This window comes from Lethenteron reissneri, chromosome 41 (assembly GCF_015708825.2).
Source record: "Lethenteron reissneri isolate LAM-NWPU_2019-01 chromosome 41, ASM1570882v1, whole genome shotgun sequence".
In the NCBI taxonomy this organism is placed as follows: Eukaryota; Metazoa; Chordata; class Hyperoartia; order Petromyzontiformes; family Petromyzontidae; genus Lethenteron; species Lethenteron reissneri.
The window spans coordinates 8,729,156-8,851,051 of NC_083819.1; the positions used below are offsets into that span (position 1 = coordinate 8,729,156).

Sequence of the window (121,896 nt, forward strand, 5' to 3'; positions counted from 1 at the left end):
ACATTAATTGTCACGCACAACGAGTCTGTGGAAAATGACAGCTCGATTGGATCACGGGAAGTGGGTTAAAAACGACCGAAAGATTTGCACGGTCATAAGCAAGCAAGCAAGCACACACGCAAGCAAGCGAACTTAATATAAAGGATTTAAAAAACACGATGGAACAACCGTGTCGCTAGCGTGCGTGTGTGCGTATATACACGCACACAGTGTTGGGGAGCAGTAGCGTAGTAGGGTAGCTGCGCTATGAGTCCAGCGACCCGAGTTCGAGGCCAACACCGGTGACGATTATCCGGACCGGTCTCGGGCCTCCCCTAGGTCGACTCGGCATCAAATGAGTACCTAGTGCGGTGTGTACACATCGCCACTGGGGAGACAAAGGCGGCCAGGCTTGGTGCTGGCCACCCACCCCTCTCGTGTGCCGTTCCGGACCTTCATTAGGTGCTCGCTAACAGCACTTGTCCCACCAGTCTGTTAAGGCTACACGGGGGATCTTTGGCATTTTATATATATGACAAAGGTCCCTGGCCCCCCCTCCATGTAGCCTTCAACAGCCTTGGGGCAAGTGCTGTTAGCGAGCACCTATGAAGGCCGGCATGGCACACGAGGGGGTGGGTGGCCAACACCACGCCTGGCCGCCTTTGTCTCCCTCGTGGCGAAGTTTACACGTCGCACCATGTACTAATTTGAGGTCGAGTCGGCCTAGGGGAGTTCCAGGACCGGTTCTTATGTAATCGTCACTGGGGTTGGCACCACGCACACTGCACCGTGATCAAAGCAAATTCATTCACAGCCAGAGGGCTTTCAAAAACACAAATCAGCGCCACGCAATGTTGAAATGAAGCGCCGAGCTCTGCACGATCTATGCAAGCTTATTGTTACCTCGTTTTCTTAGGGAAACAGACGCGCTGTACGCGTTCGCTTTTGTTGTTCTTGAGCAGCAGCACAGGTGATTGAATGGGGACCAGCAGCGTTCGCTATAAAATGTGTACAGAAGACAGCGTGTGGTGCATTTTCTGTATTGGGGATGATTGTGAATACCCACAACACCACGCACTGCGTGTCCCGTGGTGAATGACCTCATGTCCTACAACACCACAGGCCCGTGCGCACATCAAGTCAGCTGCAGGTTGCATTAAATACATTAAACAATGCACCGCGGCGTGCTTTCGGGTTTGTCAAGCGCATTGTTCGGCACGATGAATTAACTTTCCACGCCGAATGCTTGTTTCGGAAAAAGTAGTGCCCAGCACTGGGAGCGAAACGTCGGACACAGCGCCGCAAACGACGACACGTGGTAACGTACCCGGGAGCACGGAGGAGCGATGCACAGCGCGAACTCGTGCGCGGTCGTAAAGCCCCCCCCCCCCACCCCCCGAGCAAATCGCGGGGCATCTTATTGCGACCCATTTTTGGGACGAGAAATCCTATTAAGATCCAGGAGGGTGGCTCTGATCTCATAACACTTGTCGAGGTGTTTTGGCAGCGGGGAGGCCCGACTTCACAGCCCCACGACTGGGCAAGGCGGCTCGATTGGCCGATCCATTTTCTCGCGCAGGTTTATAGGCCTCGTGTGCCAATAGACCAACGCTAATTCAATCATTATTTTACTTGAATGGTGTAGATTATGCCCTATAAAAAAACTAATTCGTCTAAACTAAAAGTTTACTGGCTTTTAAAATGAGGCATCTGATCACGTCCACGATTCAACCCCCCCCCCCCCCCCCTGTGGTGCAAGTTCTGGCATCAAATGCAATTTACTCACCTTGGGTTCTTTTGATGAAATCGACCAACACGTGCGCGCGATTGTGACGTCACCGTGCCACGTGGTGCAGTCGCTTTGGCAAAAGACACTGCTGGATGAAGGCATTCCCCCACTCCGTGTCGGTCACGGGGGCTGTTTGACCATACTTCACCGCACTGGTGGGTGCGAGGCTAAGGTGGCAAGGGCACTTCAGATATCACCGATGTTTACACCATTGGAACCTCATTTGCCAGAAGAAAAAATATGATAATTGTTATAATTGGTTTTTTACCCTTTCATCTGTCAACAAAACTGACACCTTTTTTACAAGGAGTCATGTTTGCATAGACCACAATACCTGCAGTCATAATGCAAACAAAAAAACATAACTCTGATAATATATGCACTGTCCTTGAAGTTGATTGATCCACACCCGAGACAGCTTTCCTTAGAGCCTAGTCTAGAGCCTAAACATGACTCCTTGAAAAAAAAGGTGTCAGTTTTGTTGCCAGATAAAAGGGTAAAAAAACAATTATCATCACCGATGTTATCCGCGGCTGGGAAATCAACCTACATGGGCCACCAAGGTTTCGTGCGCTAAACCACTGTGCCACCACTCCCTCCCACAAAGTCTGAATTATCTCGTCACGAAAGAGCAGCCATGGCACACGGTGACCACGTGCATGGGCTAACGTTCAACTTTCACACCAAATATTTTCTGGGTTGCCCATCGGATTGGAGGAGGTGGCACGTGACTTGTCACCAACGGAATGGCGAGTAGTGTGTATAGTAATATTCGATAAGGTGTGGTGGGTGTGGAAATATTTTCCTGGGTCAGACCCGGACCGGTGTGGCTGAATTAAACCCCATGAGGGAGACCACCGCATTGCATTTCGGATCTGTACAAGGTGATCCATTCATAGACACCCCAACTAAAGTAAAAGTGAGAAATTATACTAAAACACTTATTTTTATGAGTTTCAAAGCCTCTCCCCCGTGTCTTACACAAATCTCAATGCGCTCATCTAAACGTTTTACCGCTTTCTCTTGTAAAAAAAAATGGAGCCCGTCGCTTTCACGATATATTAAAACTCGGCTCGCGAGAAGGGGGTAAGGTGAGAATGGTGGCCGTCTATAAATGGATTGCCCACGAATTAAGGCTGCACCAAGCCCGGCCGCGACGCCGTCTAGCACCATTGGTGGACGAAAAAAAAAAAGAGAGAGACCCTCGTCCGCTTGACATGGGTCACCGCGCTCATGACGAGAGCTCATTGCCGATTTGCTGCCGGCCTGACATCCCATCTCACCACGGGGTAAAACCCAATAATGGGCACGCTAATAAATGGCCAACGTGGAGTGTGGGAGGAGAGGGGGGGGGGGGGTCAACATTTACGCGCCGGCAGAATGCGTTGTACTTGCTCGGAACGGAGCGCGCTTGCCACAGCACAATAAATACTCTGCTACATTCCGTTACGCTGCGTTTACAAAACACAGTCGAGCCGTACTTAGAAACCCGACCTACCCTATCCATTGCACTTAACGTCACGGGGCAGGATGTTCATTTTATTCAGGCGGTTTATTTTCTCCTCCAATTAATGAACTCGACGCAAATGACCAAATCATTCGAAATGCGCCGGAATCAACGGTTCTTGGAAGCCAAGCAGGTCCGAACCTGCTTGGATGTGCCGTCCACCGTGCATAGAGCAGGTGCTACAGGCTGCTGCTGCTGCTACAAACTGCTGCTGCTGTGGATAGCAAAACCCATTGCACTGTAATTCCCTGCTCAAAAATCTTCGCTTCCGGCGGTCACTAACCGCGCTGCCCAGCGTGGGTGCAGTTCGGTCCAATTAACCCCACAGGTCGGCACAGCGCGGACAAAGCCACCCCCCCCCCCCCCCCCCCCCAGTGGATGTAACAATTACCTCGGACCTTCCTCACCGCACAGATGAGAATATCGATGGCCATGAAGCCCACGCAAAAAACAAGATAAAGATCTCCCATGTAACCATCCAGACTGTTGGGCCAAGTGCTCTTTAGGAGATAATCTTCTTTTCTCGTATGGCATTTTTGGGTTATTGCAACAGATTACAAATTGATGTCGAGACTTGATATCCATTTGGACTGCTTCAGGAGTAGCCGCGCGGATTCGTTTCAGATCGCCGTTGAATGATCCAATTGGGGGAAGTCGTTCACGACATGTTGCATTGTTCAAGATGTTGCACCTGAACTCTCGTTAAATGCAATCGTTAAATTGTCCACTTGTGGAGAAAGTGTCCCACAACTTTCACGGAGTGTCCGGATCTGAGTCAAGGAGGACCCAGAGCCCCCTCGGTAGGTCAGATCCGGGTGAGAGGGGATTGTGGAGTCTCCCCGCTGATGATGGATTTCTGCAGCAGGGTTGGTGTTCGCCCAGGCTTCCATCAATCCTGCTTCGCTGGTCTCGTCGTCATTGAGGTTCTTGGATACAATTATCCGTGTCTGCTAGCACAGACGCACGATGAACACCACGTCTGGCTGCCACCCTCTCCCCCCGAGTGGTGGAGGTCACGCCACACAAGAGGTCGTCTTGTCAGGCCGAGTGAATCTGGGGCACATCCAGGATAGCGGCCACTTTTGTTTCTCCAGTAGGGACATTAAACCATGATGCACCAGGCCCTGCCTTTAAAAAAAAAAGGTTGAATAACTTTAAGAGAGGCCCAAGGCATGTGCAGATACCACTTGCCACGGATCCTAGCCCCACTACCAGGAGTTTAATCCAAGTTTTATACATTGTCACAGGTGCAGTGGGCAAACCGTTGTACGGTCACGAACACACGCAGATTAAAAGTTCCACAATGAATATTGACCTAGGAGGTTCATCTAGTCTCCCAATTGTTATCCAAAGCGACGGGCATGCGTCAAAGTGGCGATGACACGAGGGCTCTGAATTGGACAGGCAAAAGCGGGGGGTGGGGGGTGGGGGGAGATGACTGGCGCCAGTATTTCTTATTGTTTTTACCGAGTCGTGACAACCAGTCAATAGTCCGGGGTCAATGCTCCTCAAAGCACGCGAAATCCCCTGCAAGCTTTGCACAAACACCGGCGCGTTGCCCGCCCTAAATTCTCGTGAAGGTTTTTTTTTTTTTTTACACCTCTTCCTCCCGTGTCAATCCGAGGCCAGGCGAAGGTGTCAGCCCGTGACGCGATGGCGGCTCAAGGGAATCGCACTTGCCCGGATCGCCAAACATCGCGCGCCGCGGTGCCACGGTGCGTGGGGGGGGCAAGGGGGGTGTGGGGCTGCGAGGCTGCCGAACCACCCCTCCACCGTCTTGGCAGGAGTGAGATCTATAGACTGCAGCTCCCCACTAAAATCCACGTGGATTGGGAAGTAGAAGCCTTAACATCGACACTGCATTCACGTGGAGTAGATTTGTCGATTTTTTTTTTCGAAACTGGATTGAGCGGTGGGGCTCATTGGTTAGCCCGCTATGCAAAGAACCTAGCAACCCGAGTTTGATTCTCAGCCACCAGCAGCCAGCACTGACCAGCGTGGTGAAGTATGGACAACAGACCCCCAAGACCCACGCGGCCTGGGGAGACCCACATCCGTAGGTACGCTCTTATTATAGTGCACAAGTCCGTGCAGCTCTTATTTGTGTGTTATTGTCGCAAGTCATATTTACGTATTGTAAGATTAAAATAAAGTTTGTACTATCAACTCAATGTTTGCGTCAATAAATTAGCAAACATTTTCGTCCATCTAATAATTCCGTGTACATAACACTCAAAAGAAAATGGTAATTCAAGACTGTCTACAGCTGAAGGAGGCAATTCATGGCCAGAAAGAAAGAAAAAAACTACACAAATCAGAAACAAATAAAAAAAAGAGGCGGCGAGGCTTCAATAGCGAAACATTGCACTTAATCACATTAAGATGTGCATGCCAAGATGCCATTACCAATGGTGGCGGTATGTAAAGCACACTGGGAATCCTCTTGTGGTTAGGTGAAGACACTTTTTTGCACATACGATAACATTTACAGCTATAGGAGATTTTCTAACTTTTTTTCCAGGAATTGCAGCTGCAAATAAGGACAAACATAATTAGTTTTAATCTCCCGTTTATTATTTGCACTGCCTTACAAGAGCAACGTATATTTAGGCATTGCAAATCACAAATGGAACACTGAAACGGACATCAAATCCCGTGGCTCCCTGTCCTAGCGAACATTCTGCCACCAAATATCCACAGAGACACACACACAGACTGCCAGGGAGTTTACACGCTTTCATGTCAATGACAACCACCTACCCAGTCAACCAAGACCTTAACAATGTTCCTCGCCGATGACGTTCCCGATCTCCCTTCTGGAACGGCGCCGCAGTCATCATCATAGAATCTCACCCAGATCCGGAAAAAAAAACGCTGCCGATGGCGAAGAGAGTGGAGCAATGCGGACATCCAGAAAACACGTTCCTTTGGAGTGGGCAGGTAGGAACTTGGTTGGACAGCGCATTCGTGCACGACAGACAGACAAATAAACCCTGGTGGGCAGTGTGGAATCTGTTGTTCCTACGTGTATAAGTGGAGTGTATCGTGTCGTGTATAGTGTAGTGTGTAGGTTAAACGTTGACTTTTATAAGGGCACCACGAGGTGACCAGCCCCTCGCCCACCCAGCCCCACCCCTCCGACCCCCCACCCAGCCCCTCCCCCCCCCACCCAGCCCCACCCCCCCCCCCCACCCAGCCCCTCCCCACCCACCCCCCACCCAGCCCCTCCCCACCCTCCCCCACCCAGCCCCTCCCCACCCTCTCCCTCCCTCCCCACCCTCCCCCCAGCCCCTCCCTCCCCACCCTCCCCCCCCCACCCAGCCCCTCCCTGCCCACCCAGCCCCTCCCCCCCGACCCAGCCCCCCCCCCCCACCCTCTCCACCCAGCCCCACCCCTCCCCATATGCACGACAGACAGACAAATAATCCCTGGTGGGCAGTGTGGAACCTGTTGTTCCTACCCGTATAAACACCGCGTTCAAGACCCAATCATCGCACATTCTGGCCTTGACATTCCTCGAAAACACTGGCGGACCGTAAACCGCATGAGAACATCAACATGCCGATATGCACATCTCCTTCATGGATGGAAAAATTAAAGACGTAAGTCACGCTGCAATTCTTGCCAGGCAAATATAACTATGGATCATAAAGTAAATCACTGTAGCCTACACTCCTTCAGCAAGAGCCAAACTACACGAACTCTCTCCTCCTGAAGCCCTCTCGTGTTGGCCAGCAGACATCGACATAAAGTGAGTTGAGGGAGCGGAGAGGTAGGAGAGTGTGAGGGTGGGGTAGGAGAGTGGGTTAGCGTGGGGTAGAGCCAAGCTAGGAGTGGAGCGGGGGGGTGGGGGGGTCCACGGAGAACATTGAATGCGATCTTGAAATTGATTCCGAGTTAAAGTGGGAGCTTGCGAAGCGATCGGAGCATTGGGATAGTGGTCTCACCGCTCAGGTCCGGTGAGAAGTCTGGCAGCAGCAGTGCTTTGGATCTGTTGATAATGCCCACGAGTATCCGTGGTGTCCGATTAATTCAAATCTGCACGCACGGCAGAATAAGCCCGACCTCAGGGCCGTCTCAGTACCGTGGACAGCAGCACCCGCGCGCGCACACGAGCATCAAATAAGCCTGCGCGCGCCTGCACAGAAGCAGTTACAACGGCCGCACTGAGCACGTAATTAGTGGAGGCGATATTGATCCAATGTTATCTTACAATTACCAAGGGAGAGAAGTGGTCTCAGTAAAAAAAAAAAGTCGATAGAAACGTGGCCGGGGGTTTAATAACCGCGGGATGAGAGAGCCTTCTCATTCCGACGGGCATTCTCCTAATCCTCGCCATGATGTAACCATCAGTAGCTCTTCATTGAGTTCCTACAAGCACCGGCCAGAGCGCAAGGGGAGGGGAGGGAAAAGACGAGCAGGAAAAATCGTGTACACGGTTACGCGGATTACGCAACGCTCTCAACGCGCGTTCCGTCCTCGAAAGTATTTCAAGGAGCGATTACAAGAGAGTGTCGATCTCGCGCGCGCCAGGCGCATTTGGAGGCGACGTCCTGAGGCTGCGATGAGGCACACGTGACTCGGATGGAGGCTTTGCCAGGGAGAGGGGGGGGGAGGCAACGCGGTGATCAATCTGACTGATTCTCTAGAGGGCAGGTCCCTAATATTGGGTCAACTTAACGAGAGTTATGGTAACACCCGCCGCCGCCGACGCAGAGATAGAGCGATGAGATCAGCTGGCGCGCGTGCGTGTGTGCCGGTGCTTAATAGAATTGTTGCATCCGAGAATGGCGAGGGGTTGGGAAGGCATTCATCCAGAAGTGGATGGATCACGGCCGATGATCTACGGGCGCAATTGCGCAGGAGCTCGGCGCGTGGAATCAGCGGCTCGCTCGCGCGCGCGCCCCCCCCCCCCCTCTCATCTTCCTGCACGCGCACAGCGCGCAGGCGGCGCGTGCCCCCTCCTGGCCCCAGAGCGCGGCGATCACGAATTCTCAACCCCCCCCCCCCCGATCCCTCCTCCCCCCTCCAGCGCACCACACATCCCAAGCCTGTAGCGAAACTCGAGCGAGTGCATCAGCCAACCCCGTACCCACCACGTGCCCGGAGGGGCGAACGCGCAGGATGTAAGACGGGGGTGGGGGGGGAGCGGGAATGGAGGGGAGCTGGGGGGGAGCTGGGGGGGGGGGGAGCAGGATTGGACAAGGGCTCCCCCCCCCCCGCCCCCCCCCCCCGACGGGGATCAATGAGAGCCACGTGACACCAGACACGCAGTTGCATAGACTAATATAGTCATCCAGTGCCACAGCGATCGAGTCCATAGGCGGTGCAACTGCTTCGCTCGGAGACCCACGGGCTGGATGTTCCACGTGGGGAGGCGAGTTCTCTGTGGCGGGCAATATCCACGCCAGTCCCGAGTGGGACCCCCCCCCCCCCCGCCCCCTTCAACGCAAAGTAGCCAGCGAGACGCGTGATCAAACAACCCCAAGCGACCGACACGGCGTTAGGACGCATTCATCCAGCAGTGGAGTGTCAACTGTTACATTATTTAATAAGAGCAACTTGGCACACGCGAAGCCAGAAACCGCCTGTCCTACATTTGAAGACTGCTGCATAGACCCAATCACTGGCGGAGCCAGTGGGGGGGGGGGGTTGGGTGGCACGTGCCCCCCCCCCCCCCAATGGTCCGATCGAAATCTCTCATTTCGATCGGGTCATTGGGGTTTATTAGTAATAAATCGGCATTTTGCGACCCCCACTGCCACTGTGTAGCATATTATTACGTGGCCAGGGACTCTATGAGATGATAGGACAATAGTCTGAGTCCATAATTGGCAATAAGTAACGGCAAAGCGGTTATAAGTGACTCGCATAAGTTGCGTAAACAGCACACGACTTCCCTGAAGGCATCAACACCTTCAGCGAGCGCGATGCCGATCACACCACGCGGTTCGAATTCGACCCTCGATCGATGGCTGCGCCATCGCCGCACACGCGTCGAATAAAAATCAAGAGACGAGTCTTTACCTAACAACTCCTTACTAACAACTCCTTACTCACCACCTATTCCTTACTCACCAACAACTCCTTACTCACCAACAACTCCATACTTACAACTCCTCTATCATTTCTCATTGCTGGAGGGCTTGCCCCCCTACCTGAAAATCCTGGCTCCGCCATTGGATCCAATGATTCCATCTAAATGGCACGGCGACCAGCAGATGCAGATAACCCAGAGTTGGTCGGAGCAGCAGCAGAATGAGCACGCGTCTCCCCGCGCTGTTTATAAACATACATTGAGACTACTCGGATTAAGTTGGTGCTATACATGTCCAAATGATGGGTCACTTTGTTGCGCTATCATTTGTGGCCAGGTGACTTCTAAAAAATAAGTCAGCACCTCAGTGGGCTTTGCCTGGTAGGATGGGGATGGTTTAGTTTTATTTGTTTGTGTTTGGGCGATTTGATTACCTTTCCTATACTTTGCACTACGCTCATGTTTTTGTACCGTTTGTTGTTGTAACGTTCTTACCCCGTACCCCCTACCTGGGACAACTGTGAGAAAAAGAGCTTCGTAACTCATCGGATTTCTCCTGCAGTATAAACACCGATTACGATTTAAAGAAACTTTCGAGCAATAGAATCACCAACCGACAATTGCAACCGAAAATGTAGCACATCGAGAACACAAAGACGACGCAGCAAGAACATCTGGGGACGGTGTTGAGTTCGTGCACAACAAACGCCTCTGCCACGGTGCGCGTTCATCATCGGCGGGATGTCGCTTAAGAAAACCCAGAAAAATAATAATAACAGCAAGTCCCTGAACAGCAGTCAAAAGTGATTTGAAGCTTTCGTGACTGCAGGAATCCAAACTCTGATTCTTTCGGTAAAGTCACGTAGGTAGAAAAAATAATAATAAAGCCGTGGCTGTATTATTGTTTTTTCTACCTACGTGACTTTACCGAAAGAACCAAAGAGTAAGCAGTCAAAAGAATAACTGGAATCCCAGCGCATCACTCACCGCTGGGGAAGGAAAGCCCTATATTATATTATTATATTAATTTATTATTTTATTATATTATTTTATTATGTTTTATTTTTATTATTTTATTACTTCCCTTCTACGTGACTTTACCGAAATAACCAATAAGATGAATCCCTGCAGTCACGAAAGCTTTAAATCGAAATTTAAAGAAAGCCCTCTCAATTGACCGCTCCTTGGTGATACCACCAAAGGGACAGAGTGCACAATGGCGTGAAGCCGACGGCACACCACATCGAGGGATTGTCTCGCTTCGGCCGTGGCTGCACGGGTCCAGTGCCACCCTGCGGGTCGACCAGGGTATCAACATCTACAGCCCTTCGTCGGTCGACTGATGAAAGCCTCCCCACGCCGTGTCGGTAACGGCGAGAGTTTGACCATACTTCACCACGTTGATCGGTTCGGGTTGGTGAATGGGGGGTGGGGGGAGGGCGAAGATTCTCAGAACTCTTTCGGATATCACTCACTACTGATGTTAGCGGAGAGCCGGGCGAATAGCGCAGTGCCGCTAACTGCCGCGCCAAAAACTTCACCCCCCGTTTAAGCAGTGCGTGTGCATGCAACTCACCAAGCAAAAACGTGTGTGAACGCAATCTTCAGCATCGGACATTGGAACACACAATAATGTGGCAAACACATCGCTACATCAACAGTGAAAATAGGACGTAATTCTTACACCAACAAGCACTGTATTTGTGTTTTACACTAAGGCTAACAATCTTGATTTCAAGCTTTCGTGACTGCAGGAATCCATACTCTTTGGTTCTTTCGGTAAAGTCACGTAAGTATGAAAAAAAATAGATCACGACGTTTCAATCGCAACACAAGCAACCGTCTTCGGGTGAAAACGAGGCTACCTTTAGAATATTACCTCTATCACCGAATTCCAAAGCAGTCTCCGGCTGAGAAAGGGGCACAGACGTCGGCAAATCTTCCATCACCTCCGAGAAGGCGCCACCACACAACAGATCCGGGCTTTAACTTCGCCCAAATCCCAAACGAACAGAGCGAGAGAGACTCAACATCCGCCGCAAAGCGCACCGACCGGACCGGCTGGGCACACCCCAATTTCACTCATTGCATCGTTTCCGCTCTCGGTTCAAACGAGTCGCCATCTGGAGAAGAGTTGGTGGGGGCGGGGGGCGTGCAATTAGCGCGCTGATTGATAATGCGCCGACGCGTGGTGCTCCGAAAGGACTTTGCCCTGCGGGTTACCCTGACTCCCTGCAGCGCCGTTGGACGCCACCTGCGATGATTATCACATCCATCAGCAACGCGGTGGGCTGACCGCAGACTCCGCAGCCAGATTTCAACTGGAGAAAAAAACACGCATGTTAAAGGGCGGGGAGTGGTGGCGCAGCGGTTAGCGCACGGCAATTTGACGCCACGGACTGAAGCAGTGATTCTTAAGCTTTACTGCAGCCTTGCTCCACCTTTGGTTCTCAATCGTAAACAAAGTATAATGTTAATACATACATAGGGGCTTGATGAAACAACGCAGTTGTTCTTACGTGCCAGTGCTTAATATGTGTTTTCGATGATTTACCTTCAAAATAAATCTGGCCATGACTCGCATCCCCAGAAAGGGCATCTCACACCCCCAGCGGTGCGTACACCCCCAGCGGTGCGTACACCCCAGGTTAAGAAGAACCACTGAACTAGAGCTTTGTTATCCGATTTCTGAAGTAACTGATTACTGAAGTGCCGATTATCGGTTCGATTACTGATCGGATAACGCGAACAGAGTCGGGAATTAAAGCCTCGCCTCTGTTCCCACCACGCGTGCCGCTGGACGGGAGGTGATGGGAGGTGTTCGGTGGCGTCATCTGTTTCATCAGCAACGTCTCGTTGGGCGTGACTTGTAGGGGAGTTTCCCGCCTTCGAGACGGAAGATGTGGAGGCGGCTGCTTCATCGCTAACTGAACCATCGGACGTGGGTCGAGGCATCACCAACAACCGTTTACCATTTCGATTTAAAGCTTTCGTGACTGCAGGGATTCATCTTCTTGTTTCTTTCGGTAAAGTCACGTAGAAGGGAAGTAATAAAATAATAAAAATAAAACATAATAAAACAATTCTCACGACGTTTCGGCTACAACGCAAGCAGCCGTCTTCAGGTGAAGAATGAGACACTACCAAACTAGGAGCTTATATATAAGCTCCTAGTTTGGTAGTGTCTCATTCTTCACCTGAAGACGGCTGCTTGCGTTGTAGCCGAAACGTCGTGAGAATTGTTTTATTATGTTTTATTTTTATTATTTTATTACTTCCCTTCTACGTGACTTTACCGAAAGAAACAAGAAGATGAACCGTTTACCAATCACGTCATGCACAATGCATGAAAGTATTTCGAAGGGTTTTTTTTCCGTTCAAAATAACCTATTGATTTTCGTCCGATAATTTATGAAACAAAAAAATGTCCAGTGCATTATACGCACGAAGTAGAATGTTTAGGCTGTTTTCGTGAAAAAAAATTTTCGCACAAACTGCGTTGAACAGCACGGACATATGCTGGAATATACTTTTTTGTTGCGTCTGAAAGATGCATGAAGCCTGCTCATTTGCTCCGCAAAGCTTGTCCTATTCCTTAATGAACGCGGCTGCGTTCATAGCTATGCGGTTTGCTGGTTTGAAAACGTGTGTGTTTGTGTGTGGCACACGGCACAGGTTTGCATTTTTGGCCAAAGACGAGGCAATGGTATAATTCCAAATTGAAAGACATTGGGGCATCAGAAAATTGTTCAATAGCTGCAATTTATTCATCGCCGTGTGATGTTTCGCCAGCAAGAATGAGATAGAGCAATGGGCCGGATGATATCGCATTGTTGATTAAATATATGTTTAAAACCCCAACGTGTAAACAATAAACGAATCCTGAGCGTACACAATACCTTTGTGTATCAATTAATTGCAACGCAAAGCAACGCGCAGTAATTGGCACAATCGCCAATATTCTCTGCTCGGTGAATATTTGATGCTTGTAAACGGCGAGCACCCAAAACACCATTCCACACTTTTATTTATTCCACAGATTTGCCGCCCAAGGGAGTTATGAATATCGAAACAAAAATGAGTGGCGGATTAATGGGGCATCGCAGGAAAAAACCCTGGAATATAAGGGGGGGGGAACATTATTCGCCCCGTAATTGCTCATATTTTATTTAGCAATTCCGTGGTTCAATATATATTGCATTAATCACGATGTCTTTCATGCGACTTAATCGGTGGAAGAAGTCCCATTTTCAATTCTCATCGGTGTCACGTTCTCTTCCATCAACTATAACCAAATCGTCACCCATGGTGAAACCAATGTCATCGGAAATCTATGCAGAGTTGACCCCTGGGAGCGACCACCCCGCATGCAATAGGTGCTATGGGCAGTGCAGGGCTATGGGCAGCAGTGGTGGGCACTGCAGCAGCATCGATGTTCCCAGCTTTCACAAACCCGCACTGACCACCGTGATGAAGTATGGTCAAATAGCCACCATGGCTTCCACGGCAAGAGGAGGCCCTCATCCAGCAATGGATTACCACAGTCCACTGTGCATAGACCCCAGGCCGCATGCTCCTCGCACGCGACCTGGGGGTCGGGCAAGAAACGGGAGAAGTCTTGAGTCTGGACGCCTAAACACAGACCCCCTCGTGTAGACAACACGGCATGTATACTCTTAGGTTTTTTCGGTAAAGTCACGTAGGGAAAAATAAACAAATAAATAATATTGATAATAATATAAATAAACTTATTTTTTTTCTTTATTTAAAATTCTATTATTATTTAAAATTCTATTGTTATTTCTATTATTTTTATTTTTATTATTTATTTTTACCTACGTGACTTTACCGAAAAAACCTAAGAGTATGAATCCTTGCAGTCACGAAAGCTTCAAATCTAGAACACGGGATGTAGTAGCCGACAAGAAACACGGCACCCGCGGGGGTGGTGTGGTCCGCCTTTGTCTCCCAAGTGCGGGAGTTTTACGCACGACACCAGGTACGCATTTAAGACCGAGTCGACCTAGGGGAGGCTCAGGACCGATTCAGACAATCGTCACTGGTGTTGGATGTGAGCGGCAATGAAACTCGGGCCACCCGGTTCGTAGCGCAGCACCCTGGACGCTGCACGACTGATCCCCATAAAAATCAAAGACAAAGATCCCCCGTATAGCCTTAACAGACTGTTGGGGCAAGTGCTGTTAGCGAGCAGCACCTAATGAAGGTCGTAACGGCACACGACGGGGTGGGTGGCCAGCACCACGCCCGGCCGCCTTTGTCTCCCTAGTGGCGATGTTTACACGCCACACCAGGTACTGCTTTGAGGCCGAGTCGACCTAGGGGAGGCCCAGGACCGGTTCAGATAATCGTCACCGGTGTTGGCCGTGAGCGGAAATCGAACTCGGGTCACCAGATTCGTAGTGCAGCGCGCTAACTGCTGCACCACCGCTCCCCCTACGCACCTGCTCAGCCCCATGCACGCGTCCCACCGTCTGAGAGCGGCTCCCCCGTTGCAATGGAAATCGCAACAAGCGTGCGGTCGCAGAAATAATTCAATAGAAGCCCGCAAGACCTTTAAGCACAACGAGTGTACGGTCATTGTCAACGGTGTTGCTGCTTTGCCGTGTGCGCGTCACCACGTCACCTTTGCTTCGTGTAAAAGTGGCAGCAGGGTGTAAGGAATGAATCATCGTCATCATCATCATCGTCATCATCATCAACATCATCATCATCAACATCATCATCATCAACATCATCATCGTCATCATCATCGTCATCATCATCAACATCATCATCATCAACATCATCATCATCAACATCATCATCATCATCATCGTCATCATCATCAACATCATCATCATCAACATCATCATCATCATCGTCATCATCATCAACATCATCATCATCGTCATCAACATCATCATCATCGTCATCATCATCAACCATCATCATCGTCATCATCATCAACAGCCGCCGTGGTCTTTCTACCGCTGCATGAAGGTGTCCCCAAAGCTATCACCATCTCTCACCGTCTCCAGATACCGTCTGGCAATCCGTGTTGCTTCTGCCCCTGCACACAATGTGCCCAAAGTAGAATGTGTTTAATCAGTGCATATTCACCCGCTGCGCGCCACATGTGGATGAGACCTTTGAGAAGGAAAGTGGTGGAACCAGAGCTGAAAGGTGGCGTGGAGAGAGGCAAACTTGATATTAAGTTGAGAGTGAGAAAGAGGCAAATATCACAATTAAACTATTCTCCGTTGTTGTTGTTGTTGTTGTTTTGTTCTACGGAACGCGTCAACAGTTTAACAGCTGCGCTGAGGATTTTATTTTTCGATGTAAAGCTTTCGTGACTGCACGGATTAATCTTCTTGGTTCTTTCGCTAAAGTCACGTAGAAGGGAAATAATAAAATAATAAAAATAAAACGTAATAAAATACTTTGTCAAGGCGCCCTTCCCTCCTCTAAGCCAGCTTAAATATATGCTGCCAAGCTTGGTGGTGTTCATTCAGACGCTGTCTTTCCGACAGACCTGTTCTTCACCTAAGGACGGCTGCTTGCGTTGTGGCCGAAACGTCGTGAGAATTGTATTTGATTATGTTTTATTTTTATTATTTTATTATTTCCCTTCTACGTGCCTTTACCGAAAGAACCAAGGAGAAACTGCGCTGAGGCTTTGCGGCGATCAGCAGCCGCACGGGCAGCGATTGCGCCTTAATAAAACGCTCCCCCATGGCCACTCTGTGTTACCGAATCTTTCTTTTTTTAAACGGAATGGAGCTTTACTTAGCAGTCGATCACACGTGTGTGTGGGGGGGGGGGGCGGGGAGCGGTGGTGTAGCGGTTAGTGCGCTACGCTATGAACCCGGCGACCCGGGCTCGATTTCCGCTCACGGCCAGGCCAATACCAGTGACGACTATTTGAACCGGGCTTGGACCCTCCCCTAGGTCGACTCAGCCTCAAATGAGTACCTGATGCGGTGTGTAAACATCGTCACTAGGGAGACAAAGGCGGTCGGGCGTGGTGCTGGCCACCTACCCCCTCGTGTACCGTTCTGGCCTTCATAGGTGCTCGCTAACAGCACTTGCCCCTCCACTCTGTTACGGCTATACGGGGGATCTTTGGCTTTTTCGTGCCCCACAACTCCCTTTAATTGACGTCGCGGTAACCGTGTGCCGAGGCTCCATCGTCAGTAAGAACGCTTCGTTAATGCGCAACTCGCGTGACTCCAGTCCGTCACGAATGCGCATTGATCACACGTCGAAGTTGGCTCTCTGAAACAACAACAACAACCACAACAACAACAACAACAACAACCACAACAACCACAACAACAACCACAACAACAACCACAACAACAACCACAACAACAGCAACCACAACAACCACAACAACCACAACAACAACCACAACAACAACAACCACAACAACAACAACAACCACAACAACAACCACAACAACAACCACAACCACAACAACCACAACAACCACAACAACAACCACAACAACAACCACAACAACAACAACCACCACAACAACAACCACAACCAAAACGCCGTTTTGAGTCTGTTGCAGATACTGTCTCAGGCTTAGGGATGGATCACGAACACGAGCTGGTAGCGTGTTCCAGCTCGTTGGGCCGGAGACCCCGAAACCGCGGTGGCCATCCTAGAGACCCCCGAAATCGAACGGGGGGCAACCCTTCTCACGGGGTGGGGGGGGGGGTGATTGCCGATGTTTTATTATTACACACTTTTATTTCACTCACTCTGTCTGTTGATGTTGTTGTTGTTGTATCCTCAAATCAATTTTAACCCACTTCCCAATGTGGTATCGACTGCAAACTTGGTATACTTATGTCATACTGATGACAATACTATATTCTATCATAAAAAATAAAATAACAAACATTTTAACGATATTTAACACGCTTTCTATGAACTCACTCTGTCTGTTGGTGTTGTTGTTGTCGTATCCTCAAATCTTGTAACTCAATTTTAACCCACTTCCCAATGTGGTATCGACTGCAAACTTGGCATACTTATGTCATACTGATGACAATACTATATTCTATCAAAAGAAATAACAAAAAATATTTTTTAACATTCATTTTTATAAGTATGTTTCGGCTTGGGTCTAATTGTCCACGCTCAACTAACGTTGGCTGTAAATCACCACGGCCCCTGACGTTATGGCAAGCTTCGGGGCCACTTCCTGGAGTCGTGGAGTTCTGCCATGACGAGTAGGGTACATTTATTAAAGCGTGTTTTTTTTTACTATTTTAAAATATAAATTATTTATACCCCTTTCGACTCCACGTTGGAGACGTTTGAGATTTACGCCGACACCGTTTCGAGCCTCTTGACGCAGCGGGCGGGGGGTGAAGGAGGCCTCGTGCGTGCAGGAAGGTTGCTGACATGTCAGAGACGAAGGTCGGACACTTGGAGGGAGGGGGGGGGGTCACGCGCCGGGAATTAACGAAGTGAACAATGCCCCCCGTGTGTAACGAAGTGAACAATGCCCCCGTGTGTAACGAAGTGAACAATGCCCCCGTGTGTAACGAAGTGAACAATGCCCCTGTAACGAAGTGAACAATGCCCCCGTGTGTAACGAAGTGAACAATGCCCCCGTGTGTAACGAAGTGAACAATGCCCCCGTGTGTAACGAAGTGAACAATGCCCCCGTGTGTAACGAAGTGAACAATGCCCCCGTGTGTAACGAAGTGAACAATGCCCCCGTGTCTAACGAAGTGAACAATGCCCCCGTGTGTGACGAAGTGAACAATGCCCCCGTGTGTAACGAAGTGAACAATGCCCCCGTGTGTAACGAAGTGAACAATGCCCCTCGTGTGTAACGAAGTGAACAATGCCCCGTGTGTAACGAAGTGAACAATGCCCCCGTGTGTAACGAAGTGAACAATGCCCCCGTGTGTAACGAAGTGAACAATGCCCCCGTGTGTGACGAAGTGAACAATGCCCCGTGTGTAACGAAGTGAACAATGCCCCCGTGTCTAACGAAGTGAACAATGCCCCCCGTGTGTAACGAAGTGAACAATGCCCCCGTGTGTGACGAAGTGAACAATGCCCCCGTGTGTAACGAAGTGAACAATGCCCCCGTGTGTAACGAAGTGAACAATGCCCCCGTGTGTAACGAAGTGAACAATGCCCTCCGTGTGTAACGAAGTGAACAATGCCCCCGTGTCTAACGAAGTGAACAATGCCCCCGTGTGTGACGAAGTGAACAATGCCCCCGTGTGTAACGAAGTGAACAATGCCCCCGTGTGTAACGAAGTGAACAATGCCCTCGTGTGTAACGAAGTGAACAATGCCCTCGTGTGTAACGAAGTGAACAATGCCCCCGTGTGTAACGAAGTGAACAATGCCCCCGTGTGTGACGAAGTGAACAATGCCCCCGTGTGTAACGAAGTGAACAATGCCCCCGTGTCTAACGAAGTGAACAATGCCCCCGTGTGTGACGAAGTGAACAATGCCCCCGTGTGTAACGAAGTGAACAATGCCCCCGTGTGTAATGAAGTGAACAATGCCCCCGTGTCTAACGAAGTGAACAATGCCCCCGTGTGTGACGAAGTGAACAATGCCCCTCGTGTGTAACGAAGTGAACAATGCCCCCGTGTGTAACGAAGTGAACAATGCCCCCGTGTGTGACGAAGTGAACAATGCCCCCGTGTGTGACGAAGTGAACAATGCCCCGTGTGTGACGAAGTGAACAATGCCCCCGTGTGTAACGAAGTGAACAATGCCCCCGTGTGTAACGAAGTGAACAATGCCCCTCGTGTGTAACGAAGTGAACAATGCCCCGTGTGTAACGAAGTGAACAATGCCCCCGTGTGTGACGAAGTGAACAATGCCCCCGTGTGTAACGAAGTGAACAATGCCCCCCGTGTGTGACGAAGTGAACAATGCCCCCGTGTGTGACGAAGTGAACAATGCCCCCGTGTGTGACGAAATGAACAATGCCCCCGTGTGTGACGAAGTGAGCAATGCCCCCGTGTGTAACGAAGTGAACAATGCCCCCATGTGTGACGAAGTGAACAATGCCCCCGTGTGTAACGAAGTGAACAATGCCCCCATGTGTGACGAAGTGAGCAATGCCCCCGTGTGTAACGAAGTGAACAATGCCCCCATGTGTGACGAAGTGAACAATGCCCCCGTGTGTGACGAAGTGAACAATGCCCCCGTGTGTAACGAAGTGAACAATGCCCCCATGTGTGACGAAGTGAACAATGCCCCCGTGTGTGACGAAGTGAACAATGCCCCCATGTGTAACGAAGTGAGCAATGCCCCCGTGTGTAACGAAGTGAACAATGCCCCCATGTGTGACGAAGTGAGCAATGCCCCCGTGTGTAACGAAGTGAACAATGCCCCCGTGTGTGACGAAGTGAACAATGCCCCCATGTGTGACGAAGTGAGCAATGCCCCCGTGTGTAACGAAGTGAACAATGCCCCCATGTGTGACGAAGTGAACAATGCCCCCGTGTGTGACGAAGTGAACAATGCCCCCGTGTGTAACGAAGTGAACAATGCCCCCGTGTGTAACGAAGTGAATAATGCCCCCATGTGTGACGAAGTGAACAATGCCCCCGTGTGTGACGAAGTGAACAATGCCCCCGTGTGTAACGAAGTGAACAATGCCCCCATGTGTGACGAAGTGAACAATGCCCCCGTGTGTGACGAAGTGAACAATGCCCCCGTGTCTAACGAAGTGAACAATGCCCCCATGTGTGACGAAATGAACAATGCCCCCGTGTGTGACGAAGTGAACAATGAACCCGTGTGTAACGAAGTGAACAATGCCCCCGTGTGTGACGAAGTGAACAATGCCCCCATGTGTGACAAAGTGAACAATGCCCCCGTGTGTGACGAAGTGAACAATGAACCCGTGTCTAACGAAGTGAACAATGCCCCCGTGTGTAACGAAGTGAACAATGCCCCCATGTGTGACGAAGTGAACAATGCCCCCGTGTGTGACGAAGTGAACAATGCCCCTAGTGTGTAACGAAGTGAACAATGCCCTCGTGTGTAACGAAGTGAACAATGCCCCCATGTGTGACGAAGTGAACAATGCCCCCGTGTGTAACGAAGTGAACAATGCCCCCGTGTGTAACGAAGTGAACAATGCCCCCATGTGTGACGAAGTGAACAATGCCCCCGTGTGTGACGAAGTGAACAATGCCCTCGTGTGTAACGAAGTGAACAATGCCCTCGTGTGTAACGAAGTGAACAATGCCCTCGTGTGTAACGAAGTGAACAATGCCCCCCGTGTGTAACGAAGTGAACAATGCCCTCGTGTGTAACGAAGTGAACAATGCCCCCCGTGTGTGACGAAGTGAACAATGCCCCCCGTGTGTAACGAAGTGAGCAATGCCCCCCGTGTGTGACGAAGTGAACAATGCCCTCGTGTGTAACGAAGTGAACAATGCCCCCCGTGTGTAACGAAGTGAACAATGCCCCCCGTGTGTGACGAAGTGAACAATGCCCCCCGTGTGTAACGAAGTGAGCAATGCCCCCCGTGTGTGACGAAGTGAACAATGCCCCCCGTGTGTAACGAAGTGAACAATGCCCCCCGTGTGTGACGAAGTGAACAATGCCCTCGTGTGTAACGAAGTGAACAATGCCCTCGTGTGTAACGAAGTGAACAATGCCCTCGTGTGTAACGAAGTGAACAATGCCTCCGTGTGTAACGAAGTGAACAATGCCCCCCGTGTGTGACGAAGTGAACAATGCCCCCCGTGTGTAACGAAGTGAACAATGCCCCCCGTGTGTAACGAAGTGAACAATGCCCCCCGTGTGTAACGAAGTGAGCAATGCCCCCCGTGTGTAACGAAGTGATCAATGCCCCCGTGTGTAACGAAGTGAACAATACCCCCGTGTGTAACGAAGTGAGCAATGCCCCCCGTGTGTAACGAAGTGATCAATGCCCCCGTGTGTAACGAAGTGAACAATACCCCCGTGTGTAAGGAAGTGAACAATGCCCCCGTGTGTGACGAAGTGAACAATGCCCCCGTGTGTAACGAAGTGAACAATGCCTCCGTGTGTAACGAAGTGAACAATGCCCCCCGTGTGTGACGAAGTGAACAATGCCCCCGTGTGTAACGAAGTGAACAATGCCCCCGTGTTTGACGAAGTGAACAATGCCCCCTTTGTGACGAAGTGAACAATGCCCCCGTGTGTAACGAAGTGAACAATGCCCCCCGTGTGTGACGAAGTGAACAATGCCCCCGTGTGTAACGAAGTGAACAATGCCCCTGTGTGTGACGAAGTGAACAATGCCCCCTTTGTGACGAAGTGAACAATGCCCCCGTGTGTAACGAAGTGAACAATGCCCCCCGTGTGTAACGAAGTGAGCAATGCCCCCTTTGTGACGAAGTGAACAATGCCCCCCGTGTGTGACGAAGTGAACAATGCCCCCGTGTGTAACGAAGTGAACAATGCCCCCGTGTGTAACGAAGTGAACAATGCCCCCGTGTTTGACGAAGTGAACAATGCCCCCGTGTGTAACGAAGTGAACAATGCCCCCCGTGTGTGACGAAGTGAACAATGCCCCCGTGTGTAACGAAGTGAACAATGCCCCCCGTGTATAACGAAGTGAACAATGCCCTCGTGTGTAACGAAGTGAACAATGCCCTCGTGTGTAACGAAGTGAACAATGCCCCCGTGTGTAACGAAGTGAACAATGCCCTCGTGTGTAACGAAGTGAACAATGCCCTCGTGTGTAACGAAGTGAACAATGCCCCCGTGTCTAACGAAGTGAACAATGCCCCCGTGTGTAACGAAGTGAACAATGCCCCCGTGTGTAACGAAGTGAACAATGCCCCCGTGTGTAACGAAGTGAACAATGCCCTCGTGTGTAACGAAGTGAACAATGCCCCCGTGTGTAACGAAGTGAACAATGCCCCCCATGTGTAACGAAGTGAACAATGCCCTCGTGTGTAACGAAGTGAACAATGCCCCCGTGTGTGACGAAGTGAACAATGCCCCCCGTGTCGAACGAAGTGAACAATGCCCCTCGTGTGTAACGAAGTGAACAATGCCCCCGTGTGTGACGAAGTGAACAATGCCCCCGTGTGTAACGAAGTGAACAATGCCCCCCGTGTGTAACGAAGTGAACAATGCCCCCGTGTGTAACGAAGTGAACAATGCCCTCGTGTGTAACGAAGTGAACAATGCCCCGTGTGTAACGAAGTGAACAATGCCCTCGTGTGTAACGAAGTGAACAATGCCCTCGTGTGTAACGAAGTGAACAATGCCCTCGTGTGTAACGAAGTGAACAATGCCCTCGTGTGTAACGAAGTGAACAATGCCCTCGTGTGTAACGAAGTGAACAATGCCCCCGTGTGTAACGAAGTGAACAATGCCCCCGTGTGTAACGAAGTGAACAATGCCCTCGTGTGTAACGAAGTGAACAATGCCCCCCGTGTGTAACGAAGTGAACAATGCCCCCGTGTGTAACGAAGTGAACAATGCCCCCGTGTGTAACGAAGTGAACAATGCCCCCGTGTGTGACGAAGTGAACAATGCCCCCGTGTGTGACGAAGTGAACAATGCCCCCCGTGTGTAACGAAGTGAACAATGCCCCCGTGTGTAACAAAGTGAACAATGCCCCCCGTGTGTAACGAAGTGAACAATGCCCCCGTGTGTGACGAAGTGAACAATGCCCCCGTGTGTGACGAAGTGAACAATGCCCCCGTGTGTAACGAAGTGAACAATGCCCCCCGTGTGTGACGAAGTGAACAATGCCCCCGTGTGTAACGAAGTGAACAATGCCCCCGTGTTTGACGAAGTGAACAATGCCCCCTTTGTGACGAAGTGAACAATGCCCCCGTGTGTAACGAAGTGAACAATGCCCCCCGTGTGTGACGAAGTGAACAATGCCCCCGTGTGTAACGAAGTGAACAATGCCCCTGTGTGTGACGAAGTGAACAATGCCCCCTTTGTGACGAAGTGAACAATGCCCCCGTGTGTAACGAAGTGAACAATGCCCCCCGTGTGTAACGAAGTGAGCAATGCCCCCTTTGTGACGAAGTGAACAATGCCCCCCGTGTGTGACGAAGTGAACAATGCCCCCGTGTGTAACGAAGTGAACAATGCCCCCGTGTGTAACGAAGTGAACAATGCCCCCGTGTTTGACGAAGTGAACAATGCCCCGTGTGTAACGAAGTGAACAATGCCCCCCGTGTGTGACGAAGTGAACAATGCCCCCGTGTGTAACGAAGTGAACAATGCCCCCCATGTGTAACGAAGTGAACAATGCCCTCGTGTGTAACGAAGTGAACAATGCCCCCGTGTGTGACGAAGTGAACAATGCCCCCCGTGTCGAACGAAGTGAACAATGCCCCTCGTGTGTAACGAAGTGAACAATGCCCCCGTGTGTGACGAAGTGAACAATGCCCCCGTGTGTAACGAAGTGAACAATGCCCCCCGTGTGTAACGAAGTGAACAATGCCCCCCGTGTGTAACGAAGTGAACAATGCCCTCGTGTGTAACGAAGTGAACAATGCCCCGTGTGTAACGAAGTGAACAATGCCCTCGTGTGTAACGAAGTGAACAATGCCCTCGTGTGTAACGAAGTGAACAATGCCCTCGTGTGTAACGAAGTGAACAATGCCCTCGTGTGTAACGAAGTGAACAATGCCCTCGTGTGTAACGAAGTGAACAATGCCCCCGTGTGTAACGAAGTGAACAATGCCCTCGTGTGTAACGAAGTGAACAATGCCCCCCGTGTGTAACGAAGTGAACAATGCCCCCCGTGTGTAACGAAGTGAACAATGCCCCCGTGTGTAACGAAGTGAACAATGCCCCCGTGTGTGACGAAGTGAACAATGCCCCCGTGTGTGACGAAGTGAACAATGCCCCCGTGTGTGACGAAGTGAACAATGCCCCCCGTGTGTAACGAAGTGAACAATGCCCCCGTGTGTAACGAAGTGAACAATGCCCCCCGTGTGTAACGAAGTGAACAATGCCCCCGTGTGTAACGAAGTGAACAATGCCCCCCGTGTGTAACGAAGTGAACAATGCCCCCGTGTGTGACGAAGTGAACAATGCCCCGTGTGTAACGAAGTGAACAATGCCCCCGTGTGTAACGAAGTGAACAATGCCCCCCGTGTGTAACGAAGTGAACAATGCCCCCGTGTGTGACGAAGTGAACAATGCCCCGTGTGTAACGAAGTGAACAATGCCCCCGTGTGTAACGAAGTGAACAATGCCCCCGTGTGTAACGAAGTGAACAATGCCCCCGTGTGTAACGAAGTGAACAATGCCCCCGTGTGTAACGAAGTGAACAATGCCCCCCGTGTGTAACGAAGTGAACAATGCCCCCGTGTGTGACGAAGTGAACAATGCCCCCGTGTGTGACGAAGTGAACAATGCCCCCGTGTGTAACGAAGTGAACAATGCCCCCGTGTGTGACGAAGTGAACAATGCCCCCGTGTGTGACGAAGTGAACAATGCCCCCGTGTGTGACGAAGTGAACAATGCCCTCGTGTGTAACGAAGTGAACAATGCCCTCGTGTGTAACGAAGTGAACAATGCCCCCGTGTGTGACGAAGTGAACAATGCCCCCGTGTGTGACGAAGTGAACAATGCCCCCGTGTGTAACGAAGTGAACAATGCCCCTCGTGTGTAACGAAGTGAACAATGACGGCCACGTGACCATTCCGCACCACAGTTACGCGCAGAATTTTCTGTTAACAAAAGGAAACAGAAGACTGTGTTATTGCAGTGCGGGGCCTCGTTAAATAAACCAAATCATCCAAAATAATTGATTGTTTTTAATTAACCAATTAAGTAGGGGTTTGTTTGTTGCCATAGAACAGAAAATTAGGCTGCTTTAATTTAGTGTCAATAAACGTAACAAGAACCAGTAGCTTTATTTATTTTTTGAAAGAGAGAAAGTTATGGATTTGATGCTCATACTGAGTAACTTAGCACGCGGCGATGAGACAAAACGGCATTTTCCCAGACGGCCACTAAACCGTGAAGGCTTCACGTGTGCAAGCAGCCTCCAAGTCGTGCCCATCCCGAGCCACCAGTGACGCCACGCTGTTGCACCGTAAAAACCCGGAGCCGTCGGTAATTAAAAATCGTAATCAACCCTAATGGCAGATTTATCAGCAGCCCTGCCATGAAGGTCATTAATGGGACGTGTAATAGGCAGAATAATGAGACAATTTCTTCTGCGCCCCGATCTCCTTTCACGTCCTCGCCCGTTCGTAATAAAAAAAAGATAGTCTCGCAAATTAGCGTGCTCTCCTCGCAACCTCGGCTCAAGAGGAGATTGATTGATTTCCCATGCAGCGGGGAGCTCCTGATGTTCGCAGCGCCATTCCCAGAAGAGAAAATAAATCTACATGGGTTCTCAACTGCAAACAAAAAAAATATTTCAATTTGGTTTTGACCTTAATTCGACTAAAATTTCAACTCTGAGAATTTTAAATATCGTTTTGACTGGCATACAACAACAACATGCAGGGTGCTTTAAAAATGTTTTAACACTTCTGAGAATTTTCAACAACACCGGAAGAAATGTACCTCCGAGCTCTGAAGACCACCTGGAGAAGATTCCAGGCACGCGTTGACAACGACGGCGAACGAGTGGAGACTCTTTGACTTTTTGACGCTATGAACATTACATGTGTTATCATACTCTTTGGCTCTTTCGGTAATGTCACGTAGGTACAAAATTAATTAAATGACGACGTTTCGGACGCAACACAAGTGCCCGTCATCAATTGCTGAGCAATTGTTTATTGCTGTGGTTGTTTCCACCTGATGACGGACGCTTGTGTTGCGCCCGAAACGTCGTATTTTAATTAATTTTCTACCTACGTGACTTTACCGAAAGAGCCAACGAGTATGGATTCCTGCAGTCACGAAAACTTCAAATCTACGACGTGTTATCATGTTACAGTGTATTATCCGTTCTGTTTCAATTCTTAACGATAGTCCCGTGTAAGTATTAGCAATTTTTTTGAAGCACCCTGTATACCTGCCCCAGAGTGAGCGTGCACGTGCCCCCCTCAACAGCTGTGTACCAGAGAACACTTGAAGGGATATCACAGAGGTAGCTCTGATATCACAGAGGTAGCTCTGATATCACAGAGGTAGCTCTGATATCACAAAGATAGCTCTGATATCACAGAGGTAGCTCTGATATCACAGAGGTAGCTCTGATATCACAGAGGTAGCTCTGATATCACAGAGGTAGCTCTGATATCACAGAGGTAGCTCTGATATCACAGAGGTAGCTCTGATATCACAGAGGTAGCTCTGATATCACAGAGGTCGCTCTGATATCACAGAGGTAGCTCTGTCATATCCACTTCTGTGGCCTCTTCTCCAACACAAAGGGTGGCGAAACCCCCGCGACAGATCCAAATGAATTATTTGCCTCTTGACACCGATCCCACAAATCGGGATAAAAACTTACAGCGAGTAGGGAGAGAGAGAGAGGGGGGGGGGAAACACGTAACAAAAGAACGTGAACCCTCGCGCCTGTGAGGTCGACGCCTCCGAACATTGGCTCTGAAACTACGGCACTGCTATTCTGAGATGATGCGGCCATGGGAATTCGTGGCGCTAATGAATAGAAATGGGCGAGTTGACACGCGGCGGTGCTGAGGGGATTGCTGATAGCCGCGTCGTTGCCTACGAGGGAGGGCAATGCTCCAAATTCAAGGTCACCTGCACAGTCTGCATTTTTAAAATGCCACCTCGCTCACCGACTGACAGTGTCTTTACAATATATATATGTATTCGTGGTTCTTTCGGTAAAGTCACGTAGAAGGGAATTAATAAAATAATATAGATATATCTTCTTGGTTCTTTCGGTAAAGTCACGTAGAAGGGAAATAATAAAATAATAAAAATAAAACATAATAAAATAATTCTCACGACGTTTCGGCCACAACACAAGTAGCCGTCCTCAGGTAAAGAACAGGTCTGTCGGGAAGACAGCGTCTGAATGAAACACCACCAGGCTTGGAGCGTATATTTAAGCTGGGTTGGAGGGGGAAGAGCCAAGAAGATGAATCCCTGCAGTCACGAAAGCTTTAAATCGAAATATAAATATAATACCATAAAAATTCTCAAGACGTTTCGACTGCAACACAAGCAATCATCATCAGGTGTGAAATCCACTTTTTTCAAATTTTCTTGCTGTGGAATTCACACCTGATGATGATTGCTGTGTTGCAGTCGAAACGTCGTGAGGATTTTTATAGTTTTATATTTATATTATTTTATTATTTCTCTTCTAAGTGACTTTACCGAAAGGACCAAGAATATGAATCACTGCAGTCACGAATGCTTTAAATCAAAATATATATGAACTCTATTTTAATGCCAGATGTACCGTTTGGAAATGGCGCGTAGAAGCGGACATCGCGGAACTGCTTGTGATCGTGTCACGTGACCTCTGATCCCCACACGGGAGGCGGGGCAGCACTTTCCTACCCACCCAGGTACAGCGGTAACATTTTTGGCAGGACGGCCAAACCAATGCTGTTTTTCAAACGCTGGAAATTGATTAAATTAACTGCAGAAGCAAATTTCACGCGTTTTGCGTACTCTACATTAATATATTGTTTGTTTTTTACCAAGCTGAGATCATAAACTCACTCCGCTTCAAAACCCGGTTTAGTCACAGGCAGTTTAGTCACATGGGGTTTTGTCATGGGCGGTTTAGTCATGGTCAGTTTAGTCACATGGGGTTTAGTCACGGGCAGTTTAGTCATAGTCAGTTTAGTCACATGGGGTTTAGTCACGGGCAGTTTAGTCATAGTCAGTTTAGTCACATGGGGTTTAGTCACAGGCAGTTTAGTCACATGGGGTTTAGTCACAGGCAGTTTAGTCACGGTCAGTTTAGTCACGTGGGGTTTAGTCACAGGCAATTTAGTCATGGTCAGTTTAGTCACATGAGGTTTAGTCACAGGCGGTTTAGTCATGGTCAGTTTAGTCACATGGGGTTTAGTCACAGGCAGTTTAGTCATGGTCAGTTTAGTCACATGGGGTTTAGTCACGGGCAGTTTAGTCATGGTCAGTTTAGTCACATGGGGTTTAGTCACAGGCAGTTTAGTCATGGTCAGTTTAGTCACATGGGGTTTTGTCATGGGCGGTTTAGTCATGGTCAGTTTAGTCACATGGGGTTTTGTCACGGGCAGTTTAGTCATGGTCAGTTTAGTCACATGGGGTTTAGTCACAGGCAGTTTAGTCATGGTCAGTTTAGTCACATGGGCTTTAGTCACGGGCGGTTTAGTCATGGTCGGTTTAGTCACATGGGGTTTAGTCACAGGCAGTTTAGTCACGGGCAGTTTAGTCACATGGGGTTTAGTCACAGGCAGTTTAGTCACGGGCAGTTTAGTCACATGGGGTTTTGTCACAGGCAGTTTAGTCATGGTCAGTTTAGTCACATGGGGTTTAGTCACAGGCAGTTTAGTCATGGTCGGTTTAGTCACATGGGGTTTAGTCACAGGCAGTTTAGTCACGGTCAGTTTAGTCACGTGGGGTTTAGTCACAGGCAGTTTAGTCATGGTCGGTTTAGTCACATGGGGTTTTGTCACAGGCAGTTTAGTCATGGTCAGTTTAGTCACATGGGGTTTAGTCACAGGCAGTTTAGTCATGGTCGGTTTAGTCACATGGGGTTTAGTCACAGGCAGTTTAGTCACGGGCAGTTTAGTCACATGGGGTTTTGTCATGGGCAGTTTAGTCACATGGGGTTTAGTCACAGGCAGTTTAGTCATGGTCAGTTTAGTCACATGGGGTTTTGTCATGGGCGGTTTAGTCATGGTCAGTTTAGTCACATGGGGTTTAGTCACGGGCAGCTGAGACGTGGAGTGTAAAGCCACGAACTCCGCTGGCTCAACACCGGGGATCTCCCGGTCACCCAACCACCTCGACCTCCCCCAGGGGGACTACGAGTCACGCTCAAATCTGCGTCCACGCGCAGAGGCTGCGTTTACGACCGGGAATGAGCAGATGTGGAATCGCCCGGAGCTCGGTCGTGAGTTCGTTCGTTTATGTGTGTGTTTATTCCCAAAGCGTTCACAGAAGTTATGGCCACCACCGGTCGCCCCGCGTGACAAGGGGATTTTTCTGCGTCACTGTTCGCGATATTTCACCTCGTCGGATGTGGAACCCCCCCCCTACCCCCCAAACCGCGTCCCCCCCCCCCCCCGCTGCCACCCGTCGGCAGGCTGAGTCACGCAGTGGCCGCACGGCACCGTTGACAAACCCCGATTTGAAAACCATTTCGCATTATTAATTTGCCCCCCTCCGCTCCCCTCCTCCCTCCTCGTCACCTGCAGCGGGTCCCTGTCACGCAGGTGGTGCGGCTGGCACGGAAGATGATGAGTCGAGAGGCCTGCACGCAACACCACCGCCCGCCACGAAGTGACTCCGGCCGTAGGTTCAAAAGGTCAAGCAGGCGGCCGTTGTTGTAACGCCATGCAGAAGGGCGTTGTTGTAACGCCATGCGTTGGCTCGTAATATCGATCGCGCGTTTTTGCTGTGGTCGTTCAAAAGCTGGCAGGATGACATCGTGACATATATCGAAGCTGTTGAGTAAAACAATAAACGGGGCTTTGGCCATGACTCGAAACGATGGATGGGGCAAAGATGAATGACGGAATGGCAGCCGAAGATGGACGCGCTCGAGAGGACGTGCGCGCGAGGTAGCCGGAGCGATTCAATCAATATCGCGTGCAAGTGCTGGGCAGATTGTTCCATCGCAATGTCGCGAGACGTGGTGGCCGCTTAGGAAGGCCTTCATCCAGCAGTGGATGGACCAAGGCTGATGGTGAACAGGACATGTGAAGACCACACGCAGGATATCTTACACCCGGCGGGCGAGTGAGAAGCTGATGCACGAAGGGCTGTCGTTGTTTTACGTAACTTGACTTTAAATCTGACCCTGTTCACGGCACGTCAACGCAAGGCGGACCATTGTAAAGCCACTTAATTGATTTTTTTTTATCACCGAGAGTTCGGAGTTGAGGAATACACCATGCACATCAATTGAGCGGCTTCTAATATTGTCATACTTAATTGGGCGGCCCCGTTCATTCTCCGTGACACAGGATTGTCAAGAGGCATCATGCTAATGTGGTCGGGTCTATTGGCGTTCAAGGCATTTGCCAGAGACCACACACACACACAAACAATCATTGGGTTGCAAAGAACCCACGTGGTAATCCTCGCAGGACAACTTCGCCCACGTAGGAGGCGGTCGAACGCGATACGCATCGTTTCTATCTCGCAGTGCATCACGCGAAGCACACGATGCACTGTCGGCAACGGAAACTGCCGAAGACACGTCTCGTGATGTTCTCCGTTGATCTTTACTCCGCGTCCTGAGTGCGCGCTTTGGCGCAGCGGTGCCTCCGTTGGTGATTTGTGCTAAAAAAAAAATCTGTCGACTAATGAAGGGGGCGCTTGAAATTCCCGAACTTGTGTTGTGCCGACTTGAATCCGGGGCTTATAATCGCCCTTTGCAACAACAACAACAAAAACACATTTCGATTTAAAGCTTTCGTGACTGCAGGGATTCGTCTTCTTTGGTTCTTTCGGTAAAGTCACGTAGAAGGGAAGTAATAAAATAATAAAAAATTTGGAGCGCTGTATTTCATAAAGCTCTGTCCTCACCTGAGGACGGCTGCTTGTGTTGTGGCCGAAACGTCGTGAGAATTTAATATTTTTTTTCTTTTCTACGTGACTTTACCGAAAGAACCAAGAAAACAAAAACACAATCAAGTTGCCACCGCTGTTTATTTAAAGGCGAGTTTATACGCGACCACAATCGCCGACGTTAATAACTGCAGCACATTCACTGCGAACACAGACAACTACCCACAATCCACGATGTCCTCTCGCGGTGTGACCCAGGCGTTTCTCTCCAGCCACGCTCGGCTCTCTCTCGACCTGGGTGACTCCCTCTCACTGAAACGGCTTCAATCTTCTGCACTCCAAGCAAAAAGTCGACGAGAGCTCTTTTACCCTGACTCTTTGAAGATCAACTTCTGATGTTTTTTAGCTCTCATTTGGTTTAAAAAAAAATGTTTAAGTCTCAAAAAATAATTTTTAAAACTCGTTCCGTGAGGAATGAAGTCGTGGACGGATGAACGTAGAGCATCTTCCTCACTGACACTCAGACCCACCACCACCCCCACCACCACCCTCACCACCACCACCACCACCCTCCCACCACCACCACCCCCCCACCACACCACCACCACCCCCACCACCCACCACACCACCACCCCCCCACCACCCCCACCACCACAACTCCCCACCACCCCCCCACCCCTCACCACCACCCCCCCACCACCCCCCACCACCCCCCCCACCACCCCCACCACCCCCCCACCACCCCCCACTACCCTCCCACCACCACCACCCCCCCACCACACCACCACCACCCCCACCATCACCCCCACCACCCCCCCACCATCACCCCCCCACCACCACCCACCACCACCCCCACCACCACCACCCACCCCAAACCACCCACCCCCAACACCACCACCACCCCCCCCCCCCACCACCCCCACCACCCCCCCCCCCCACCACCCCCACCCAATCAGCCCCAAATAGTCTCAACCCCCCGCTCAGCAGCCAAGATGGAACGAGACGGGGCGCATTGAAACCCGCTTCGCTCGCGAGCGCCACGATGTTCCGTGGGCTGCAATGTGCCCCGCCAGTGGCTGCTCGACGATTACCCCTGCCCCCATCCGCTCTCAGCCGCCTCTTAATTTCGCTCTCCCGGCGATAAAACAACAATAAAACCCATCCGCGCTTATTTGTCTCGCGCGCTTGGTTTTATTTGCGTGCGGGGGGGAGACGTGGGGGGCTGGAGGAGCGTTTGCTCGGCAGAGGAAGGAATGCGTGAGCCCCCCTTTTAACGACCCCAGCCACTGCCCCCCCTGCCCGCCATGCGCTTTCTTGAACCCTGGGGGTGGAGGGCTGTGGTAATTGTAGGCGGACGAAAGTTCGAAATTGGGGTCACTGCGCTCAATGGGACTCATTCCCACGTAATTAATTTTTAAGTATTCGTAACGGGGCTTTGTGGCTTATGCAGCACACGGAAGACGCGACGAAATGTCGGGTAACTTAGTGGCACTTAGCCATATTCTCAGATTTTTTTCGGTAAAGTCACGTAGGTAAAAAAATTTAATTAATAAAAGTAAAATAAAAAATAAAATAAAAATCACGACGTTTCGGAGGCAACACAAGCTTCCGTCTTCAGGTGGAACCGTCACAGCACGATAGCTGTATCAAGTAAGAGAAATTCCAAAAAAAACAGTCCTTGTATATATACTGGTTGAGGGTGGGAGGAGCCAAGACAGGCCCCCTGGATATTATTATTGTGAGGTTCGGTGCGGCTGAAGCACGCTGCTAGGAATGAGCCTTTGTTGTGTAGATTGGTTGAACTCGGAGGTTCCAAGAGTTGTTAAGGTGCGGCACTTAACCAATTTGTACAAATGTGTTAAACATTGCCTTGTATTTTTCTGGAAAAAAAAGACTTAGATTCTTGTAACTTTGGCACAGTGCCAAAATGTACAAATGCACACGAGCTTGTACATACAAAAGTCGTTCGAGTTTGAGTTGCGGTAACACTCACAAAAACATGAAACAAAATGGAACTTCCAATATGTTCTAAATGTTCCCCCTGCTACACGAATGTCATACTGCAATCCCTTAACGCCAATAAGCTACGGATTCTTTAGGAACGTGAACACGTATCGAGGTGCTGGCATCGTTAGCACCTAGATACGTGTTCATATACAACCAACCACCCTTCTACATTAGGCATGCACCATCCAACTGTTACGGCCTTAACATTTTTCTTCATCAGAAACTTTACGCACAACTGCTGTCCAAGAGGACACACCATTCATTAGCCACCCTGACGATTTGTACGACCGGTGCATTAACTTCTCACCGGAGTTATCAGATGTCGCAACGAACTTCGCATTCGGCAGTCAACCTCACCCCGATGAGCCGCAACAATTCGTGCAGGTTAACCTTTGGACCCAGCTTCACGGTTTTAAAACAAAATTATGAAATATCAAGTCCTCTTCTTCGCGTGCCATCATTGCCATAACTCGATCCACTGCTGAACGAAGGCCTCCTCAAGCTACGTGCGGTGCGAAATAAGTTCAACATCATGCATCCCATGACGGCCATGCATGTTGGAAAGTAGAGGGTGCTATCGTGAAAAGATGTTTAAACTTTAAATTCACACCGCTGGAAACACCCCCCAGGCTCACGGGGAGCAGAATTCCATTCATCAAGTGCTTCAAAAGAGTTTATCCCACAGCACTTTCGAGCTTTCTCAATCTTCGTGGCACAAAAAGCCAACACATCACCGTGGGCCCTTCATCCAGGAGCGGATTGATCATGGCCTACCATGGTGTGCGCGTATGTTGCTATTTCTCAAGCGGCACGCCATCTGAGAACTCGGTCTCGCCATAGAAACGTGTAATTCTCCAAATCGCGTGTCGCACTCCACACACCTTTTTTGGCGACTCAATTAGAACCGCAGACGCGCGAGGCTCGGGTATGGGGGAATAAAGAGCGGATTTCTAACGGTGTTCATTTCAACACCTACTTGTTTCACTTTGGCGCGTGTCGGCGTTTGCTATATTGTTGCAGTCTTGATCAATTTGAATAAGTATAACCCGTAAAAACAAAGTTTTTCACTCTAAATCCTTTATATGCGTGGCGGCTAGAGTCCTCTCGTCCTCTGGCTTGAGATGGCTGCCACCTATGGGTCAGATGATTGTCTGCAGTATTAAACAATTGGTAATTAAATATTAAATTTGTTTTCCCTAATGTAAAATTTTGGAAAAAAAATTTTCACTAACATTAATTGTCTCGCACAACGAGTCTGTGTGCAAAATGTCAGCTCGATTGGATCACGGGAAGTGGGTTAAAAAACGACCGAAAGGTTTGCACGGTCGTAAGCAAGCAAGCAAGCGAACTTAATATAAAGGATTTAAAAATACCGCAGCACACCTTTTTTGACTCTTGCTGCCGATTCGGCACAACGGCTGCAAAGTGGCAACAAGATCAGTCCTTGTGGCACGACTTTCCCGGCAGGCAGCACAAAGCCACGTGGTATGAAAATGTAGAGGAGTAAAATGGGGACGTGACGTCAGGTCTGCCGTTCAGTGCAATGACGTCACAACTCCTAGGGTACTTAAGGGAGACCCCGTGACGTAAGCGGGGTCACTGTGGGAACGGGTAGAGTAAGCAGGGTGAAGAGGGAACCAGGGGTAGAGAGAGGGATCGAGTAGTGAGTCTGGGGAGAAGCCGGTGGTAGCCGTAGAGGTGCTTCTCTCTTCGCTCGGTGGAGTCGGCAGAGTCCACGATCCGACACGAGAGACCGGAGCTAGCCGGCAGGGACCCGGACTCAGAGTAGGACCCCTAGCCCCTGGGAGTTGTGTACCCTGTGTAGTATTGATAAGCTTTAATAAACCCTGGCGGAAGCCCTTAACTTACCTCCGTCTCAGAGTACGTCCGTCGGAACATCTCTACACATACATAAAAGTAATTTTATAAATCACACGTAATTATCACAAAAATACAAAATCAAAGAATGTTAACTTTATCTCTTTATTGTATTTAAAAGGAAGAATTTCGTATGCACATGCAATTTGTTTACAATACATTACATGAAAACCAATAAATGTTGTTATTGCATATGGTCTGAGAAAAGACTGAGCTAGCACATGTATTTCATACAATATTAAACACTCCGATACTGCATGTAGGTAGAGCTCAAAAGAATGTACAAAGCCCTTAACGAAGTCATCACCTCCTCGAGTAAAGCTTATGCTCGTACGCATAATTGCACCGATTGTTTGACCAAGTCACTTTCAAACAGTATAAAACTGGCCGTGTTGGAACGACCCCTCGTCAAGGGCACGGGAGACGATCCAAGTGGGAAGAACACATCCCTTGCAATTTCAAAAATACTTCATGATCAGCTATCATCTACAGTCATCGCCATTTTCACAAGTGTGCGACGGCATGAAATGCTGACATGGCTACGCGTCTTCGTAGGCTTGAGGCTTTTTTCCCAAATACGTTTTATTTATTCATTCACTTTGGTGGGGGGGGGGGCGGTGGACGGTGTTGTGTTTGGGAGTGAATTTGAACGCGGAGGGGAGGGAAAGTGGAGGCACGAAACAGACGGCACACCTTTTATGAGGACGCTTGTGAACATTCTCATAAAAATACAAGGAGGCCAAAATGAGTGTTGCCCGGTCAACACGGGCCGTGCAGTATGGATGGCTTTGGCAAGGGAGGGGGCACGGCGAGGAGGAGACGCCCTCCTCCTCCTCCTCCTCGCTATTCGTCGGCCCCACGGTCGCACCCCTCGGCGTCGCGGCTCTGCCCGTCGCCCGTCCCTCGCGGCTGCTCCTCTGCAGAGTCGGCTCCCCTCGTCTCCAGCTGCCTCAACTGAAGCGCCAACGTTCACGGGCGGCGGAGGCGGCGGCGGGCACGAGAGACGGCGAACGTGCGAGCGACACGAACGCAGGATGATGCACGCCACCAACACAAAACACACACGTGGCAACGCAAAATCGTGACCAAGACGAACACTCCATCGCAGGCACAACACAAAAACCACACACGCACATGACCAACGCAAATGCGTGTTCAACTACTTAAAATGTATGAGGAACGCAAATGCATGACTAACAGAAGCACAGGCACAACAAAAACACCACCAACGCACAAAGCATCAGTCCGTCCTGTAGTAGATCTCATGAGATTAACATTGCAGAGTTTTTATTCGTACATCTAGAGTCCGTGGCCTGAATAAATTGTGCAAAAGTGGAGCAACAAATTCCATTTTAATGACCATTGGCTGCTCGGTTCTGTTTGAATTGCACCGTGAAATATCACCAATGTGGCAAAGCGCGACACTAATACCAAAGAGACTAAATATTCTAAATAATGGAGGAAGTTGCTATGTGCGGGTGTGGAGCTGAGCAGCAGTGCAGCCAAATCCACCGTTGTTGTTTCTACACCACTAAGCTCCCTGCCTTCACAAAACCAAACTGTGAAGAATGCACAGGTACATTTCGATTTAAAGCTTTCGTGACTGCAGGGATTCATCTTCTTGGTTCTTTCGGTAAAGTCACGTAGAATGGAAATAATAAAATAAAAAAATAAAACGTAATTAAATACTATTTTCACAACGTTTCGGCCACAACACAAGCAGCAGTCCTCGGGTAAAGAACAGGTCTGTCAGACGCTGTCTTTCCGACAGACCTGTTCTTCACCTGAGGACGGCTGCTTGCGTTGTGGCCGAAACGTCGTGAGAATTGTATTTTATTATGTTTTATCTTTATTATTTCCCTTCTACTTGACTTTACTGAAAGAACCAATAAGATGAATGCACAGATAACCCCCCATAACCTGAATGGCCCTCATCCAGCAGTGGATTGACAAGAGGCCCCAGTGTACATATACGATAGAAAACGAATCTAAACCTTTAAAAAAATATATTAACCTACATTTGTTTTTTTATTTATATCAGAATCTCTATTTAGACTGGAGGAGGAATCCGATGAGTTATGAAGCTCATTTTCACAGATGTCCAGTAGTGGTGGTTCAACAAGTTACAACAAAACAATACAAAACCCTATGGGAGGACAAAATCGAGAAAAAGTTTAAATTTATAACAAAAGGCATATGGTGATACTCTTAGGTTTTTTCTGTAAAGTCACGTAGGTAAAAAATTATAATAAAATAAAGTAATAATAAATGAAAATAACTCAATTAAATCACGACGTTTCGGAGGACAACACAAGTCTCCGTCTCCGAAACGTCGTGATTTAATGGAGTTATTTTCATTTATTATTATTTTATTCTTATTTTTCTACATGACTTTACCGAAAAAACCTAAGAGTAAGAATCCTTGCAGTCACGAAAGCTTCAAATCTAGAAGCATATGGTGACAGTGCAAAATGGACGATTCAATTACCATGGATATTAGAAACAATACATCGCCGAATTGCCGATCATCACGATGCCGCAAAGGGGCATTGCGAGGATGATAATTACACTGTGATATCGATTGGTTCATTGCAAAAAGCCAATGTGCCCAGTGTACTTGACCCCGGGGTCTGCCGTGCAGTCACTTACGCTTCACTCACTTTCGTCTGAAGATTCTTGACGTCGGTCTCGAGGCGAACGACGGTAGCCCGCAGCGCGCCCTGCTCGTCCCTCAACTCCTGCACCTCGGCGGCGAGGCGCGGATCGAACGGCGACGCCGGCAACGACGCCGACGATGCCGACGCCGCCGCCTGCAGACTGGCCACCTCGGCCCGCAGGCTCCGCACCTCGCCGCCCGCGGACGGCACTCGCAGCCGCGCCACCTCGGAGCGCAGGGCGTGCACCTCATCGCGAAGCTGCCCGCTTTCTGTGCGTGCCTTCTGCGCCTCGGCCAGCAGCTGCCGCACGGTGTCGCGCAGGTGCGCCAGCTCCCCGGGCGGCGCCGCCGCGGCCGCCGCCTCGGCGCATGCGCCACCGGCGCCGCCGCCGAGGCCCTGGGAGACGCGACGTGCCGGGGCGGCAGCGGCGTACGAGGTACGGCGATCATGCGCGCCGCCCCGCTCCTGTGAAGGGGACGCGGAAACCGGAGGGACGTGTGGATTTAAGAAGAATACGTTTTGTTTTATGCAGTCATTCGCGTAAATTGCATTTGAACAAAGAATGCATAACACGCACTGTAGAATGCATAACACGCACACTTTCGAAGCCACAGTCAAGCAAGAAGCTGCAGAATAGCGGGAAGGCAGCTGGAACGGACGCTGACAAATTCCTGAAGCTCTGTGGTTATGTTGGACTGTTTGGCCAACTCCATAAACGAGCGTTTACACATGTAGGAGAAAACAGGAGCACCCGGAGAAAACCCACGAATGCAATCCCCGTACAGATGGAAATTAACATACATATATACTGCTATCATACCCTGGCAAGCTCGGAGATGGCAACCTCCACGCCCACCAGGTACGGAGGGAGAATTTCACAAATGTGTGCCGTTCCCCAACCCCCCCCCCCCCCGCCACCACAGTGCTGCATTGTGGGCATGCAAAGGCACTAGCGATTAGCCCTGGGGACATTAACTGTGCCAGTCGCACCACTCAAATACACCGCAGGTTCTAATATCTGCTCCTCGCTCATTGTGGGGACCTGACAGTGCCCACGTGACCATAAACATGAGTAAGGAAACGGTTTACTGTTCTTCACCCCCATTACTTCTACGTCGGCAATAAGTAAAAGTTTCCCACCCAATGTACATGCTTTGCAACATGTGTTTTGATTTAATCAAGCCATCCCTTATTTTGACTTAAAACTTTCGTGACTGCAGGAATACATATTCTATGGTTCTTTTGGTAAAGTCACGAAGATAGAAAAAATAATAACAATAAAATACAAATGAAAATAAAGTGAATAAAAAATATATAAAAATATCACGATGTTTCGATCGCAACACAAGCAATCGTCATCAGGAGAAAAAAAAGAGGGGGAAAGCTGCTGAGGCAGGCTGTTTATAAAGCTTTAGAGATGGACGGGGCAGCTAATGTTAATGTAGGAGAGGTCTCGACACCGCCAGTAGGTCTACACCAATCACAGAGTTGGTTATAAAGCTTTAGAGATGGGCAGGGCAGCTAATGTTAATGTAGGAGAGGGCGCCGACACCAGGAGTAGGTCTACACCAATCAAAGCATTGCACCTTGCTACACCCATCCACACTGCTGACGGTAGAGGTTGACAATAAAAACACAAATCAAGTCATGACCCAAATTGGTTGATGACATATTTCCAATGATTGCTGAGTTTAAAACCATCGTCTCGGTTGAAATTGTGTCTGTATATATGGATGGCTTCGTGAACAAATCTTTCTAGCTAGCCAGTCGGCTTTCAAAGTACCATCGTCTTAGAGAAATCAATTTCACGTGAGCCAGCCGCATTCAAGTAATGATCAGCCACGGCAGAAGTATTGGTCCTGCCGTGTTTCAGATCTGCTTTATGTTCATGAACACGGTCTGAGACATGTCGTTTGGTTTCCCCAATGTAACTGCGGCCGCAGATACAGCTTAGTTTGTAGATGCCGGGATATTGTATGTCAGGAATCTTGTCCTTCACAGATGGGATCAGGTCAACAATTTTATGCACTGTGTTGAATCGGACCTGGATCTTGTTTGTTCAAGATTTTGGAAATATTTTTGGTTATCCCTGCTATGTAAGGTAAGGCGATGGTTTTGATTGGATCTTCAGATGGCTCCTTCCTCACAGTTGGGGTGATGGCTTTGCGGATTGTGTAGTCAGGATATACATTCGCCTTGAGAGCCTGGTGTATGTGTTTGAGTTCACTGGTCAAGTGTTCATAGTCGGAGATACATTGAGCTCTATGGTGTAGCGTTTTGATGAGGAAATTGATCTGGGATGGATGGTGGTGGGAATCGGGTTTTAGGTAGGCATCAGTATGGACTACCTTGCTGTAGACAAAGTGGTTCATTAAGTCATCTGGTCTCTTTTTGATTAAGACATCCAAGAGGGGTAAGCATGCCATCCTTGAAGTGGTTGAGGAATTGTTTCATAGCCGACCGGCTATGTGGCGTAGAGTGCATGCCTGGATGGCGTCCGTCTCTAATTTTTTCCAGGAAAATGTTGGCCACAACTGGAGATAAGCGAGAACCCATTGGGGTGCCTTCAGTTTGTTTGTAGAATATTCCATTCCAGGTGAAGTATGCATTGGTGAGGCAGTGTCTCACCAGGGCTGGTACATCAGCATTCAGTCCTTGTTGGACCAAATCCTCAATTATTGCAATGGTATCGGGCACAGGAACTTTGGTGAACAAAGGAACTACATCGAAACTAACGAGCAAATCACCTGGGGACAGTGAGATGTCTTTAATTGACGATACCAGGTGAGCCGAGTTAAGAACAGAAGAGGTGGTCTTAACAGTGAATGGCTGCAAGGTCTCAGACAGATACCGGGCCAGTTTGTAGGTGGGTGAGCCAATGGTGGAGACGATGGGGGACGAAGGGCTGCACCTTCTGTATGGATTTTTGGTAAGCCATATAATCTGGGTGGTCTAGCAGAAGAAGGTTAAGGAAAACCGTTTGGTCTGTTCAATTAATGAAGCTGAATCAGTGATGATACTGTTCGTTTTTGTAATGAGGCAGTTGGTGGGATCTCTTTTCATTTTGGTGTAGCTGCCATCATTAAGTCGGTCCTGAATGTTGTTATTGTACACGTTTTTGTCCATGATGACTGTGGCATTGCCCTTGTCGGCTGGGAGGATGACGAATATCTTCATCCTTTATTATTGACAATAGAGCCGACTAGTTACGTTATCTTGTCATCTAACAACGTCTCGCGATACACGACTGGGTCATCTATTTACAAGCAAGATAATGCAACTGCCAGACACGACGCATAACTACATCATATCTATTTTACGCATATAGCTACTCACGGATATAGAGTACACCTCATAAAAAGACGAGAGCCCTTGATTTTAACTTCTCAGTCTCTTCAGCGGCCGTCAACTCAAAAACGCCCAATGTGACCGATGCGGCTAAAGTGCCATGTTCCTTACCATGCCCCCCGAGTCTCCCAGCGATCCGAGCTCCAGGCTGGGCACTTTGGGGACCCCGGCGAGGGAAGGGGGCACGTTGGGCGGCAGACCCCGGCGAGACGCGCTGCCCTGCGACTCCCCAGCCATCGGGATGAATTCTGCTTCTTCCAGTTCCTGACGGCATCACAAGAGACAATCATCACTAAATCGCCCCGTGCAGGAACAAATGTAAACAGTGTAGCTTTGTACCATTGGAACCTCATTTGCCAGTAAAAAATATAATTGTTTTTTTTACCTTTCTATCTGGCAACAAAACTGACACCTTTTTTTACAAGGAGTCATGTTTGCATAGACCACAATACCTGCAGCCATAATGCAAACAAAAAACATAACTCTGATAATATATGCACTGTCCTTGAAGTTGATTGGTCCACACCCAAGACAGCTTTCCTTAGAGCCTAGTCTCACATGGGTTGGACCAGATGACGCCAAAAGGCGCACCGATGCCCACCACCAAAGGTGTCAGTTTTGTTGCCAGATAGAAAGGTAAAAAAACAATTATCAGTGTACCTGTGTGTTATGGTGGCCCTCCAATCAAGACCACTGGTTCCCCAAGCACACCTCCCTCCCCACCATACACGAGTAAACTTACGACGAACATGCAACCAAAGCTAACGCTAATAAGGCCACGCAACAGAAAGAGCACATGTCCACGCCTCTAGTCAACGCGATGGTCATAAGTCATATGTAATGTTGTGTATGCTTGTCTGGTTTTGCCACAACGTGGCACCGAATTTCCCCACGCACGTTCAACATTGCTCCAGTAAGGTATACATGCCGCAGCCTGCGGCCCCCGCAAAAACATTTCAGAGGGGGGCACGGCCCATGGGCGGAGATGCACTGGCGTAAGACTAAGTGGGACATCCAAGGACATAAATCAACTTCAGAAGCGCATCACAACACCGCCTAGAGCAGGTAGCATTATTGCATGAATGTATACTTTGACACTTAAGACTAACATCGCGCTTAAAACAAAAAAACTGGGAAACGCCCTCGTGAATTTGAACGAGTCTCGAGACGGAGCGGGGAAAGAGAGCTCACCCTTCGCAACCACTCGGGACAGGAGCTCCCAGCCGTGCTGCTTTCGGACTCCTCGTAAGTTGGAGGGTCGAATTGGCTCTTGGCGCTGTCCTCATCGTACCCAGACTCATCCTCCGTCTCGCCCAGGGAACTCCGTGGGACTGCACGCAGAGGGGAGGAAACGCGGCGCGGCTCATTGAACACGTGCGGTCAGGAAGACGGGTGACGTTCATTGCAAAAATGGGACCTTTTTTCCAGTATGAAAGTATTGAAAAATAAGAATAGGTTTTTACCCTTTTTTGGCAATAAAACAGGTGTTAAGATGTTCAAACACTGAATAGAAACCTTTTTGCAAGGAATCAAGTCTGTTTTAGATTTGAAGTTTTCGTGACTGCAAGGATCCATACTCTTTGGTTCTTTTGGTAAAGTCACGTAGGTGAAAAAATAAAAATAAGAATAAAATATAAATAAAGATTATATAAATCGCTTGTCACAAACAGCTCTCTATGCCCACTACAGTAATTTTTTGTTTTTTGCTGCGGTTGTCCCACCTGATGGTGGAAGCTTGTGTTGCTTCCGAAATGTCGTGATTTAAATTTGATTATTTCTATTTATATTTATTTACTTTCACCTACGTGACTTTACCGAAAGAACCAATCAAGTCTGTATTAACCACACGTGCTTGTGGTGAACATGCAAACAAATGCTCTAATAATGTCTTAGAAACTGATTGGCCTACACCAGATGCAGGATTCTTTAGGGCCTAGCCTCACCAGTGTCAAACCAGAGAACGCCAAAAGGAAAAAGTACAAAGACAATGCACTATCAGAGCATTTATAGCTCTGATAGTGCATTATGCTAGTGTATTATGTAGGATTAATCCTATATGTAGGATTGATCCTACATAATACACGAGCATAATGACTTTGGATTAATCCTACATAATACATGAGCATAATATGACTTTGAGAGCCACCCACCACCTACACATTACACAAGGAGTGACTAATCCCATATCTGCATGTGCCATCAATATGCTTGTTGATATGTAAACTCCTTTGTCAAGGCACTCTCATCCCCCGACCCAGCTTAAATATACGCTACCAAACTTGGCGGTGTTCATTGGGACGCTGTCTTTCCAACAGCTCTGTTACTTCATCCGAGGACGGCTGCTTGTGTTGTGGCCGAAACGTCGTGAGAATTATATTTTTTTATTATGTTTCATTTTTATTATTTTATTATTTCCCTTCTACGTGACTTTACCGAAAGAACCAAGAAGATGAATCCCTGCAGTCACGAAAGCTTTAAATCGAAACCTATTGTGATGTTCATTGCGTTGTAGAATGTGTGTCGCTGCAAATTCATGCATCTCCTGGTGAACTCACTTGATCTGGCTGAAAAGTTCCCTCCTGATCGGATGGTCTTCGAAGTTAACACTTTTTCTGGAATACAAAGTGGAAATGTAATTAGCAACAACATTGCTACATAAACAAACAAATGATAATCAGTGTAAAAAGTATTTACTTTCATGTATTTACAACAAGATGCAGAGTTTTCATTTAACTACAACAAAAACTACCAGAACATACCAACATAATTTTTTCCAAGCCATGACTTAACTCCATTCTCAATAAAAAAAATTATCAGACATGCCTCCGTCACCTATCCACCTCGCCACGTAAATAATCAAAGTATTGTTTACACAATCCATCAGCCAAAATGGACTTTCTAGGAGTGCATAATTTCAGCAGCATTGTTTCAAGACAAGCAAACTCTGGACCTGTTTCGACAGTGATCTGGTGTCCTGCCGACTCTACAGGCAGGGATCCTCTCTTAACGATACGGGGTCCTAGTTAAACGTAAAATTATATAATACACAACTCCAACTCATCTTTAGCATGATTGTGGAGAATATAAATACCAAAATAAATAACCAGTTGCGTAGGAATTTGTTTTACTTTTTACGTGGAGATAGGTATATGAAAAACGTATCATCTGCTTATTTATTTTCCCCACACTAAAATAGGATGAGTAGTAAGTTTTTACCCTTTAAACTGGTACAAAAGGAGGTCTCATAGTGTAAATGCTTACCCCGAGCTCTCAATACTCTGATAGTGCACTGTTTTTGAGTTGTACGCCTTTTGGCGTCATCTGGTCCAACACCAATGGAGACTAGGCTCTAAGAAAGCTGTCTCGGGTGTGGACCAATCAACTTCAAGGACAGTGCATATCATTACCATTATCAGAATTGTTTCTTTTTGTTTGCATTTTGACTGCTTGTGTTGCGGTTATTGCAAACATGATGCCTTGTATAAAGGTGTCAGTTTTGTACCAGTTTAAAGGGTAAAAACCTACTACTATATTTTGCCACTGGTAAAGGAGATGTCTCATAGTGTAAATTGGATTAGTTATGACCCTCGGCAACAATAAATCAACGGCGTGGTTGCCCCAGGATGCAGCACTGCACAACATTACAGCACAGGCTGCTCACCTGCCGAGGCACAGCCAGTGATGTAGAGACGTCAGCGAGCGAGCCGGGTGGCCATGTCTGTGTAATGGGTTCCGGAGACACTTGTAGAGGTAACTTCTTCATTATAATACAACTCTCCAACAGTCCTGATACTCTGTTACAGCCTAGGTACACAGCCTAGGTAGACAGCCTAGCGACACAGCCTACTCTTAGCGTACCTAACTCTAGCTACGCTCTGGGGTCCTCCGGCTACAATTACCCTAGGGGAGGCTACCTGACCCAACCCAGCCAAAGTGCGGGTCTAGACTCTGGCTTCCTCGGAACTCGCCCTTACAAGGACGTAAAGCTGGGAGTCCCAGAGTCCCAACACTGGCCCGCACAGCGTCCCGGCCCTTACAAGGACAAGCGGGACGAGGGGGTCCAGAGTCCTAAGCTAGCTGGTCTTGGGTCTTGAGCTGCGACTGGACCTGATCGGCCAGGGAGCTGCCCTTTTATACCTCGTCCCCATCGAGGGGTGGGGTTGTGTGTTCCCCCAGATACCCCACAGAACACACACAGCCACCCCCCGTTGGTGGCGCCAAGGGGCTTAGCTGTCTGGGATCCTGGGATCCCAGCGCCTGGCGCCGAGGGCATAGCTGTCTAGGATCCTAGAGCCCCCAGCAGCCCCTCCCCTCTTGGGCTGGCACAGTGGCCCCTCCCCTGGGGGTTCGAGCTACCTGCAGATGGACCCTGTCCACCACTGCTGGTGAGTGTGGCCCATCTATGGCACTACATCTGTCCCATCAACGCCCATCCAAGTGGCAAGGGTGACAACTTCTTTCCATCTATTTTCACGTTGTCCAATTAGTCGAGTAAAACGAGCCGACGATCGGTCAAGTAGTCGATTCGTAAATAACGAATCTCCCAGCCGTGCTTGCGAGCGTGCTGCCCTGCGCGCACCTGCGATGAGGATGGTGTGCCACCCGCGGCACGACAGGTCCGAGACGACGTGCAGCGAGCCGAAGATGGGCCGTGGCAGTGCCAGCGGGCTGTTGCCTGGCTTCTCCGAGGGCATCACGCCCAGCCGACCGTTATCCGTGTTTCCCCACGCGTAGATGTGGTTGTCTGCTCGGAGGAAACGTACAAAGCAGGTGCGGGTTTTGTCAAGCCATTGTTTGGATTAGCGCCTCCATCAGGCCGTGCGGGCGGTATGAGGTTTATTTGGTCACGCGACACGTTCTAGATTTGAAGTTTTCGTGACTGCAAGGATTCATCTTCTTTGTTTTTTTCGGTAAAGTCACGTAGTTAAAAATAAAAGAAAATCAACTGAATTAAATCACGACGTTTCGGAGGCAAAACAAGCTTCCGTCTTCAGGAGGAACCGTCTTCCATTATTTAATTCAGTTGTTTTTTCATGTATTTTTATTTTATTTTTAACTATGTGACTTTACCTAAAAAAAACAAAGAGTATGCTACACATTGATCACTGCGGAATTGTAACAAGGTGGGGAGCAGAGTTGTACAAAATTTATTTTTTCCCCCGCACTGCCATCTGTGGCCCACCATGTCATCCTGCGACCGACAAATTCTCGTTTGTACATGACACCATCCAGACTCAACCCTGCTTAGCATCTGAGATTTGACAATTTCGGCCACATTCGAGGTTTGGGTCATAACAATCGGAGAAAGAGTGGAATGTAGCAATGTACGAGATCACCAATTCGACTGCACTTAATCTTTGTACATTGGGAGACACCGCAAAAAAAAGTATTAAAAAGTCTGTCCATGAGCTACATTATAAATATTAAACAAGATGTGGCACAACACAAACACCATCCTGCAGAAAACATTAGAGTTCCATCTGGCTCATTCAATAATCATATCAAACCCAAGGCTAACTTCATCGTAACCAATGGGTGGCACGATGAGGCATCGGTTTGGGATTTCTGCGGCACAGATAGCCAGCTCTCAAGAGTGATTTTTATACGAGCATCGTGAACACGTGGACAAACATTAAAAAGGGGGTATGGTCACATAGGCTCCCTGATGCAGAGTCTGCAATGAGCGAACCAGATGAGAAGGCCTGGGGCACAGGGTCCCCGCTGGAACGGGATATCAAACTCTAGATTTGAAGCTTTCGTGACTGCAAGGATTCATATTCGTAGGTTTTTTTGGGTAAAGTCACGTAGGTAAAAAATTACTAAAATTAATAAAAGTAAAATTAAAATAAAATTAAAATCACGACGTTTCGGAGGCAACACAAGCTTCAGTCTTCAGGTGGAACCGTCACAGCACGACTGCTGCATCAAGTAAGTCCTTGTATATACTCAACCAGTATATATACAAGGACTGTTTTCTTGGAATTTCTCTTACTTGTGTTGCCTCCGAAACGTCGTGATTTTAATTTTATTTTATTATACTTTTATTAATTTTTAGTTTTAGTTTTTACCTATGTGACTTTACCGAAAAAACCTAAGAATATGGGATATCAAACCCCTCGGGGCCTCAACGGGAGTGATAGCCAGCCTTTCAGCAGGGAAACGTTGTCGAGCACCAGCCGGACTTATGTTTTGTTGATTATGGGGTGACCCCCGGTTTAACCTTCACAGCAAAACCTTGGACTGCAAGCATAACTCGTTCCGGAAACGTGTATGTAATCCAAAGCACTCGTATATCAGCTGTGATCACGTGACGCTCGGTAGACAAAGTGTATACACGTACGACTCGTATTGCAAGACCTCGCCCGTTAATCAAATTAATATTTATTTTAGAATTTTGCTCGTCTTGCAAAACACTCGCAGACCAAGTTACTCGCAATACAAGGTTTTAACTGCACTTCTCTTCCCCCTCACTTCCTCTGCCATACAAGCCTGGGACACCCCACCAGTAAATTTAAACATCCCCCACCCCCACCTTTTACTTTCTTATATACAGCCACCGCCCCTCCCCTACGTTACAAAAAAAACTAATATTCTACCAGCACGATTTTCCCAAGTAAATGAGACAATATTTTCTCCCCCCCCCCCCCTCTCCTTCCCGGGGTTGTCTGCTCCCACCCTCCCCGTCAACCAGGACGCGTCGAGTACATGGGCCTGGTGGATATTCGCGTGTAGGTTTTTTTTTGTCGCCGCACGTTCTGCAGCGGGACGTTGTTCTTGTGTACAACAAAAATCCAAAGAAGTATATTTTTAAAAGGGGGGCATGGTGAAGCGCTCGGGGATCGAGGCGGTACTGGGTTTAGGGTTAGAGCTATTGCTGGTGGCCAAGGCCCATAAGCCCATGGAGAAAATATTTTTTACCTTGTTAATCATAAGTGTGCAGGTACTAGGTGGACTGTCACACGATTGTGACAGGTGGAAGTGGCTTAGAGTGGCCTTCATCCAGCAGTGGATTGATGATGGCTGATGTTGAACTCGATTTGTATGGTTTAGAGCAGTGGCTTGACTTGATCAAGCAGGTAGTGCAACTGCACCGGAGGCCTACGGGGCAGAGGGGCCAAAGGCGCTGGGCCACAACGTGGAGGGGAAATGTACAGGCGGTCTCTCCCATTCAATCCTTGCACCAGGGGGCCCATACCGACCACATTCTGCCACTGGATTAGAGATTGGGAGTGCGTTTGGCCGACTTGCGAGCTTCACAACCTAACAAACTGCCCTCTCCTGCCCCACTGCCAAGACCCCATATTTTCACTTTCTTATTTGCTTTTCTGGCTTTTCCCCCGTACAGCCCCGACTGGCCCGAAAGACCCACCTTCTGTGGCGGCAATTGTGAAGCCATCCCCGCAGGACACCATGGTGATGAGCTTGCCGACGAGGGGCCCCTTGTGCAGAACGATGCCCAGGTGCTTCTTGAAGTCGCCCGTGCCCAGCTGCCCGTGCTTGTTGTGCCCAAACGTAAGCAGACGTCCGCACACTGACGGGACAGCACACAACAGCAGCACGTCACACTGGCCACTTGAGGGCGCCACGCTAACACAGCGGCAACATTTGAACTTGTAATAATGTTCCATCACAATGACTCGGATGAAAGCCTCCCCCGAGCCATTATGTCTCAATCAGTGGAGCGATAATGCCCGATCATGACGACGATGATTGTTTATCAGTCAATGTGCAAATAAACAATTCACTGCCATCAAAAGGCTGCACAGTGTGGTGTGTGCACACGTATGGGTTCGCAGGAATTGTATTCTACAGGGTTTTGGTGGTACATGTTGTTTATGTCGTTTATTGTGAAATTTAGGTCACAGTTCCATTGATCACTGTTACATTGCTTTTATGGCTTTATTTTGGTGATTTCAAAAAGTGTTTTGGTTTGGCCATGTTTGTTTGGTGTAGTACGGAGTTAGAATGATGGCTTTAATCTAAGTTGTCGTTAATTCTAGATAAGTTGTCGTTGTTGTTTGACTTGCATCCCACTGGGATTTTTGCACAGAGCGTTGGTGTACGGTGTTTTTTTCTGGAAAATTTTTTGCAGTTTTTTTCCTGGATTTTTCTGTTTGCGCTTAGTCACTTTAAGATGTTTTCTTGTTCATGTTTTTATTTTATTTTTGATGCGGTTGCACCCGATTCAAGAGCCGAATGGCTCACAGGGATATACCAAATAAATGAAACTGAAAATGAGAACTGAAATTCGTACGGTTAAGGTGGGCTCATATTCATCACATCATTATTATTGGATAACGCCAAGGTGTGCGTGTTAGTGTGTTTGCCCACTTAAAAAAGGTATTCGTGAGTCCTATTCAGCTCCCTTTAGGGAAAATATTCCCTGCCCCTGATTGAGTAGGTAATGATTGCAGCTGGCACCTTTCCTACTGCCATTACAAGAGCAGGTAAAATCATGCCAAGGCTGCTGTGCCCACACACCGTCAATAACGGCGCTGTGCGTCTTGCCGCCGGAGATGCTACGGATCTTGTAGATAGACAGCTGCTTCACCAGTGTTGGCATCAACTTCATTATCACCTCGTGGAAGACCTGTAGAGGCAGTGCAGTAAATCTTGTCAAAATTAAACCTTGGCTGTCCAACAAGGTGACACAAGGGGTTTAATGTTACAAACCCCAACTTACTTAACCAATTGGAAGTAATGCATTGGCACAAAGGGACACGTGATCACCTCAATAGTTCATTCTAGATTTGAAGCTTTCGTGACTGCAAGGATTCATATTCTTGGGTTTTTTCGGTAAAGTCACGTAGGTAAAAAATTTAAATTAATAAAAGTAAAATAAAAATAAAATAAAAATCACGACGTTTCGGAGGCAACACAAGCTTCCGTCTTCAGGTGGAACCGTCACAGCACGATAGCTGTATCAAGTGAGAGAAATTCCAAGAACACAGTATTTGTATATATACTGGTTGAGGGTGGGAGAAGCCTACGTGACTCAATAATTCAGTTGGTCCAATGGCTCCCAATTCAGTCCCAGATCTCCTACTGTACTCCTCCAATCCACATTTTCTATCCTCCAGCAACCAAGGCTTTCTGTTGAAGGCCCTAGAACAACCCTTAGCCTCTGCAGAAGGTCGCTTACTCCCCTCTGCTGCCCCCATAAATTTGGAACACCATTATTGCCAGCCATCTGTGTATCTCCCCATTCCCGCACCCTCTGATCAAGCGGATATGGCCTCCCAAAAACCGCCAAGACAAGCGCCACTCAGTGGTAGGTTGCACCTTTTCCGCTGCTGCCTCCACTGTCTAAAATCCCTCCCCTTGTCATCTCCATTCCCCTGTTCAGGCCCAGACTCGAGGCCTTCCTCTTCGCCTTTGTCTATAACTGGCCTTTCTATCAATCTTGGTCCCTTTGTCACTCATGGCACTGAAGTGTTCTTTCCTCACATGATCCTGTCCCTAACCTCAACCTTCAATAAAAAAACGAAATCCTCACAATATTATCACACACACACACAGGTCTTCCTTCCGAATGACGTCCACAATTTGGTGCTTTATAAATCTACACTGGGGTGGAGCAGTGGCACAGTGTTCAGAGCAATGTACCAAGATCCCACTGACCGGAACTTAATTCCCGGCCACAGTGAACGCCAGCAGTGACCAAATTATATCCAACTGGTCCTGGGTTGTTACCCATCTCCCTTGACGACAGATTCACTAACTCACACCGACGAGTAGGGTCAATCAACCCCCAGGGGACCGACAGCGGTACAGGCAAAACATTCATGCACACGGTTGATGGACAATCGTAATAAAGCTACATGGCACTGCAATGTAATCGTGTTATAGATATCACGCTGCAAAGCTCCTGAGGAAACGCCCATAGGGATGTGCGGAGCCCTTGCGGCGCCGACTAACTCACGGAGGTCTCACGGTTGCGTAGGCCCGACGTGCACTGGTTGAGGCCCAGCTTGTTAAACTCGTTGTTGCCGCACGCCAACACCTTGCCCTGCGCCGTCAGGAAGAACGTGCCATCCGTGCCGCAGCACACCTCCGTGATCTTCCACCGGTTCGATAGGGGCACCTGCCAAGGAAGCACAAGCACGTTGAATTGGAGGCGAGGATTTTGCTCACAGATGTAGACAATTGAGAATTTATACTGGTAGGAACCTCCTGGTTACACCAGCCCACAGGGGATTATTGTGTCCGTCCGTCGTGCAGGGAGGGGCTGGGTGGAAAGGGTGGAGCTGGGTGGGGTGGGGAGGGGCTGGTCACCCCGTGGTGCCCTTATAAAACTCAACGTTTAACCTACTCACGCCGGCTTGAGCCCGCCCTCGCAGTCGGGCATATTTGCGGAATACACCAGGCCGCCGTTGACCCTGGCCCTTATGGTTCTCAAACCGTGCGGGCGCATACCCCTAAAAGCATTGCAGGGAGGAACAGGATGCAAATGGATACTGTGCAGAAGAAATGTAATGCTAGTGGAGAACATTAGCCCCATGTTGCAGTGAAAATATTTTTTGTTACAATGAATTGCTAAATCATTACAAGCCTATTCAAATAGACAGCTCACCATCTCATGGACTTACTCGTTTAGGGTAGAACTCCGTGGCATCAGTCTCCAATCCCAATCGGCCTAAAACAGAAGGAAATCAAACAGATCTGCGGCGAGACAGCTCACGCCACGGCTCACGCCACACGGCTCGCGCCACACGGCTCGCGCCACACGGCTCGCGCCACAGGGCTCGCGCCACAGGGCTCGCGCCACAGCTCTCGCGCCACAGCTCTCGCGCCACAGCTCTCGCGCCACAGCTCTCGCGCCACAGCTCTCGCGCCACAGCTCTCGCGCCACAGCTCTCGCGCCACAGCTCTCGCGCCACAGCTCTCGCGCCACAGCTCTCGCGCCACAGCTCTCGCGCCACAGCTCTCGCGCCACAGCTCTCGCGCCACAGCTCTCGCGCCACAGCTCTCGCGCCACAGCTCTCGCGCCACAGCTCTCGCGCCACAGCTCTCGCGCCACAGCTCTCGCGCCACAGCTCAGCTCTCGCGCCACAGCTCTCGCGCCACAGCTCTCGCGCCACAGCTCTCGCGCCACAGCTCTCGCGCCACAGCTCTCGCGCCACAGCTCTCGCGCCACAGCTCTCGCGCCACAGCTCTCGCGCCACAGCTCTCGCGCCACAGCTCTCGCGCCACAGCTCTCGCGCCACAGCTCTCGCGCCACAGCTCTCGCGCCACAGCTCTCGCCGCCACAGCTCTCGCGCCACAGCTCTCGCGCCACAGCTCTCGCGCCACAGCTCTCAGCTCCGCCACAGCTCTCGCGCCACAGCTCTCGCGCCACAGCTCTCGCGCCACAGCTCTCGCGCCACAGCTCTCGCGCCACAGCTCTCGCGCCACAGCTCTCGCGCCACAGCTCTCGCGCCACAGCTCTCGCGCCACAGCTCTCGCGCCACAGCTCTCGCGCCACAGCTCTCGCGCCACCAGATCTCGCGCCACAGCTCTCGCGCCACAGCTCTCGCGCCACAGCTCTCGCGCCACAGAGCTCACGCCACAAGCGTCTGCTCACCGGGGTAGGAAGACGCTGAGGGCAGCTGTACAAAACAATTGGTTACATGTCCCCCAAGTAGTTTCCCATTCCGTTGTCGTCTTTTTACCAAACTTTATCCCGAACTACGTTATCAGTGTCATGACATAAGATGTACAATCCATCCCAGAGAGCAGCTCTGATATCAGAAGCAGATAGAGCGACCTCTGAGCTCCCTTCACACGTGATGTCTGGTCCACAAAGTAAGGAGTAACACTTTCCCACCCGCCCTGCCACAGGGAGTAATGTTTGTCGCATGACGTACAAACAAACATACAATTCTCAGGAGCTAAAATTTTTGCCAAATTAAGCACGGTCAAAATGTAACACGATGGTTTTTTCTCATGTACCGTCGTTGGCTGCCAAACTCAAACTAAAGGCTGCCGACGCTCTTCACCACGGCTGGGCGAAGCCTCACCGTACTCGCCGCAGCCCCACGCATAAACGGCGCTCGAACGCGTGAGCGCCATGACGTGGCAGTCTCCACACGAGATCTGCGTCACAGGGTTGATGTTGAAGAACTGCACGGGCATCGGCTCCAGCACTTCCACTCCCAGCTCCCCATTGCAGCCCATGCAGCCGTAGTAGTCGGAGCCGAAGCTGAACACTTCGCCCTGCTCTGTACGACAAACACAAGACATACACACACGACAAATCCTGTTTATAGCAATACACACTGGTCGGGGGAGTGCTGTTAAGCGAGCGCCTATTAATAAGGACGGCATGGCAAATGACACATTCCAAAATAAACACACAGACACAAAGACCTCCTGCAAAACAATACAGGACTTGTCGTGGGAAACGCTGACCCGCTGATGTTAGCCATGGCCAGGATTCAAACCAACGTCACCGGGTTCTTAGCGCAATACGCTAACCATTACACACACACAACACAGGTGACTACGTGAAAAGCAGTGTCCTAACCGCTACACGTGCACATGCACGTGCACACAACAGCCAGTGACATTCTTGCAGACAAGCGTGGCACTGACTGCGAGTAGCACATTCACGAACGATTTATTTTCATCTTCAGACACCGACTTTGTAATTACATTTACCAGCGTAGCGAACATGTGAGCACTACATTAAGTTGCTGGGTTTACATCTCTTGTTGAGATTTACGTCACAAATTTTGTTTAACTAAAATCAAGTGTATTTGGATCAGAATATATTGTATTAGACTACAGTAATTGAACAATCACCAACATTACATCCAAATAGAATATTTAACTTAGTAGTAATTTATTTCACTTCTAATTGTCTAACACGTGGGTATATAGGCTACGCTTATTGCACCCAACTATTCTGGTGCTGTCCCACAGTCGAGCAATCGAACCGATAACCAGTCGAGTAATCAAAATTGAGCAAGCCCTCATTTAAGGTGAAAGATGAGTTCCTGAAAAGTGCTGTGTTGAGCGAAAAACACAACACGCAAAAACAATTTTCCAATAAATAATGTAACGATAAAAGTTTGGCAAGATGCGATGTAGGCACACGATGTACAAACACACAGTAAAGATGGCGGGACGAATAACCGAGGGTACGCCGCAGCGTTACTGTATCATTGCGTACGTTATAGTACCGCTTAGTCACGCAGGCTCAAGAAAGAAGCTGGTCGTCGACCGCTCAGAAACGGCATTATAACGGTGCACGTTCCACATTGCGCGAAAAGTGTTACCTCACGGTAGAACCGCGTTACAGTGAAAACGTGTTTTGCGAACACGCGTTAAGCAAAGACTTACCACATTTAATTCATCAGTGGCATCAGCTACATATGCAAGTGTTTTCAAGAGGGCAAGAGTGCAGTACCTGTGAGACAGACAGTGAACTCATCCCCGCAGGCCACCTGTCGCACAGCGAGGCCCAACAGCTTGTCTACGCGCTTGGGCTGCCGGTATGATGCCTTGTCCTTGTGTCCCAGCTGCCCCACCATCTTGGTGCCACCCTGCACATTCTGCAAAGGGCGAATGACCCAAAACAAATTATAAACAAATGATTCGCTGCCCTCTTTGGCTTTTCACAACTCTTCCCGCGGTCACGCAAGCCCTGTGTGCAAGCTCCGCTGCAGCTCTTGTTTCTACATTTTATCCGAATTGTACTATCAGCGTACATATTACAAAATGAAAGATCCATTAGGATCTCACCAAGATATACAAACACAACCCAAGATAGAGAATGGCCCATGGAAGGGAATATTACAGAGCTAGGTCTGAGATCCCTTCAAGTGCAGCCAAATAAACATTCTGACGGAGCTCTGTTCCATACAAAAATGTGTCCTTCACATATCCATCTCTCCACGTAAAAAGAAAAGTATTTCTTTCACAACCCATCAGCTGCACGGATTCATGGGAGAGCATAATTTCAGCAGCATTGTTTCAAAACAAGTAAACTCTGGATCGGTTTCAACATAGAGTCTCATCAGCAGTTATGTTTGCTTCAATCAACGCTGGTGAACTGCCACCAGTGTAAGAAGCAAGTACCCTCCCCTTAGAATATGGGGTCCCAGTTCCAGGATGAAGCACTTTCCCACCTGCTCTGCCATTGGGGAGTAGTTTTTGGTACTATCAGTCAAACCACTTTTTTCTCAGACAAGGATATTAGACAAATTAAGAACTAAACTAAATGTAATACAAAAAAATTGCAATAATTGGCAACCAGGCTGAGACTATCACTTTACTATACTTAAGAATATGATTTAATCATATATACAACTCTACAGGAACACACACACACTCCACAGGAACACACACACCACTCGAAAGACAACCCCCCCCCCCCCCATATAGCCTTAACCGACTGTTGGAGCAAGTGGTTTTAGAGTATCTATGAAGGTCGGCACAGCACACGACACGGTGGTGGCTTGCCAGCAACACGCCCGGCCACCTTTGTATCGCTGCACCAGCTAGAGGAGGCCCAGGTCTAGTCCAGATAATGGTCACCGATGTTTGGCCATGAGCGGGAATCGAATATCGGATCGCCGCGTTTGTAGCGCAGTGCCCCAACTACTGACACTACCATTCCCCACAAAGACAAACACCACGCCACACATCACCACACACCACCACCACTGCAGATGGAGGAGAGGTAGTGACAGACATACCGCCCAGGTGTACAGCTCCTTCTCAACGGTGACGGCTGCGAAGTGGGTGTTGCTGGCGCACACCCGCAATGCGCTGTACCCGCCACGAAACTGGTCCAGCATCTGCGGCGTGCGCTTGCCACCGCCCCAGTAGTAGACATCGCTCGACCGAGCAGTCACCACCGGCACCGCCTCCGCATTATCGCTCCTGGCTCACGCACTCCGGCTCGTTAGCGTGCACACCTCCACGCATCCCGTGCCCATGGTGCCCTCGCAAAGTGATAATGCTGCCTGCACCACCCGTGCCGGGTGGCTAGTTAATGCTACCCGGCTTGCGCTCAGAAGAGCAATGACTTGCACACACGGGCCCACCCCTCGCCCCGTGTAGGAATTTTTTTTTCCGCGTCTTAGCAAATGCCAGTGATGGTAGCCTGTCCTAGTATGGCATGTAATCACATGCATGCATTTTTAAAGCATTAATGAGTTAAATTTGACATGTAGGCTTTAGCAAGCAATATCACCCATACTGGTTTTTTTGGGTTAGATCGCGTAAATATATACGTGCCGTTAAACCCGCTACCACCCAACACAGCCAATTGATAAGGTTTGTCACGTGAACAGAACATGCCAATTTCTAACTAGTACAGCACAACGGTGTTGGAGAGCCAAGCCACGGGTTTAACGACACATTTATATACGTAAGTGATCTAACCCAAAAAAACCTGTATTATGGCGTTAAATTTGGGCAATTAATTTAATGGATAAAAATTAAGTATGGTTAACAATCCTTGTTCAGGATTTATTGGGCACTGCCCCTCCCACACTCCGCCCTTGGACTCATTTTTGATTTTGCCCTCGGTCACTCGTCCCAGCAATTGGGCCAAATCACCTCATCCACCCAGCACAGTTCATTCCATATTCCAATTACAATGGCCCACCACGTGACACAAGCCCCATTTAGAAGTAATTTAATAGACAGGCATAACCCAACACTTCCCACGACTTAATTAATATGTAGTGTAGATGTGCTTAGAATATAGTGTACTCATCTCTCACCTAATGCAGCAGTGTTAAATACAGTTGCCATTGCATAGCGTGCTCTTTCGTGACACAAATTAATATGTTTATGTAAAGGACAGAGAATAATACCACGAGGAATATTCAGCTTTTGAATGCAGAGATTGCTGACGATTTATGCTCCAATACTATTAATAATGACAAAGAAAAAAAACCTAGCCATTTGAATGTGTCACGTTAACGTCTCATTCTTCACCGATGAAAAGGAATGCAAGCGATTCACGTTAAGCTCATTTAAAACATGACTGCGTATCTATCCGTACCAATTTTACTTCAGAAGTGTAATTAGAGAGCGTTTGCACTCAAGTGGATTTGTGTCGACATCTGATAATTACCTTATGCGTCTTGCAGGCTCGTTTAGCCGCCAAACATTTTTCTCCATTTCCCTGGTGGTGGAATGGGCAAGGGAGTTGAGAATCAGGCATCGATGAAAAACAACAGCTACAACCTCACCATATCACAGACGATCGGGTCATTTCTTCAGCCATAAGTTTTACTTAAATTAATTTATTTAGCAATACATATTTTGAAAGTCAGTGTATGTGCACAGCGCCGTATTAATAAAGCAAGAGGTTTAGAGAATTAGAACAAGAGTGTTAGATGGTTAAGTGTGGCTTGGCTGGGACTTCAGCATTGTTAGAAATGAACATGAAAAAAGTCATAATACTTTCTAAAAGTTGTATAGGCCAAATTATGTATAAGAACATTAAATAATTTACAGCCAATTGTCAATCCAATTTTGGATAGCCTCCCCGCAACGTATTGGTCATGGGGGTTGTTTTGGTCATACTTCGCCAAGCTGGTCAGTACCAGTTGGAGATTGGGGTAACGGAGGGGGGGGGCCCAGGTGGTTGATGGGACACAGGCCCAGCTCCGAATATCACTCGCCAATGAGTTAGTCATGGCCAGGAATAGAATTTTAGTCGCCAAGTTCATAGCACAGTGCCCTAAGCACTGCTCCTCCACGCCACCCACTATGATCTATATAGCAGTGGTTCCCAACATGTGGTCCGTCAGCATGGGGGGGAAGTGGTCCACGGAACGGAGGGATACAATTACTTTCACTGCATGGCAATCAGAGAATATTTTTAAGTACTCATATGTGATCCACAGATCGAGAAACGTTGGGAACTATCGATCGATAACACCCAAGATAATTTAAAGAAAAGTAAAGTTCTTGTCATCAAAACAACACTAAGCCCCAGGCCAAGCCAACAATACCATGGTGTAATACTACCGGACTCGCAGGCAGAGAAACTACGCCAAGGTTCCAGCAGCCAAGCCAGCCCAGAGACAGGCCAGTGCAGGTAGGCAGGTGAAAGCAAGGAGAGGCAAACAAGCCGAGGGGACAGCATGCAAGCCGGCAGCAGGAGAGGGCCGTGTCAGAGTTGGCCTGAGGGTAGGAACAAGCACAGCCGTCCCCTTGAGCTGTGCACAGCACTCGCCAGCCGCCTCACCGACAACAGGCGGCCGCCGCCAGTTGGGTTACATTCTAATTCGTAGGGTTGCCGCAATATTGGCGTTTCACGATATGACGATTATCGACAATATCAGTTTCCTATAACTTCGCAATTGTATTTAGCACGTTTATTGTATTGTTTTGTGCGTCGCTGCACTTCTGGTATGAATACAGGATTTTAAAGTTACTCAACTGCAGTTCACGGAATGCAAGCCTGCCAAAAGACTCATAGTTTTCGTTGCCAGATTACAATCTGAATTGCTTCTAATATACATACCGTTAGTTTAACACGTAGGCCTTTCGCGACCAATATTATTCATAATAAACGTTTACGGGTTAGATCGCATTATTTATAAATGTGTCGTAACCCTCCACCACCCGACATGGCCAATCAGTAAATATACTGTTAATTAAATGTTCACATATTACTGCTATGCCATGGATAACAGCACTCCAATGGAAAGCACCGTTAATTTATAACTTTAATTTATTGCGTTATTTTAATCAGGGAATAACATTTAAAATAAATAAATAAAATCATAAATGCCAATAAAAATTAATCGGTACGACAGGCAATATAATAGCGGACCGTGTATTGTACAATATATATTGTAGTTTCACCGAATCACGACAAACCCAAGTAATTCATGTCCGAAAGTAGAATTGTGAGCACAAAGCCAAACGCAGATGAGTGGACTGGCTAAAAATCCCACTATAGATCCCTCCTGAAAGTAGTCTTCAGTAAATTGCTTTAAAACTGCCCTGTATACAGAGTGGGAGTTGGTATACAAGCATTTTACAAGTTGTTTAATAACAGACGGAACGTTATCCCAATGTAAAAAAGAAAGTAAACTCGATCAAGCATTGGAAGACAAGCAGGGCATTTCTCTCGTATGATGCTACCTTTCTAAAGCAACCACCTCATCTATTTAATATCTGCATTAAACGTTAAAAGTATTTGTCGTGTTAACCACAACATTAATTTCCAAAAAAATACGAATTTCATTGGATTACACTTCACAAAGAGAACAAAGGCAGTTATGTAACAGACTAGCAGGAAGTACCCAGCTTTGCCCAAGAAAAAACACATTATTTCAAACTTGTCTTCTCTTAAAAAAACATAACATATACATACACAAATACTAAGCTATTATAAAAGCCCAGCGTTCCATTTGTCTGTCCCTTTGCCTATCAAGAAAATTATAAGGGCCTTACAGAAGGCCTGAATCAAAACGTTATAGAAAGTGGGGGGGGGGGTAAACAGTTGATCTAAAAGGTTTCAAAAAATTCGCGACCATCCCCCCCCCCCCTAAAATGTTTTTACCCCCCCCCACCCAATTTATAGTGTGTAGGCATATAAACCTACACACCCTACATACAATACAGCAGTATCGACTGACTCTACAGTAGCATCTACCTACTCTACAGTAGATATATAGTAGATACTACGATAGAGGGGCAACCGCGAGTTGGCGTTCCGCGCATGCGCAGATGCGTGCTTTGCCACGCTCAAAATTATAATTATGATCAGCGTACATTGTTACAAAGTGTTATTTTCTTAACACGTAGGCTTTCGCGACCAATATTATTCATAATAAAGGTTGTTTTGGATTAGATCGCGTTAAATGTGTCGTAACCTACACCACCCAACATGGCCAAACAGTAAAAATGTGTCACGTTTACAAAAGACGAATCTTTAATAAATAACGCGATCTAACCCAAAAAACCTTTATTATGCAGTAAACAAAATAGTCTGTCAGTTAAAAGCGTTAGAAGGACATGCATACACAGAGATAGACACACACAAAAATACTTTTATAGGTAAGATAAGCACAATGTAGTCAGAGTACTCAACCCTTCCCTAGTCGGCTCATAGTTAATGCATCATATGTTCCAATCCAGATCATGAAGGAATTGTGAATTATATTGCTTTTGGGAAGATTCTTTTTTTAGAAAACATGGTATGAACACTCGTAAAAATTACCATAGGGTTTTCTTCGTCACATTACATTCCTTTAACCACTGTTCATTATCAAGCATTACTCAATATATATGCTTCACTGCAAAGAAAATCTAATCTATGAAATACACTGCGATGCTAATTATAGTACTTCTCCAAAATTTTAAAGTCAGTGGTTTCCTGCTTAAATGCACATGGGGCAATGTTGATTTTGGTATTTTTGTTGACAACCCCAAGCCCAACGCGTAAAATTCCACATTTCTGTGGTGGCGACTCATTCGTAGCAAAAAAGCCACCGTTGACTCTCCACAAAATGCGATAAATGTATCCAATCCACACCCCCTGAACGGAAATACAAATTTAATTTGTGAACCACTCAAATCTGTGCACCACACACAAGATGGTGGAAGCCAGGTGGGTCGGTCCACTCAATGGCTTCTGGGGAGCATGTACACTGTTACATTATTATGGCTTTATTTTGGTGATTTCGAAAAGTATTTTGGTGTGGCCATGTTTGTTTGTTTGTTGTAGTACGGAGTTAGAATGATGGCTTTAATCTAAGTTGTCATTGTTGTTTGACTTGCATCCCACTGGGATTTTTGCACAGCGTTGGTGTACGGTCTTTTTTTTCCTGGAAGAATTTGCAGTTTTTTCCTGGATTTTTCTGTTTGCGCATTAGTCACTTTAAGATGTTTTCTTGTTCATGTTTTTGTTTTTTGTTTGTTGCGGTTGCACCCGATTCAAGAGCCGAATGGCTCCCAGGGCTATACCTAATAAATGCAACCGAATTGAAACTGAACGTAGCCAGTTCTCCTGCTCAGCACCGAACCTCCTGATGCCAGTTCCAAAACATTTAAATCAGTTTTGCCATCCCTATAAATAGCGGGGGGGGGGGGGGGGGGGGGGGGGGGGGGGGGTAGCAGGGGGGATTCAGTGACGTAGTGGTTCAAGCACTTCTGAACCCCATGTCGTATAAATTCCTCTCCAAGCGTCCTCCACAATCCTGCAATGGAGCAATTCACCTAACCATTCATAGGAGGTCTCAATGTAAATGCTTACCCTGAGCTCTCAATACTCTGATGGTGCGTTGTCTGAGTTGTGCGCCTTTTGGCGTCATCTGGTCCAACACCATGTGAGACTGGGCTCTAAGAAAAGCTGTCTCGGGTGTGGATCAATAAATTTCAAGGACAGTGCATACATTATCAGAGTTGTGTTTTTGTTTGCATTTTGACCGCAAGTGTTGTAGTTAATGCAAACATGATCCCTTGTAAAACAGGTGTCAGTTTTGTTTCCAGATAAAAGGGTAAAAACCTTTTACAACATTCATATATGATCGGATTTCATCGCTCCACTTCCTCGGATGCATTTCATTGCTTAGCTACCACTATTATTCTTGACCATCGTCCGTCTATAATAAAGCAATGTCTCCAACCCAAGTCTGCTTAATTTACTGAATAGTATGTATATAATGTCATTAAGCTGCATAAGATGTGTAACATTTTAAGATGCCAAAGCTAAGGGACTGTTATAGCCCACTGCGCACAACACGCTTAACATGCTCTTTGGTTCTTTCGGTAAAGTCACGTAGGTATAAATTAAAATAAATGAAATCACGACGTTTCGGGCGCAACACCAGCAGTTGTTTCTTGCCGTGGTTGTCCCACCTGATGACGGACGCTTGTGTTGCGCCCAAAACGTCGTGATTTGTTTTATTTCCAACTACGTGACTTTACCGAAAGAACCAAAGAGTATGGATCCCTGCAGTCACGAAAACTTCAAATCTACGCTTAACATGGTGCCATGTGGGAATGTTTTCCGATGATGTTCAGACCTCCTACGCGTCTTGATGGGCGACATCTCCAGAAGATCCTCAGCCGTAGGCCTCTGCTCCGCGTCCTATGGAACACGACACAGCCACTGCCGTCATGACAAGGTGGCGACATATCCGGGCGGCGAACATTTGCCGCTTCTCGCAGAGGGTTCACACGGTACGAGTCCAGTAGGCCGCCCTCACTAATACTGCCAGTGAATTGACCACACAAAACACACACCAGTCTGCTTCGCAGTGGTTGCAAAAAATCCTGCGATGTCATTCGAAAAAAGAGTGCCATTGTGTGCCTGCATCTTTGTCCAAATTTAGCAAATTTTTACATTTACCAGCAAAATACTCATTTGGGATTGCACATAGCAGCGACATCACCCCCTAAAGCAAAACTAACGAAAACCGTTCCATAATTTTGAGTTCGGCTCAATGATCTGTTCACAAGATCCTCCGCGAGACGTCGTAGCCAAACAAATGAAACTGACATGGACAAGCGTTTAACACGCCAATTACTTTTGTTATGGCTCACGCACCAGTGAGTTGCAGGACTCTCAACCAAATTTACAGGAAAAAAAAATCTAGGAAGTAATTTTGACTTCCAAGATTCCTGGATTTTCCCCAAAGATACTTGAATCAATCTCAAGTGAACTGTCAATTGTAAGTGCTACATTTGGCTGCGCGAATTTGTTTTCAAACTCATCGTCGGTAAGTTAAAACAATAAAAATTGGTGCATCAAATTGTTTCATACACGTTTGGCTATGACAGGTGGTGGCTGGGTCTTATGACAGAAATTTGGACAGATTACTAGAATGCACAACCCAAAAATCTTTACAGTCGTTTCACAGTAGGGGGCCATGAAAAAAATGTGTTACGCTTACTGAAAACGAGTCGTTAAACAGTGTTGTGCTATAAATAAAGCTAAGATAAGGGATTTTTCTACCACAGCTATCAGAACCCTCAAGCAATGAGGCGCAGTCAGATTAACCGGCATGTGACTTCAATGCCAATGTCCGTGTTGTGTCCAGGTGCTGGTGTGATTATTATGGATAATGGAAAAAAAGTATTGAGTGAGAGAGCATGAATACAAGCAAACTTTATGAGAAGGTCGTATGGGAAAATTTACAAAAAGTAAACTGCAAGAGAGAAAAGGAGGAAAACGGAGGAGACGAAGCGTCTGTTGCGACAACTTTTACATTGGACTAAGGGAGTCCCCCCATGAGTTATCTTATTGTGGAAAATGGTTAAGAGCGCCAGTCACCGGCACCAAATGTGAATTTAGAAGGTGGTGTAAAACACGGATGTACACACAAGAGTGCAGATGCCGAATCAATATCTACTCAGGTGGTGAGCACAATTCTAAAATATTTGGAAGGCGTTGTCGTTAAGCCCACACTGGACGATGAGAAACCGTAGCCACACTTGAGCCTCGTGCGCTGCTCACGGTTTCACAGCAGCTGGCTCAACAGCGAGCTCTTATTTCCAGTAAGACCAAATTTACCCAAATATGTCACACACTAAAATATTAAAAACACTACTGACACTAACAAATATCCCAAAACAATTCTTACAATAGTGAATGCAGAAACAGTACTTTACTGGGACTGTCTGGCACGAGACATTTCCATGCAGTGAAGAGACAGCTGGACAAGTCAGCATGGCTTTGCACGCCGTTACATTCTGAGCTTTGAAAATGGGATTTTTACTATATGCAAGACATGTAAAATTTGCCCGTTGTATTGCAGACACATGGTGCAAATGATCCCAGGGCTGAAGACGAGAGTGGGCAGGGAGCATGGTGTCCCACAGACATCACAGACCTGTTGCAGACACTTCTGCACAACTTCCTTGATCTCCTTCGAGTACTGGTCATCGATTTCCACCTGCTTCTTGCCGTGAATGATCTCATAGCACAGCTTCAGCGGGTTCTAAAAACGAAAGAACGTCCACATTTCATACCTTACAGCACAATTTTCTTTCACACCCATACAAATACATCATTAAAAATGTAAATTATATTCGTGGATCTTTCGGTAAAGTCACATAGAAGGGAAATAATAAAATAATAAAAATACTTTCTTAAATTCTCACGAAATTTCGGCCACAACACAAGCAGCCGTCCTTAAATCGAAAAGTAAAATTACATAACTTTTTCAAGCAACTGCTGGATGAAGGCCTCCCCATGCCATGTCAGAATCGGTTCAGATATCGCTCACCACTGACGGTAGCCGTGGCTGGGTATTGAACTCCGCGTCGCCAGGGTCATAGCATAACAAACAGTACCACCACTCCACCCCACAGATACCAGGTAAGAAGTGTTAACACACACACACACATTACAATGATACCATATTTTTAACCACCTCTTGGCTACTATATTGCCCTAGCCTTCAACACATGGCATTGCAAGGCGCTCACTCAACTAAATATGAACCAGGCTAAAAGCCTGCTTTGCTTCCGAGATCCTGAACAGTGCAAGTTGGTGGTATAGTTAACTCTCGATTATCCAGGTTGAAATTAAACATGCTTAAGAAAAAAAAGTATAATTGGGCATGCGCTGGGTTATTAGCTGCTCTTTGCTCATGGGGGGGGGGGTGGACTCGGGGCCCATGAAACTGCAAACATTTAGCCTAATAAAGGATAAGTCTCCATCTGCAGTCTATGTAAGTAAACAATGTTTTTTATAGCCCAAGTTACACACCTTTGCATTATCCGTATTTTCGTCTTACTCAGGCCACCCCTCACCTCTATTAATGCACCTTCAATTAGCATGGTTGGCTACGTACGGTGTGAAAGATCTTCAACATACATACATAACCCCGGACAAGATTATAAAAAAATCTATATAATAGCAACAGCAGAATCCTCATCTCCTCCTCACAGTGGCGTCGAAGGTGCGGGTGAGTGTGAGCAACTCGTAGAGCACACAGCCCATGGCCCAGATGTCCGACTTGGTGTTGTATTTGTCTCCACGGATCAGCTCCGGAGACATGTAGTAGGGAGTCCCCACGTACTGCAGAAACACACGGTCACACACGCACGCACCGATCAACCCCCACGGTGATACCGATGGCTTTAGACAAATCTCAGGCCATGATTTTACCATCTTACAATTTCGGTTTTCGGGGATGGGCTAAGCTTTGAGCATTTATTCTCTCAAAGCTTTCACCGCGAATGCGGCTCAACATGCGACCGACGCTGGAAAACCTCACTCGGATTACAAGCGGCTGCGAAATCTTTCGTGGTTTTACCATCTTGTTTGCTTTGCACGTCGTATCGTTTGAACAGGTTTGTCTACTAACATTAGCTTAAATGTAACATTAGCATAGAATTTGCATTGTGCATGACACGATACCTTGACAGTGTAGGAGTTCGATCGATGGACCGAAGAATCGGTTACATGCAGAGCCCCGAATAAACAGCACTGGGCAATTGACTATCAAGAAAATATGACTTATGTTCAATGTTCAATTCTAACGTGTAATAAACACAAAATGTTCAGCACAGCTCTTGTTCACATGGCCAAACAAAAATATGCGCAGTATATACGAATGACAAAATGAGAGTATTAATTAGAGGATCACCTTTTTAAAAGAGAGTATACCATGGAAATGAGGACAAACTCACAGGTGTGAATTTAATAACAAACCCTGACGGTGTTAGTAAAACACCGTCAACTTAAATCTAACAACAAGCCATCCGCGGTAGAATAATGAACCAACAGACTTCACGCGCACCTCTTCACCTTATTGGTTCTTTCGGTAAAGTCACGTAGAAGGGAAATAATAAAATACAAATAAAACATAATAAAATAATTCTCACGACGTTTCGGCCACAACTGCAAGCAGCCGTCCTCAGAGTGAAGAACAGGTCTGTCGGAAAGACTGGCCGAAACGTCAGTAAGAATTATTTTATTATGTTTTATTTTTATTAGTTTATTATTTCCCTTCTACGGGACTTTACCGAAAGAACCAAGAAGATGAATCCCTGCAGTCACGAAAGCTTTAAATCGAAACCTCTTCACCTCTTCATCTCGAGCGAGTGAAAATAAGGTGCGTTGCTCGAAACCACACAAGGTGGAGATACCGCATCTCACAGAGCACGGGGATAAACATTTTTGAAAAGAGGGAGAAAGAAATAAAATCGCACTCCAAGCTCAAAAATGTAACAGCATGCAAAGCCAAGCCGACGCATTTGCCAGCCGAGTTTCTACGCTGCACACAAACACCGTGCGCCTAACCAGTCCAAGGCTAGTAGCGTACTGTCGTCATACCTGGTGTCGCATTGGATTGTGCAGTCCAAAATTAGGTTGGCAGGTTATATTTTTAAGGTTTAAATGGTGTTTGTTATCATTATTTACATTGCTTTTTAAATACAAATATACAAGCCCGTATTTTTGTTACTATATAAAATAAATAACATTAGAAGCTGTAATTGGGCTAAATTTGGGCTTCATTTTATTAACAATATGGACATAGCAGGAAGAGAAACCCCTGAAATAGCCCAGTAAAATCGAACATTAACTATGACTCAAGGTGGCATTAAATTTGAAACAAGCAATACACTCGATGGTGATGAACAACTTTAAATAGTATCCAGGACACGACAACTAGGTATGAACTGCCATGAACGACACGACAGACACCAGAAATAATGTGACAAGGCCACATGCATGTATGTACAACTTCTTTTGCACCCTATGTAGCCAACCGTGTTAACATGTGAAGGCTTTGCTTTAAACATCAAAGATACACGTTGTCATTACTAGAACATAAAAGGCCACAGATGTCCACACTTTTCTGTGAACCAACGGTACACTTTTCAAGATCACTTCAACTTCAATAAGCTCCTCAAGTCAGACAATATACACCGTAATCATGTCAGCTGTATTCGAGGATAACAGCTGGCCACAAATAGGGCTCCTCCAATGCATCCCTTCGGCTACTATGTGCGCGTCTGCCTATGGGTTGTCGGCACCCTAACATTGGAATACGTTGCCCAAGAGGGTAGGTGTACTTACGCTCTCTGCCATTTGACTCCTTGAGTCCAGAATCTTTGAAATGCCAAAGTCGCCGACCTTGATCAGGTCCGATTTGGTAAGGAAAATGTTCAATGTCTTTATGTCCCTGAAATAAAACAAAGACAATTAAAATTGTTGCCAAGAGTTTATTTCCATATATCCCTTTAACTTGGGGGGTGGGAGGGAAATGACAACAACCCCAAGAATACAAACACTTTCATTAATCAAATCAAGATTATGGAAATTACAAAAAGGCAAGGAAGGAGTCAAGAGAGGTACCCATCTCAGACATGCTGAAAGAAAATCGACTCTGATGGCTATGACAAGATGAGAAAAAGCAACATCAAAAGATGGGAGGGCGAGCATGAAAGCAGCAAGGCCTAGACAGAGAGACGTGGGTCCAAGCAGAGAGCCAAGATATGAAGTAATGTTGAGGAGGCATGGAGAGGACCCAGATCAATGATGAGTGTAGAGAGAAAAGCTTGAAGAAAGACCAATTCAAGGAAGAAGATGCAAGTTCTGATTCTACCTGGTTAGACAGAGCAAGGAACTCTCACCTGTGAAGAATTTTGAAGTTGTGGATCTGCTCCACTGCAGACACAAGTTGGTAAAAGTACCACACGATGTCCTACAAAAGAACATTTGAGAACCATTTAATTTTCAAAATTTTAAAATGAGATGCACGAATGATCATTTACATTCCTTTGTAAATCCACTGCTGGATGAAGGCTTGTCCAAGCAATGTTGGTCAAGGTGGTTACTTTATCAGCTGGTCAGTGAAGGTTGGCAAAGGGGGGGTGGGCACAAGACCGGTTGAATAGTACTTGCCACTGCTAACCATGGCCACAAAAGGTTACAGAGTTTGGCAGGTTCATAGCACAATGCACAAAACACTCTGCCACAGTCCTGCCCCCACTGAGATACCGCCGGTAATACCCGCATTAGCATTTGCAGAACTGCCATCTGTGTATGTAGAGAAGCCATTGTGTATCACCATGTGTGGGGTTTCAATTCATTTTTCACTTGAGAGAGATGTGTAATTTACCTTTTCTGGGAAAAATGCTCCATGTTGCTTTATGATTTTCTCATACAATGTGCCACCTGTGGAGCAAATATTAAGACCTTTCAAAAACCAAACAATGCAACATTCACTCTACATACATCACATTCATGAAATACACTTCACAATTCCTTTACGCACATTGTAACCATTTACACACAATGTATACACAGAAATATTTATCAATAATAGTAATATTGAGTTTATATACAGTGTCTTATATGTAACTGCATCACACAATGCTGCACAATGGGCACATTGATGAAGAGGTTTTCAGCCAATGAATGACCGTTTGTGGGAGAAAGCCCTACACGTGTGGAGGGGCCAACTCTCCAAATAAAGAAGCAAGTTCAGAGATTAGTCAGCACTTGATCGTATCGCCTTCTCGTGGCGAGGCCAGGCACATGGCACCTCAACGCTCGATGGGAGGGGAGAGTTTCACAACACGTGCTTAGTATACAGCACAAGTAAATGCACATGCATTTACCACATAGAGAAGGTTGTTTCAATTGCAAAAACACTTCATAATTCTATAACCTGTCCGTGTCATTTTGGACAATATTACATGGCGATTGGTGCATTACGCTGGAAGCCATGTGCAACATTTCTTTTACGGATTTTGCTGCAAGATGTCAGTGGGATCATGCAAAGATGGAGGCAGCCTTACACAAATGGACATGAGAACGGTGTTTGACGTTGTTATTTTTTGTTCTCCCGATAATGTAAAGACAAATGATGTGTTAATGAAGCTGCAAAAGGGCGAATTGTGGCAACATGATGATGCACACCCACACTGTATTTGGAACTGATAAGAAAGCCTGAATGGGAAGCCCATATACAGCCCAGACATAGCCCTCTTCAGAATGCCATCTTATTCTTGGTTCTTTCGGTAAAGTTACGTAGAAGGGAAATAATAAAATAATAAAAATAAAACAATACAATTCTCACGACGTTTCCATTGCAACACAAGTAATCTTCAGGTGTGAAAACCACAGCAAGAAAATTTTTGAACATTTTCTTGCCGTGTTTTTTACACCTGATGATGATTGCTTGTGTTGCAATCAAAACGTCATGATAATTGTATTAGTTTATTTTTATTATTTTATTATTTCCCTTCTACGTGACTTTACCGAAAGAACCAAGACTATGAATCCGTGCAGTCACGAAAGCTTTAAATCGAAATAGAATGCCATCTGTTCGGACATCTGAATGAACCTCGAGGTGGAAGATTGTGGCATGGTAATTAATCTTGTGAAAGCAGTGGTGCAGTCACTACTTAAGGACCAACCACAAGACCTCGGATGTTGGCATGAGGAAGCAAATGTTCCTGGGATAGGTGTGTTTCAGTAGAGGGTGACAATTTACAGAAATGTTCTATAGGTCATCTCAGTGGTAACCAATATTACTTGAAGATTAACTTTCGTCTCTTCACTTAATGGAGGCATTCGTATGTATGCCTCAAAGTAATTCCCCACAATGGGAACACAGTTGAAAAAAGTCATGAAAAAATAATTGATAGCCCACATACATATGTTAATGTAACCCAGGCTAACCCCATTAGGAACACTTCACAATCCAGTTTCAATGGTTTTCATTGCATCATCTCCCCTGCAAATGGCCAATTAATGAACTTAATAATGCAATTCTCAGTCACTTCATATGTCTACTCTAAATCAAAAAGCATACTTTCTTCAGAGTGAGAATGTGTGTTGTCAAGTTTTTTTCCCCAGGATATCACGCCAAAACTGGGGCCACGAGGGCACGTCACAAACCGTTGCAATACTCCAGCTCGATGAGCAGGACATTGCCGTCGAGGAAATGGTTGTAGTAGGAGATGATGTTGGCATGCTCCAGCAGGGACAGAATATCGATCTCGTTCTGGGAGTCGCGCCGCTCCTTGTCACTCAGTCGTGTGAGGTCAATCTCCTTCCACACCACCAGCGAGTTGTCCTGGAACACACAAAGACAAAGACACGAGTGTAATCTTAAGACTATTTGGGGAAAGTGCTACTAACAAGCACCAATCAAGGCTGGCAGAGTGCACGAGGGGCATGGTGTGGCAAGCGCCATGCTCAGCCATCTTTGTCTCTCTAGTGCTGATGTTTTTAGACTCCACATCAAATGTACATTTAAGGCTGTGTCGACCGAGGGGAGGGAGGGTCAGCAACACTTTCAAATACAACTGGCAAAAGGCTTTATCTGGGGCTGCGTATCGAACTCTGGTCGATGGACTCATAGGGTAGGGCGTGTACCACTGTGCATTTGCGGCCCACGCCTCGCTTCAGTACACATACCACAAAGAGAGCACTGTCAGAACAAACACTGCAAGTTTCTACAGTTAAAAAAGGTCCACGTGTTATCAAAAACACCCATCATGATCAGCAGCAATGATCAATCCACTGCCCAAAAAAAGCCTCCAAACCACCGCCGCCATCTGTCACGGTCTAGCGATGTCAAGATTCCATCGCTCCATTTCCACGGAGGATGGACGGTCGTACACTCGGGCATATTCCTGATTTTGGCTGCTACTCGGTAGTTTGATTACCAGCCACCATCCCTTCTAGCGATGTGTGCTGCCCAAGTGCAACTACAAACGTGCACCTCTCCACGTTTCTTTGTGCACTTTTCAGACTTTGTTCTATGTTAGCCCTCCCCTGTCCACATTTTCAATCTGTCATGGAAAGTAACATGTACTGTTGTCATTTACATGGCGACGTCTTGACATCCTGGTGCTTTGAATATTTCTCCCTTTCAAGTAAATTGTAAAAAATATATATTTCTACGTGGCATTGGTGCGAACTGGGTTTACAAACTAGTATAAAGCAGGTTGCTCGTGGCTGTGCGCCTTCTAAATCGAACACTAATATAAGTCCAGTCATAATTAGACAGGCAGCACTTGCCATTGTTGCAACCAGTCTAAAAATAACACAGAACACTCACTTTTGAAAAAAACTTATGTAACGTGTATTAAGTGTGCCTTGGTCAAATACACCCTTGGACGCAGCAAAACTGGTGCTGCGTGGGCTCAAGAACATTGTGCTAACTGGAGCAGTACTGATCTGTATTCCTAATAAGCCTCCACAAAGGGTTCATACACCCACTTTCTCCTATTAAAACATTGCTTAAGCGAATGCACAAAGCATTCATACAATCCAAATTAAAAACAAACTTCCTTTTAGATACTGGTTATCATAATGAACGTAACAAATCAATTTGTTTTATGCAATTTCATAAAACACACATGTATTTAACTTGATGATCCATTTCATTTCTGCCGGGAGAGTTTAAACTGCGTAACATCATTTTGGTTATTTTCACTTTCCACACATAACTCAGTCACGCTGGCTTTAATTCTCGAATCTTTAATTCTAACTTAGCCCCTGCACTTGAAGTAAAACATTCTCATCTCCATCACAATTGTAACTCTCTTGCTTGTTCTTTAATTATGGAAAAGGCTTGTCCTGTGTAAGTAAACTTCAGATATAACTTGAAGTTTACCAACCGCGCCAATCGGTGGGGATTCAGGAGTTTAAGCGGCGTTCCCGTCTACTGGAACCCTCCGTGCCCAACATTTATGAAGACAAGTTTACAATGTTTCAATTAAGAAAACTTACTTCATTGGAAGTACAGGTAGTCCCCGACTTACGATGGAGATGCGTTACGACAACCCCATCGTAAGTCGAAAATATCGCAAGTCGAAAATGGCCTAGCCTACACAGGAGCCTTAAAGAATGGTGATAATTTAGCAAAACAGAGCAATTTACAGTACCGTACTGTATAAACTATATACTGTATTTATTTATTAATTACAATACTGTATTGCACAGTAGAATGTAAAGTAAAAAAAACGAGGTCAATTCTTAGCTGACCTATATGAACTGCAATTTAATAGAAAAAAATTCAGGAAACAATCCTATCTGCTCTAAAAAAAACGTTTAACATGCATTGAACGTATCGTGGTAACCCTAAAATGGAATCGCTAAAGCTACGTATCATACATGCATTGAACGTATCGCTAACACCGAGACAGCTTAACTCTGCCGACCGCTGGTGAGAGTGAGAGGCATCACCACACAAGGCAGGAGATGCGTACAGTACATCCCGGCAGCGTCCCAACGTACAGTATCGTACCTCGTACGTTGCTGCGTTTGCCTGCCGCGCGAAATTTAAAATATTTTACAATTGTGTCATATCGCCATCGTAAGATCGAAATATCGTAAGTCGGACCATCGTAAGTCGGGGACTACCTGTATTAGTTATTTTGTGGGAAATAAATTTTCAACATTAACTGGAAAAATATTAATGTTAAAATGTCCTTGACAATGTAAAATTAACTACCAATAAGTAGAATTTAAATAACTTTATATTCTATTTGGTCTGTCATTTTCACTACATTTACTCACAATAAATGTTCCTTTATAATGATTTACACAAAGCAATAACGATCAAATGCATTTATTTATTCCAATTTTGTGAGCGTAAGGTCGTATGGACAAAACTATTAAGGCACAATAATACAAAGCATTAGAGCACGCTAAAAATAATGCATATTAACGAAACGATGGATTAAAGTACGACATAAATAGAGATGACGTAGATTGGGAAAGCTCACTAATGTCTTCCTGAGACATGATGAACAAAAATTGGTGTCACGGTGCCCCTCTTAACCATGCGCCCACGTAAGAATAACTATTAAAAGACACAACAAGGTAAAATGATTAAATTGCGAGTCGAGTTTTTATACCCGAGACTATTTGACATTTCTCAGAGGGAGTATGCATTAAAGGTTTATTAAACCTTGTGCTGTAACAGAGCCAATGTAATTATGAACATGCATACCTTGGCCTTCCGCTCCCATCTAACAGACCACACTTCCAATGAACCCAAAACGCACAATAGGTGTGTAAAGAGCATCCGTCAGAAGGTTACGTGCTTGCATTTTTGATATCAACGAGCAATGGATAGCTACACCATTACTCACGCTTTTATTAAATAGAATTTGACCAGTTATTGCCCAAAAAATTCCCTAAATTTTAATCATAATTACATTTTTTATTAGGTCATGCAAAGTTTTAAGGCCATCATCAATGAATCAATCAGATGCCCATCATACCAAACATTTGATTCATCCACTCACAATTCTACATTTCCTGTGGGGTCTCATAATAACGGCATGGTAAAACACGATTGAAACAGAGCTGCCAAGGGGAAAACACTTAAATGGAGGTCCCTTTCAGAAAAGACTCAAATACGACACACAATGTTTACATATTTTCTATTTTATTTTGGTAGCCTGCATGAGCAACCCAAAACATTTATGAGAAAGGACTAGTTGACATTTATGGCTGCAACAATAAGCTTCAATTGCCGGTCATTACCCAAACGGGCATGACAAGTGCTTGGAAGTAAAACAGAAGCAGGAAGAGGAACGCATTCATTCGCACAGTTAGCTAGTTATGGTGCAAATTAAGTTAAAAATACATCGAAAACATACGCAAGTCAGACATCATGTTGACTTGAAAGAAGTCATTGGGTTTTGAGGACGCACACCGCTTGATGGACGATGGCTCATGGCAGAGTATGACGACAGAGTGGCAGGCAAAGGAGGGAACACCCCTGAGACAAAGTGAAATCATCTCTTTTTTTCAGCAGGTAGAATGAGTATTGCATTGCAAGACTGGGAGAAATGGCGACAGAAGAGAATGGATCATGGCTGATAACCAGAACAGACATTTACCAAATACCTGTGGCCATACAAATGTCTGCACTGCAAACTGCCTAGGATGCCTAGCACAACACCAGCACATCTGTGTTGGAAATGGGGACTTGGAGCAATGGACCATGAAAATAAAGTAAAAATTTATTCAATTTTCGAACTTAATTACAATGCTTGCATGAAGCCATATAAAATGTTGCCTAAGCATGAATTTTGATTTACAAACTGCAGATGACACCTTTCAAATGTCAAACATATGTAGAACTTCTTTCACACTGTACGTAGCCAACCGTGCCAATCCAGATCCACGTATATTAACTTGCTTTCATTCCTATTATAGTTACTTAAAAGAAATTCGGTAAAATCACTCCGAATGTGCCAGTGTAAAAATGTACTCCGTTAAAATTAATTTCATTCATAGTGTGTGGCTTAAATCTGCGTGTGGCTTGAACCTGCGGGACTTCAGGTGTTCTCCATTCAAATGTGAGTTTTCTCCAGGGATCTCACAGACTCTCCCACACCTGAAGCTAAAACACCAATGTATGAAACGGACCAAACAATCCCATTTAAGACAAGAGGGGAGTAGTCTCCCGACTCATGGAGGCTTTCCTTGGTGAAAAATTGGCCTTGTTGCGATCCCACAAATCGACATTCAAATCGACATATTTTTGTATTGTTAGTAACTTGCTGATCCACCCCCTACTGGAAATCTGTGAAAAAAAGCTTCATAGCCCATTGGATTTCTCCAGGATAAATAAAGATTCGGATTCAAAATCGTAAAATGTGGGTCAACAATTACTTTAAAAATTTAGAAGCTTTCTCGTTGAGAAATGTCTAACTACACTGTTAATAAACAATATCTATATATATAAAATCGTTCATGTCTGTCTGTCTGTGTGTGTGTGTGTGGACTTTGGCCCATACGCACTTTCATTGGACGGCGGTTGCCCCTGGCAACGGCTAGCCACGCCTTCGCCGCTTTCATTGGACCTGGCAACGGCTAGCCACGCCTTCGCCAAGGGCTGCAGTTTCATTGGACGGCGGTTGCCCCTGCCAACGGCTAGCCACGCCTTCGCCACTTTCATAAGCTCCGTATTTAATTAAATAATAACCATTACACAGTATTGTTGGAGCGCTAGGGGGGGGGGAAGGAACGCCACCCGTACCCTGCCTCTTCCAAGCCGACAATTTTAAGCGAGGCCGCAGGCTTTGCACGCTACTAGGCCTCGACACCCACCACGCCACTGAGGTAAATTCATCAAAGTTTTTCCTACTCTTCACTACACCCCCACCACAATGTGTGCTATTAATATTACTTTTAAACCCAACGCGCCAACAATCGATTACTTTAATGTTCACTGTACAAATACTCATTAAGCTGGGTGAGCGTACTGCCAGTCTATCATGTACACTGTAGCCTGCTTATTAAGCTCGGTGAGCGTACTGCCACTCTATCATGTACACTCTAGCCTGCTTATGAAGCTGAGTGCGTGTACTGGCAGTCTATAATGTGGACTCTTGCCTGGTTATTATAATCGATTCTTTATATGTTCTTTGTACAAACAGTCATTAAGCTGCTTGAGCGACCCCAGTTCGATTCCAACTCACGCCCACCACCGCTGACGATTATTTGAAACGGACCTGGCCCTCCCCTAGGTCCACTCAGCCTCAAAAGCGTAACTGCTGTCGTGTGTGAACATCGTCACTGGGGAGACAAAGGCGGCGGGGCATCGTGGATCCAAGTCCCGGGCGAAGCCGGGTCATGTGTATGTGTGTTTGTGTTTATGTGTATGTCTGTGTGTCTCTATGTATGTGTGTATGTATGTGTATGTATGTGTTTGTGTGTATGTGTGTGTGTATGTATGTGGGTTTTTTTTTTATGTCTTTATGTGTATGTCTGCGTGTCTCTATGTATGTGTGTATGTACGTGTGTGCATGTGTTTGTGTGTATGTATGTGTGTGTCTATGTATGTGTGTGTCTATGTATGTGTGTGTCTGTGTGTGTGTGTATGTGTGTGTATGTATGTGTCTGTCTGTGTCTGCATGTATGTGTGTGTGTATTGTGTATGTGTTTGTGTGCATGTATGTGTGTGTTTGTGTGTATGTGTATGTCTGTGTGTATGTGTTTGTGTGTATGTGTGTGTATGTATGTGTGTGTATGTGTTTGTATGTGTTTGTGTGTTTACGCTCGCATTACACAAATGTGTTGCTGGTCTAAGGCGTTCCTCGCACAGCATTGCCGCTTTATTATTTCAGTCGTTTACTGCCTTACGCACCCTGAAAGTCGTGTGTGTCTGCAGCAAGCGCGTGTATGTGTACCTATGGACGCGCGCGCGTGTGTTGTGTAGGGGGAACGGTAGTGTAGTGCTTAGCGTGCTGTCTGTGTCTGTGTGTGTGTGTGTCTGTCTGTGTCTGTCTGCGTGTGTCTGTGTGTGTGTCTGTGTGTGTGCGTGTGTGGTGTGTGGGGAGCGGTAGTGTAGTGCTTAGCGTGCTGTCTGTGTGTGTGTGTGTCTGTCTGTGTCTGTCTGTGTGTGTCTGCGTGTGTCTGTGTGTGTGTCTGTGCGTGTGTGGTGTGTGAGGAGCGGTGGGTGTAGTGCTTAACGCTACGCTGCGCTACCAACCCGGCGAACCCAGTTCCATTCCCGCTCACGGCCACCACCGGTGACGATTATTTGAACCTCCCCTAGGTCCACTCAGCCTCAAACGAGTAACTGGTGTGGCGTATTAACATCGGCACTTGGGAGACAAAGGCGGCTGGGCGTGGTAGATCCAAGTCCCGGGCGAAGCCGGGTCATGTGTATGTGTTTATGTGTATGTCTGTGTGTCTGTATGCATGTGTGTTTGTATGTGTGTGTATGTGTTTGTGTGTATGTCTGTGTGTGTATGTATGTCGGTTTTGCCGCCGTGGTGGATCCAAGTCCCGGGCGAAGCCGGGTCATGTGTATGTGTTTATGTGTATGTCTGTGTGTCTGTATGCATGTGTGTATGTATGTGTGTGTATGTGTTTGTGTGTATGTCTGTGTGTGTATGTATGTCGGTTTTGCCGCCGTGGTGGATCCAAGTCCCGGGCGAAGCCGGGTCATGTGTATGTGTGTATGTGTTTATGTGTATGTCTGTGTGTCTGTATGCATGTGTGTATGTATGTGTGTGCATGTGTTTGTGTGTATGTATGTGTGTGTGTATGTATGTGGGTTTTTTTGTATGTGTTTATGTGTATGTCTGCGTGCCTGTATGTATGTGTGTATGTACGTCTGTGGATGTGTTCGTGTGTATGTATGTCTATGTATGTGTGTGTATGTGTTTCTGTGTTTGTATGTGTGTGTATGTATGTGTGTTATGTGTCTGTCTGTGTGTCTGCATGTATGTGTGTGTGTATTGTGTATGTGTTTGTGTGTGTTTGTGTGTTTACGCTCGCATTACACAAATGTATAATGCGGGTCTAAGGCGTTCCTTACACAGCATTGCCGCTTTATTATTTCAGTCGTTTACTGCCGTATGCACCCTGAAAGTCGTGTGTGTCTGCAGCAAGCGTGTGTATGTGTACCTATGGACGCGCGCGCGTGTGTTGTGTAGGGGGAACGGTAGTGTAGTGCTTAGCGTGCTGCCTGTGTGTGTGTGTCTGTGTGTGTGTGTCTGTGTGTGTGTCTGTGTGTGTGTCTGTGTGTGTGGTGTGTGGGGAGCGGTAGTGTAGTGGTTAGCGTGCTGTCTGTGTGTGTGTTTCTGTCTGTGTGTGTCTGCGTGTGTGTCTGTGTGTGTGTCTGTGCGTGTGTGGTGTGTGAGGAGCGGTGGGTGTAGTGCTTAACGCTACGCTGCGCTACCAACCCGGCAAACCCAGTTCGATTCCCGCTCACGGCCACCACCGGTGACGATTATTTGAACCTCCCCTAGGTCGACTCTGCCTCAAACGAGTAACTTAACTACTGTAGCGTATTAACATCGCCACTGGGGAGACAAAGGCGGCCGGCCGTGGTAGATACAAGTCCCGGGCGAAGCCGGGTAGTACAGCTAGTTTTGATATACAGAAGTAACGGTGCTAACCATTACACCATGGCATCTCACTAACATAGCAGTACGAGTAAAAAAAAAATATGCACAGCAGTAACGATATTACACTGTTATAAAACACAGTAACAATGCATCTGTTGTATCGCGGGACAATGCAGGATGGCGGGCTCTTGGGGATGCCTTCATGTAAGAGTCAATTGATCATGGCTAATGATGATGAACTATTTGTAACGATTGCAGAGAGTTTTGGAATGACTGACACGAGGATGAATGTGGTAGTTAGTCCTCTCACAGCCAACCGTGTGAACAGACCTAGCTTCTCAAATTGCAGACTGTAAGAGTGGCAAGCAGCATGGTTGCATGGAAGAAGGGTCTGGCGAAGACTCCATCAACAGCCACGATTCTACACAGCGCTTCCAGCTGGCAGCCGGACCCACAGGCCACGTAAAGCTCCGTGATTTAAAGACCCTTAATTTAGACTCAATTAACATTTTTTCTGTGTTGAGCAGCAAGCCGATTTTAACATTGCAATTGCCTGGCCGTTTTAGACAGCCCCCCCTCCCCCCACTAATCCCCACCCCAATGTCCCCTCACTCCCCTCTCCCACCAAGTTCCACTTACAACCCCATCGACTACAAGGAGGTAATAGTGACGGGTTAAGATTAACACAACAATGATATGTCATGTGCAGGAACATAGATTACATCTGCGCGTGGCTTTATTTGATTGTACAAGATGGCAGTCACCATTACCCTAGACTTCGCTCCATAATCACCCACTTGTAATTAGCTCAGAAATGCCACGATTACGATTCTGTACCAACGTGGGTCTGTACATTTTGTCCATTATTTGAGTTGAATTTTTTTCATAGCCATGTTGCAAGCAGCACATAATGCCCCTTTAATAGTTATGCATTATTTCACACGATGTTTATTTTCCATGTTTCCCCATAACGTTATATTGTTGTGTTTACACGAAGACATTCTTTGCTTATCCCATTTGTTTTATCTCAAGGAATTGTTTGTACACCGAAACATGTTGCTGTGAAATTTAGTTTTATACAGGTCTGCCTTGAAAGGCATCTGGTCTAAAATTGACTATTGCCTGGTTTTAAAGGCCACATTTAATAGGGAGAAGAATGGATATGGCATGGCGATGCCTTCCTCAAACAGTGGATAGATAATTACATAATTAGACATCATATGATGTTGAAAGCCTCCCCAAGCCATGGCCACCTCTCAAGGTCTTCCGCCATACAAAACCATCTATCTCCCGCACACAAGCTAATTTACCACTCCATCTCCACAGAGGACAGCCTGTTGGGGCTTGTCCCTCCTTTGACTGCCACTCTCCTTAGCCTCGGCCACTAGCCATCTATTATAATAAACATTACAAATGTGTAGTTTTTGCCCTTGGAACCAAGTATCTACATGGAGCTTTACTGTAATGTTAAACTGCCACTGACCTTAATTACCAGAACCTAAACAGGTGCCCTTTCACTCTGGCAAGTGTGTCAGTTCTCTGCAAGATTCCAACTTTCCAACCAGCATGCAACTATTTCCTGCCACCCTTGGTGAAAACCGTCACCTTCCCTCTCTGAAAAGTGCTTTAAACTTAAAAATCACTATCGGATTTATTTGGTATAAAAAATAATCTTTAGAAAATACAACTGCAGACAATGACTAAAGCGGACACAAAACTTGAAAACCCTTGAACAATTGACACCTGAAAATCAAATACTTTGCACTTCTTATATAAAGTAAATGCCCATCTGTATTGTACAGCCCCACTGCTTTCTTGTGGCATTTGTAGGGATTGCAACGGATTACAAATTGAAATCGAGATTTGATATCCGACTGTTTCAAGAGTAGCCATGTGGATTTGTTTCAGATCGCCGTTACAAAAATAATCCGATTGGGCAGTCGTTCACGATATCTTGCATGGTCTGAGATGTCACACCCACAGCCCCATTGCTGACCAAATACATTCCCACACTATCGATCATTGGGGGTTGTTTGACTTTGTTCCACTACACTGGTCATTGCAAATTAAAGGGTGGGGCCCACAACCAAACTCAGATATTAAAATCACCACTAATGTCAGACTTGGCCAGGAATCGAACTCAGGTCACCGGTTTTCGAAGTGCGTAAACCACTGGACCTCCAATCGCATGCCCACGTCCATGTCAAGCTTTGTCAACCGAATTCAGGTGGCTTGTATGTAGAACTTATTTTGCACCTTACGCGGCCAACCATTAGTTTGGTTATCTAACATTTTTTTTATTCAACTATACACATTACACTCACACTCAATTGTGACCTCAAAAAGGATTACACTAATCATTTTAGAAATTTACACAGACGGAATAAAAATATTTGCAAACAATCTTTCAAAATAGGATATCCGCTATTGTTAACTGATGCAGAGCAATAATAATGGTTCTATATAGAATATGTATTCAATATTAACTGGTTTACATTAAAAAGTCGGTAGAGTTTTTTTAATCAAAATTGCCCCGATTTTACTCAAGTCACTTGACTAAGTTGTGGGTGGAGCCGGATCGCTACTCCAGGATTGCAAATGAAAACTTTTATTATTTTTCTATCTACGTGACTTTACCGAAAGACCCAAAGAAAATGAAAACTCATTTCTCCAAAACTGCTTTTTGCGTTTAGATTGTTGTCCTTCCCCCACGCCTCCAATAAGCACGGTTGGCTACGTACAAAAGTGCAACGCACATATACGACGTCCGATGTGTCGCTCCACGTGTTGGGAGCTTCTACAAAACTGATTTCAATTCCTTGCAAGCAAGCACATCACTTGAGCACCACTTTTCAATGTTAACAGCTGTAGAATAATAAAAACATAAAATAGCAAGCATTTGTAAGAAATGGTTATTCTAACACAATTGATTGCATATCTTGAAAGTAATTCTACTAGTTTTTATTTACGTTTTACTCAGGCAGAGCTCCAGAAATTACATTTTCTAAATATTAACTCGGCACTCCAAATAAAGGTAATTTATACTCAAATTTTGACATGATGCAAGTGAAATGTATTTTCAGGGCAATTATGGAATTCGCATTAACTTGAGCCTTACATTTTATCTGCCATGTTATTTGTAAACTAAACTCTAAACTAATACATTTTTAGTTCAACAGGCAAGGCCCACTGAGCATTATAGCTCTTTTTTCAGAAGCGACCTGGCCACAAATGAAAGCTCAATGAAGTGGCTCATCATGTGGAAATGTATAGCAGCCAGTCTGAACACATGCGTCTAAATGTAGAGGGAAAAACCGGAGGACCTGGAGAAAAATCCATGCGACCGCGAGGACATGCAAACTCCAAATATACAGGCATTAAGGGTCACGATCAAACCCATGGCCTCCTGCATACCAGGCGAGGTAGTTAACATATAGCTACCATGGTGTCCTAGTGTACAAACTATTTAACTTCTGTATAAAAACTTGGTAATGTATGAACATTGTTAAGTCACTTCAGGTACATTGCTCAAATAGATTCTTGAATCAAGTGTTTTTTATTATAAAAAATAAAAAAACTACATGATGTAGTTTAGCGGCACACAATACCAAATTTCCCCTAATAGGGTGAGGATAATGCAACTGCCCCTTCACCGCACGTGTCAGTTTTTACTATCAAGTGAACTCAACCTGTGCAGAAGAAATTATATACGTACAGTATAACCACTCATTAAATACAAAAAAAACATTCGCAATTCCATATTTTGTGCGTAAATTTCCCATTAAGTCGCCTATTTGAGTGCCAAGTAAGCCAATACTCGAGATGTCACCCAAATGCTGCACTTGTAAATACGCGATGGTAACTCTCTGTTCCTGTCAGACGAGAAAATCCTCATGCTAAACATAAAGTACCGTATTACACGTATACAGTACTCCGACATTGCCCCAAGGAGATCATGTGCATGTAGGTGAGGAGCAAAATTCATGTTTACAGATACAGTCAATTGTATCAGCGGCTTTTAAGCACACATTAAGTGTCATGCCAGAGTAAAACCAGTGACGACAGCCAAGTCGGTAACTTCAAAGCTCTTTAAGTACCGGCGAGTGTAACGTCAAAACAACCCTGAAGGTGACATGAACAGAGCAACATTTCCTGTTCATCCTTGACTCATCCATTCGATGGCATTTTTAATTGAAGCAGGCTTCACGGGGTGGTCAATATTGCATGGGAGTATGGCCGCAAATGCCCTTGTGTCAGAGAGATGCAGACAGCTACTACTGTATGCGGACAGATCACGTGCTGGTAATAATACATGGGGATATAAAGAGCCGCGGTCAAAAAACGTTGGAAAGCAAATTTTAAAATGTTTTTAAAACACGCGACTGAACAGTTTCATCCATAATAGAGGTTTTGGGTTAGATCGCGTAAATATATAAAAGGTGTTGTTAAAACCGGCCACCACCCGACACAGCCAATTAGTAAGGGTTGTCACGTAAACAGAACTTGCCAATTCGTCACTAGTATAGTGTAGTGTATAGTGTAGTGTATCGTGGTGTATAGTGTAGTAGTGTATAGTGTAGTAGTGTATAGTGTAGTAGTGTATAGTGGTGTATAGTGTAGTGTATAGTGTATCGTGGTGTATAGTGTAGTAGTGTATAGTGTAGTAGTGTATAGTAGTGTATAGTGTAGTAGTGTATAGTGTAGCAGTGTATAGTATAGTAGTACAGCACACTGATGTGTTGGAGAGCCAAGCCACAACATTTACAATCTGAGTACGACGTTTCGCCAGTAATTACAACTAGCTTCATCAGGCGACAGCCAGATTTGTGGAAAAGTCCACCTGTTTCGTTACTTATATAGAGGCATAGATGTGTTGACCACCCTTCTGCACTTTTGCACAATGTGGGGGGGGGGGATTACTGAGGCAATGTACTTTATGCATGTGCAAATATTAACTTCAGTGAAGCAGAATCCTTAAGAGAATTGAGAGCAAATAAAGATATCCAAATTCTTGCTGCTGATAAGGGCCGATGGACTGTTGTGATGCCGCGTGAGGACTATGATCATAAAATCAAAGATTTACTCGATTAAGGTACCTGCCTTAAAATTAAACGAGACCCAAACAGCACCTTGGAACGTAAAACGGCAACGGCAACCATTGCCAAGTCATCAATTCCCAAGGAAGAGCAATACGTGTTCAAACCAAGGGCCTCAAATCCAAAAATTCACAAACCTGATGTCCCATTAAGACCCATAGTTAGTACAAGAGGCTCTGCCACATACAAATTAGCACAATACGTAACGAAACAAATACAGCCCTACATCGGTAGGACCTCTTCGTTCATCAAAAACTCTGAACATGTCGTAAATATGATTAAAGACATTAAGTTTCGAATTAAAGCTTTCGTGACTGCAGGGATTCATATTATTGGTTCTTTCGCTACTTTTTTTCTAAATTTCTTGCTGTGGTTTTCACACTTGATGATGATTGCTTGTGTTGCAATCGAAACGTCGTAAAAAAATATTTTGTATTTGTATTATTTCCCTTCTACGTGACTTTACCGAAAGAACCAAGAATATAAAGACATTAAGCTTAATCCTAATGATATTCTCCTAAGTTTTGATGTGACCTCTCTGTTCACGAGGGTTCCGGTCAACGAGTCAATTAAATTACTCGACACTCTGGTAATGAACAACGGTTTCGCCAAAGATATCCCAAGACTAGCTGAACACTGTCTAAAGAACACCTACTTCTTGTGGCAAGGTGACTTCTATAAATAAAAGGAAGTAGCAGCAATGGTCTCTCCTTTGTCTCCTGTGATAGCGAATTTGTACATGTAAGATTTTGAAACAAAAGCAATAGCTTCAAGCGCACTAAAACCATCTGCTTGGTTTAGATATGTGGATGATACATTGGTCTGGCCACACGGCAAGGATCCACGGAACGCATTTCTAAATCATCTCAACACGCAAAACCCATCCATCCAGTTCACCATGGAAGTGGAAACTGACAGAACTCTACCATTTCTGGATATTCTGCTCGGACGGGGTAGAAATGGTGAAATAACACACTGTGTTTACCGAAAGAAAACGCATAATGACGCCTATCTGAATGCAGTCACACCATCACCCTGCACAGAAATCTGCTCTTATCAAGACGCTCATTCATCGAGCTAAGAAAGTGTCAGATGGTGACAGTCTGAGAAGTAAAATTCAACATGTTAAAGAAGCGCTGCAAATGAACGGTTACAATGGTGCACAAATCAACAGGGCATTGAATACCAAAACAAAATCAAATAACAAGAGCATTGAAACTGCCCAAGTAATTAAAACGATCAAAATACCGTGCATTGCGGGAGTAACTGATAAACTAGCCATATGTTTGGAAATACAAAACAGAGTCAGATTTGGCACGGTGCATAAAACACAGAATTTAATATCTGGTACAAAATAAGTATTACCGAAGCTATTAACAGAAGGTGTGTACAGAATTAACTGCACGTGGTAAGTGGGCAAACAGGACGAATGATCAGCACGAGACTAAAAGAACAGAGAAATACTAAAGTCTCCCAAATGCAACTGTCAGCAGTAGCAGAACACGCGTGCCAACAAGGACACTCAATTGATTTTGATAATGTTGAAGTTGTGCAAAACTAGCTACTACTGGCCAATACTAATCAGAGAATCTATTGAAATTGAAATAAATCAAAATAACTTTAACCGTTCGGATAGCTACCGTCTTAGTGCTGCGGGAAGCGAATAACCAAATAAAACATTATTTAAATGCATGCCTACAAAGGGCAGCGTGCTTCAATAGGGATTACCGTTGGTAGGGCTATTTTAATAAACACAATATACAGAAAGGACAAGTTCAAAGGGCTCGCATAATGCACATGCATCATGTACGTTGACTCAGTAATCTCACCCACATTGTGCAAGAGCGCAGAAGGGTGGTCAACACATCTACGCCTCTATATAAGGAACGAAACAGATGGACTTCTCTATAAATCTGGATGTCGCCTGATGAAGCTAGTTGTAATTACTGGCGAAACGTTGTACTCAGTTTGTAAATGTTGTGGCTTGGCTCTCCAACAAACCGGTGTGCTGTACTGGTGACGAATTGGCACGTTCTGTTAACGTGACAACCCTTACTAGTTGGCTGTGTCGGGTGGTGGCGGGTTTTAACAACACAATCTAACTCAAAAAACAATATTATGGATATTGGTGGCGTGTTAAACGGACTGGTTTTTGTTACAGTACAGGCCGGTTATGGTACTTCATGATGGAGTGGGAGTCAAAGGCGTGAACACCCCCAAGAATACATCAGCCATGGAGATGAAGCAATACAATCAGCTCATGTGCAGGTGCTAGATTGTTGCAGAACTGTGAGATGGCGACATTGAAGATGGCCCCGACGAATGACAACCAACCCAAAAACAATGATACGAGCCTTTTTATTACTGGCTTGGTTGCCGATAAGAACCTTGCAAGTTAAAAATCAGTCCAGAGTTTACTTACCTACATAAATGCAGCTGGAAAAAAATGTCTTGTTTTTTGTAATGTTTTGTATTTTGGCGTGTGTGTAATTAAACATACAAGGGAGTAGAAATATGGTGCAATGGTTCGCAAACTGCAACACGAACCCAGCCTCCTGGTCCATGGATAACAGTGGTGAGTGACATCTGAACAGGTCGTACGTCATCATCACAAGCGATCGTCATCATCACAGGCGATCGTCATCATCATGACGATCGCTTGTGTTGTGATCGAAACGTCGTAGTTTTTTTGTTAGTTTCTTTGAACCATCTACGTGACTTTACCTAAAGACCCAAAGAATATTAATTGTTGCAGTCACAAAAGTCAAGATTTCACCGGCTATCGTCTCTAAATAGCGACGTGTCCCCTTACCCAAGTCCACTTACTTTTCTTAACATCCAATATGTTCTCATGCACGTACTTCCTCCATCCACCCCCATTGTAATCCTGAGCACACACACATCTCTCCACGCTGCTTTGACCCCCCCCCCCACCGCCACTGTCGAACTTTTTCCCCTTTATTGTCATTAGTCCTATGATCACAGTTGCTATGATCCACGGTTTCATTGCTTTCATGGCTTTATTTTGGTGATTTCGAAAAGTGTATTGGTTTAGCCATGTTTGTTTGTTGTAGTACAGAGTTAGACTGATGGCCTTAATCTAAGTTGTCTTGTGGTTGTTGTTGGTTGTTTGACTTGCATCCCACTGGGATTTTTGCACACAGCGTTGGTGTACGGTGTTTTTTCTGCAATATTTTGCTGTCTTTTCTTGGATTTTCTGTTTGCACTCAGTCACATATTCACTTTAAGATGTTTTTTGTTCATGTTTTTGTTTTTTGCTTGTTGCGGTTGCACCCGATTCAAGAGCCGAATGGCTCACAGGGCTATACCTAATACATGAACTTGAACTAGATCACTATTATCTGCTATTGGTACAATGGTACAGTAACGTTGTTTTCCATCAAGGTTCAAAAATAACTCCTTCCAGACTGCTCTCGTTCGCTCACTTTCATCATTTTGATCGTGGTTCGCCTTCAATAAACTACCTCTCGTTAGACGAACACCAAGGTATATTTGCCGAGCAAACTTGATGAAGGCGACTTTTTGTTTTGCCCATACTAAAAACTAAAAAATTTGCCCAACTTTGAAACCATTTCAAAGTTTCCTGTAATTTAACTCCATGCGTGGTTATAATGACTATGCAAATCAGCGAATTATCATTGGACATTGTAACATAACTAGAAAATAACAGTTTCCTGTAATTTAACTCCACGCGTGGTTATAATGACTATGCAAATCAGCTAATTATATTGGACAGTGTAATATAACTATAAAAAATAACAGAGCTGGAAGTTTATGGTTTGTAAAATACAAACGTCGCAACAGAAACCACATCCTCCTACACAACCCGCTGACACGATCGCGTTCAAAATAAAAAAATAAAGCCACAAGACTCAATCATTAAAAATAATTGATTGAAACTTAGCGAAACCCCGCGACAACTTTATACCACATTTACCCGCGACAAACACCCCACCACGAAACGTAGCGCGAGGAGGGAGAGATGGGAGGGGGGGGGTGGTGACAGCGCCATTCTACGACAGCTTATCGTCGCCTTTCTCCGGCAGCGAATCTATCCGAGGACCGCTACCCCCGGGGGAGGCCCGCGCGCGGCCTAGCTCACCGCGGAGCCTCGGCCTAACGCCGCACTTTCCTAACCTCGTTGCGGCGGTAGAGTGCGGCTTCTCCGAAGGCGCCCCGACCCAGCACTCGCACGGGGATGTAGTGGCGTTCCTCGGGCTCGCACACCACGCTCCCAGGCCTCCCGCTGTCCATGCACGTCTCTCCGTCCGCCTCGGCGTCGCGGTGATGGCTCATCGCCACGGCATTTGATGGGACACGAGCGGGGTTCGAACAGGAGGACGACGACGGCGTTCAAGACGACCTTGTTACTGACTCACTAAAGATGCTTACGTAGCCACTACTTAGACTAACTACCAAAAGGTTGCTCGTTTAACTCGGGACAAGGGCAGCTACCTCAGTCTTACAACGCTTGGGTTACTTTCGACACGGGGAGTCGGTCTCTTTCCCTCAGCCACGCAGTTACCTAATCAGTTATATATACACACACGCTCGCTCTCTCATTATTTTAGGTTGTGGTCACTTCGATTACTCAAACTTATAAGAGTTACTCACACCGTTCGCTCAATTGGGGTGCTCTTGTTGCGGAAGGTATTGGCTCAATTAAGTTGCTCAATATAATTTATAAACACTCGCTCGTTTTAGGCATTCGAACACTTTACGGTACTCGCTAAAGTTACGCTGCTAACTCAAGTCCAAGTTCTCGCTCAAGTAGCCGCTGGTCTGAGGGAGTTGGTCCCACAGGAGAAGTCGCTGCTGCTTGCAGACGATTTTCTTATGGCTACCCCCCTCTCTTGCCGGCGGAGTTGTGGCTTGATGTTTATTTCTGCCGATGTGTTGATGTTGGCGGTGATGGTTCTCGTGTCCGTGTCGATGATGTCGTCGTCGTCGAAAGCGAATGTTGATTACGTCCGCGTTGAAGTGGTGGCCGCCGCCGCCGTCGTTGTTGATGTTTCACGTCGCTCTTCAAGTTGTTGTGTTCATGTTAAAGTTGTGTTGATGTTAAAGTTGTGTTGCTGTCGCCCTCCGGCTGTCGCAGCACGCCAGACCCGCACGGAACCTCCAGAGCAGCACAGGCCACGCCCCTAACCGTGCCCACGGGGCAATTCACGCACGCGGGCAATGCATTGGTGGTGGGGTGGGAGGCAATTTATACACAGGCGGTGAATGCCCTGAGGGCAATTTACACACATTGTGGATACACATACAGCGCGTTGTGAATGTGCTGGGGTTAGTTCACACAAATGGGCAATTTTCAAAGGGTGATGAATGCCCTGAGAGCAATTCACACGCGGTGAATTATGTACGCAGCTGTGAATGCCACGTGGGAAATTCACACGCGTGAGCAATATTTAATTGAGGAATACCCCTGGGGGCAATTCACACGAGAGAAATCTGCAGAGGTGAGGAATGCCCTGGGGGGAACTTACCCGCGTGGCAAATATAGACATCTGGTGGAATACCCCAGGAGTAATTGGAACACGTGTGGGGGATCAATATCAATCGGTAATTTCCTGGGTGGCAACTAATAGAGAGTAAATGTGAGACGCTCAGAAATTCCGAGGCGAAATGCTTGAATGCGCTAGGAGAATGTATTCACATTGCCCTTGCGACGATGTAAACACGATCGATCAAAACGTCAACAAGAAAATGACCAAACCCCTTTTACAGGGATTTTACTGCCACCTGAAATGAAAGCAGACAAAATTAAATTGACCGCAAGTGCTCATTTAAAGGATGCGTGGTACGCAACATAGGGGCAGTGCATCATAATCCACTGTTGTACTGTACTTCTATTCATCAACCCGTACTGACCAGCGTGGTGAAGTATGGTCAAACAACCCCCATGATCGACACAGCGTGGAGGAGGCCATCACACTGCTTTTGGATTGACATGTAGGCCCATACGTACCGCTTGATTAAAGTGTCGTGGATCTGCAGGGGGCAGGGTATGAATTGGGTGATTAGGTACGAAAAGGAAAAACAATTTCCAGCATCTCCGTTGCCCTTGAAAATAATAACTACAAGACAAGGGCATTGGCGATTGGCCAGTGCCAAAAGAAGCCTGCATCTACTGACCAGGGTCTTGGCAGAGAAATATTGATTGGCTGACACAATCGATGAGCGCGAGTTCTAGTCTTGGCCATGGCAAATAGTGGCGGCGAGGTAACATCAGAAACCGGTCCTGGGTTGTCCCCCTCCACCAATCCACATGACAAGGTTGAAGTGGGTTAAAACAATCCCCACGACCGGCACCGCATGTCAGGGTGGGGGGGGGGCTCTGTCTAGCAGCAGTGGTTTGGCGTTACCATGAATGTGTAGTGGGTTCTAGTGACGTCGGAGACGGATCTTTGGAGGCGACACTTTATTCAATACAAATACTCAGCAGTACAGTCTCACACAGGGCAACGGCCCCTCTAACTCCTGCCTGGGGAGAGGTACTGCCTCTGGGCTAACGTGCCCTGGCACGGGGCTACGGCTCTGGGTCCTCCGGCTACGGGTGCCCTAAGGGAGGCTGCACTAACACGACCCAACCAAGGTGCGGGTTCCGACCACTAGCCCACTCGGACCCGGCCCTTACAAAGACGTCGGGCCGGGGGTTCCCAGGGTCTCACCACTGGGCCACACAGAGTCCCGGCCCTTACAAGGGCAGTGGGGTTAGGGGTCCCAAGGTGATATCTAGCCAGTCTTCTGGCTTCTGTCTTCGACTGGCCCCGGACCCTTCCCGGGGTCCGGCTTTTATACCCAGCACCGGTGCGTCAGCCCTGGCTCCGCCTACTTTCCAGAGACTTCCATAGGGGGCTCCGGGGGATCCCAGGACACCCCGTAGCCCCCTCCTGCTTTCGGGCCAGGGATATAGCGACTGCCCCTGCTGGACCCTGACTGCCCCTGCAGGTAAGTGTACACAGCCCATCGACATCACTACAAATGTTTATCAAATAACCTTCAAGTGCCGAATGCAAGCCCCTTAATAATGTGACCCTGGAGCCAGATGTCACCACCCTGCTTGTGGTTATGGGGTCACCACTGCATCGATAATTTCAGTAATGTGACTCGCACGTCGTGTACAATTTTTATCAAATTCCGTCAGGTTATCGTAGTGCTTTGACCATTGCACCACCACATTGCTCAACATAGACAAAGTGATAGAAAAACAAAGATCCCCCGTATAGCCTTAACAGACATTTGGGGCAAGTGCTGTTCGCGAACACCTATCAAGGCCGGCATCGCACAAAAGGGGGTAGGTGGCCAGCACCACGCTCAGCCGCCTTTGTCTCCCTAGTGGCGATGGTTTACACACTGCACCGGCTTTAAGAGCTGAGTCGACCTAGGGGAGGCCCAGAACCAGTTTAGATAATCATCACTGGTGTTTGCCGTGATAGCTGCCTCCCCTGGTACTTTTTCATTGCAGTTTCATGACGAGACCAGCGAGCCTAAATATCTTTATACACATACGTGAAATAAGTTACCTGGAGTATGGAAGGCGAGGACATGAAATGAAGGGGTCTACAAACATTACATTGGTGACATACTGAGACAGTAACAGGCACGCACTTATTCCCCGCGCTCCATCCGGTTACTGAGGGGTTGCGCAATCAGAGGGGAGGCTGAGCTCGTCGCTGCCTCACCTCTCGTCTCTCCCTGTATTTGCAGCGGAGCTCCGCTAATTTGGCGATTTTGACTATAAAAATGATTGGAATCGTACATAAAAGGCATTTATAACACAGATCAATGGGAAAATCTTAATATCTATTTTATTTGATTATTTTTTTTTACTTTTCGTAACAGCTATTTTCATTGGAGTATGACACTTGAGGCTCTGCCTCCCCTGCCTCCCCTGACTGCACGTCCCTGATAAAGTGATATGTACATAGTGGCTTGGAATTTGACTAAATATTGTATGATGCGTCCAGCTACTGTTAACACCTGCAGTGGCAGTGAGGAAACCCCGACTTTCACCAATCCGCATTGGCCAGTGTGGTGAAGTATGGTCGATCAACCACCCCATAATTGCAGGGAAGCCTTCATCCAACAGTGGGCTTATGAAGGCATGTGAATTATTATTTTATATATATATTGGCAGAATATGCTACCAACATCACATAATGCGAGGTATGGTGTACATTTAGTTCATATAGAAAATCGTTCATATTTCTGCTCCACCTATGTACGTGTTGCTGATTATGTTACCATATAATTCCCCATACGTCGACACATGATGCTGTACTCTAGTAGTTTTCACGTCCAATATTAAATAGTTTTGACAGTCCCACAATTTAAAAATTTCATTAAAATTGACATTTACTGCCTCAACCAAATAGCTCCTCCTTGCAAGCACAGACCTGTCGTGAATGACGTTTCAGAGTCCTTGTTGTGCGAGTAATGGATGTTTTATCTGTGCGGAGCTTTGAGTTTTACCCCTTCGCGTGTAGCTGGGTTTGACCAAACTTCGCAATGCAACAGGACCTTGCTGAAAAAATGCCTTGCAGAGATCAAGTAAGGCCTTCCTGGGCATTTAATTTCCATTATTTATGTTGTTCAAAAACATTGTCCAGATCAAGCGACAAATCTCTCATCTTCATCTTGTCACTCTTTGCCAAAATTGCTCAACCCCTCGCACTCCTCAACTCAACCCCCCACACATTCGCATTCCACAGGTCGTGGAACAAACACATTATGGACAAAGGGCCTTCGGCCCACGTCACGCTTGTTACCAGTGACGCACGTCTCATGCAAATTGTTGGCTCCTTGCTATCCGCGACACTTCAACTACACATCGAGAGGAAATGAATACACGTGTTTTTTTCCCCGCGCTTGCGCTCTGTGCAGCTGTGAACAACAATATCGGCGCATGGGACGGAGAGCTGTGTGCGGTGTGTGCCCTTTACAGAATTCGCAATGGAGCAGACATTCTGATTGGTGTCATCATCAGCCGTGATGTAACCACTGCTGTTGGAGGCCTCCTGAAACCACCACGATTGCTGCAATTATGTGATTTCATCACTCCATCTCCCTCCGGTGGGCAGCCTCGCCGGCGTGTTCCTTCCTTCGTTTGCCACCCTGTCGTTCGTTCGCCTCTACCCCACCGACCATCATCCCCTTCTAGCGACATGTTCTGTCCAAGCCCACTTACGTTTATTGACAGGTAAAGTGATGTCTTGTGTATGTTCTCTCTCTCAGTACAATTCAAAACATGCACCTCTCCATGCATCTTTGTGCACTTTTCAGCTTTGGTTGCATTTGTTTGTCTTTGTCCATACGTAAATGTGTCCAAAGAAGAACGCATTTTTTAAATCGGGAGATATAACCTTCTTGTGACACACGGATGGGATATCTGATGGGGATCAGAGGGCACAGCAGCAAAATGAATTGGAGACGTCTAATATGCTCCCATCTTAGCTCCCCGCCTTCACCAACCCGCACTGAGCAGGGTGGCGATGTATGGATAAATAATCCCCACGACCCACGCGGCGTGGGGAGGCCCTCAACCAGCAGTGCATTCACAAAAGAGATGCACGCGTACATTCACACGCATTGTAACATCTACGTGAAAATGACTTCCCCACACTCGAATATTCTCTTGGTGATGCGCGCTTTCAGATGCGCTTCTGCGGCCGTCTGGAACGCTCTTCCTTCCGATATTAGGAATCCACTGGAGCTACGCACTTTCAAATCTGGATTTAAAACTCATTTCTTTAGAACTGTCTTTTTTTGTAAAAATTTGTTGTCATTCCCGATTATCACGGGTGGCTACGAAATAAGTTCAACATACATACGATCCATCTTCTTGGTTCTTTCGGTAAAGTCACGTAGAAGGGAAGTAATAAAATAATAAAAATATAACGTAATAAAATTATTATATTATTATATTATTTTATTATGTTTTATTTTTATTATTTTATTACTTTCCTTCTACGTGACTTTATCGAAAAAACCAAGAAGATGAATCCCTGCAGTCACGAAAGCTTTAAATCGAAAAATACATACGATCCAATATTGTCTATTGCTCCAGTCCGCCCACATGCTGTCGTATGTGTCTCGTCGCGAACTACGTATACAGCACGCACGATTGAACCTTGGAGCGATTCAAAACGTCCTCTGCATGGCGCAGATCGACCCTATTCAATGCCCTCCAAGACAGGTGTGAGATCAGCGTGATTCATTATCGTCTTTGCAAGCAACACCTGGGTGGCTGTCGCTACGCACGAACACTCTGTGTGTTTTTGCACTGGGGCTGTGGGCAATTTTCAAATTAGAATTTCGGCTACGGAACCCGCGGAACAAAATTGTCCGCTCTCTGCGGATGACGTCAGATAAGCCTTAGTAGCGATTTGAAGCGTACAAAGAGCGGTTCTGTAAATAATAATAAAAACGCTGCCTCCGTAGACATTATCGACCTGGCGGTGGCAGAAATCGAACCGTCGGACCCTAGTGAGTGGTTCAGAGCTGGGAGAGTGGTGAAATTTAATTTAGCGCGCCCATTTCGGTAATCAAGACACGTTTCAGATTAATTCTGCCATTACTCACCGTTTAGATTTATCGAACTACAAGCATGTTATTTTCATTTATCATTCTCGCTATCACCGCCACTCCCTGAGCTATTTTTTTAGATTCATGTAACTGCACTATACAGACTATTTAAATTCATACTCGCACCACACTTGTCTGAGCACACCGTTCAGATTCACCCTATCACTCGCACACCTTTTAGAATCACAATATCATCGTCACAGCCTTTGAAGGCATTACACCATCATCACACCCTTCATATGAAATCTATCAGCCCCATCCTGAGATTCAACACCGCTACCACAACCGCGTGAACGCACCCTTTCGTTGCACGCTGCGTTGTTCCGAGACCGGAAGGGATGGATGCTCCGTACCCGTGACGCACAGACGAGCGAAGCAGCTCCAGTCTAAATATAGCATATTAGTGATTAAAGGCGAAACGAGTCACCACCCACCCGCCAATCCTCCAATCTGCGGGAGGTCGCGGTTGCACCCAGGTCGCGATGGTGTCGCGCGATCTGGGGGCGTTCTTTTTATTCGAACGCGTCATGGGCAACGGGGGGGGGAGGGTTAGAACCGAAAAACAAGGCAAATTATAAATAGATTTGGACTTTTTCTTCGTATTAATTCGTTTCCGTGGCCAGTGAGAAATCGTGGGACGCACGCAATGATTAAATTAGACATGTTAACGAGCTTTATTTTTTAATGCAACTTAGGGGCCAAGGGACGCCGCATGTGGTTGTCTCTCGCGCCGACCCACGTCGCATTAAGAGGCCACTCGCCCACTCAAGAGGCGAGTCGGGGGTGGTAATTGGCGAACATTGTTAATTGGCAAAATCCTCGTTTCCGTCAACACACCCGATCTGATGTTTGAGGGCGGCTATGAGTTGGTGTGGTCATCGTGATCACCTCTGATCACGCAACTGCTGGATGAAGGCTTGCTCGAGCATACAGCGTTGGTGTGCGATGCTTTTTCTGGAAGTTTTTGCTGTTTTTTTCTGTTTTTTTCCTGGATTTTTCTGTTTGTGCGTAGTCACATTAAGATGTTTTCTTGTTCATGTTTTAGGGGTTTTTTGTTGCGGTTGCACCCGATTCAAGAACCGAATGGCTCACAGGGCTATACCAAATAAATGCAACTGAAACTGAAAAGCAAGTCAGCTACTGAGATTGTCAATAGCAAATTTTTAGGTTTTTTCGGTAATGTCCCGTAGGTAAAAAATTATAATTAAAATTAATAAAAGTAACATAATGCAGCAGTCGTGCTGTGACGGTTCCACCTGAAGACGGAAGCTTGTATTGCCTCCGAAACGTCGTGATTTTTATTTTATTTTTATTTTACTGTATTTAATTTTAATTATAATTGTTTACCTACGTGACTTTACCGAAAAAACCTAAGAATATGAATCCTTGCAGTCACGAAAGCTTCCAATCTAGAATTGTCAATAGCAACATTTGAAAAAGTGTACATAAAAACTAGGGCAATTACCCTTCTTCATATGTGCTATGAACAAGGGGCCGTTGCCCAAAACGTCGTGTTTTATGTTCTTCCTTTTAGGACAGTGTAATTGAGGAATGTATTGAGTGTTTGTTATCACTATTTCAGTATCACTGAAACAATGATAACTATTAGCAACATAAGGTCACACTGAAGTCACGCATTCACATGCCCGTATTATAATTGTGCCCTTTCCGCAGATAAGATTATCTGACTCTCAATACTTTCTCGGCAGGGTCACGCCACATTGAAAGGATTGGCAAAATAGTGAATTTCAAGGTCGTGACGACCCGCATGGGTGTTTAGATTACTAATTACTGTCTAATAAGTAGCTATCGGGGGGCGGTGGAGCCAGTGGTTCACGCAATGCTCTCGAGTTGAATTCCCGTCCAGAGCAGCTAACATAAGTGACGGCTGATATCTGAAATGGTCCTGAGTGCCCCTTCACCAGCCCCAACTGGCAGTGGGGGTGACAAAAGAGCTGTGCGGCATTCTAGCTATTTTTGATTTCTGTAGTGACATCGCGGATGTCACTGTGTAATGCCGGCCCTAGAGAGGCACGGCGTGCGATGTATTGACATCACGGGCACCACGTGTATGTGGGGTGCAGTACCGGCCCAGAGGGGCTCGGTGAGTGCTGATTGGCTGTGCTGGATGGCACCACGCTCTGCGTGCAGTGCCGACCCCTACAGGATAGGGTGTGAGAGTGCCGGCCACGGGAAGGGGGTTGACATCGAAGGACACGTGACAGGTAAAGCCTACACAGGGGCCCCAAGTGAGGGCTAGGGGTGGTCACGTGTCAGGGTCGAGATCTTGCTCGAGGATTCTAGAAGGTGGTCGTGGCTAAGGGGCGGAGACGGCCACGCCGCAGAGGATATAAGCCGGGTCCCCCAGAGGGACCGGCTGCTGTTATTCATCCTGAATAAACCTACGTTCTACGTCCTACAAGAGTCTCCAACACGTGGACCCGGACCCAAGCTGTGGTCTGGTCCGTTGTAGTTAGGTACGTTGTAATTAGTAGTTAGCCTGGTGGTCACCACCATAGGTTGTTATTGTGTTAACCCAGTGTCGGTGTTAAATAAATGTGTTGCCTCCGAAGAGTACGTCTGCGACTCAGTTGAATTCACTACATTTCCAATTAAACGGATTCGGTGGCGTTTCCCTGTTAATAGTGCAACCTCGTGAGTGATTGCAATGCCCGGCAGTAGCTGTGGGAGATTTTCATATCTGCGCATGATCCGACAACCCTTGTGCTCCAAAGGGTCAGGTCACAGGGCTTCATATCAGCCTCATCTGTCCGGGTGTCGATAAAAAAAAATATCTCCAAACTCGGCACACCACGTCGAGTAAGCCTCTCGTTGTGGATTTGGCTGGTAGTCACGTGCTACCACTCCAGTCCTACAAGCGACCGGGAAAGTGAAAAAAAATCTGCCATGGCAAGATCGAAGTGGTTGTTAACGTAAAGTTAAGACTTTACCCACCATGCAAATGTGGAATTTCCGCGGCCACTGCCGCCTGAAGCTTTCGTAACTGCAGGGATTCATCTTTGGTTCTTTCGGTAAAGTCACGTAGAAGGGAAATAATAAAATAATAAAAAGAAAACATGAGAATTATTTAATGATGTTTAATTTTTATTATTTTATTATTTCTCTTCTACGTGACTTTACCGAAAGAACCAAGAATAGGTTATCATAACCTTGCTCAATTCAATAAACGTCTTAACAGTTATTTATTAAAGCTTAAATAGTGACGTATGTTGCTGCTCGATTCGAGTTTTTGGCCTTTTGGGCTTAGTATCCGTGATAATAATGAAAAAACCTGCGAATGATTATTTAAAAAAAAAAACATCCGTGGGTGCTTCCTAAAACAGAGAGGATAACACCATGACGCGCATCCTCTCTATATCCAGCCCTCGCATCTACGCATCAGCAATTTAGGCGAACGTACGTCAGCCACGGAAGTATTCCACTTGAATTACATCCGAAATAGGTTTTTTTTTGTGTGTTATTGCAATTACAGATGTGTCCTCCGCCTCCCTACCTCCCTATCTCTCTCCCCATGCATCCAATTTCCTCTCCCCGTCCATGTTTCTCTCTCCGTGTCTCTCCCTCCTCGAAATCTGCCCACTGCCCAGTGATGTCCGCTGCTACAACAGGCGTAATGTGTGAGATTGTGTGTGTGTGCAAGGGGGTATAGAGCTGGGCGGCGACCCAAGTTCGATTCTCGCTCACGGCCAACACCAGTTACGATTATCTGAGCCGGTCCTGGGCCTCCCCTCGGTCGACTCAGCCTCAAACGAGTATGTGTGTAAACATCGCCACTCGGGAGACAAAGGCGTTCGGGCGTAGCGTTCGCTAACATCACTTGTCCCAACAGTCTGTTAAGGCTATACGGGAGATCTTTGTGTATTTTATAGAGCTGAGTGGACTTGCCTATGACTGGCACCAGCGGTGTCAAGATCGGCCTCTGTGGAGGAGTCTCATGAAGGACGATACTGGACCGTTGGAGGCAGTCGCCCTCCAACGCCAACGGAGGGCAGTGGAGCGACGCTCACAACAACGAGCCGAGCGCCGGGCGGATAAAATACAGAAAGTTGGCACAGTAGGGGGCATAGGTGGTGCATCTACCGGCCATCTCAATCAGTCGATCCATGGCACCCGCTGGGTCTGTCCCGAGACCTCCTGTCAGCGAGCCTTCGACGCTTCACGTGTTCACAAAGTGCACCTGGGGGCCGTTCATAAATGACGTCACGTGATTGTGGACGATATTTGACCCCCCCCCCCTCGTCACACGGCGTCACAAAAAGTCAGACCCCCCCTCAAATATGACGTCACAAAGCTCTGCCCCCCCCCAAAATAAAACATGCTTCAAATCGCTTTAAACTATTGTCAGTGTAGTGCGTATTTAATGTGCCGCTGCACTCTGATGTTGTAGGAGAAAACATTTATTAAAACGTATATTTAATTAAGTAGAACGCGTTGTCTATATTTATTTAAAGTTGCGCATTTTGATGTGACGTCACAAATGTCTGACCCCCCCCCCCCCCCAGGTGCGTGACGTCATTTATGGACGGCCCTCTGGCCTGGCACAGGCGCCGTGGGTCACTTGGTGGCGAACGGCGGGTGTGTTGGTGACATTGTATGTCCAGTATGTGGTGAGATCAAGTGGTTGTGAACATCTGTAGGACCGTAAATTGTTCCGCATGGTAACCACAGCTCTGAAATTGACCATTGCACGGCGCTATGCTTGAATCAAATAGTTGCATTCTGTTCTTGGTAGGACGTAGTGCATACATTTCAATTTGTCGTATCGATTTTTCTCGAATAAAACAAGTGAATGAAAATATTATAAGAGAAACGCTGTGAGAATAGGTTTTCCCATTTTTTTCTGGCAACAAAACAGGTGTTACGATGCTAAAACACCAAATTGAAACCTTTTACAAGGAATCATGTCTGCATTATTCACAATACTTGTGATCATAATGCAAACAAAAATCGACAATGCATATATTATCAGAGTAAGTTTTTTGTTTGCATTTTGACCACAAGTATTGTGGTTAATGCAGACATGATTCCTTGTAAATTGTTTCAGTTTGGTGTTTTAGCATCTTAACACCTGTTTTGTTGCCAGAAAAAAGGGGAAAACCTATTCTCTTTCTAGATTTGAAGCTTTCGTGACTGCAAGGATTCATACTCTTAGTTCTTTCGGTAAAGTCACCTAGGTAAAAAATGAAATTAAAATTTATAAAAATAAAACAATAAAATCACGACGTTTCCGAGGCAACACAAGTCTCCGTCACCTTGATGCAGCAAATCTGGCTGTGACGGTCCCTCCTGATGACGGAGACTTGTGTTGCCTCCGAAACATCGTGATTTTATTGTTTTATTTTTATTAATTTAATTTCATTTTTTACCTACGTGACCTTACCGAAAGAACTAAGAGTATGAAACCTATTCTCATTTTGGTACTGGCAAAGGAGGTCCCATGATGAAAGAGAACCCCTGACAGCAGAAAATATCTACAGTTCTCCCATTGGTCACACCTGCCCCATGACGTACCCCTGCAGAATAAATTATGATAATTAACATTTCGCTCGCATGCTTGCTCTTTGCTTAAAATAGACAAAGACTGCCATCGGCGGCATCAACTCCACGCAAAGGTCACTCACAAATGTACGGCCTGTATGATTCTGAGCCTCAAACTAACAAACGAAGCGCACCGCGAAAAGCGAGTTCCCATAGCGTTAATGTAGTAGCTTAGTGGGTGATTTAAAAGGCTATCGAGACGCTGCTTAATGTTGCCCGGATGAGCCTCGGTGGTCCGGGGTGCAGGCTTCAAACCTGTAGCTGTTTAGCGACAGAGTGGTTCAATTCCACCTTTCGGGCGAACGCTGCGTGGTGGAACAATGACGTTTGTTGTTGTACGACTATCCGAAACGTTACAGCGGTTGTGTATTTCCTCCCCCCTTTTAAGACATTTTTATTCAACACATTGTCCTGTGGAGGGAGCTGATAGGAACGTTGGGTTGCTCGGTCGACTTTGAGGGCGGGCACAAGCCGGCGTGAGTAGGTTAAACGTTGAGTTGTATAAGGGCACTACGGGGTGACCAGCCCCTCCCCACCCCTCCCACGTCATCCTTTAGGACCGACGGGAGGGTGCCGACGTCACGCTAGATTGAGGCGGATGTATTGTGGTGAACTTCTTTCGCGCCGTACGTAGCCTACCGCGCTAATGCAGAGATGCAGGGAAAAAACAACTAAACACAAACCAAATCATAGTAATAGGTTTTTACCCTTTAAACTGGTACAAAACTGATGCAATAACCACAACACAAGCAGTCAAAATGCAAACAAAAATAAATAACATCTGATAATGAGCACTGTCCTTGAAGTTAATTGGTCCACACCCGAGACAGCTTTTCTTAGAGCCTAGTCTCCATTGGTGTTGGACCAAATGACGCCAAAAGGCGTACAACTCAAAAACAGTGTACTATCAGAGTATTGAGAGCTCGGGGTAAGCATTTACACTATGAAACCTCCTTTACCAGTGGCAAAATATAGAAATAGGTTTTACCTTTTCAACTTCAAACATGATGCCTTGTATAAAGGTGTCAGTTTTGTACCAGTTGAAAGGGTAAAAACCTGTTACTATATTTTGCCACTGGTAAATGAGGCCTCGTAGTGTAAACAAACCAAATCAGTTCTAAGGAAATGCGTTTGTCTATCGAGACGACGTTTCCAAAGTGCATCGCTCCAGTGGCTTCCTAATCTCGGAAGGAAGAGCGTTCCAGACGGCCGTAGGAGCGCGTGTGAAAGGGGGGTGACGTCACAAGGCGCACTGGTGGTTGATGACGTCACGCCACACGTGCTGATGTGGAGGACAGGCAGTGATGGGCAACACGTGCGTATTTTGACATCCCTCGCGGGTTCCTGCAAGCGAGTACTTTTTTCGTGGAGTGAAAGGCCACGTGGGAGTTTTAATGCTAAATCTCTCGACGCGTACTCTGCCCGATGAGAAACTCGCATGTCGATTACCGGTACAGACGTTTCGGTTGTATCGAATCAATGCAAAGGCGACGTTCTTTTGTAAATTGTGAAACACATATTGCAGGGACCTTGTGAATGCAGTGCTGGAAGTCGTAACTCGTAACCGGATCCATATTTGTTTTTGGGTTCGGTCACGTGGTAGTTTTATTACAAAATTGTAACTTACCCTCCATCATCCGACAAGACCGTCACGTTATCAAACATTTATAGGTGGTAATGCATTGATCAAATTGACCAATAAAGTTCTTCACCGGTGACTTGAGGACTGAATTTAACATCAGCATGCAACGACGTTTCGCCCAAACTGCTTTGAGCTTCATCAGGTATTGGACTCGAAAATCAAGTGCACCGCTTCATCCGACTGTGCATAAGCATGGCTACTGGTAGGAACCTCCTGGTTACACCAGCCCACATGGATTATTGTGTCCGTCCGTTGTGAATCCAAAAATGGGAGGGGTGAGGCTGGGTGGAGAGGGGAGGGTGGGGATGGGCTGGGTGGGGAGGGAGGGGCTGGGTGGGAGGGGTGGGACAAGGTGGGGAGGGGCTGGTCACCCCGCGGTGCCCTTATAAAACTCAACGTTTAACCTACTCACGCCGGCTTGTGCCCGCCCTCAGTCGGGCATATTTGCGGAATACACCACGCCGCCGTTGACCCTGGCCATTGACCGCGCAACCCAACGTTCCTACCAGCTCCCTCCGCAGGAATGTGTTTCCTCTTCCTTAGCAATTTGGGCACTTAAATTATTTGAAACTTCAAAAAGTCCACTTCAATTGAATGGATTTATTCAGAGAAGAGACCATTTATGAGGCCGGTTAATGGGACTTGCAAACCTGATAGAACGACTTAAAGAGCCAGAAGCAGAATACTCTGGTAAGGATTTAAGGCAGCTGTAGTTAAGGCAGCAGCGTGAAATCCTCGATCCTAAAGAAAGGAGAATTAGCAGATACGTGCTCCAGCTTCAGAAGGCATAGACCTCGAGAAATGAAGCCGACAGTGGCTCAGTGAGGACAATAGCGAAGTGCTGGGGAGGATCCAGGCAGAGTTCAAAGAGCACGGGGAAGGAAAATCAGAGATAATCTGCCCCAGCATAGGCCTTCTTCACTTGCGGAAGCAGAGATGGATGGATTCTTTCAGGAAAATGGACGGCAAGACGTCATTCTCAATGGTCCATTGCTGATGTAGTGTATTAAGTAGACACGGCTTGAGCCGTTTAAGATCGCAGTGAGGCAGAACACGGAGGAGGCAGTGCTAATGATGACAGCAAGCTCAGATATCACTCGGCACTCAAATCGGCCACAGATAAAGTTCGCAATTACAATTATGTACAGTTGAGCTCAACGCATGCGAAAGCAGCAGTTGACGGAAGATATGAGTGGAGGGAATGCTCTGCAGAGGGGAGTTCTGCATCCGATCAGAGCTTGAATGATCAATACATGTTCACTTATCATTACAGTAAAAGGCCCATAATGAGCATCCAGGGTCATGCACATGGCATTATAAGTGTGATGCAAATTGGATGTGACTTGCAAGATGTGCACAATAAATATACCACTAATTCACACGAAACCATTAAATAAAAACGCCAAACTAAATGATCACTTGGAAGTATTTATCGTTTTCTCAAGTACATCTATCATTCACCCAGCCTGCATTGATGAAGTTACAAATGCAACTCTCATCCCCTTCATAGGAAAACATTCTTTCTCCATGCAGCACGTTCAGAATGAAGATCACACCTGTGCCACAACTCTGGAAAGAATCACTTATTTCTTATAAAATAACTCTGTACAAGCAACTTGTAAAAAGCTACAACTTGTTATTTTTTTTGTTTCAGGGTTGCCGAATGAGATCTCAACCCAGCAGTCTAAAATTGATTCCATAAGCAACAAAATATAGACGAGGGGTTGATTTAGAATTTTGGCTGCATTTTAATAATAAACATTTGCCGGGTGCAATCAAATTCCAATGAGTACAATTTTATCACCGCTTTCCACAATTATAGAACTTAAAATCTTGGAAGGAAAAAATTCGGAAGGAAAAAAATTCGGAAGGAAAACTAACTGCTCTGTAGGCCATACCCTTGCAACGCGCAAAACAAAATGAGGTTCTAACACCAGACATGACAAAGTGGTCATACACTCGACGTGCTGTGCCACAATCTACCGCAGTACAAACACAAGCTGAAAGGTAAACAAGCTAAAACAAATACCCAGTGTTTTGCCAAAAAGCTAGGGAGACAAATCAAACCACCATTTGAAAACCAAAAGACGCATCTTCATCTGAGCACTTGCCTGAGTGAGACCACTGATATTATTCCTGGTACAACTGGCACAAATAAATACAACAGCTGGTGGCGACGGGTGGTGGGGGACTTCGCCTAAAACTCTCGGGGCGCTACTCAATGAGTTTCTTGGCCTTGAAGAAGCGGCGCAGGTACAGCACTTGCCAGGTGGCGAGTCCCACCAAGCAGCACATGGAGAAGAGGCTGAAGTACAGCACGCGAGAGTTGGTCGACTCTGCAGAGGGAAAAGCGTACAACGGTAGTCAGAAACCTTCACGCGAGACCCTCAACAACATATCCACACGTCCCTACCGCGTAGGTTTTTGTGGTTGTGCAGTACAGCTTTCGGTTGTTTGACACGGCAGCCAACTTTTAACTTCACGTGCAGAGGATCACCATGCTGAACATGTGGTACTACCACGTGGCTGACATAAAATAGTCTCATGTCACCATTAACACATTGTTCCTTTTTGTTTGACTTTTGGCAAAAATGTGACAAGCTGAACATTTGCGAAAGGGAAAGAAATTCAAAGTTAATTTTTTGGACTTTCATCAAAGTGTGAAGCAGATACTATATCTTCGTAACAAAATAGATCTATTTATCCAAAGTGGATGAAAGCATCCCGTACACTGTGTTGTTTGAGCATACTTCAGCACACTGGTCAGTGCGTGATGGTGAAGAGGAATGCCCAGGCTCGGTTCTGACAAAGGTGTTCCTTGATTTACGAAAGGGATGCGTTCTTCGAAAAACACGTGCAAAACGAAATGTCGTAAATGGAAAAGGCTTTTCCCATTAATTTAATTATAAAAATGTAGGATATGTTACGGACAGTAATTCGAACTCTCCCCCTAACCTAAAATATACACCTGTAAATCACTTTCCACAAATGTACAAAGAGCATAAATATTAAAACAATTGAATAATAATACATTTTAAAAATAATTAACCTTTTTGGGGGAACTCACCCAAAGATCTGCATTTTGGAATGTCTAGAAAGGTGATGTGGAGGTGTTTCTGTTGCACTGCAGGGATACAACGACACTGTCGTGGATAGATGACGCAGCCTCCCAGGTGCTTCTTGTTTGATGATGTCGTGGCGCTTGCCATGCGAAATTTCGTGAATGCAGAAATTCGATTTCGCTCATTGAAAAGTGTCCAAAATTTGTTAATTGCGTTCACGCGAGATCTCGTAATCCTGTATTACTCGCGACTGGTGTTTGCCATGGCCAGGAACTGAACCCAAGTACCTAAGATCGGAGCGCAGTGCCGCTAAGCGCTACATCACTGCTCTATTCCCCATCTCAGGAACAACTCTACATATGCTGTTTTATGTAAGTGTGCACATCAATATAATAAGCATCTCTGAGACAAGTGTTAAACTTCAATCATCGCATCTACAATATCAGATGTATTAATAATAGTCAAGCGTCTAATCTGTATACATGCATCTCTGTGCACAGAAATCAGACCATTCCACCAATTTCAGTGAACGAGTCATCATTTGAACGCTTGTAACATGCCCTTCATGCAAATGAGTTAAACAAGATCTGGAAGAATTAGTCGATCAAGTAGTGGATTATTTCATGCATATTTGCAAGACTATTTTTTTGTCATTAAGTACTAGGTCCCCTTTAAAAGAGGCAGCGCCCGCCCAAATCATTGTTTGGGCGCGGGCATGATCTGGGAGACAGACCAGTACTCTTAGGTTTTTTCGGTAAAGTCACGTAGGTAAAAAAAAATATTAGAAATAATAATAGAAATACAATAATAAATCACGACGTTTCGAAGGCAACACAAGTCTCCGTCATCAGGTGGGACCGCCACAGTTAGATTTACTGTATCAAGTGAGGCAGAATTCCAAGAAATAAGCTCTTAAATACAAGTTAAGTTAAAAAAAAAAATTACCTACGTGACTTTACCGAAAAAAACCTAAGAGTATGAATCCTTGCAGTCACGAAAGCTTCAAATCTAGACAGACCAGTGTACAGCACCGATCTTCTCTCACCGTTTGTGTCACGCATCTCCTCCTCACGAGCCTTCATGTAGGCAAAGTCGTTGACAATTGACTCGGACAGATCCTCTAGTCGCCGCAGCTCCACCTCCAGTGGTTTGAGCTTCTCCGCCTTGGCAATCTGATCATAATCACCATCAGATAGCTCTTCAGGTCATTGACATCTCGAAGCCCATGCAAAATTGTTTTAGCAATTGAACCAAATGTCCAATATTCATAAACACATCATCCATTTACTGTACAAATGAACATTACATTTAATGAAATGAAAAAAAAAACGTTATTCCACAATTCCACATCCAAGTGTTTACTCATATATCAAAAGCATAAGAATTGTCTTTAATTGTTTAAATGGTGTAACCTACAAAACACTGTTGAGGAAGAAAAGGGGAAACCACTTTAACGCCCCTTGTCGAATAAAGGTGCAAAGACTTGAGAGTTAAGTGGGGCATTGTGATGTGACTATGGGGGTGGAATGAGATGGGAGGGAGCTTTAACCGCGGACCTGCCCTTGTGCAGAGAACTCGAGGTGCATTATTGTCTACCCGATATTGAACACATTCATGTTGAACTTCTTTCGCACCGTACGTAGCCAACCGTGCTAATCGGGGGAAGGACAACAAACTAAACACAAAAAGCAGTTCTGAGCAGACGAGACAACTTTGGAGTGAACTTACATCCTCATAGTTCTTGGCCTCCACTCCATGTTTGGTGTTGAGAGTCACAAACTGATCAGGGACTCTTCCAATTCCTGGGAAACGTTAAGTGAAACACAAGATGTTATGACCGTGCAGTAGAGTTGTTTAGACGCAACTGCAGAGATTAACATATCAATGCACTTGCCAGCGAGCTGGCCATTAAGTTTTGACTCAAACACTAGCCACTTGGGTGAAGTGAGTTCAGCACCAGCTCGTGTTCGTAGAATATTAAACTCTTGGTTTTGACATTTATGGAGGTGGCTGGGTGACTCAAGAGGTCCAATTGTTGAGTTGGTTCTGTTGAGATTCTAAATTCAATCTCAACCTCCTGTTACTAAGGTGGATTTTCAAGTCTAATGAGTTGATGGTCTCTCAGCCTGGTCACCAATGAATGCGTAAAAAAACACACAGATTTTAATTCTGCACTTAATTTGTGTACATTTAAAATCCTGAAAAATAAAAAAACGTTCGTCATGAGATGAACAGTATTGCTTTTACCAAGGCTAGTGGGCAAGTCCTGCCCCCTACTTTGTGGGCCAGAGACTTCAATAGTAGCTCTGTGGTATCAGTTTATATGGGCCGTTCTCTAAAAGGAAAGGTTGCGGTGCTCTGAAAGAGTTAAAACAAATACTGTGTTTCATGACATGGTGTCAATAGCACAACTGGCACAAAACTGGGGAAATATTACGTAACATAAATATATAGTTTGCATTTAATAGTAAACATATCCTACAAGAACAAAAAAGTGAATGTGGGACAAAACTTACAAATGTCTTACCCATTGGAAGCTTGCTCTCAAAGCAGATCTCAAACATGTCATAATCGTCAGTTGTAAAGGCAAACTTTCCCTTGGAAGCATCCTCTTTCGAGTAAAGAGTGTGCCCTGAAGAGTCGGTGACCTGCCAATAGAAAAGTTAGAGATGGTCACAATGAGCAAAAAATGAAAACAAAAGCATGTTTGTGTTTCATCATGATGTAAGAACACTGTAGTGAAAGATGTTTCTCAAACATCGGCCACTCTTAGCGCAACATGAAATGGCCCCCAGGATTATCGATGTTGAAATGAATCTAAATTACAATCAATAACCATCCGGATAAGCAGTACCACTCGACTCGAGCGCTGGAGAATACACGTGTCATTATTGACTCATGCATCCCACCATCTCAGGGGCAAACCACTCAACACTTTGTAACAATACACAGAGCAATTCCACAAGTGGACGAACTTGTGACATTAACAACATTAAAATCTTACGCATAAACTAAATAAACAAATTAACAAGACGTATTAGGAAATGCTTCCCTAAACCTAACTCGTCAAACAACTTACAACACCAGATGGGGGCACAATGACAGTGACGCAATGGTCGGTATTCAAGCCTTTAGGTTTCCTAACACCACATTGTAGAGTTCCCATCTCTTGACTGGAGTAACCTGTTCTTTGCTTTGAATGGCCGATCCCAAAAATCGTTAAGTCTACTACACACGTTTAAACACCATTGCAAAGGCAGTCTCTCGTGTGTTCTTCGGCACATGTTACAGCCCTTTTGTCAATCCACTGCTGGATGATGACATCCATACGCAAGGTGGGGCATGGCGGTCATTAGACCATACTTCTAGACTTGAAGCTTTCGTGACTGCAAGGAATCATATTCTTAGGTGTTTTCGGTAAAGTCACGTAGGTAAAACATCAAAATTAATAAAAAATAATAAAATAAAATAAAGATCACGACGTTTCGGAGGCAACACAAGTCTCCGTCATCAGGTGGGACAGTCACAGCCAGATTAGCTGCATCAAGTGAGGCAATGATTCAGGGATTACATCTTGAATCATTGCCTCACTTGATGCAGCTAATCTGGCTGTGACTGTCCCACCTGATGACGGAGACTTGTGTTGCCTCCGAAACGTCGTGATCTTTATTTTATTTTATTAATTTTGATGTTTTACCTAGACCAGGGGTCGGCAACCAAAATAACAAGAAGAGCCATTTCTTTCCAATTCGGTACAAAATTCAGTATTTCAAGAGCCGCAATGCATCTGAGTACATACGTACTCATCGTCAAGAAGCAGCCCGTAAAGAGCCGCATGCGGCTCCGGAGCCGTAGGTTGCCGACCCCTGACCTAGACCATACTTCACCATGCTCGTCATTCCAAGTTCACGACTCCCCTCTGTTCAAGCCCCAGGCTTATGACTGCATCTGTATGGGCAATAATCAACCCCAATGTTTATGTATGTAAAGCATGTTAATATGCAGTTGGACGCCGTATAAACCAGCATTACAATTGTACTAGAACGCTAAGAACGTGAATCCATCACTTTTTGTAAACTATAAAGCGGATAAGCGGCGGGGCGCGCATCACAGCTTCCCATTGGTCAAAGCCGAGAGCGCACGATCTCTCCAGCCATTCACAGACGCTGATGCGCGCCGCCGCGCTTGTGCAGGCTAGGAAATCCAAAATAGGAGAGCCCCATCTCCATGTTTGACCTGTAAGAAAGCAGCAATCTTTTGTGTGGGATCGCACCGCACACACGAAGGTGAATTACACAACTTTAAACGTTTCAGAAAAGGTGGGCATTGGGATGGACACGTGGCGGCCTCAATGAATGATGGCCGGTGGTCGAGATTGATGGACGGGGGAGTGGCAGCCGAGGAACGTGGAGTACGAGAGACACGTCCCAAGCGGAGATTGGGGATATGAAAGGATCTCGTGTGTGCAGGGTGTTGTTACGTATTAACATCGTGACGGCTGCTGGTTTGGAGACGCATTCATCCAGCAGCGCATTTGAACATGGGGGCGGTGGCAGTGGATACTCGGAAAAACGTAATCAGGAGCAGACCTGGGACCAATGGCATCTGTAATGCTGCCACTCAATGGGTCACCATCGCAGTGTAAATGTAATGTCTGCTAATGACGCTGCTACAGAATAATAATCGACTCCAGCTGTGATCAAGTGCACCACATGGAGGTGCCGGGACACCTCATGCAATTGCCACAATTCTGGTCAAGTTAACTGTCCAGTTTACTCCCGAAAACTCTTCAAATTCACTTCAAAAACTCTACTGAAGCCTACCGAGCTTCAGAATGTAACATATTTATATTATACATCAGTTAAGCTCAAGCCAATGCTGGATGAAGGCCTCCGCAAGCCGCCGCCGCCGCTGCCATGCGGTGTTCCACCGAGCACCTGCACATTTCTTTCGCACCGTACGTAGCCAACCTCGCAAATCGGTGGCTGTGGGGGGTGGGGAGATTTCCCGTAATCTCTGGCGCGTTCCGTCTCTCCCTGGTCCCGATCGAGGCCTCTCCCCACCCACCCCGAAGCCCACCGCCCTCTCCACCTCGCCCCAAACGCTCGCTACCTTCAAGTCGGCCTTGACGTTGGGCTGCTCCGAGACGTCGTACTCGCCCGTGACGAGCACGTCCTTGTGGATCTCCTCCTTGAGGCACTTGCGCGAGTTGGCGGGCAGGTAGAAGGAGATTGCGGCGACGTCGGCGAGCTCCACGCTCAGCACGAGCAGCAGCGGCAGCAGCCGCAGCGAGAACGCGCGGGGCGCCGCCATCGCTCGCCTCCTTCACCGAGCTGACGTGGCGCGCAAGCGACCCGCCACTTCCTGCTACGTCACCAAATCGTTGCGACGCAAAACCTACAACTTAATTTATAACTTTCTTGAAAGATGGTGTAAACGCGTGTGGGGGGTGTGAGATTGGAGTTGTCGTTTTGTAAAAGAAAAAAATGTGACGGTTGTTGAATGATACGTTTTTTTATGAACGTGAAGGCGGTTTCACTTCCGGGGTGAGAGGTCGTTACGCCCCGCCCACTCACCCCAACAGCCCCCACCCCCCACCCCGGCAGCCACGTGCGAGGGTCGATTCCACCACCGCCACGATTCCAACTACTTGGTTCGATTCCCGCGCAAATAACGCAACTTAAGAATTTACCTTTCACTGTCTCCTTCGCACTGTCCGTCCAGTTTTGTTGTCGCATTCGTTCTTTCGCCCGCGATGTCACCAAACACGCATATTTGTACTCGTCCAAGACGATAGGTTCACCCCCGCACGAATCGATCCACCGATCTACACGTCCATTTACATCGATTATTATTGAATCGACAGTGCGCGTTTGACCCTGCCGGGACGAACGCGAGGTTCTTCTCAATTAAGAGTTGACTTTAGCCACTCAACCATTTAGCCACTCAACCCTTTAACCACTCAACCTTTTAGCCACTCAACCCTTTAACCACTCCACCCTTTAACCACTCAACCATTTAACCACTCAACCATTTAGCCACTCCACCCTTTAACCACTCAACCCTTTAGCCACTCAACCATTTAGCCACTCAACACTTTAGCCACTCAACCCTTTAACCACTCAACCCTTTGGCCTCCTCGCGTCCGTAGACACACCGCGTGCCCTTCGGCTGCGACGGTCAAGTGGACATCGCCTCGAGCTGTACAAGAGGAGGCTGTAGTAGGAGTAGTAGGAGTATAGTCCCTTCCCCACCCCGAGCCAAGGACATGTTCATCACGACGGCCAACTGTGAGTAGCGGGTCGCGATCCTCTCACGTGCTGCCCCGTGCCTTGCTCACTCCACTGCTGGGTGAGGGCCTGAGGTGGTCGTCCGGCCCGTGAGGGCGATAGTAGAAGGTGCAGGTTCGGTACAATGTGTGTGTATTAGCTTAACACGTAGTCAAGCTTTCGTGACCAATATCCACAGTAGAGGGTTTTTTTGGGGGGTTAAATCGCGTAAATATGTGTCGTAAAGCCCGCCACCACCCGACACAGCCAATTAGTAAGGTCAAGTAAACAGAACACGCCAATGCGTTACTGAGTAATCATTGGAAAGATGTGATTAACCATGCAAAAAATATTTAACTACACTTAGTTGGCCAATCTTATTTGACAGACTATTATTACAGGTTTACCATGTTGAGTGGTTGTCTCCTTGTCACAGGTTGGTCACAAACCGTACCTCTCCATAACAAAGGCTCACCCTCTTAAGCGTCACCTTACCATATGAATAAAAAGTGTGCTGTACTTGGCCCTTCCCCCTCTCCATCCATTATATATACGGAGTGGTATCTCCTGTAATCTCTCATTTACTTGATACGGCTGTCGTGGCTGTGACGGTTCCACCTGAAGACGGAAGCTTGTGTTGCCTCCGAAACGTCGTGATTTTTATTTTATTTTACTTTTATTAATTTTAATTTTTTACCTACGTGACTTTACCGAAAAAACCTAAGAATATGAAAATGCGTTACTAGTGCAGCACACCGTGTGTTGGAGAGTACATCCACAATGTTTACAATTTGAGTCAGACGTTTCGCGAGCACACCTTACTAATTGGCTGCCGGGTGGTGGCGGGTTCAGCGACGCTTTTATATTTACGCGATCTGACCCAAAACACCTCTCGGGGACATTGCATGTTGCTGCCTTGACCTCCCGTGTCGCCCCCTGGTGAGGTCCAAAGCGCAACCCTGGAGTGCTTTGATTCTCAGTGATGAGGAGGAGGACGACTTGATGGTGATTTTGTAGCTGGCCCAGTTGAAAGACTTGTGGTTGGAAATACAAGTAGTTCAAGTTCATTTATTAGGTATAGCCCTGTGAGCCATTCGGCTCTTAAATCGGGTGCAACCGCAACAAACAAAAACATGAACAAAAAACATCTTAAAGTGAATATGTGACTAAGTGCAAACATAAAATCCAAGAAAAGACAGCAAAATATTGCAGAAAAAAACCGTACACCAACGCTGTGTGCAAAAATCCCAGTGGGATGCAAGTCACAATGCTCCTTGCTTCTTTCGGTAAAGTCACGTAGGTATAACATAAAATAAATTACCGAAAGAACCAAAGAGTATGGATTCCCTGCGGTCACGAAAACCTCAAATCCAGATTGAACTACCTCGAAATGGTGAAGGGGTCTCCGGCCGTTTTTTGGGGGGGCGGAATAACCTCGCGAACTTGAACCAGCTCACCCCACGAGGCCTCCCGCCGACGACCCGAACCACAATAGCCAGGAAAATGCCAGATTTATCTCTCTTAATTCTTACCCCGAACACACCGGCACTTTGGCAGGACTCCTTGTTCACTTGGGTGCTCTTAGCGCCCGCCGCCCGCTAATGTGCATCTTCTTGTCTTTCTCTCTTGCAGTGGCGAAAGCAAAATCCAAGTGAGAGACACCGCCTCTACCGCCACCAGCACCATCTCCGTGTCCACCACCTCCGCTATACCCACGACCACTTCTATCTCCACCACCCCCCACTGTGACCACCACCGCCATTGTAACCACGCCTAGCGCCATGACCACCGCCGTGGCTAACACCTCCTCTCCCGCCGCCACCACCTTGTCCATCTCCAACGTGTCCACTACTTTCACCGTCACCTTGCACGAACACCGCACACCATGTCCGTTATCCGCTCACATTGAATGCACGCCACAGACGTGTGTACGTACGAGTCTTATACATTGTGCACATGGGTAGAGGAGGCCAGGGTTCTTGTGGTTACATCAGATCTATACTGGACTGACCTGCCCATACTGGACATCTGTAGAAAGAGCTTCATAACTCATCGGATTCCTCCAGTCTAAGTAAATATTCTGATTCAGACTTGATTTGGAGTTTTGCCACGAGAGACACCACTGGGCAAGGGGGCTCAATTGGGGGCCGTGCCAGGAGCAACCAGAGGGGTAAAGTGCGAAGGGTGGATGCCACTACGTGCTGTCTGGGTGTGTGCTCCACACGTACGTTCATTGCAGTGTTCGTGAGCTCGATCGCAAGGCTGTGGGTAACCTCATGGCCAATGAGCAACTATTCGAGATTCAGTTTCCAATTTAACCATGTGTGCTTGCAGGATGGTGCTGGTGCAGATGTTGAGCGCTGCCGGCACCGGCTACTGCTTCAATGCCAAGAGGAATCGTCTCTCTGAGAAGATGGTGATGCGCAAGAATGACCCCGTCGGTAATTTCCGGCCCAGTTCACCCATCCCGTGACTTACACCCTGACCCATACCATGGCCCACACCGTGACTCGCACCGCAACCCACACCACGACCCACACCACAACCCACACCACGACCCCCACCGTGACCCATACTGCGACCCACACTGTGACTCACATCGCAACCCACACCACGACCCCACCGTAACCCGAACCATGACCCACACCGTGATCCATAATGTGACCCGCATCACAGCACCCACCATGACCCACACCGCCACTCACACCATGGCACACTATTCCTCACAGGTTGACGAACACCATATCACACACCGTGGTCTATACCACGACCCAGAAGATGGCCAACACCACCACACACAAGATGACATGCACCACGACCCGCAATACAACCTACATCATGACCCACACCACTTTCCCACTAATCCCACACTACAACAAAGACAAAGACAAAGATCCCCCGTATAGCCTGAACAGACTGTAGGGGCAAGTGCTGTTAGCGAGCACCTATGAAGGCCGGAACGGTACACGAGGGGGTGGGTGGCCAGCACCATGCCCGACCGCCTTTGTCTCCCTAGTGGCGATGTTTACACACCGCACCAGGTACTCATTTAAGGCTGAGTCGACCTAGGGGAGGCCCAGGACCGGTTCAGATAATCGTCACTGGTGTTAGCCGTCAGCGGGAATCGAACCCGGGTCGCCAGGTTCATAGCGCAGCGCGCTAACCGCTACACTACCGCTCCCCACACTACAACCCACACTGTGACCAACACTATGACTCACCATGACCCACACCGCAACCTGCACGACAACTCACACTACCACATACACCGTGACCCACACTGAGATCCTCACTGTGATGCACTCTGTGACTCACACTATAGCCCACACTATAGCCCACACTGCGACTCACACAGTGACCCACACTGTGATTTACTGGGCCAACAGCCTGGATAGAACCCTCCTAAAAAGCAAGGCCTCCTAGCTAACTAACATACGGCTGATAATTGTTTTTTTAACCTTCTATCTGGCAACAAAACTGACACCTTTTTTACAAGGAGTCATGTTTGCATAGACCACAATACCTGCAGCCATAATGCAAACAAAAAAACACAACTCTGATAATGTGCATTGTCCTTGAAGTTGATTGATCCACACCCGAGACAGCTTTCCTTAGAGCCTAGTCTCACATGGGTTGGACCAGATGACGCCAAAAGGCGCACAACTCAAAGACAATGCACCATCAGAGTATGAGAGCTCGGGGTAAGCATTTACACCATTGGAACCTCATTTGCCAGTAAAAAATATGATAATTGTTTTTTTACCCTTCTATCTGGCAACAAAACTGACACCTTTTTTACAAGGAGTCATGTTTGCATAGACCACAATACCTGCAGCCATAATGCAAACAAAAAACATAACTCTGATAAATGCTTCCCCCTAGCTCTCATACTCTGATGGTGCATTGTCTTTGAGTTGTGCGCCTTTTGGCGTCATCTGGTCCAACCCATGTGAGACTAGGCTCTAAGGAAAGCTGTCTCGGGTGTGGACCAATCAACTTCAAGGACAGTGCATATATTATCAGAGTTATGTTTTTGTTTGCATTATGGCTGCAAATATTGTGGTCTATGCAAACATTACTCCTTGTAAAAAAAGGTGTTAGTTTTGTTGCCAGATAGAAGGGTAAAAAAGCAATTGTCATATTTTTTACTGGCAAATGAGGTTCCAATGGTGTAACATACGGCTGTTAAAAAAACAATAGTATCCAAAGTGTCTGCTTCCTCTAACAAACCACAGGTAGTGATCACCCCTATTGGTGTCTCTGAGCCATTTGGATAGAATACAACATTTCCATGGTGGGAGCCAGTTCGTCCTAATAGCGGTAATGCGGGCCAAGTGTGTTTATGTGGTGACCTCAAGACGCCCGTGTTGTGCTGTGATGCAGCGTTCATGGCAGCGCTCTTTCGGCGCCCGGGGCTAATTCACCCCCAACCGTGCGGGTTTCCGTCGCCAATTCCGCGATTCCTCGAAAGTGCCTCCCCTCCCACGCCCCCCGGGTCGAGTGACCGCACACGCCGGGTTAACGCATTCGTAGCTGTGCGCTAGTGGGGCGCGATTTGGCCAATGGTTGTAATGTAATTAGCAGTAATTTGTGAAGTCAACCGTCGTTGTCCTGTGGAGAGACTCACCCCCGCTGTTGGAATGTATAATTTCTACCACTGGCTCAGGACTGTAAACAGAAGATGAGTACCACCTCATTGCTTATTTTAAGTAACAAATCACTTTGAGGTTTTTCTTTTTATGTACGCACGCATTATATTAGAACGCACTCTCCATTATTCTTTGACATGCGGTTTTGTATTAGGCATCGGTCACACCGTTTGAGCGGATGATTACTAATCTGGTCGTTGTTATTCTTAGAATGCCGAGCCTCGACCGGAGGTGGGGCTGAGTGGGGCTTGCTGAGTCACACTGCGGCGCTCACTTTATCTTGTAATTGCGTTGGGTGAACAGCGTTCATTTCTCTCCCCTTGCCCCCCCCCCCCACACCTTTGCCCCCCCCCCCCCCTCTCTACGCCATCTCTCCACCCGCTCGCAGTCAATCAGCACGTCCTGTTTTTCGAGAAGAAGAAGATACGATCAATTTAGAAGAGGAGCGGAGTGGACGGAAGCATTCAAATCAAATGCACACCCACCGTGCAAAACGTTAGCCACCACAGAGGTCTCACACACACGTAACAACAGGCTGCAAGGCCACCCTTCTCATCCTCTTATGCATTGAACGATAGCATCGATTAGTTCACTGGTAGTATCCGTTCTTCTGTTGACGATACACGCATTAAAACTTGACTGTTGGTTCGTGTTTGGTGTATGTTTGGGTACCCATAAACCCTGCAGCCACGAGAGCACATTTACCACAACGGGGAGGAAGAAATAACATCGATATGACCTTTGACCCAAATTACGACGTGAATTTCCTTTCACCTACCCGTGTCCACATTCAACTGTTTCCCATTCCCACACCGCTCATTTACCATCGCCGCGGACGTCTGCACAACCACCGAAATCAACGCTGTGCTCCACTGACTTCATCAGCCATGGTCGAGTCACTGTTGGATGGATGTAGGCTTCCCCAAGCCACCACCTGGGAAGCATCTGCACACGAGCCGATTGCAACGCCTCCATCTTCTTGTAGGATGACCTGCCTGGCTGGCAAACCAACGTCAGTCTCAACCACCGACCAACATCACTTTGCATGAACGTGTCCTGTTCCAGCCGAGCGCCACCGTTCATCTCGCGGTCAATATCACGTCTCTTGCGTTCTCTCGTGTATTTCCCTCGTTGTGTTCACAGTTCATCTTATCGCATCTGTTTTTATAACCGTGAGTTTTGTGTGTCTTGTTTTAACGAGCCCAAGCAAGTGCAGCCTGAGTCAATGTCAACCACACAAATCCGTGTATAAAGGAATATAGGCTTCACGTTATGAGGCTCGCACAGAGACCGAGTGGGAAGTCAATATACCCTTGTCTTAAGAGCTGTCATGACTCATAGGTAATGGGGTATAGCGACTTCCTGCCCACTGTACATAAACAGAGCTCACGCTTGTATGTACAATAATAAACGTGACACGTGATTGCCGGTCGTGTTTTATTCGAGAACGTGATGCATGTAACGTATGGACGTGACGACAAGCTAGCAGCAGCCGCTATTCACGAAGTGTCGGTGACCTCACCACTGCTTGTGCCAGGCTGGATGCACTACTTCCATGTCGCGTGAAGTGTCGAAGGCTCGCTGTCGGAAGGGAACGGTAGACACGCAGGTATCTTTCGGTTGACTGAGATGACGGACCAAACAGATGTCCTCCCCAATGTGCCAACTTTCTGCGTCTTATCCGCCCGGCGCTCTGCTGTTGCTGGAGGGCGACTGCCTCAAACTTCCCAGTAGCCTGCGTCCTTTAACGCATTCCTGCGGAGGGAGCTGGTAGGAACGTTGGGTTGCTCGGTCAATGGCCTGCAGGGTCAACGGTGGCGTGGTGTATTCCGCAAATATGCCCGACTGTGAGGGCGGGCACAAGCCGGCGTGAGTAGGTTAAATGTTGAGTTTTATAAGGGCACCACGGGGTGACCAGCCCCACCCCACCCAGCCCCTCCCTGCACGACGGACGGACACAATAATCCCCTGTGGGCTGGTGTAACCAGGAGGTTCCTACCAGTATGAACCTCCATCGAGGCCGATCTTGACATCGCTGATTACCGGTCGTAGGGCAAGTGATGTATTTGCAAAGGAAATAAGATTAAGGATTCACAATCCAGCCCCAGTGCTGCTGACCACATCTCTCCATTTCTGACCTCATCCTCCCCATGCCCCCTCATCAATCACCTGGCCCTCCCTCCCAGTGTGTGCCTCCCAGTGTGTGCGTCCTCTGACTTCGTTGTGCCGGTGAGGCTGATGACCCGATCAGCCATCTCACCTGATCGACGCTGTTCAGTCAACATAACACATTGTTTAATCCAACGTCGAAATAGTCACATCCTGTACGCACCGAAGCCATTCAACAAACAGCGAGACCTCCCATCTCAATTCCCTTCGCCCCCCTCTCATCCGAAGTGTACGTTCCACTCCATCAGTCCTGTGTTGCTAACAACTCTTGTACCATAGAGGCCACGTCAAACTTGGCCCATGATGTTTCATTACAACGACACACATCGCATGCACGTACTAAACGGTACACACACAATACAGTACACGCACTAAAAGCGCACAGAATGACAAAGATCCCCCACGCCCGACCGCCCTTGTCTCCCTCGTGGCGATGTTTACAGATTGCGCCACGTGCTCCTGTTGTGGCCGAGTGGACCTAGGGGAGGCCCAGGGCCAGCACACACCGACACATTACACACGCACGGCCGAGACGCTCTCCGGGAGAGATGTGCGTGGACGCACTTAACCTTTTGCCGTGATGCGCTGAGAGGCGCTTGTCATCAGCAGCAGGAAGCCGGCGAGCTGCGTGTTGTTATTACGCGAGAAATAATGCGGGTCTCTCTCTCTCTCTCTCCCGCTTTCCCGTCTCTTATCCTCATCCTTGTTGCCTCTCCTCCCTCCTCGCTCGCCTCCATCTCTCTCGTCTCTCACAGGAATCTAGCATCACAAAGGCAGCAGTGAGGACACGCTTGGGATGGGGAACGTCCGGCCCGCGAAATCATGTTGGTGTGGCCCTGCCAAGGCAACCGCAGGCGGGACTCGAAATTCAATAAATCTAGGAGCAAACCTGGAAAAGCAGTTGCGAGTAGCAGCAACATCATCATCAATACCAGCTAACATCACACGCCTCGCCAAAGAGAAGCAGTTCCAGCCATCACATTAGGGGTGAGTTAATGAAATGTTTGACCAAATAAGACGGGCAAATTTTTAAGTTGATAATTTTGTATGGCCCGCAAATGATGTTATAAATATCCAAATGGCCCTTGGCAGAAAAAAGGTTCCCTACCCCTGGTAGAGAGGAACCATATATCAAATGGCTTCGCCACTGGTTTCAGAGGCTCATAATGTGGAGAACGTGGAGGGTATTCACCGTACACACGGCGCTCCGTCTGCTCCACGCTGCACGTTAAATACCCCCGTGATGTTCGAAAAAAAAGATTGCATTGTGTGTCGTGGTCCAAATTTTCCACATTTAAAACATTCCTGCGGAGGGAGCTGGTAGGAACGTTGGGTTGCTCGGTCAATGGCCAAGGTCAACGGCGGCGTGGTGTATTCCGCAAATATGCCCGACTGCGAGGGCGGGCACAAGCCGGCGTGAGTAGGTTAAACGTTGAGTTTTATAAGGGCACCACGGGGTGACCAGCCCCTCCCCACCCAGCCCCACCCCTCCCCACCCAGCCCCTCCCCACCCTCCGCTCCTCACCCAGCCCCACCCTCCCCACCCAGCCCCTCCCTCCACGACGGACGGACGGACACAATAATCCCCTGTGGGCTGGTGTAACCAGGAGGTTCCAACCAGTAAAAATACTTGCAAATAACATTAATTGGGAGACAATCATCACCCCCGACTGACTGTAAAGACTAGTTCAATATTGAGACTCGTTGATACTTACCTGGGCAAACAAGCGTAATGATACAAAAATTATATTGTTATTTATTTCCATTCAAATACAAATGAAGGTACACGCTTCACGCACCTGATCATTTCTAAACACGTAACGCGGTGTCGTCGCACGGGCGCCCCTGTATATTGCAGATACACGTGGCAAGACATCGGCAGAGCACTGCTTCACTGGCAATTGTTCAGAGAGTAATATGGGTACTGACACAAAATGGAGCAAACGTTGAAAAACGTGGGAAGTGTCTCGTGGCAGGGATGCATGCTTGGCAAATACGCCGAGCTAAAGAAAGAAACAGATCAGACAAACGCAACTGAGAAACATTGATTCTTGATTTGAAGCTTTCGTGACTGCAGCAATCCATACTCTTTGGTTCTTCCGCGCGTCCGACGCTTGTGTTGCGCCCGAAACGTCGTGATTTATTTTATTTTAAACCTACGTGACTGTATTAAAATAACCAAAGAGTATCATATTGATTGTTTGGGTAGGGGGACCCTTCGCTTGATGTAATGATGGCCTGGCGACCGAGACGACCGATGGCGTGGCAGCCGAAATATGGAACACGACTAAGAGGAGGTGCACCGCAGAGATGGAGCGATGGATCGGCTCGGGAGCAAGTGCAAGACTTTTGACTTTTAACACAAATTTTATTTCCGCCAGCAGCAAAAGTACTGGAGACGATTTCGATATGAAATACACAAAGTCACCAGCAAACAAATGAAAATAAACGCTGCAAATCCACGCGCTGTGGTGCTAAAAAGCACTGCGCACAACACGAAAGAAAAGTCACGTGGCAAACATGGTGCCGTCCACGCTGGTGGCAGAAAGAGTGTTGCATCTTCAGTAGCGTGAGAGATGTCAAAACTTGAGGAGACCTTTATTCAGCGGTGGATAGATCGTCGCTGATGGTGTTGATGGTGACGATTCGTTTGCAGATTGGAAACACTAGAGAAGATGCAGGATCAGACCCAGGCTAGGTTGCAAGTATTTCTCTATTCTTGGTTCTTTCGGTAAAGTCAATCATCACCTGATGATGATTGCTTGTATTGCAGTCGAAACGTCGTGAGAATTTTTATTTTATAGTTATCTTATTTTATTATTTCCCTTCTACGTGACTTTACCGAAAGAACCAAGAATATGAATCCCTGCAGTCACGAAAGCTTTAAATCAAAATTTAAGTATAATCTCTGTTTAGTATTTCTCTGCTAACAGATACATACTTGGTCTTAAGATTCACCCCGATTTCAGAACTCCGAGCCGGAACTTGAGAATCACTGTCGAATCAGCTGCCCGGGATGTGAGTTGGTGGTCTCGTGTCGGTGAATGCGTTTGGGCGCCTCGTGTGCCGTGCCTGCCTTCGTAGGTGCTCGCTAACAGCACTTTGCCCCAAAAGTCTGTTAAGGCTACACGGGGGACATTTGTGTTGTGTGTAAGTTGGTACGCGTGAGAGTACGAGTCTGAATGAGTGGTGAGCGCGTGTGTTGAGTCACAGTGGCTATGACTCAACCGGTCCACGCACTGGAGGAAGGGTGGGAGGATGAGTGGGAAGTCGAACGCCACTTCCCGGCTCTTCACGACAACAACAACAACCACCATCACCGCCACCACAATGACTAAACAGCCGCTGTATTCGCATTTCAAAGCGCGCTCGGCGGCGCTCGAAGTGCGCGCGCGTGAATTGTAGGCGGATGACATCTCACGCAATGAAATCTCGCAATGCGGCTGGCGAGATATTTAACAAAAAAAAACCACACCGACTAACGTTGCTGCCGCGTTAAACCCGTGGTCATCGCCGTGATGGGAATGATTTCCTCTGGAGTCTTCGAGAGCATTTTCTGGAGAGCTCCCTGCTGCTACGTCGCGTTGAATTCGCGTGCAGGTGGAAATAAGTATAACCAGTAAAAACAAAGTTTTTCACTATAAATCCTTTATATGCGTGGCGGCTAGAGTCCTCTCGTCATCTGGCTTGAGATGGCTGCCACCTATGGGTCAGATGATTGCATTGCACCATTAAGCAATTGGTAATTAAATATAATATTTTTGTCCTAAAAAGTGTAAAATTTTGGAGAAAAAAAATTCACGAACATTAATTGTCACGCACAACGAGTCTGTGTGGAAAATGTCAGCTCGATTGGATCACGGGAAGTGGGTTAAAAAACGACCGAAAGATTTGCACGGTCCTAAGCAAGCAAGCGAACTTAATATAAAGGATTTTTAAAAAAACCAGAGAGCCCGGAGAACGCGAGGGAATAACATGGACAGCTCCACACAGATGGATTCAAAATCCATTGTTGTGCTGCCATCGGATGGTTACCTCGCAGCGCATGTCAACCAGTGACGTGCGGTGAGGTCAATGGCTGGGGAGGCACTGGCTCGTGTCACATACTGAGGGGGGCGTGGTCTCACTGAGGGGGCGTGGTCTCACTGAGGGGGGCGTGGCCTCACGGAGGGGGCGTGGCCTCATTGAGGGGGGCGTGTTAGACACATCCCCCTCAGTGAGGCAGATGTGATAGCTGCCTCCCCTGGTGCTTTTTCATTGCAGTTTCATGACGAGACCAGCGAGCCTAAATATCTTTATACACATACGTGAAATAAGTTACCTGGAGTATGGAAGGCGAGGACATGAAATGAAGGGGTCTACAAACATTACATTGGTGACATAGTAATATTGCCCGCGCTCCATCCAGTTACTGAGGGGTTGTGCAATCAGAGGGGAGGCTGAGCTCGTCGCTGCCTCACCTCTCGTCTCTTCCTGTATTTGCAGCGGAGCTCCGCAAATTTGGCGATTTTGACTATAAAAATGATTGGAATCGTACAGAAATGACATTTATAACACAGATCAGTGGGAAAATCTTAATATTTATTTTATTATTTTATTTTTTTCAACAGCTATTTTTATTGGAGTTTGACAGGTGAGGCTCTGCCTCCCCTGCCTCCCCTGCCTCCCCTGGCCGCACGTCCCTGGTGTCTACGCCTCAAGCAGTCTCCCATCCGAGTGGTAACCCGGCTCAACGCAGCTTAGCGTCCGATACCTGACGAAATCTGAAGCATTCAGGGTGATTTGGTCAACGATTATCTGAATTTATTTGACCGCAGCTGATATCATAATGGGGTCTGACCTCTCGAACGAGCAATGCGGCAGCCCTCTGTCCCCTTGGCGGCCCTACGTCAGCGATTGAAATTCCACATTCCCATGTCTGGGGCCAGTTTTGTGTATGTTGAACTTCGTTCGCACCGTACGTAGCCAACCGTGATAATCGGAGGTGCAGGGGAAGGACAACAAACTAAACACAACAATAAATTCTAGATTTAAAGCTTTCGTCACTGCAATGATTCATATTCTTAGGTTTTTTCGGTAAAGTCACGTAGGTAAAAACATAAAAAAGTAAAATAAAATAAAAAATAAAAATCACGACGTTTCGGAGGCAACACAAGCTTCCGTCTTCAGGTGGAACCGTCACAGCACGATAGCTGTATCAAGTAAGAGAAATTCCAGGAAAACAGTCCTTGTATATATA

The 121,896-nt window shown here is 46.8% G+C and overlaps 3 protein-coding genes and 1 non-coding gene across 5 annotated transcripts; 2 read left to right on the plus strand and 2 right to left on the minus strand.

Annotated features, from left to right (window-relative positions):
- Positions 1 to 34,922: 34,922 nt before the first annotated feature.
- NEK9 (NIMA related kinase 9) lies at positions 34,923 to 87,854 on the minus strand. Of its 2 annotated transcripts, none has more exons than XM_061568459.1 (22): positions 86,855 to 87,854; positions 69,670 to 69,847; positions 67,883 to 67,938; positions 67,395 to 67,465; positions 66,838 to 66,943; positions 64,699 to 64,830; positions 63,638 to 63,745; positions 61,829 to 61,893; positions 56,914 to 56,964; positions 55,523 to 55,709; positions 54,232 to 54,376; positions 52,841 to 53,041; positions 51,431 to 51,477; positions 50,764 to 50,925; positions 49,323 to 49,431; positions 48,211 to 48,372; positions 45,421 to 45,585; positions 43,397 to 43,453; positions 42,033 to 42,172; positions 40,953 to 41,105; positions 37,497 to 37,958; positions 34,923 to 35,790 (listed from the first exon to the last, which is right to left on the minus strand). In XM_061568459.1, exons 1-22 carry the CDS (start codon positions 87,011 to 87,013, stop codon positions 35,680 to 35,682), a joined length of 3,027 nt encoding a protein of 1,008 aa, XP_061424443.1. In that variant the 5' UTR covers positions 87,014 to 87,854; the 3' UTR covers positions 34,923 to 35,679. The 2 variants fall into 2 exon arrangements, with proteins under 2 accessions (XP_061424443.1, XP_061424444.1); XM_061568460.1 differs by having other exon boundaries at positions 37,486 to 37,958.
- An 11,226-nt stretch (positions 87,855 to 99,080) lies between these two features.
- Positions 99,081 to 99,167, plus strand: TRNASTOP-UCA (transfer RNA opal suppressor (anticodon UCA)). The gene has a single exon. It is a non-coding gene; the product is annotated as a tRNA-Sec (tRNA).
- A 2,756-nt stretch (positions 99,168 to 101,923) lies between these two features.
- TMED10 (transmembrane p24 trafficking protein 10) lies at positions 101,924 to 108,986 on the minus strand. The gene is made up of 5 exons (XM_061568506.1): positions 108,683 to 108,986; positions 106,098 to 106,218; positions 105,299 to 105,372; positions 104,616 to 104,742; positions 101,924 to 102,844 (listed from the first exon to the last, which is right to left on the minus strand). Exons 1-5 carry the CDS (start codon positions 108,881 to 108,883, stop codon positions 102,723 to 102,725), a joined length of 645 nt encoding a protein of 214 aa, XP_061424490.1. The 5' UTR covers positions 108,884 to 108,986; the 3' UTR covers positions 101,924 to 102,722.
- Positions 108,987 to 109,366: 380 nt separating this feature from the next.
- On the plus strand, positions 109,367 to 115,912 carry MRPL33 (mitochondrial ribosomal protein L33). The gene is made up of 4 exons (XM_061568517.1): positions 109,367 to 109,860; positions 111,472 to 111,490; positions 112,174 to 112,280; positions 114,877 to 115,912. Exons 1-4 carry the CDS (start codon positions 109,839 to 109,841, stop codon positions 114,924 to 114,926), a joined length of 198 nt encoding a protein of 65 aa, XP_061424501.1. The 5' UTR covers positions 109,367 to 109,838; the 3' UTR covers positions 114,927 to 115,912.
- The last annotated feature ends 5,984 nt before the right edge of the window (positions 115,913 to 121,896 follow it).

What these genes read in the sequence shown, in the direction of transcription:
- NEK9 (XM_061568459.1), bottom strand. Translation starts at nt 87,013, where the DNA reads ATGAGCCATCACCGCGACGCCGAGGCGGACGGAGAGACGTGCATGGAC. An exon ending in AACTTCAAAATTCTTCACAG is followed by an intron (nt 66,944 to 67,394) that starts GTGAGAGTTCCT and finishes GTTTTATTTCAG; the next exon opens with GGACATAAAGACATTGAACA. An exon ending in GCACAGCGCCGTTATTGACG is followed by an intron (nt 48,373 to 49,322) that starts GTGTGTGGGCAC and finishes CTGTCCCGTCAG; the next exon opens with TGTGCGGACGTCTGCTTACG.
- TMED10 (XM_061568506.1), bottom strand. Translation starts at nt 108,883, where the DNA reads ATGGCGGCGCCCCGCGCGTTCTCGCTGCGGCTGCTGCCGCTGCTGCTC. An exon ending in ACGTCAAGGCCGACTTGAAG is followed by an intron (nt 106,219 to 108,682) that starts GTAGCGAGCGTT and finishes TTCTATTGGCAG; the next exon opens with GTCACCGACTCTTCAGGGCA. An exon ending in GGAGATGCGTGACACAAACG is followed by an intron (nt 102,845 to 104,615) that starts GTGAGAGAAGAT and finishes TTCCCTCTGCAG; the next exon opens with AGTCGACCAACTCTCGCGTG.
- MRPL33 (XM_061568517.1), top strand. Translation starts at nt 109,839, where the DNA reads ATGTTCATCACGACGGCCAACT. An exon ending in GCGCAAGAATGACCCCGTCG is followed by an intron (nt 112,281 to 114,876) that starts GTAATTTCCGGC and finishes ACCCGCTCGCAG; the next exon opens with TCAATCAGCACGTCCTGTTT.